We start from the raw sequence: 121,896 nt of genomic DNA, 5'->3' as shown, positions 1-121,896 counted from the left end.
AGTAGGTGGAGTCCCAGGATCACAGCTACTGGGGAATGAGATGAGTCACTGTACTAACCCTGTTCAAGTACTGAAGGGTGTTTCCTCAAGTCTGCAGAAGCCCAGACTTTCACAGGCCTGTGCACACACGACACAGCCACTGCCACGTGAAGTCAGACACAGTCACGGTCTTAGTCCTTTATCCCATACACGGAGAACACTAACTTTTCATGTTCAATGTCTTTGGCATGGATAATTTAATTTCAGCTATCATTATGGTAAATATTTTTATTGTTAGCTTTATCAGAAAAACTTGTATTACAGACAATTTCTGATGCATAATTTTATTAGAGCCAGAGATTATTTCTTCTAGAAAAACAAACCTCTGAGGTTAGAATGGAAGACAATGAAAAAATAGATTTCATTTTATAATCTATCTTTATCAAGCCATCCAGAGTACATCAATTCCTTTAAATGAGCATTACTTTAATATTATATAACAAGTCATTAATAGACAACACACAAGTCCAGGACCTTATATCTTTAATCTTCAAGTCAATCATCAACTTTCCTTAGATTTAAAGACATGAAAACAAAACTGATTTCAAGTAACAGCACTCAAATACCATATACGTTTGTAATTATGTGTGCCAGTCAACTGTAAGCCTCATATTTTTCAGGTTTTAGTTGAAAACTAAATCATTTCTTAGATTTTTTATCAGTCTTGTTTGGGGGTGATTTTGTTTCCTTGAGCCTAAACAGAGCACAATATTAAAACGCATCACGATTTATACTGAGAATATGGCGTAAGTGAGTTTCTAACTTGTTAGGGACACGAGTGGAAACATAACATCCTGTAAACACCCAGGTTGAGCGCCCTTAGTTATCCCTGAGCTGGGCAGTTTCACACAATCATTTTTTCTCTGAGGCTGAAGTCTGCGGTTTGATCTTCCTAGCTGCTTCCAGAACAGAAACTGGGTTTACTTTATCTCCAAATTCTTTTTCTCGGTGCTCAAGAAGAATGCCCTAAAAGGAAAGGAGAGGAAACATCAGTCCTTATTCTGAGTTATTCGTTCATGAGACAGACACTGAGTAACAGCTATCTGTCAAACCCTGTGCAAAAGCAGGAGGGAACAGAGACTCTCAAGGGCCTATTCTGCCCTTGAGGCATTCAGTCTTTTGGGGAAGGTAGATCAAGGGATGGCTGCAACACAATATTTGGACTGTATAAACAGCACTTTGGGAGCAGGAAGTTAGGAGTGATCAAATACAATAAAGCAATCAGAAGAGGCTTCACAGATGATAAAGCATGAGAGGTAAACAGGATGTCTACAGGTCGAGGTGAGGTAAAAGCACATTCCAGGCAAAGAGAACTGAATGAGCTTACAAGGAAAAGCCTAAAGTGTCAAAGCAGACTCAGAGGTCAGACCTTGGCAGGTATTGAATAACCATCTGAAAAGACAGGCCCTCTCTTCGCTTTAGTTTTCCTAAGAAACTAGAGGCTGCTTACTTCTGATACTGTGCCACAAAGTGCACAGGATACCCCAAAGTACCCAAAAGTGGTAAGAAAGATAAAATGTGTTCGAGATCAGCATCTAGGAATCCTTGTTAAAGAGTTCTTTGACCCATAACATCTGGGAACTCATCTTAAATTTAAAAAATAAATATCTGTAAACATGTTCATTGTGCCATTATTTATAAAGACTTTAAGGAAAACAAAAAGTCCCACCACTCTGTGGTGACTACAGGGAAGCTGTGCGTTAACTACCTGCCCAATAAAGCAGTATGCAGACATTACAAATATGAGGAAGAATATATGACGATATGGGAAATGTTCATCATATACTGTTAAATGAAAAAGAACATCTAATTTAGTAAGATACCATTCTCTAAAAAACAAAACAAAAGACCTCTCAGCTCACCTCTGTTCTAATGGGCTGTCCACGGTGGCTGAGCTTATAGAATGGCTCTACCTTTCATTGTTTCTTTTACAAATTTTCTATGTGGAAACATTACTTCTTTAAAGTAATTATGCTGTAAAGATCACTATTACAAAGGAAATCCCTACTGAGTGGCACCTGCCTGGCACAATGAGACTGCAAAAACTCTGCTCTGAAAAAACATGGGGGCAAGACCTGAAGCTCTGCCAGCCCAGTCAATCTTCCACCAGAAAGAACGGGGGCAGGAGCTCCAGGAAGCACCAACAAAGCCAAACGCCACACCTGGCAACACCAAGGGCATGCCAGCCAGGCTAGGGGAGCCCGTGAGTACCAGCTGAGTCACTGCCAGGCAAAAGAAGGCTGGCAGGTGAGCCAAGCCCTGCCCTGGAGGCTGAGGGAAAACAGAAATAGGGAGAGAAAAGGAATCCCAGAGTTCCAGAGTGGGAAGAAGCTAAACAATCCTCTCGGGAAGTGGCCTGCCCAAGTGCCAGGGCATCTGGAAGGGGTTTTTGGGAACCACCCTGAAAGAGAGGGTATGGGCAGGGGAAGGGCGGGGTCTTCAGAGCAGGACAGATCTGAGTTCCTGAGTTTCATTTCCATTGTACTACTTACTAGCTATGTATCTTTGGCTGAACCATTTCCTATCTTTCATATATCTAGGCCCATCTCCTTATATATAGATATAAATAAAAATACCTAATTCCCAGATTAGTTATGAAGAAGACATGATATCACATATATGAACACCTAGAACAAGGCAGGTACTCACTGGCATCCATCATCTCTGACAATTTGATATATTTAGCAGAAAGTTAGCAAACAGGTTTATGTTAAAGCAAATACCAATTCATGCTAGATTCTAATATCGACAAGCAATAGCAGTTACAAAGGTTTAAAAGGAAGAGATTAAAAATAAAGCTTCAAATGGAAGGATTTCTATTCCTGTTAACTTTCATTCCTCCCAAATTGCAAAAAAGTACTATGCACTTATTAATGTTAGTAGTGAGATACACCAATGCAGACAACCCTGTCTTTTCACAGACGAGGCCAAGTGTTAAAGTCATGCTAAGACTGGCAGAGACAGGCCTAGAAGTCAGAACCCCAGTCTCTAAGTCCTCCTGCCAGGCTCTTGAGCATACCTCACTTTACTCCATTCTCTGCTCTGCATCTGCCCGACCTCTGCTGGCACTCCCCACCACTGCAGGGGAATTGCCACAGCTCAAGGCTGCCCATGATCTGATGTGGAGCATCCACCCACTGGCGTCCTGGACCCACAGACATCTCATTTTTCCACACATTCCCCTGGAGTCCTCATGGAACTCTGAACCCTCACAGCCAGGGCCTAAGACAGCCTGTCTGATGAGAAGTCTGTTACCTCTCCAGGGGCAGTCCTGGTACCAGGACCCCCACAGGCCTCATCACCCCAACATCTCCTTGCTACTTTCCCTAATTAGGCCTGTTTGTAATCCTTCTTTCCCGTTCACTTTTCTCTACTGTCCATCCTAGGAACACAACAAAGTACATCCTTGATAGAATAAAAACTATGCTTTTATTCAAGCACAGAAAACAGAACTTGACACCAGAACACCTGGGTTCAGGCCCAGCAGTGCCACTGATGAGCTGTGCTCCTCAGTGCAGTCACTCACCTCACCTGCAAAACTCTCTATCTCATGACGTTACGGTGATGAGTGAAGAGATGCGGGATAAATGACAATTTCTCTCCCTTTCCCTTCCTCATGTTTCCTGGCTTTCTGGAAGGAAGGCTAGAAGATTCTGGGTAAAGAAAGTTACCCCCCTCCACCACCACACTGGGTTGTTGCTCTCACAGACATGGACACCCACAGACCCAAAAGTGAACACTAGGCATTTACCTGCTTTCCTGATCCCACCACAAAAACTCCTCCAAGGATGAAGCCTTCACCTTCCAGGTTTCCAGAGAAGCCTCCGTTCCGGGCCCGGAAGAAGTTATTCCACACACCCAGCCGGACAAATCCCATAAACATCATCTTCCGCCTTTGGGGGCCATAGAATTTTTTCTGTAGTAGTGAGGACAATTTCCATATGAGTAGCCCGTATGCCTGCCTTCTCCAGGGAGGAAAGAGTGCCAACAGGGCACTGGTTTTTCAGACAAAGTCCCAAAGCCTACTGGTTTGTATCCTCCCCTGACCCAACACGCACACAGTCATCCACAGCCGCCCGCCATCCCAGGAGCACTTTCAATTGCCCGAGGACACAGCTTCTGACCTCAATGCAGCCCTGGCCTAGGGAAACAGATGTGCAGCTTTCAGCTCTGGCTCTAACCTTTTGCTAGACACAAACAGGGTTCTCATGCCTGACAGGGTGATTACAGTACTACGTTCTACAGAAGTGAGAGTAGAGGGGAACGAAATATGGCTGCAATGAATTAAGGAACAGGGGCTTATGCTGGGCATCCACCTGCATTGTAGGGGAACACTGAAGGAGTTTCAGCTATTTCCTAGACTCCCATTCCCGGGTGACAGTTTAGCAAGGGCTCAAGTAATAAGTGAGAGGACAGCTATTCAGTGTCAAAGTATGCTCTGCTCAGAGGGCTGGGAAAGCCCCTGCAGGTTCAGGGCAGCTGAAAGGGATGCCAACATCCAGCTCCAGGCCCGACACCTGAATGAACACCTGAGCACAATCTGCAACAGTCTGTGTCTGACGGGCTCACGGAACATGCACCTTTTCGTCCAGGAAGATTTCTCCTTTGAAATAAGGCTGGAAGTCCTTCACTTCGGTCCTGATCTGCTCCTTTACCACTGCATAGAGGGGGACACCCAGCTCGTCCAACTTGGGCTTCAGGGAGGACAGGTCCGCAGCCTCCTGCAGAAAACAGGGATGGTCAGGGGCACAAACTCCTGTGGCTCTTCAGCCAACCAACAGCCTCTTTCCTATAGGCCCAGAGCGTGGCTGGTACTGAATACAGAATAACAAAGGCAGCAAAATGTCCGAAATAATTAAGGCAATGTTGCCCAACAAAGGACTGTCCCAGTGGGCACCAGGCCTCAGTTCAGGGTGCAGGTCAGCCCAGGCTTCTCTTCTCCAAGGTAGGAAGGGGAGGCTAGACTCCTGTTATGGATGTCCTAACCGTGGCCTGGGGAGCATCCAATAACTAAGAGATTGTACCCAAACATGGTCTCCTACTCCTAGCAACGATGCTTCTCTCTGACCTCATCTCCTAGCCCCTCCTCTGCACTAGGCCAAACTAGTACAAGGGCCTACCAGACAAACTCCACGCAAGCCATGTGAATAGCTGCCTCCACACCTTTGCTTAGTTGGCATCTTCTCACTGCAGTAACCTTCCTTCTTTTTCTAGCTCAAATCCTACCCTGCAGAAAGGGAATCCTGTTCTATAAAATTCTCCCTGGCTAGTGTAAGTGTAGCCTGGAATAAAGCTCTGATTCTCTGTGCATATCCAATCTTCCCTGCTTGGTGACTTTTTCTGTACTGAGTCTGTGTGCTATGAAGAAGTTGAGCACTGTCCCTTAAGTTCCCAAATGTGTCTCATAGTTAGAAACTATGTCTTCCATTTCTTGTATCACTCAGTGCCTAGCACATGGTTGGATATATAGAAGGTACCAGGTACCAGGTGGAAAGATTTGAAGGTGAAAGTGGAAAATAGGGAGACTGCAGCTGAGCCGAGAAGTACAGAAATCCTTTTTCACTTTCGGTGTCAGAATTAAAGAAACAGCAGGAAATCCTTTCAAATGCAGCCCACTTGCCTCCAATACAAATACACTGCTGTACAGTGGTAACTACATTTTTCATTTATTTTCTAGAATAAAAAAAGGGCTGGTAATGAAGCAAAATTCATTATAATGCTTTTATCAAAAGCTTCAGTGAGTGGCAAACTTTGCTCTAGAACAGAGAGGACTATAGGCTCGATGTGGTCAAAGGTACTCTGTATGTGACATGAAAGGTTTTACTCACTTTTCCTGGGCTCTTTCTTCTAAGTATGTTACTGTACAAAGCCATTAAGTGAACACTAAGTCATACACCTCCTCCCTAGGACATTCAAAGTGAACACTAAGTCATACACCTCCTCCCTAGGACATTCAAAATAGAATGATCACTCATCCAATCATTCTTTTAGATTCATAAGTTTCCACAAAATGCTCTGCCAAGACAGAGACCTAAGCACTGGAAAACATGTTGTAACTAGAGCTGTTCTCCTTGGAACCTTATGAGTTTAACTTGGCCTTGAGAAATCAAGTCACAGCAGGCTTCTATGTTGGTATTTGAAGGCATCACAGATTCAGAATCAAAGCTCTGAGTTTAAACTTCACCTCCTGTGGTAGGCAGAATAATACCCTTTAAGGATGGCCATGTCCTAATCCCAGGAACCTGTGAATATGTGCTATTACATGGCAAAGGGGAATTAAGGCAGCAAAGTAAATTTAGGCTGCTAATCAGCTGATCTTAAAGGACATTATCTGTGTTATCTGGATGGTTCCCATGTGGCATCTTAAATGTGGCAGAGGCAAACAGAAGAGGCAGTGTCATAGTGATGCAATGTGAGAAAGACTTGACCAGCTATTGCTGGCTTTAAAAATGGAGGAAGGGGCCACGAGCCAAGGAACGTGGATGGCCTCTAGAAGCTGGGCCAGCCAATTATTTATCTCCTATACCCTTTAAAAGACATGCAGACTGGCTGACAACTTGATTTTAGCTCAATGAGACCCACTTCAGAATTCTGACTTCTAGAATTGTAAGATAATAAATTTGTATTGTTTAAAACCACTGAGTTTGTAATAGTTGTAACAGCAGTAATAGGAAATTAATACATCTACCCGCAGCAGTGTGATTTTGTCACCACTTCTGCACAAGACTTTCCTCCTCTATAAAACAAGAATAATAACAACAAGCTCTATTTTCCAGGGATACGGTGAGGAACCAATGAGATAACAGGCATAAAAATGCCCTGAATATGTTACAGCAGGGCATCATGTCATGTATGCAGCTGCTTTGCAAGCCCAACCACACAAGCAGGGGAGAGATCTGCAAGGCTAAAAGGAAATGCCTCAGGGTCAGGGAGGATAACCAGAGTAATGAGGATGACAACTTGGATGGGGCTAAGGCCACTACTTCAGAAGCAAAGCTGTTTCAAGAGTAGTATTGTCATTCCCAGTTCTTCTCTAGGCAAGGCAGTGATCTCAGAACCTGGATCTTCTGCCACCCACTGTGTGACCAAACCACTTTGGTCCTCAGTTTACCTATCTATAAAGTGACAAGGCTGAACCAAGCCTTCCTCTCACAAGTTCCCTTACTTACTGAACAGAAGACGATGGTTTCCCTTTGAGGGGCCAACCCAGAGACTGCCCAGTCAGTGAGCCCCAACCTGTGCCAAACTCTCATGCCAACTACACCCACACTAACGGCATGACTGAAATCCCACGGAGCTACAGATCCAACGCTGAGAGCACACAGTTAGACAGCGGAAGACCACATGCAAATGTGTGGCTCTCAGCTGTCCACCAGGGACTCCAGGGAGCCTCCCCAAGAAGAGCGAGACAGGCAGGTCCATTCTAAAAGTGTGACCTTATGCTGCCCATGTGCTGCAGCTGCACCACAGGCGAGGGCTAGCCATGCCTGCACCAGTAACAATCCATGAGCGAATCCTTGTTATGAGCATCAGGAGCAAAACTGGACCTATTCCTCATCCTTGATTAAATGGTTAGATGGTTCAGGAAATAGTACAAGAGTGAAAGGCCTTGAGAGTAACAAAGGAAAGTCAAGTATGTTGCTAAACTCCAGGATATAGTGAGTTGTTAAATGAACAGAAATAGAGAATAAATCAAAAGAAATACCTAGAGCAAAAAACAGAGAATGGACTAGCGTTGATCGAAGGCTAAAGAGGGCCTACAGGTCCTTGGTCCTGGCTGGAAATGCACTGGCCCCCACTTGCTAAGATTGTTTGTTCTGAACAGACTTTCATATGTGCTCACCTCTCGACAGAGAAAACAGCCTGGCCTCCGCACAGCCATAATCACAGCTCCATTCTTTTCCCAGAGCTCCTTTGCTTTGAAGGTCCTTGGTTCTGGGGAAAAGAATAGGGAATTCAAAATCATCTCTGCCCAGCCCCATGCTGCCCCAACCCCTCAGCAGTTCATAAATGGTACCAGGCCCAGCAAAGGGGCTGAACAGGCATTTCACATGGAAGGAAAGCACACAGGAAACAGCCAAGGAGCAGTCATCCTTTGAGAAAATCAATATTATATAAGGATCCTACTGGATACTTCAAAGACCCCTCCCCCATAACAATCAATTTGCAAACTTGAACATCCTAAACTAAAACATTTCTGGAAAAATGGCAAATTCCTTTGCTGGTATCAATGGATATCATAATGATCCTTTAGGGCAGATACATGGCCAAAACCTGAAAGAGATCTTGCACTTTGGCCAAGAAAATCCCAACTACTAAAAAAGTATTCAAAGAGACTAAGTCAAGATAAATTTAAAAATATTTTTTTACCCTGAATATATTAACTGCAATATTATACGTTAGGGAGGGTAGAAGATGCTTAAGAAGAAAATGCTGTGGAGTACTATAGTACTGCAGCTCAAGCCCGGCTCCCTGGTCAGACTGAGTCTGCATCGAGCTGTGTGGCCTGGGGCATGCTATGTCTTCTCCCTGAAACTCAGTTTCCTTGTTTGTAAGTGGTGAGCTGTCTAGCAGCTCCACTTTGGGCTGCAGGAAGCACTAACAGATGGATATAAAGCACTCACCACATTGTCTGGAAATACAGAGTTAGTGAAGGGTCAATAAGTATGAACCCTTGTTATTTTAATATTTCTCAGAGGAATCCATGTCCCTGTGGGATGTTACATGGAAGAAAAACACAGTGGGGGATGGGATCAGGAATCCCTGGGTTGAACGGAGTGTAGCAGTTCTCTTTGGAAGGCTTCTTAGTCCCTTACTAAGGTGACCTACAACATAAATTGCAGTCACAGTTCTTGCCTTCCCTTACAAGCTTCCTCACTTACTAAACAGACAATAATGGCCTTCCTTTGAGAAGCCAATTTAGAGACTGCCTTGTCAGTGAGCCTCAACTTTCACCTAACTCTCATGTGAACTGTACCCATGCTATTGGCATGACTGAAGTTCCCTTGAGATACAGATCCAATGCCAAGAGCACAGTGAGGCAATGGAGGACTACATGCAAATGTGTAGCTCTCAGCTGTCCACCAGGAGAGCTGAGGGGGAGTCAGGGGGGCTCCCCAAGAAGAGCGAGATGGGCAGGTCTATTCTTAAAGTGAGACCTCATGCTCCCCCAGGTGCTGCAGCCACACCACAGGTGAGGGCTGGTCATTCCTGTACCAGTAACAATCCAGAGATCTTTCAATGAGCAAATCACTGTGCTGATCATCGGGAAGATGGAATTAGACACACAGTATTTCTCAAACTTATCTGACTCTCAAGCTCCTAGTTTGTGTAGATGCAGAAGTCCGAACTCCTCAGAATACACTAGAAAATGGTTGGTTTAGTAAACAGTGGTACAACGATATTACTAAATATTATGGAAAAATTCTCATTATAGTTAGAGAAACAACAATGAAAGTGAAAAATGCTTTTGGTAAGAAAAAGGTAAAACATAAAATACCACATACACCAAGGTCGCAACTATAAAATAATATGTAAACATGCAAAAGAATGTATAAAAATAAAAGATTATTGTGTTAGGGTAATGAAATTATCAGTAATTTGGAAAGTGTTATTAAAATTTTCCTAATGTTGATATAGTACCTTTTCAATTAAAAAAAAAAAAAAAGAACTATTTTACAAAGAAAAAAAAATAAGCAAGCCTGCATCCCAGCACCTTGGAAAAGTACTGAGACCAACAGGGTCACTGCTTACCCTTTTCCAGTGTTTTCAGGTCTATTTCCTCCAGATACTCCAGGGTTGCTCGCAGAGGCTTGGACAGAAATATGTCTGTGTTGGCCAGGACCAGTGCCAGGGCAGCAGCCCCCAGGGCCCCCGCACCAATCGACCACATCCCCATGGTGAAGGAACTTGGATCCTGGAGGAAAGACATTTCTGGAGACTGAGAGGAAGGAAGCCAATGTTACTGCTCTCAAGTAATCTAATCTCCCAAAGTGCAAGGCTCTAGCTGGGCAGCCAACCAGAGGCCAGAGGCAAGGGGAGGGGGAGCAGCAGCATCAGAGATGGGACTGGACAAGGGCTGCTGAGCACCTGCCGCTATAAGAGCTTGGATACAACAGATACATGGAGATTCCTGTCCCAAGACGCTCGCCAGTGAGTCAGGAGTGATGACAGAGAAATGATAGCTCTCTCAGACGTTTCTCTTGCTGTTCCCTCTCCCATGTCCAAGGTTATAGTCTCCCAGCTCTGTAATGCTCATCCATGCTGTGCCCCTGTTGGCAGACTAGTCAATGCCTGCCTTTCCTTCACAGTCCAGGAGTCTTAGCTACTATCTACCTGGAGGCAGATTTCTCTTCTTTGATCAGAGAATACTTACCTGTTCTGATCATGCTGTTCTGTCATCTTATCCTTCTTCCTCTTTAGTTTGTGATCCCTCAGACACAGAGACCGTATCCTATTCAACCAGCCCCAGACAGTTCCCAGCAGGGCCTCACTCATGGTAGGCAAGCAATCTGAGTACCTTTCTCCCAACTGAGAATAGCTTTATTTTTCGCTCACTATACAAATAAAACAGGTTCATGGTGAAAACCAAAAAGAAGCAATGCATAAAGCCATAGTCAACAAGAAAGCAAGTATCATCTAAACATCTACCACCTATTATATAGTTTAATAGAAATGGCCACTATTAAACATCAGTGTCTAATCTGGCATTTTTTTTTTCCTGTAAACAGAACTACATAGATGTTTGTTGAATGAATGGAAGAGAGTAGACAAATGTAAGAAAGAGCACAGTATCTGCTTCAGAGGGGTTGAGCAAAAGATGTTTGCATCAAGCAGGGGGCTCTGCAACTGAAAATGGAGTTCCACGTGGGTCCTGTAGAACACAGTCCAGCCTTGTTCTGAGCTCATGCACGGGTGCCTCACTAAGGCTTCCTTTAGGTGGGAAGCCTTGTGCTTCTGAGTGGAGGGAGTTCCTGGAAGCAGCCTACCTCCCTGACAGCAGCAGGTACCCCATCCAGCCTTCCTTCAACTAACAACCACTTATAATACCTATCTTTCCATTTGGCCCTCTTACCATCCTAGGATCTGACTTATACTGGGACCTTCTTCCCTAAGTATCAGCATAATTCTGTGTTCTGGGATCACCAGGTATAAACCTGGTGTACGTCTCTGCGTATGTCCATCCCACCTAATCTTATCCCACTTAACTGAAGACTTACCTCTCCCCTGCAAGACTTGGCTGGAGAGAGGATTTCTCCAAAGAATTAAGCAAAAGCACAGAAATCTGCATGTCAGTGCCAAGGGAGGGAACTGTGAGGGATCCATTGCCATGAGATGACATGATAAGAGAAGGGTTTAGCCAGACTAATGTTTAGGACAGCCTGGGAAGTTCAGATCTGAGTTAAGAAGTCAAAGGGAACTTCTAGGCAGGGGTGGGTGAGGGTGAGTGGGGGGAATGATCAAATTAAAACAGCATTCAAGAAAGAGGAATTTGACATCTATGTATTAGGGAAAAGGAAAAAGAATGGGAGGTGGTGTATATGCTGGGGAAGGGGATGCTACTATGGTATCTGATGTGAGGGACTCAAGCTGAGAAAGGGGTTCCTTATAATTTCACCATTAAAAACGTGGTCTCGTGGACTGGCAGAATTGGCATCATGTAGAAACCCAGAATCCTTGGAACTAAGGAATCATAAACTGCATTTTAATCAGATCAGGCGGGCAATTGATGTGCACATTAAAGTCTAAGAAGCATTGTCTTGCAGCAAAGAATTCAGGATTTTGCACTTAGCTGGCCTTGGAGAGCTAAGTCCCTCCTCAAGGCCCCACTTCTGTTCCCTCAGCTCACTGTGGGAGGGCAGAGATGGTGACAGTGAGAGTCGAAGACTGGAACACATATCTGCATCTCTGCCTGGAATGTCTTACCCCATTCAATCTATTCTTCAGAACTCAGACACCTCTTCAAGAAGTCTTCCTGGATGTTCTGCCTATCCCCGCTCCCACCCCAAGAGGGGCTCATTTACCCCCACCTTGGTACTGTGCCCAAATTGTACTCACAATCCCTCTAATACAAGATTTGAACCTATCTAGCAGTTTTCTCTTCTTTGACTGTTCCTTAGTTTATCTCGGACTCTCTCATGCCTAGCACAATGTCTCTTTGGTACACAGTGGGCTTTCCACAAATGTGTGCTAAAATGAATTCAATAGAATTAAATGATGAAGATGATGGAGGACCAAAGTTCTTGGGCCAAGCAGGAAGGAACCTTCCACAGGCTGGCTTCCAATTCTTTTACATGGCAAAGTTACGCATTACTGGATTATAGTTCACAGAACCATTAGGTGGAAAACCACAGGTCTCACCCACTTGCTGTAAACAAAAGATTCCCCAGAGCTTGGAACAATTTCTATACCTTCAAGCACTTTCACAACGTCCCTGGACTTCTGACATGTGTGTATGATTCGGGAGAAAAAAGCACGACCTCTGATCACAGATCTGATAACATTTCTGCATCATCAGTCAGAGGCCAGGTTACATTTAACTTACAAAGGAATTGCTTCAGCTCCTAGAACACACCTGTGGATTTCAAGAAGTCCAGCGATCCTTATAGTCAGCTCCATATCCTTCCAACACACCACTGCTATTCTTAGAGGGAAACAGGCTCCATCAACAGCCATTTACCTTGTTTTCTCAAGAGTACAAGGGAATCAGACTCAACTAGACCCAGCTTTTATTTCTAAACATTTATTCAGCACTGATCTGTCCAATAAACAGCAAGTTAGGTGGACATAAAACTAAATGATACATAATCCTCAAAGAGATATAGGCCTAGTACATAGATGACAGAAATTCAGGTGGAAAGGTGAAGCAGCTTGGCCAAGATATAAATATGGGGCTATGGCAATGCACGGATGAGTGATAATTACGTCTGCTCTGAGCAGCTATAGAAATACCCAGAAGGAAGTGGCTTTAGAGCTTAGGTAGAGCCCTGGGGGCAGGATGAAAGAGCTAGGTCAGGCCTGGACTGAATAAACCTGGGAAGCAGCAGGCTGGCTGGGGGTGGACCTCAGTACTGAAGGCACTGAGAATGCAAACTTCCATGACGCAAAATCCCCCCAATTCTAGCTCAAGTTCAAGATCTGGAGTACAAAACGGGGTCTAAAACCACCATGAGCAATGTTTACCATCCCACCTCTACCTCTGACTATGATCCAGAAAGTGTGAGCAGAGAATCACCCCTTTGGGGAGCGTGGCCCTCATCCCCAGACCTCGCAGCACTAATATGTGAGAGCCTTATTAGCACCGGAGGTGAGAATCAGGCCTTTCCTGAACATATGCTCCCAGGTCCTCTAGCAGCTGCCAGTGGGAAGCAGTGAAAATTGACTTCAGAAACACCTGTAGAGTATGTAGGTATAGCCCCTTATCCAAGCTCCCGTGAGCTTCAAAGCAATTTGCATCCTGGCATGTCTTGGAGCATGTACCACTGCAACTTGCTGCACAGCAAGAGCTGACTCTGAATCCTGAATCACAGCTATTCCCACCCACAAAAAACAAAACAAACAAACAGAAAACATCTAAATGGAACAATGCACCTTCACATGGGTCTCTAAGGCTACTAACCAGTGAGATAGGGATGCCAGTAAACCAGTATTTACTTAGTGTCATTTGACATGCACGGCCTAATTTCATTCACTCAACAGTCTTACGATGCAGAGATTATTCCATTTTATAGCTGACAACACTGAAGTTCAGTACCTTCTCCAGTGTCACAGAGTCAGCAGGCAGCAGTACTGCAACCTGGACACAGATCACTAGGATTCCAAAGCTTGCAGTCTTCCTGCTATCATACCTTGCCTCCCCACACATTCATTTTTGGGTTTCTGGAGGTGAAGGGGTATGATTCTTTTTGTCTTAAAGAGAATTTTAAAAGATCAACTTATTTTTTAGTCATCAAATACAGTCAAACCATGTTTACTCTAAAGGAAATTTACCGTCTGACAGATGTCCCTTCTCTTTCCTTGCCTTGCTAGCCCTTTCCCTTAAGGAAAGTCAGTTTCTCTGAAAGATAATAGCAAGGTTTTTTACACAAGAGCCAGCCCCCACCTGACACAGCTACAGTATTCAGTTCCTCACTGTGGGACTTATCTCATCTGTCCTCTCCCACACAAGAAGGTGAAGCAAGATAAAACCACAAACCAACAGCAGCTATGGAAGCTCAGAGTGGCAGCTCTTGTCTGAGAAGAGCATGGTGCTGGGTGGAGAAGACCCAGCTGGGCTCCCTAGGTCAAGTGGGTTGATTTTACCACCACTGTCCCTGACACTCACTTCATTTTCCTCAACTCCACATGAGGGGGTTGGCTAAGGTGAATGCTAAAGATCCTAAAGCACCCAATGACATCCTGTGACTCAAACAGCTTAGTTTGGACTTTGCACATTTTTGAATCCTTACCTTAACTCTACTCTCTCCTCTCCCATTTCTTACCTGCAGCTCGGAGCTTCACAAGGCCTTCCCACCCCCACACACGGTCCCTTATCTCCAACCATGGCCAGTTCAAACCTGGGAACAAGGCACTCACCATCCACAGCATCTACACTCCAGCTTCTGCAGACAGAGGCTGACCCAGCCAGGAATTAGGCAGCAGGGGCAGGCTGGAGGCGGAGCTCTAGAGTCCCGCCTATGGCCCTAAGCTCATTCCCTCCACTGGCAGGAGCTAGCACCCAGAAACCCTGGGACTCCTTTAGCTGCCAATAGTCAATTTTCAGAAAATATCAAAGTGGAAAGCTGCCAAGACCCTCTAGCCCTTCAAAAAGTTGAGCAAAGTTTGAGTCATCTGCAGTCATGCAGATTATAACATTTATCAAGTGCCAACAGACGCCCTCTCTGCTATCCAGTGCAGACTAATGAAGCGAAGCCCTTAACAAAGCCCATGTGTCACACTAACTGAAATCAAAGGAAAATGTCCCTTTCTCCATGGCTGCTTGTGCAGTCTGCTCCTTTGCCCCATTCTTCACTCACACCCAGGAAGTCAGCTGGTGCCACTGAGTCCCCTCACCTGTTGTCTCTTCTTTACCACCTTTTGCCTTCCTTTCTTTTTCTGCCATGTGGCTCCTCTCAACCCACACTCCCTTCCTGGACGACCTCACCTACTTTTAACACTTCACCCACCACCTTGGTATTGACTTCTAGGTTCCTATTGCTATTCTTCAGTTTCCACTTGGGGGTTCTGTAGGTTTTCTCTGTTGTACCATGTCCAAAAGTGACCTCCACTAAAGTTAGTTTCTCTTTCGAAGTTCCCTAGCTTGTGTCATTCCCTAGTGAATGACACAAGCATCTAGCCAACTGCTCAAGGCAAAAACGAAGATTCGCACTTTACTATTCTTTCTCCCTTGTTGACCACATCTAACCAGTCAGGAAAACGTATCTGTTACCCATCCTCTTCTTAACCTCACTGCTGTCCATACACAGGCCCCTATTACTCTGTACCTGGCCTATTTCAGTAGCCACAGAACTGAGCTTGGCTTGGCTCTAGTAAGGCTCTCTACGGCTTGTTCTCCATGCTATAGTCAGAGGAACTGTAACACACCCGACCTGATGACTTCTTTTCCTTGCTTTTGGACTCTCACTCACAATCAACTCCTCAGCCTGCCAATGGGGACCCTTCGCAGCTTAGCTTCAGCCCACCATTCAGCCTCATCCCTGCCATTTCAGTGGCCCTGCCAGACCACTCAATGTGCAAAGACTAGAACATGTTTTGTCAGGCTCTGTACTATCATTCCTGTTGTTTCCTTTACCCAGAATGCCCTCCCCCCATGCCAATTAGGTCAAAGCCCAGAACAAGCTACACTCTCTTCAAAGCCTTTCCAGAAAGCCCCGACAACTGATAGCTCCCTCACCTGATTATATGGCATGCATACATGTGCAAACACACATATACCTTTGCATATTGCACAAGCAAATGGACTTAGTGTATTTGAGTTATTTTCATGTCTGTCTACACAATATGGTGGAGCAATCACTCTTGCATCTCCAGCACGTAACACAAATCCTGGTAATTAGCAGGTATTATATGTCTAATAGAATAATCTGAATTTTACTCTTTAAACTCCAGTAAGACAAAGTTGGAACTAATCTATAACCACCCAACTTCAGCTCGGTACGAAAGGTAATTTTGGACAGTGCTGTCATGACCTTAAAGCCTTGGGTTTAGGTGACCTTAGGTTGGGTCCTAGCTCTGTCGCTCCCTGGCAGGGAAATCTGACATAAGCTATGAAGGCACTTTGGCCCTGGGTCTCTCATCTGTACACACAAAAGGGACTATGAGGTTGTCTCAGTTTGGACATCCAAAGACTCTAAAGCAGGGGTCCCCAACCTCTGGGCCACGAACTGGTACTGGTCCTTGGCCTGTCCCCAGGCCACACGGCAGGAGGTGAGTGGCAGGTGAGCAAGTGAAGCTTCATTTTTATTTGCAGCCATTCCCCAGTGCTAGCATCAGCACCTCAGCTCCACCTCAGATCATCAGGCATTAGATCCTCATAGGAGCACTGGTCCCTGGTGCCAAAAAGATTGGGGATCACTGCTCTAAAGTATGATTACAACTCCAGGGTTCTGATGTCCAGAAAGCCATAGACACACCTGCCACTACTGCTTTCCTCCTGGGTGTGCATTCACACTCCCTGCTTACCCAGGCCTAACTCCTGCCTGCTCAAGAAACTGCTTCTGGACAGGAGCTGATAAAGTCTTAAAACAAAGTACCATCACAGGGTAGATTAATTCATGCCTGAAACAAGTAGAGACAGAATCATACTCTAAACATTGAGAGTATACCTGCCCAGTCCAGTCCCACCCTGGAAATCCTCCCTCCTCAGAATGAGCTGGCTTGAGGCAGAGCCAGAGCAGAAGGAAGAAAGGAGTGCTGAGGGAGCCTTGCCTCTGGTATTCAGTGAACAAGGCTAGAAAGGATGCTTCATCGTCTTTCTTTGCTCTCCTCTATTTCCCTCTCCACCCCTCAGAGCTCTAGTTCAGCCCCTCCTTCACTGAGAAAATGAGGAAAATAAGGCTCAGAGAAGGGGCTAGCTAGTAGTCCAAGGTCACATGGCAAAGGTTGGTCAGTAACTTTGCTGGGACTCAGATCTTGGTCTCCTAACTCCTAGTCCATGACTATTTATCCTGCATTGGACACTCTTGCAAAGGCTGAAACAGTGTGATGTGTGTGTGTGTGTGTGTGTGTGTGTGTGTGTGTGTGTGTGTGTGTGTGTGGCATGAAAATTGTCAGGAAGGGGGCACCTATAGGTCCTGAAGTCTGCTTGCTGGCCTGAAGAAGGCTGAAAGCAAACCTGTTCCTGAACAGGGCCTGGGAATCTGGTGGCTAGAGAGAATACCAGCATTTTCCAAACTCAGTGATTTGCAAGCAGCTTATAATCCAAAGCCAAATGTTTTCTTAAAGGTCACATTGTCCATTCTCAGCTGAGAAGCCATTATCTACCTCTCCACCCCACAATAACGAAATCCTGTCAATTTTAAATGATAACAAGACAGGCTTGAAAATGCCAGTTAAGCAGCCTGGTGACAAGGGCACCCAGGGCCCCATTAACACTAAGGGATGTGCTCCTACCCACTATTGTCGTCAACTACCATAGAACTAGCCACTTGAAATGAGCTGACTAGCTCCGGTCCAAACTTTCTCTCAGATTCAGAAAGTTCTGAATAGATGCCGAAAGCACAACAAGAGGATATAATCAGCTACTGGGAAATTTTGAGAGACTGCAGAGGAATATAGGGGCTAGGAGAGGTCCTTTCTTCTGATCAGTGATCCTGACGCTACAGAGACCGCCCCAAAATATCTGGCCATTCTGCCCCTCGCTTGCACAGCCTCCTAGCTGGGCTCAGAACACTTGCTCTATCAAGTTATATGGGTGTGGATGGGGAGGTAAGGGTGATATCACAAAAGACACTGAGCTTCAAGACAAAAATCCTCTGTTCTCTCTCATTAACTCTGAGAGGTCACCTCATCCCTCTGAACCTCAGTGTGTCCTTCTTAAAAACAAGAGCACTTTGAAGGGTTGTCAGGAAGAATTTTTGCGAAGCACTTCATAATTGTAAGGCCACGTTATCTTTTCTTTGCAGGGCTCAGATTCACTCACTCTCCTATGATGGTCATTAGAAGAAAAACAAACACAAAATACTGAACAACTTCTCCAGCTGTGTCACCCCAGCTGTGTCACTGCAGGCCTGCCACCTGGGTGGAAGTTCTAGGTCTGGAGGGAACTCTGGCTTGTCTCAGGCGTCTATGGCCCAACTGACCACCACAACACACACTCTCTGCTTCCCCTTCTGCAGCCTGCCAACACAGCCTTCTACACTAGCAGTACCAGAGAAGGCAAAGGGTATTGACCAGTTGTAATCTTCCTGTGTCAGAGGCCACTGGGCTCCAAAGTGAGGCTAGTTCCCAAACAGTGCCACCAGCCAATTCTTGCCACACAAACCTCAGCAGAAGGAGACCTGGGGTCTCTGCTCAACATTTCTCAAATAGGCAAGTACCCAGTTGGCAGGGGAGCTTACTTCTGGGACACCGACAAAGCATGAGGCTTTAAACTCCAGAATTGCAGTCCTCACCCAACTTTCCAAGCACCATTTAAGTGACACAAGCTGATAACACAATTATCAGAAATGTCTTCTGTACCCCTCAAGAATAATGCATAAAGTCTCAATTAAATGGCATGCCTCACAAAGAAGGCGATATGGGAGGGGCTGGTCCAATAACTACAATCTAACTCAAATTCCACATGCAGTAAGAACCTGGACAAAGCATTGTTAGTTGTTGTTTGTTGTTATTGTTTGCATCAGTAAAACAGGAATAACTCCCGAATTACCTTCTACAGAGTGGTAAGAATCAAAGGATTAAATGTATAGGTGGTGCTTTGCAAGCTACCTTAAAAAGAGTGACACAAATGTGAAGTATAATTCTTACTCATTTCTAGATTAGTCAATGATTGACCCTAAAACATGGTCTGTACACAAAACGGAGGGTTTCTGATAACTGGGTGTGTTCCAAGGAGTTGGAGTTCACATTTTGAATCTCAATTCTCAGTTTCCAGGATTGGGCCAGAACAGGAGCATCCAAGACTATACAACCTGGCTACCCAATAACGCTTTTCAAAATAAATCCTAGGTATCCTCTTTCTTAATTAATCTGCCAAGCTCAAAGGAAAATACATTAAAATTTAAACCAAATTAAATTGAAGTCTAGGTAATTGGGTTGTGGACAGAGCAAGGTGTGGTAAGGAAAAGAGGCTCAAAGTCAGCTGGGCCTGAATCCCACTCTGGCTTTTGGCTTTGCCAGGTGAGCTGTCTCCCTACAGTCATCAGGCTGGGCCTTAACCATCTTTTCCATCTCCTGCACCTCCGGGTCCCTGCAACAAGCTCGAGGATCAGTGTCTCGCTCATCTTTTCATTCCCAGACTTCAGCTCTGTGTTTTAAAATGGGCACTTGGGCTGTTTTTATTTTTTCAGGAGTTTGTAACCTTCGGGGAAGGGAGGCAAACAGGTGCCTATGAGATTCTGAAAAAGCTAGAATACATGGCCCCATAAAACCATGACCTTATGCAAGTACATAGCCGAGGGCGTCAGGTCCCTCAGCCTCTACCCGCTCACCTGCAGCTATTCCGCCCGCCACCCCACGGCAGTTCCCTGGCCCACCCCGGGCTCGGCTCCTGGAGGACGGACGTTCCAGGGCAGAATTCTTTTCTGTCCTTTGTCCCAACAATTCAGGCAGGTCGGTGTCATCAGTCTCAAAGCCTGGGGGTGGGGTAGACAGGGGATCTTCACAAGTCAGATCCGCGCCAGTTCCCGCCCCGGGTCTCTGATCCCAAACGCGGGGCTTTTCCACTGACAGCGGCGCTGTGCGGCGAGCAGAACTGTGTGGGGCGGGGGGTGGGAGGGGTCGTCCTCTGGGCAAGGTAGGGGTCACCTCGGACCCCGCAGGTGCAGCAGCGCTGGAAGGGCTCGCAAGGAGCTTTTCGCTCGCTCTGGACACGTCCGAGGAACGGACCTAATAAACCCAGCAGCTACTCAATTCACACACCGCCGACCAAGCTCTGTCTCAGTTTCCTCACCTGTGCCGAGGCTGAACCCGCCTTCGCGGAGGTCATGTGCTTCGCAGAGCCCTGCGTGCAGCAGATCCTGCTAGCGCTTCCCTCCCGCCCGCCTTCTCCTTTGCCGGACGCTAGGGGGTGGAGGACCTAAGTCTCACCCACCTCCTGGGTCCAGAGGTGGACTCCGCGCCTGCGCAGGTTTGCGCCTGCGCCACTGCCGCGCCGCTTCCACGTGATCTCCGCCCCGCCCGCTGTGGGAGGAGCTCCGGCTCCGTAGCCGTGGCCCACGTTTAGCTCTTCTTTCTCTGCTCGCTGAGCCTGGTTCCGGGTCTCCGCCGCCCTACGGGCTGTTCGCTTGCGGTCGCTTGTTCTCACAACTCTAGCTTCGTTCAGTCCTTCGCGAGTGGTGACCCTAGACTCCTGATTCGTTAGGAGCGCTTTCTGGAGAAAATGGAAGCTCTGGGCTGCTGCCCTAATTGGATCTGGAAACACCTGTCCTGTAGCCGAGCACTCCTGGTCACCTTTCAGTCCTCAGCGAGTTTTTCAGCAGTTTCTTTGACGACTTTTTTTTTTTTTTTTTTTTTGGTTGAAAGAGAGCATAGGGAGGAGGAGGAATCTGTAGGACCAACGCATTCTTATGAGTGTCCCTTCAAGCTTTAGGAACAGCTTCGGAATTGCCAGCCTCTGATCCCATCTCATAGTCTCATCCCCAAATGCTAGCCATTAGGCAGAGGGTCGCGAGTGGTGGCTTGGCGCACCGGCTCCTGGGACGTTGCCCGACTCCTCCCAGAGTCTGAGAAACATGGTTTAATTTGGACTCTATCATTCATTCATTCACTCATTCTTTTACTCTTCATATATTAAGTGTCCACACTTTTATAAAAGTAGGCAATTGGGAAAACACCTTTTCAGAAATAGAACTGATTTACAACACAAAATATCACTGGGACAACAGTTTGGTCAGTCGCAGGGCAGAGAGCAATGAAGTAGCAGCGCAAGGCTGACACCGTCCACTGGTCAAAGGTGGCAGTCTGCCTGTAATGCCCGGCCCCCACTTCACCTGAGAACCACCTACTGGTATAGAAATCTAAAAACTTACCCGATTTGCCTCCCTGATCTCCCACAAAGACTCCAGGTTCCTTGTAAACTTATGGACCTATAGAGTCTCCTCAAGAGATCTCTCCTTAAGACAAGACTGAGATTTTTTGCTTCACGTTTGGGACTCCAAAGCCTGGCCCAAGGCCAGCACTGAGACAAACTTGGGAAGTGTGAAAGAGAGGGTGTTTCTTCTAGATTGGGGGTGAGAGGAATAAGCTTGAGTGATCATGCAGGCTTTCCGCAGGACTAGGTATTTGATTTGAAGGCCCCAATGTGTTTGGTATAATTGGTACAAAATGATCATAAAAAGGCAATTTACCCCCCAGAGCGACTTTCTCATTCCTGCCTAATTTCTCTTTATCCTGTGAAAGGGAAGAGTTGAAGGCTCATTCTCTCCATCCTGAAATAGGATGTTTGGCAAACAGTGGGGAAGGTTGCAGGGAAGAATGGCCACTTAGAACAAAACAGGAAGTCATTTCCTTTGGGTATGGTTCCCCAGAGACTGACTGTTAATGACAGAACCATTCAGGGGTCAAGGGTAGCAGAATCCTGGAGTGGGAGTCTCCCTGAGATTTCAGTTGTGATATAATTACCAAAAGCAAAAAGCTATGATTGTATTTATACTTCTGTAACATGCCAAAGTTCTGGACTTCAAAACCCAGGCTATATTTGATAGCTAATTAACACACTCCTCATACTCCCAATTTGTCTGAGAAGGCACAGGCTGAACTCATTAAAAAGCAGTCATCAGACCAGAAGAATATGTTATGGGCAAGTAGGCACAGGAACACTTACTTGTGAAGCTAGAGAATTAAAAAGAAAACCACCAATCTGCCAAATTTTAAAGAGAAAAGTAATTCTAGTGTTGTAAAGACCATAGGATAACCTAGATTTTGAATTTAAGGGGGGTGAAATTAAGGTTGACTGGGAGCTTTATGACAACTTAGATAACTTAGATATGTTCCCAGGGTCTGAGAAACTCCTCTCCTTCACAAACCCCTTAGGACAAGCTGAAACATTGCTAGCAGGTGGTATATATGGGACTTGGGATTCTTTCAACATTACAGCCACTGTTAGATTCAGCTAGCTTCATTTATTCATTCGGCAGTGATCCATGCCAGCAGCATAACATGATTTTTTAAGCTGATGGTCCTGCGGTATCTGGGCTCAGTGGGAACAGTTTGGGAAGCAGCTAGCATCAAAGTGAAAATAAAGTAAAAATAGTGCTTGACTTCATTGCCTCAGGCTTAGATTCCCATTCTGTGGATGAGTTGAAAGTCAAATCAAGATCTAAAAATGGAAGTTGAAGGATGAATTAAAAAAAAATCTAAAAATGTGTATGAACCACAAAAATAGATGTGCACTGATCAGCTCCAAATAACTTCCTATTTGCCGATATCCCAGAATTCCATGTTTTCCTGCTTTTAAAAAGTATATAAAGGTGCTCTGCTTCTCCGATGTGCCTCACAGCAAAACCTTTAGGGTGTCCTTTCTGGAGTCCTCAATAGACACAACCAATGGTTCATGAGATGAATCAATGACTGACTGGGGGCTGGATGGTGAGATCACATTCTGGCTCCAGGTTGGGGAAGTAGGGCTTACCCTAGTGTCCTCACTCCTATCATTTCTTGTATTCGTTAACATTTACTGGGCCTTCATTCAATTAAAAAGCTTTGGCTTGGCAAGTAGCAGAAAACTCAACTCAAACTGCCTTGAGGTGATCATGCAGTTCAATATGTCATCGATGATCCTGGTTCTTTTGCTTCTCTGCTTTGGTTATCCATGTGTTTGCTTCTTGTTAAGGCTGGTTCCTCTTGGTCATAGTATGGCTTCTCAGATCCAACAAGGGGAGGAGGACAGTTAGATCGACAAGTGAACAAAGCCCAGAGGCTCACTCTGATTGGTCACTGAGGCCAAAGTACTGATGCACTCTGATTGGTTGAAGTCTGAGTTAGTTCCCATTTCATACACGACTGTGTACACACTTAAAAGGAAAAAGAAAGTGAAATAAATGTGTTAAGGTGTTCCTAAGACATCTTCACATCCAAAGTCACAACTCTTCTCTATCTTTTTTGGATTGAGTCACTGTTGTCTGGATTTTGTCATATAATGTTATTACTTGGCTATTAGGAGCACTGGTGATACGACATTTCTTAACGAGTGCTCCACTGTTGTCTTCTGCTCAAAGTGAGCAGAAAGTTTTGGTAAATAGTTGTTTGACATCTTAATGATAGTCCTTCAAAACGTGTGAATTAATGACACCAACCTCTCATTGCTTTGGAATTTCTTTCATCTATTTCAAGAAATTGGCAAAGTTTTCATTGCATTACAATCCGTTTGCATGTATCTTAGCAAAACATAATAGACAAGGTGGGGGTAGGGGGATAGCTTTCTCTCTTCATTCTATAAAGCTCAATTGTTGCTTTGCAAGAAAAAAAGGAAATGAAATCATTCTTCTGATGATAAAATTTCCTTTACTAATATCAAATTTATGTTCCATTGTTGTTTCCATGAATTTCTGCATTTACAATAACTTGTTCATTTTAGTGCCAAAATATAATGTAATCTTCGAGAAGATTTTTATACAGCAATTAAACTCAACTCATGGAGTATAAACAGTGCACACTTGTAACTAAATGTAATTTGACTAATATAGAATTCAAGTTTTATAAGGAAATACAAATATCTGAGAGTAGTTATAAAAGTTACATAAAAGAACAAAGAGGCAAAATTTGCCTTACCAAATATCAAAATATACTATAAAGTCATTGTGATTAAACTTAATATGATATTAGTATAGCCAGCCAGTAATAATGTGATTTAGGATGAGAACTTTGAACCACACCAACAATGTGATTTAGGGTGGGAAGCCTGAGATTGTCCATATAGGCAACCAACGAGGTTTGCTTGATTGAATCCCAATAAAGACTCTGGAAACCAAGGCCCAGGTGAGCTACCATGGTAGCCATACTCTGTGTCCTGTCACACTTGGCTCCTGAAAAAGTAACATGTTCATGATTCCACAGTTAGAGAACAACTGGAAGGTCTTTGTTTGGGACATTATTGGACTCTGCCCTATGTACTTCTTCTCTTGGCTAATTTTAATCTGTATCTTTTCCTTATAATAAACTATAGCCACAAGCATGATAGCTTCCAGTGAGTTCTACGAGTTCCTCCAATGAATGATCAAATCTAAGTGTGGTCTTGAGGACCCCAAACTTCATTTGGTGTCAGACATGAGGGTGGTCTTAAGAACTGTTATCCCTCAAACTCTTCACTGTCTTTGGCAGATTTGGGAACATCTGGGTTATGAACTTCCAGTTAAGAACTTTTCTATTGGTTCAGTTTATTAAGTTATAATTTTGAAAAAATATTGTCTATTTCACCTAAGTTTTAAGGTGTATTTAAAGTTGTTCCCTCATGATTTTCTAAAAACTCTGTTTTATTTATAGTTATATCCCATTCCTCAGTCCTAATATCAATTTTCTTCTCACTTTTTTTGCTTTAATTAAAAAAGACAATTGTCAGCTTTAGTATTAAAGTATTATTTTTAATTAAGTTTTAGTTAAGGCAAAATTTATCAACTTTAAGTGTTTAATTTGATGTGTCATGACAAATGTATCCATTCATGTACTACCACCACCACAATGATCATATAGAGCAGCAGTCCTCAACCTTTTTGGCACCAGGGACCAGTGCTCCTATGAGAATATAATGCCTGATGATCTAAGGTGGAGCTGAGGCAGTGATGCTAGCGCTGGGGAGCAGCTGCAAATACAGATGAAACTTCACTCACTTGCCCACTATGTACCTCCTACTGTGCGGCCCAGTTCCTAACAGGCCATGGACAGGTACCAGTGCATGGCCCGGGGATTGGGGAACCCTTGGTACAAAGCATTTCTGTTACCCCTAATAATTCACTCATGCCCCTTTGTTGTCAATCCCCTTCCCCTAGCCTCAGGTAACCGTTAATCTGCTTTCTAGCACCATAGTTTTGCTTTTTGTAATATACTTCATATTAATGGAATCATACAGTATGTAGTATTTTGTGTCTGGCATCTTTCATTTCGAATAATGCTTTTGAGGTTCATTCATGTTGCTGTATGCATCAGTAGTTCATTCTTTTTAATTGCTGGGAAGGATTTCATTGTATAGATATGCCAAAATTTGTTTATCCATTCACCAGTTGATGGATATATTTGGATTGTTCCTAGATTTTTGGGGGGGGGAGCAGTTATGAATAAAGCTGCTAGGAACATTTGTATATAACCTTTGGATGTATGTTGTTATTTCTCTTGGATCATAGTCTATGAATGGTCATATAGTAATTGTATGTTTAACTTTGTAAGACACTCTCACACTGTTTTCCAAAATGACTGTCATTTTCATTCCCACCAGCAACATCTAAGAGTTCCAGTTGCTCCACCTTCTCACCAATATTTGGTATTGTTAATTGCCCCCTTTGGTTTGCTCCACTAACACTTGCTAATAGACCCTGAAGCCACTCTCAATGCTTTAGTGCATATTGCTGCATAAAATCCCGCAGCAATCAGGGACAGAGAGGGCTCAGGCCCTCTATCATGGTGGGCACCCCTAATGCCATCTCTTTTGTTAGTTTTAGAAATCTCAGTATCCCCATAGGACTGGCTTTCTTCATCTACTGCCACCACAAACACATTGGCTTGTTTCTTCTCAAGGGAGGCTCCAGTGTAACTTTGCTTAGCCTGCAGAAAACAGAAAACTTTCACTCCTCACTCTCTATTCCCAAGAGCTGAACTCTTCAGGTTCCCTGTTTCTGATGAACAGGAACATCAGATGGTTTCTCTGTCCCTGTGTCTATCCCAGTTCTGGTCCTGTGTTCAGGTCCATATCCACATGCTGACATTGTACCTGCATAGAACAAAGTCTAGAAGGAAACCCTGCAAATTGATAACAATGGTTACCTTTTGGGGAGGGGTAAGTACAGGGGTAAAAGATGAGAGGGGGACTTTTCCATGTGTAGACTCCTGTTGGCATTTTTAAAGCAATGTAATTAAAAGGAAAATAGCTACAATGTTAGAAAAAATAAGTGTCTTCACACTCCGTATCTTGGGCACTCCCAACCCCCACTCTGAGAGATCTCTAGTTCTTTCCAGCTCTTTCATTTAATTATTAATTATTATTTTAAAAAGTTATCTACACTTTTATTGAAGCTAGAGAGACACTCAGAGCTCCCAGAGAGAACTATGTTTAGAGAGACAGGATGCTCCATTCATTAGAGGCTCTTCTAACGAATGAGAATCTGTTTCATTCTAAAAATATTTAGAAGAGAATCTCAGAGAGAATCTAGGTTTGCCTAACACCATCTACATTTTTGTCTGTTTTCCTAGTGTCCTATCTGGTATAGCATGTGTCACAGACAGAAGAGCCTTGGTTGGGACAATAAAAATCATTGACTCCAAAACCACAGAACACCTGCATTAGACAATAACATGTTGCCACCAAGCTAGTCCCTCTGAGAGAAGACAAAAGGTTCCTCTCTGCCTCTAGTCATCTTGCTGTATGTTCTTTTGCTAATATCTCAAAGTATTAGTTACTTCCCCTCACTGGCACACTGTCAGGACACCCAGGAACCTGGTTGGAGCCAGTGGATGCTGTTTCTGCATCCCAGGGGTGTTGATGAGCTTCAAGTCAGTGGCTGGAGGGGCTTGGCTACTAGAAGGAGCTGAGAGGTGGGCATTCTTCATACTCACCTCAGTCTCATCGGAGGACACATTAGCTCAAAGCTGTCAAAGTCCTCTCTTTGGTAATTGAGCATCTCCCCATTCAAAGTTGCCATGAAAGTGGCCCCTGTGCCACCCAAGAAGAAGTACCCATTCTCCATCCTTGATTCTGGGCACTCAGGCCACTAGTGAAAGCTGTGGCTTCTCTTTAGTCAGACACTGTGGGCACTGAAGGAGGCCAGGAATGGTATTGGCTTTGCCCAGGGCTCCTGGAAGGGGTCCCTGTGGGTACTGTGGCCCTGTTCTGAAGTACTCACACTTCTCTAAGAGGACTTCACAAAGCTAACCTCACATGCCCTCTATTACTCAGCCACACTGCCATTCTTACACATTTCCAAACAGCAAGATAACTTGGCACACATGCTGTTCCCTCAGCCTAGACTTACCTTCACTGTGCTTTTTTTAATTGTAAAACTCCTCCTTATCCTCCTCATGCCAAGGTCAAATATCATCTGTGTAAGGCTTTAACTCACACTCTGCCTGAGTTAGTTCCCCTCTCTGGGCTCCCAGAGTTAGTTCCTACTTCTATTATCACATGTACTACCTCTTTTCTGCCTCCCCCACTGGATTAGGACTTCGATGATAAAGACTGTGTCCATCATATCCACACTCCCAGACAAGGGCTTGGTGATTGTTATTAAGAAGAATGGCTTGGCTCTTCTCACACCACTCTGAGATAGAAATTCTCATTGTGGAAATGAACCCAGAGAGAAAAGTTTCCAAGGATCAGCCAGAGTTTCAATATAGTTTTCTTTGAGGAGGATTCTATGATTAGTGATTTCAGTTATTTCTGTACCCCAACCAGCAGGCACACCTATACTAAAAAATTAATCATCTAACAAACACCCACCACCCCACTGAGTCATCATGCTAGGAAGGCAGGTTCCAATATTCAGAACATGTCCACGAGCCTGATCCTCAGCCAGACTGTTCAATCATGCTACTCAGGAGAATAAAGCAACCCTTTCTTCCAAAGGAAAATCTATGGATTCTAAATGTTTTTCCCTGGGGGTACTGTATATACAACTGAATTTGAAGGATGTTTTTCTGCACACCTGGCATGTAGTCTCCATATTTTCCAACAAGTCAATGCATGGCTCTCTCAGCAAATGATTTGTAGTTATACACACCCATTATCTCTGCTGAAAGAAATTCCTAGATAATGTTGTGACTGAAGTTCATAATTACTCTACAGAATCCAGGACTGTCTCTACAAGGCCCAAACTTAGGACTGTTTTAGCTCCTTCTGGCAGTTCAGCTTTAGGATTTTGTTAAGTGCCAAAACCTTAGCTTTGACAAACTTCCCAAAATAAATGTCACTTTGTAGCACCTGAAGTGTTCATTTCAAGTTGTTCACTCTTTGAGAGGCTACGCATTTGTTTGTTTGTTTATTTGTTTTTAAATAAAGTAGTAATGAAACATACAACTGAACTGATTGCATCTTAAACCCAAGAGTCAAGCAGTGTCTCGAAAAGATATTTGCCCATGCACGCTCATAGTTATTCACAATAACTAAGAGGTGGAAGCAACTTAAAGTGTCCAAAAACTGGTGACTGGATAAAAAATACGTGGTATATACATACAATGGAATATTACTCAGCCTTTAAAAGGAAGGAAATCCTGTTATATGCTACAACATGGATGAAACTTGAAGACATTATGCTAAATGAAAGAAGCTAATCACAAAAAGAAAAATATTGTGTGATTTCACTTAGATGTGTCTAAAGTAGTCAAACTCATAGAAATAGAAAGTAGAATGGTGGTTACCAGGAGGCGAGGGGTGGACATGGGGAGTTATTATTTAATGGGTATGGAGTTTTAGTTTTGCAAGATGAAAAGAGTTCTAGAGATCCGCTGCACACAATGTAAATAAATTTACTGCTACTGAGCTGTACACTTAAAAATGGTTAAGATGGTAAATTTTATGTTATGAATTTTTACCACAGTAAAAATTAAAACAACAAGACAAAACTCTGAAGGCTCTTCAGGATCACCTTGTCTGTCCTATTTTATAAATGGCACAGAGATTTGTCCAAAGTCATCTCCCATTTCTTCAAGGTGACCTGACTCGCAGCTGGATGTTTTTTGTGCTCTGGCAGCCTGCTTCTCCAGCAGTTCTGGTGAGTTTCCCCTCCTCCTCCTCCATCTGGGAAAGGAGGAGCCCAAGGGCCTGTGATGCTCCCAAGCAAAGCCAGGACAGTGGGGAGAGGCCCAGTGAGGCACTACATCTCGTCAGTCTCACTCTCCTCATTCTCATACCCTCAGCAGCCTCCTGGGTCGCTCATTTTTACTGGGCACAAATATATGGAACTATAGAAACATGCCAAGTGTCCCTTGGGGTCCTGAACATAACAGAAGCCCAGTGTGTTGTCAAAGAATGTCAGAGTGAGCACGCCTAGCACTTGGTAAGACTTTCCCCGTGCCCTATATTTGCAGTCACGCTCTTAGCAGACTTTACCTTATCTCAAATCAGAGATTTTCTGGCCTCCAAGTTTGGTTGTTTATTGGCTTGCGTCTGCATGCTTGTGTCTGCTCAGGCTTAAGGAAACCCCACTATAAGCTTGGAGGCCTCTAAAATGTTCTCGTTACAGAACTTTAGTGTCACTGAATGCAATACTCTTTGCTAGGTGTTCAAGGCCCTCTCTGACCCTACCCTAATGTACTTTTCCAATCACATCTCAATGGAAGCTAACATTGCGTAATGACTTAAGGTTGGACTTGGGGTCAAGGTTGAATTCCAGTTTTAACAGGCTTTATCTCTGTAACCTTAGATAGTCACTCTACTCATTGTTATCAGCCTATGGAGATAACAATGTCTAATATGTGAAGGTTTGATGAGATAATGCATTCCAGACGTCAGCTAAGAACCTGGTACAATGTAAGTAAGTATTCTCTGAGCCCTTGAAAACTGGAGCTTTTGTCATTGGCACGGATGCCCTCTGCTCCAGCAAAATAAGCTAATTTGCCAGATTTAGACATGGTCTATGCATTTCACCCTCTGCCTCTGTCCTACTTTATTCTCTCTTCCTAGAGCATCTTCCTCAAATCCTACCAAGGCCTTGTTTGGTGCCACCACCACTCCTCAATTTTAAGACTTCATTGATACCTCCGGCAGGAAAATATTTGTACTAGAGATTGATTTGTGTAGTTCTGGGCTATAATGTAGGCACAAGGAAACCATGGTACAGATGGGTCTGCTTAATGTGTCCTCAGGGGTGGCCATGAAATGCGGGAGGCTCCAGGACATGAGATCGGTGCTTAGTCTTTCTACGTGTATGTTGGAAAGTTCTCTAGCAGATCTCACAGTTCCTTTCTTCATAAGAAGTCTGCTAGACCTCAGAGAGTTACTTTTGTGACCTAGTTTGTCAGCTACTGCAAGCCTTGGAGAAGAAGAAGGCTTTCTTGAGGGTATTTCATAGGCCTTTCCAGCAGGCTGCATGTTGTGTTCTGATTTACCCAGTCAATGGAAGCCTGTAGAGTGGGATTGGCGTCCCTCTGTACCATCTTGGATCCATGCGCCTGATCTCTGTCACCTTATCCCCAACCTATGTTTAGATCCAAAGGTCTAGGCTAATTTTTTCCTGCATTCACAGAAACTTCTGCCTTGGATTCTCTTAGGACTTGTAGTTCCTCTTTCAGGCCACAATTTCAGTCAGCCTCATGTGATTATTACTTGGTGTACAATTTGCTCCTTTATTGGATTAGAAGCTCCTTTAGGACAAGGATTATGTGGGACCAATTTCTCTATGGTGTTCAGAGCTGAACAATGGTTTTGTGTTAACTTAATTGTTATAATAGTGAAGATAATAAATACCAATTACCATATGCTCATGATTTGTCTGGCCCAGTGCTGAGGCTTTATATACGTTATCTCAGGTAATCCTCACTTAAGTTCTATAAAGAAAGTATTACTATCCTTCTCTTAAAGATGAGGATAAGTGGCTTGGCCAAGGTCATAGAGCAAAGAAAAGGTAGAGCGAGGGTTTAAATTCATCTCCACATGAACAGATAGATGCATGGATGACCAAGTGAAATGCACATACATTAACACATCATTGCATTTGCAAAATTTCCATATTTGAAATCAGTCATGCAAGCTTGAGGACAGCTGGCTTCCTTCAGAAGACCTGGCCCAGCATCATGATGTTGGCAGCCTGTTTGGGGGCTACCATTGGTCCAGACATTTATAAGCTCCTAGACTATACAAGATGATCTGCACAGTGCCACTGTTCTTCCTCTAGCTTCATCTTCGTAGTTGGCCTCAGCTTGCTCTGTAAGCTCTAGGAGGGCAGGGACTTTGTCTCATGTAGGACAGTGCCTGCACCTAGTAGTTGCTCAAAAAGTAACCATTATTATTTTCAAGTTGTCCCTTGGTCTATTTATATCTTCTTAGCATAATTAATGAGAAACATGAAGGCTGAAATAGGGGTATTTTACACAAAATTGAGTGCCAAGTAAATCGTCATATAAACAAACACAAAAAGGAAACTTTTCTGTAATCTGTGGAAAAATCCTTCTGTCTAGGCTTGGTCCTTTGTATAAGCAGAAATGTGGTCCCGATCAGAATCCCTGCTGAAAGGCCTCCTGAAATTAACAACCGGCCTTTTCAGATGAACGTTTGTGAAGTGCTGGTGTCACCACATGGCTGTGAGAGGAAACACAGTCTGGGGCCCTCGTTAATATAGAGAGAAAATGGTGCAAGTGTTGAGAAACTGGGGGAAACCCATGGCAGTATCACAAATGCAGGTTTAAACACAACAACAACAATAATCACAACAGCAACTGACGTTACTGAGGATTTCCTATGTCCCAGGCACACTACTCTACGTGCTTTAGGTAAATTAACTCATGTGTCGCAGGGGTAGTGGAAGGTGGAAGTGGATTTTCATGGGTAGAATAACCAGAGACTGATTTCTGAAGTATGAGAACCTGAAGGACCAGGCCTGATAGGAAAGAGTTAGAAGCATTTAGCTAATGATGATTTTATTAGTCATCATAAGACTAGCTGTGAGCAACGGATATCAGAAATTGCAAAGGCCATTATAATAATTATAATCTGAAGGGTGGAGTTATGACAAGAGAGCAGTTTCAGTGGGTTCTGCTTGTATTTCAGTGGAGTAATTATTTAAAAATATATTCAGAGAGAGAGATAATCAGCTAAACTGAATGTGGTCTTGTCTCCCATTTTCTACCAGGAGCCTGACTTTCCCACCAAATTGCAAGTGGAGAAGCTGAAACTGAGAACATGAAGACCTGCTGAGCTCTGACACATATCGACGCATTCAAGAGACAATGGGGAAAAAACAGTGTGACACATTTAATACGTTTAGTCTGCCCAGCAAAGAAATGTGACCCCAAGACTAGCAGGCACCTAATAATGTCAAAAACCAGAGAGGTTAGTTTTCCTTCTGGAGGAAGGATTAATGGCGAATGTAACCAGAATTATTGTCCCATTCTGGAGGTTAGTGTAGAAAAACCTGTGAAACACAGACTGGGGAATTAAGCATCCTGTCACGGTGAAAGCTAAAGCGGCAAATGCACATTTCATACTTTTTAAAGTAAAGAAATTGAACTGCTCAGATTCATATGGATAAATTTTACTTAAAAAAAATTTATTTCCCCAATGGTAAAAATAACCATTTCTTTTTAATTTGATGAAGCGGTCATGATCATTATAAAGAAGTTTAAGTGATACAGAGAAGTATAATGAAATAAAATTTCAGCAGTAATACTATCACTCAAATGACCATCTTTCTATGTACTTGTCTATGCATAGACACAAGCTCATGCACGCACACACACACACACCCCCTAAGATAATATATTTGCTATAACATCACATATATTTCTACATTATTGCTTTTAACGGCTACATAATAGTCGTAGTGGAATATCTCCATGATGAATTCAAGTAATGCCTCTTGTTCTATCTATTTGAAATATGCAAAAATTAAATAGCAAATCAAAGTACTCTTTTTGTAACACGCTCTCAAAATTGTTATCAGTCTATGTTTGTGTGTTTTTGCTTTTTATCTGTGAAGTTGTTCAGGAAATATTCATATCTTTAAGAAAAGGTTAGACGCTAAACAGATTGGGAGTTGGAATAGACTATCACAAGATTCTGGAGTCCATTCTTCCAGTTATGTAAAGCCAAACACTCAGAGGGGAGGGTGGGCAGGCAAGGCTGGGAACCGTTCATTGAACTTGGAGCTCCTCCATTGTACCTCTGCCCTTTGTCTTTGATACTGCCCCTCCCCCCGGGGGGGGTGGGTAGTCAAGGTGTGGCCCAGCAACTTCCAGTCCTGCCTTTTCCTTGGTTACCGGAAGGGCACTGCTTAGGCAGGAGGAAGAAATACTAAAAGAAACAGAAGCTTTCTTTTTAGTCATGTAGATTCTGAGTCTAGAAAAGTAGTTTTAGAATAAGGTAAAAGAACCCAACACTTTTCATTGCATCCTTCCAAACCCCACTCTCCTTTCTCTCTCCTCTCCTCTCCTCTCCTCTTTTCTATCTCTCTCTCTCTCTCTCTCTCTCTCTCTCTCTCTCTCTCTCTCTCTCTCTCTCTCTCTCTCACACACACACACACACACACTCATTCACTCACTCACTCACTCATACACATATATATATACTAAAATCTTATGATTATTTAGCCGTACCACATTACGCCTATTTGTGGACATTCAGATTGCTTTGGATTTTTCATTATTGTAAACATATTTTGATGACCAACTTTGTGTATACATCTTTATACATCTTAATAAGTTAAAAAGCTTTTTCTTGTGTCTTATGTCCTTTGTGAGAGCAGAAGGACTGCAAATGGAAGTTGGAAGAGCTTTTTCAATTATTTCAAGATAATTCTTTGAGACAGAGGGCAACAATGATCTGTGCTTTCATGGCCAGGTGAAAATAGGTGACACAGAATGGCAAGAGGTTCTTTTCTCCACTTTGACCAGAATGTCCTGTAGCCTCACTGCTCTGCCTCTGGGGAATTTGGTGCCTCTTGGAGGGTGAGCAGTGCTGCTGCAGCAGCAGCCATGGAGGTGGGAGAGAGCAGTGACTGCCTGGTGGCAGACACCTCCAAACTACTCCTCATACAGTAGAGGCCTGAGGAGCAAATTCACTGAGTGAGAGAAGCACTACATGGTATCCTACGTGAGCTCACATGACATGCCCACTAAGGATAACAAAAATAATCCAGGGAACAATCTGAACTAATAAGCAAAATAAGACCACCAACATATGGGTAACCACTCTTAATGTAATGGTTTTCAGAGGTCAGTGTTGAGCTGGGGAAACATGGCAAATAGCAAATGTTTATTGAGCACTGACATATATTGCCTCATAAAAACCCTAAGCCAACTTTACGTAGTAAAGCTTATTAGTATCCTGATTTTAGGGAAGGCAGGCACAGAGAGGTTAGGTAACTTGATCATGGCCATACAAATAGTAACTAGTAGGTGCCAGGACTTGGATCTGTACCTAGACCTTGTTGAAGCCAAAATTCTTGCTCTTAATCCTTCTGTTATGTACTTGCTTTACAATGAAGTAACAATTCACTTGAGAGAAAAATCAAGTAGAAACAATTTTTATCTATTCTTTATTTTTGTTTCGTCTCCATCATTTATAGAGCAAAGCAGACACAATCCTCTCATTTATCCATTAGATACCCCATATAGCCATTTGCTTTTTTTTTCCTGGAGTTTCTGAATTATTTGATGCATTTTTTGATATTTTGTTATATTTTCGGTTGATAATCTCTCGAGAACTATCTTCTTAGATAATTTCACCATCATTATTCATGTCTAAGGACTATCACTTAATCGTAGTGGAAAAGCTATAGTTACCTATAAAATAACCACTTTCAAGAAGGAATTTAACACAGATTGGGGGATATCAGGAGCAATTCAATTTCGATTAACTGAATTGCCTCTGGGGAACTTGTCTCTTGTAATGAAACTTCCTTGTCAAGTGTGGCTGGATTCTTTTATTTCCTCTCAATGGTGTCTGTTCACCAGCTTAACGTCCACATTTCTTGGAGAGGAAATTTGTTAACCATCCCCTCTCAGCTGCCAAGTTGCCTCTGAAGGTGGAAACACTTTGGAAACTTCACTTTTAGGAAGGTCTTTGGGAATCATTCCTTGGGTAACTTCATCCTGATTCACTTCATTCTTCTCATTCTTTGATGCTGTGACTTCCATTTTTGTTTGCTGAGGTATATCACCTTTGTTAATTTTAGTTTGGAGTTATCTCTTGAGAAAAATTTTGAAAAGATTATAGTATTCTCCCCTTATCCACGGTTTCACTTTTTGCAGTTTTGGTTACTTATAGTCAACTGCAGTTCGAAAATATTAAATGGAAAATTGCAGAAATAAACAAGTCATAAGTTTTAAACTGCATGCCATTCTGAGTGGTGTGATGAAATCTCTTGCCATCTTGCTCTGCTCTGTCTTGGCCCGGACATGAATCATCCCTTCGTCCAGCATGTCCACACTGCATATGCTGCCTGCCAGCCATCTCAGTTATCAGCTTGACTGTGCTTGTGTTCAAGTAACTCTTATTTTACTTAATAATAGCCATAAATCCATTTACATAACTTTTATTACATTATATTATTATAATTGTTCTATTTTATTATTAGTTATTGTTGTTAATCTCTCACTGTATCTAATGTATAAATTAAACTTTATCATAGGGATGCATGTGTAGGAAAACACATAGTATATATAGGTTTCGATACAATCAGTGGCTTCAAGCATCCACTGCGGATCTCGAAACATATCCCCCAAGGATAAAAGGGGACTGCTGAATTTTCGAAGCGCTAAAGATAAGCAAATTAAACTTAAAAGTAGAAAGCATTTTTATGCCACCATGGCTATGCTATCTAGAAATGGGTCATAGAATTCTGAAGAAAGACCTTGAAAAGCATTAGCTTGGGTCACAGTGACTACATACACCACATGATGACATCTGTGAGAATACTTGGACTGGATTTATTCTACCTTGGTTATCTGTTTTTTACTGAAAAGAGATTAACTGAAATAATGGAATTTACCTCAGGAGAGGTAATTTCTGTAGGAGAGAAAACAGAACACTTCCTCCTGAGGGGCTACAGGCAATGGCATTGTGAGCTCGGTGTCAGCTCTGCCTTGCTTCAAACTGCTCCTGATTCCTAAGATACTTTGTCTTGGCTATCTTTCTCAAAAGATTTTCCTTTGAATAGTGTTTGCCAGGGAATTTTATTAAGTTGGATCCTTGCCATAGATTTTCTGACAGCATTTGCTGGAAAGCATTGCCCTGGCTCAAAGTATTCATTACTTGTTTCTCTCCTAGAGAATTGCTTGGAAGATTTTTATCCTAACTAATCTTATACTTGAAACTTTTCATCTCCAGATGGCATTATTGACTCAACTTATATACTATTATCTGTGGTGACATTTGTTTTTTATTTAGGGTTGTTTATTTAGTAGCTTTATCCATGACAGTGATAATTCTTTTGATATTTGGTTTTGAAGAGATCTGGAGATAGATATTAATGTGCCCGAAGGCATGTTCTCAGGAATATTACCCTGCAGAATCTCTTTGGTAAACCTGGCTACTCCTGAAGAGTAATCCCAAGAAACTCTGCCCTGGAGCTTGCCCTTAAATATTGGTTTAATTCTTCCTGATATCAAGATTTGCTTAGTTTTATCATTTGCCATTGAGTCAACAAGCCATCCTTCAGAGTTGACCTCTTGAGGTTTTGTTCTCAACATCTTGATCATTAGGTATTGTTTTTCTATATAAACTTTCTGAACATCTTCTGTTCTGGCCAATCCTATTGGTGGAAGCTTCTCTTTTTAAGGCCATTGTCTTAGTAATTATGTTCTAAATGTAGCACTGAAAATGCTTCTTCCAGACCAGAATTTTTGGGGAATTTCCCTCTGGATTTCTCTGTCAATTTGACTCAAATGCTCCTGAATAGATTCGTGGGGAATCGTGTCTTGGTCAACCTCTTTTCCACATGGTAATCTCTCTGAAAAAGCTGCTTGGGGAATTGGGTCCCAGTCTCATTTGTCCACTAATGGGTTGCCATTGATGTCACTTGAGTAAATGTGCCCCAGTATCCTTTTTAAAGTGACTTCATATATAATGAGCCATATATATATTTATTAAATTATATATTAAAACTACATAAATTATAAAGTTATATAAATGAAATATATATTGTATAAATATTTATATTTATATATTTTTTAGGCATTGCTTTTTAAAGAGCCTGTCTTGAATAGCTTTATCCAAGGATCTCAGGCCTTCAAGGGGCTCTCCTGGGCTAATTATTTTGAGCTAATTTTATTCATGGAATCTATTTAGCAACTGATTTTTGAGGAGTCTCATAAGCACTGCTTTTATGAACTGATTTAGTAATGGATATTGAGAAAATTTTCCCTCATCAACTTTTCTCAATAATTTACTTTCTATGGGCCATTATTCATGAAGAGTTTTCCTTAGCCAGCCTCACCTGTAAACTTTATCTCCCTTGCAGATAATTCTTGCAGTCTCTCCTCAGTAGTTGCACTGATATAGTTTCTTCAGGCAAATGATCTGGAGGATGTCCCCAGATCTGGAATATGTCCCCAGTGGTGACTTTTTGGTGGAGGGGACAGGTAATTGCAGTCTGGCTGAAAATAGCCATGGGTTTCATCATTAGGGGCCATGATTTCTTATCAGTTTCTCTCTTCTTGGCATTATATATGCACTCCTTTTCTAGTGCCTCTTGTGCAGCAATTTTTGCCCCAACAACTCCTATCCATGACCTGTATTTTTTCTGATATTTTTGATTATTCCATTTCACATTGACTAAACTTATTTACAACTGTGATATTTTCAGAAAATGGTATCTTTGGATCATATAATTTTATTCCTGGAGGGCATCCTTTTTGACAATGGCAACTGAATAATTTTTTTCTTTTTACTAATTTCTTTGGAATGGGTATTTTTGACCATGACTTTAGAGGATGGCAAACCCAAGAAACCTCACCTAGTGCCAGCATGATTTCTGACCATGACGTCCAAAGGTCTGCTTTCTGGGAACATATACTGAGATTTCTTCCCTCTGTGACATTTGGACTCGCCTTTTGTTGAAAGACATCAGAAGAAGTTTCTTCTTGACAAAAAGAACTCAAACATGAAAGCAGAGAAACCCTGAGAACCTTCCCTTTACTAATACAAGACAATATGACTCAACTATAAGCCAGCCTAGAGGAACTATTGTCTCAAACATTGAATTGTCTTCAATCAAATCATAAATTTAAATTTTGCCAGGAAAATCACTCACTAATTTTTCTTTGCTGACAAGCATCTTCTCATAGCTACATTTTTAGTTCCTATAAGCCATTTCATTCTCATATTCTGAAAATACGTGGTTGTGAAATCACAGCTTTTATATTTGTTTCCCAAAAGTCATTCTTCTTATTCCCTTTCTAAACATAAAAAAGTTGATTTATTTTCCCATAGGATATTATTCATCCTTTTGAAAAAATATTTATAATCTATATAAAAACATAAGAATGACATCATTCAGTACTAATTATTCAAAAGAATGTTTTCACTGGAAAATATATTCTGTCACTGAGAAGAACATTAATATATGATCTTTGTTACTTATATGATTATAAAGGTATCTCTAAAAGACCTACCATGAATTTTCAAAGTATCTTGTTTGGGACTATAAATGCTTAGAACCTCAGTTAATTTTGGCTGATAATCAAGACAATAAAATATGCTTGAGTGAATGTAAATGCTTCTGTATAGCAATGATTATTTGAAAGCTCTTTGAAGACTTCATTTCATCTAAGCGGTAAGAAAAAGATTATAACTGACTTGGAGCAAAATGTCCATGGACAAGGGATTTAGACTTCCTTTATTAGAAAGCATTAGGCAGCACAGCCTGGCGGTCCAAGGCGTGGGCTCCAGACAAACAGACCCAAGTGCCACTTCCTGGCCATGTGACCTTAGGCCAGCCATTAACCTCTGAACCTTAGTTGTTTCCTCATCTGTAACATTGGCATTATTAAAGGGCCCAACTCATGGAGTGCTGGAGAATTAAATGAGATAATTTAATTAAGCACTTAGCATAGTGTCTGGCATATAGTAAATATCCAACATAAGTCAGATGATGATGATGATGATGATGATGATGATGATGATTGAAAGCCAAGATAATGCTTTTTAACTATGTCTGTTTCTTTTTTTAAACGTGTGGAGAAATGAACTTGAGTGGTAAGTGGGAATTTCCATATTCCCTTTAGAAGAGTATTGAAAGTCTGATGAGCACACAAACTTCGGGGGGAAGATGTGCCCCATCCTAAACCCTAGATCTTCAGAAATGGTCCTGATTTTCAAGTCACTTCAAAAGCAGGCATATTTGGGGGTAAATTTATTTGGCCCTTAATTTCCTGCTAAACAAATAAAAGCTGGAAGCCATTCCAGACTTCTCCCGCCCACTCACGGTGGATTCCTCCTGCCCAGCCCTTCTTCTGCACCCTGACCCTCTATGGCAGTTTGTTCACACACACCCTAATTATGCTCCAGTGAGTATTCACTCTGGCCTCCATGCCTTTGCACATCCCATTCCCCTGATCTACAATACTCCTTGTGATGTCTTTCACCTGCCTTCATTTCTGCTGTTGTCTCTCCCTGCACTAGACTCCTGCTGTGGTTGCTGAACCTCTCCCTTGTCAGCATGAGTCCCTTACCACTCCTGCCCATCACAACTGCCCTTAGTAGGTAGAAAAACAGGTGAAGAGAGCTGCCAAGCATAAGAACTAGGAAGTGAGGAAAACAAGATAGTTGTTCTTCAGTTTAGTCTCAGTTGCTCAGTAAGAGCAAAGCAAGCTTGGTCAGAGGTGAGATACATAACTTCACCTTAGAGGCCAGAAAGACTATACCCCAAGTGAAGGCATTCAGCTCCCTTTAGAAAGAATGTGTCCATCAGAAGAGAGCAGCACAAGCATTGGTAGTGACCTCTAACACTGCCCTGGGGAGGGAAGAGGGACTTGGCCATTTTACTTTGCCATTTTCAGTTCCTGGGCGAGGCTAGCCCATGGTAAAGCTCGTGAGAGTCTGGTAACCAGTCATGACTTGGTTTATCCTGCACCGCAGGATAAGGTTATCTCCACTAGGAGAGGGATGAGTGGGGCTAAAAAGCCACATGCCCTTAATCTTTTGATTCCCGGGGCTTCTCTTCTGAGGACACAGCTGATGAGAGTTCACTTTGAAACCAAATTGTTGAGATTTGGACACTAGCTCTCTCCCTTCTAGCCACATGGGCTCAGGCAGGCTACCTAATGTCTTTGTGCCTCAGTTGCTTCATTGATAAATTGGGGATAATAAAAGAATGAGTTTGCAAAACATATATCTGGTAAAGGTTCAGTATCCAGCATATATATAAAGATCTCTACTTTTTACATATATATCAGATTGGCAGAAAATAAAAGTAAAATAACTAGCTCAGTGTGGCAAGAGTATAAAGAAATGAACATTTTCATGTGGGCCTATAAATTAGTGTAGCTTTGCAGATGACAATTTGGCAAAATTGATTGCAATTAAAAATAAAATATTGGAGAATCTTTGGAAACACGGCGGAGTGAGAGACGTCCCCAGATCTCTCCCCTTGAAACAATAAGCTGAATATCTAAAACTCAAACAAAAACACCCAAATTGCACACCAGCACGTCTGAATGTGGGATCTGAGCATAAGAGCTACCACAGGTCAGAGCCCCAAGTGTTGGGCAGTGGACTGGGAGTAATAAAGAAGTTGCCTCTCACAGCCACCGGAGCTCCCTGCAGGAGGAGAGGGAGGGGAGAAGGAGCAGAGAATTCCTGCGGCAAGTTCTCCAAATAACTCTGCCTGGGAAAGCTGTAGGGCCCAATCATCAGGGCAGAAAGCACAGAAGAGGGACAGGACAGCAGAGGAACAATGGAGTTTTGCCGGTGACAATTGTAAAACCAAGGCTGAGCTGCAGCCCCCAACCCCCCACCTAAAAGGCCCCTCCTCCCATATCCTCCAAGACTGATCATCGCTAAGCCCCAGGGGAATCTGAGCAAATGCTGCAGAGATTGTTGCTGACACTGACAGGGACTGAAACTGAGGGTAGCGAGCGTGATTAAATATCTACAAGAAAATTTTAAAAGCATTATTAAGACTTTATATAAAGTAGGGATCCAAGAGACTTAGATGCCACCTACTGGAAACTAAAAGAAAAGCACCTTCTTTGCAACGTGCTAACGAGAAACCTTTATATAATAAATCTTCTTTCTAGAAAAACAATAGAATACACTTCTATTAATGCCCAGGCAGAGAAATAGTTCATTAAACACCATGAACAACCAAGGTGACAAGGCATCTCAGAAAGAAAGAGAAAAATCTCCAGAAAATAAACTTACAGACATAGAAATATGTGACAGAGACTTCAGGATGGTACTTCTGAAAAATCTCGGTGAGATCCAAAAAAATCTTACAACAATTTCAGGATTGAAAAGATAACTAGATAAGCAGAGCAAGGAGACTGAACCCCTCGAAAAGAACCAAATAGAACTTCTGGAGATGAAGAACACACTACAAGAGTTGAAAAATGAAATGGCAAACTTGGGAAATAGAGTTGACCAAATAAAGGAAAGGATCAATGATATAGAAGACAAATCTAGAAATAAATCAGAAGGAAGAAGAAAGAAACTGAAGAATGAAAAATTATGAAAGAGAAATTCAAAAACTAGCTGATACCATCAGGAGAGGAAACATAAGAATAATAGACATTATGGAAGGTGAGAAAAAGGAACAAGGATTAGAAAGCATTTTCAGACAAATAGATGATAAGAATTTCCCAAAGCTAAAGAATGAGGTGGAGCTTGGAATTCAAGAAGTCAATAGAACACCCAAATATCTCAACCAAAAAAAGCCTTCACCAAAATACAGCGTATTAAAATTATCAAAAATCAACAACAAAGAAAAAATTCTCAGGGCAGCCAGGGAAAAGAAGACGGTAACCTATAAAGTAAAACCCATTAGAATATCATTGGACTTCTCAGCACAAACCTTACAAGCCAGAAAGGAATGGAATCGAATATTCAAACTATTAAATGAAAGGAACTACCAGCCAAGAATAATGTATCCAGCCAAGTTCTCCTTTACATATGAAGGAGAAATTAAGACCTTTCTAGACATACAAAAATTGAGGGAATTCTCCACTATGAGGCCTGCACTATGGGAAATACTGAAAGGTGTCAGTTTACCTAAAACAAAATGACAAAAAAAAAAATAATAATAATTAGGAGTAAAATGACTATCAGGCAAATCGAAGCAGAGGAGTGCAACCCTTATTAAGAACAGGGCATTATAAGCTTAAACAATAAGAAGAGAATTGTTATAACAAGATAGTAATGAACATTCAGCATACATAGGAACAAATTGAGATAACAATGACTGAAAGGGGGGTGGATTCAAAGATCCAAATTCTCAAAGGGCAATTAAGATAAGGCACACGCAGAAGAAAATGGACAACTGTATATATCTAACTATCCTTTACATATTGATAATGGTAACCCCATGCCAAAGATTCAGAACAATTGTATATACCATAAAACAAGAAGCCAGAGGGGAAACCCACAAAAGCCAACCAAAATAAAGAAAACAGAAACACAAGGACAAGGAAGCAATGGAAACACCAAGCTACCAGAAAGCAAAAGACAAAATGACTATAAGAAGACCTCATATTTCAATAATCATCCTAAATGTAAATGGACTGAACTCACCAATAAAAAGGCACAGAGTTGCAGACTGGATCAAAAAACAAAACCCAACCATATGCTGCCTCCAGGAGACACATCTCAGCTCCAAAGACAAATATAGACTTAGAGTAAAAGGGTGGAAAATGATATTTCAAGCAAATGACATTCAGAGAAAAGCGGGAGTAGTCGTACTAATGTCGGATGAAATAGACTTCAAAATCAAAAAGGTAAAGAAAGATACTGAGGGATACTTTGTAATGATAAAGGGAATCATGAACCAAGAAGACATAACACTTATTAATATCTATGTTCCCAATCAGGGAGCCCTGAAATATGTCAAGCAATTACTAACAGAACTAAATGGAGAAACACACCAAAACACTATTGTAGTAGGGGACCTAAATACCCCACTGTCGGATATGTACAGATAATCAAACAGAAAATCCATAAGGAAATAGCATCTTTAAATCACACATTAGACCAACTGGACATATTTGACATTTACAGAGCCTTTCATCCCAAAACAGCTGCTGATACATTCTTCTCTAGTGCACGTGGAACATTCTCAAGAATTGACCATATACTGGGACACAGAGATAGCCTCAACAAATATAAGAGGGTTGAAATCGTACCAACCATATTCTCTGATCATAGTGCCTTGAAACCAGAGATCAACTGCAGAAAGAAATCAGGAAGAAACACAAATACATGGAGATTAAATAACTTGCTACTGAAGAATAACTGGGTCAGACAAGAAATCAAAAGAGAGATCAAGAGATATATAGAAACAAATGATAACGCTAGTATAACATATCAAAACTTTTGAGACACAGCAAAAGCGGTCATAAGAGGAAAGTTCATATCATTACAGGCCTATCTCAAAAAACAAGAACAAGCCAAATAAACATCCCAACGCTTCATCTCAAAAAAAACTACAAAAGGAAGAACAAATGAAGCTTAAAGTCAGAAGAAGGAAAGAAATCATCAAAATTAGAGCAGAAATAAATGAAATTGAAAACAACAACGACAAAAAATTATAGAAAACATAAATGCAACAAAGAGCTGGTTCTTTGAGAAGGTTAATAAAATTGACAACCCCCCGGCTAGACTCACTAAAGAAAAAAGAGAAAGGACACAAATAAACAAAATCAGGGATAAAAGAGGGGAAGTTATGACTGACATCACAGAAATACAAAGGATCATACAAGAATATGATGAAAAACTATAGAACACCAAATTTAATAACCTAGAAGAAATGAACCAGGTTGTATAGAAAAATACAACCTTCCTAGACTGAATCAAGAAGAACTGGAAAATCTAAATAGACTGATCAGCAGTATGGAAATGGAAACAATCATCAAAAATCTACCAAAAAGGAAAAGTCCAGGACCAGATGGCTTCACCAGTGAATTCTACCAAATATTCAAAGAAGATTTAATACCTATTCTCCTCAAACTCTTCCAAAACATCGAAGAGGAGGCAATACTTCCCAACTCATTTCATGAGGCCAATATTACTCTGATACCAAAACCTAGTAAAGATAACACAGAAAAAGAAAATTACAGACCAATATCTCTCATGAACACAGATGAAAAAATTCTAAATAAGATACTAGCGAACCGAATACAGCAGCATATTAAAAAGATTATACACCATGATCAAGTGGGCTTCATGCCAGAGGCACAGGGATGGTTCAACATATGCAAAATGATTAATGTGGTATATCACATAAACAAATTAAAAAATAATGATCATATGATCATATCAATAGATGCAGAAAAAGCCTTCAACAAGATGCAGCATCCATTTATGATCAAAACACTTAACAAAATTGGTATAGAAGGAAAGTACCTTAACATAATAAAGGCTATATATGACAAACCCTCAGCCAACATTGTACTTAATGGTGAAAAACTAAAAACTTTCCCTCTAAGATCAGGAACAAGACAAGGCTGTCCACTATCACCACTGCTATTCAATATAACATTGGAGGTCCTAGCAAGTGCAATCACGTAGGAGAAAGATATAAAAGGCATCAAAACAGGAAACGAAGAAGTCAAACTGTCATTATTTGCAGATGACATGATTTTCTATATAGAAAACCCTAAAGACTCCACAAGAACACTACTAGAAACAATAATCAAATACAGTAAAGTCTCTGGATACAAAATCAACATTCAAAAATCCATAGCTTTCCTATACTCTAATAATGAAGTATCAGAAAAAGAAGGGGAAAAAGTGATTCCTTTTGCAATTGCAACAAAAAGAAGAAAATAGGAATAAATTTAACAAAACAAGTGAAAGACCTATCTAATAAAAACTATAAAACCCTTTTAAAAGATATTGAAGAAGATACAAAGAAATAGAACGATATTCCATGTTCTTGGATTAGAAGTATCAACATAGTTAAAATGAATTTATTACCTAAAGCATTATACAGATTTAATGCAATCCCCATCAAAATCCCATCTGCATTTTTTAAAGAAATAGAACAAAAAATCATCAAATTTGTGTGGAAGCACAAAAGACTCTGAATTGCCAAAGTTATCCTGAGAAAAAAGAACGAGGCTGGAGGCATTACGCTGCCCAATTTCAAATTATACTACAAAGTGACAGTAATCAAAATAGGATGATATTGGCAGAAAAACAGACACATGGACCAGTGGAACAGAATCGAGAGTCCAGAAGTAAACCCATATTTATATGGACAAATAATTTTTGACAAAGAAGCCAAAAACATACAGTGGATAAAGGAAAGCCTCTTCAATAATTGGTGTTGGGAAAACTGGAAAGCCACCTGCAAAAGGATGAAACTAGACTGTTGTCTATCACCACATACCAAAATTAACTCAAAATGGATTAAGGATCTGAATAGAAGACCTGAAACAATAAAATGCATAGAAGAAAATATAGGAATGAAACTCAAGGACCTTGGACTTAAAGAGGATTTTATGAATTTGACCTCAAAGGCAAGGGAAGTAAAAGCTAAAGTAAATAAATGGGACTACATCAAACTGAAAAGCTTCTGCTCAGCAAAAGAAATTATCAACAAGGTAAAGAGTCAACCATTGTAATGGGAAAATATATTTGCAAGTAACACCTCTGATAAGGGCCTAATATCCAAAATATACAAAGAACTCATACAACTCAATAACAACAACAAAAAATGATCCATTCAAAAAATGAGCAGAGGACCTGAACAGACGCTTTTTCCTAGAGGACATACAAATGGCCAAGAAATATATGAAAAATGCTCAACATCGCTAGCTATTAGGGACATGCAAATCAAAACCACAATGAGATACCATCTCACACCTATTCGAATAGCTATAATCAATAGGACAAGTAATAACAAATGTTGGAGAGGATGCGGAGAAAAAGGAACCCTCATACACTGCTGGTGGGACTACGAATTGGTACAGCCACTATGGGAAACAGTATGGAGATTCCTCAAAAAACTAAGAATTGATCTACCATATAATCCAGCAATCGCTCTACTGGGTAATAATCCCAAAGACTTGAAAACTCATATCCAAAAAGATATTTGCACACCAATGTTCATAGCAGCATTATTCACAGTGGCCAAGACATGGAAGCAACCCAAGTGTCCTATGATAGATGATTGGCTAAAGAAGCTGTGGTACATATACAATGGAATATTACTCAGCCATAAGAAGAGATGAAATACTGCCATTTGCAACAATATGGATGGACCTCGAGATAATCATGCTAAGTGAAATAAGCCAGACGTGATATCACTTATATGTGGGGTATAAACATAAAAACAACTGAGCAAGACAAACAAATAGAGACTCATGGGCATGGACAATAGACTAGTGGTTACTAGTGGGGTGGGCGAGGAGAGTGGTTACCAGTGGTCAAAGCGGGTCAAATATAGGGTTTAGGGGGAGGGTGAAGTGGGTAAAGGGGATCAAAAATATGGTAGCTGAAGGAAACTGGACTTTGAATATACAGATGTCAATTAACACAATAGAATATACAGATGTCAATTAATAATGTACACCTGAAAATGATATAATTGTATTAACCAATGTTACCACAATAAACTTAATTTAAAAAAATAAAAAATAAAAAAATAAACTATTCTTTTAAAAATAATAATAAATAAAAACTGAAGTATATTATTGAGATAATTGAGGATGTTTGAAAATGGACTGTATATAAGATAAAGATTTTTTTCAACTTTTAAAAAATTAAACATTTTATTTTAAAATAATTATAGATTTACATGCAGTTGTATGAAATAATATAGAGAGATCCTATGTATCCTTTACCTAGTTTCCTCAAATGGCAACATCTTGCAAAACTAGAGAACAACTGTGATATTGACATTGATACAATCCACCAATCCGATTCAGATTTCCCCAGTTTACTTGTATTTATTTGTGTGTGTATTTACTTCTAAGCAATATTTTTCAGATGTGTGTAAGTTTGTGTATCCTCTACTACAATCAAAATATAGTTTGGTCACCACAGGAATCCCTCTTGTTGCCTTCCTATAACCGCATCCATCTCCTTCCTGTTCCAACCCTTGTCCCTAACCTTTGGCAATCACTAACTAGTCTCCATCTCTGTAATTTTGTCATTTCAAGAATGTTATATATGTAGAATCATATAACATGTAACCTTTGGGGATTAGCTTTTTCCATTCAGCCTAATTTCCTTCAGAATCATCCAACTTATTTCTGTATCAACAGTTCATTCATTTCTATTGCTCAGTAGTATTCCATTGTATGGCTATACCACAATTTGTTTAACTCTTCACCACTGAAGAATATCTGGGTTATTTCCAATTTTTGCCTATTCTGAATAAAGCTTTTATAAACATTTGCAGGCAGGTTTATGTGTGAACATAATTTAAAATGTTTCTGGGATAAGTGCCCAAGAAAACAATTGCTGGGTCACATGGCAGTTGCATGTTTAGTTTTATAAGAAACTGCAAACTATTTTCCAGAGTAACCGTACTATTTTACATTCCCACCCATTAAGCACATTACAAACCCAGAGCCAGTCTCCTTACCTTGCTCTCTCAAGCTATTGTCAGACCAGCTTGGGAAGCCTGTCCTGTTCTTCTGTGAAAGCTTCATTACAGAAGTAATAAACCTCCTCATATCCTCTTGGTGTAAGTTCCAAGTGAGTTCATGCCTGAGGCTCTATTCCTATGATCCATAACTGAAATCTATTCCTATAACCAAGCCCTGACCTAAGATTTAATACTTTTTCACTAGTAACGCAGTAGGTCTAATCTGTTTCAATTTACTTTTTAAATAAAATATCTTGATCTCAGGTAGAAAATAAAACAAATCGTCTTTCCATTACCATAGTGACTACCTGAAGTAAACAAGGAAGCACTATTCAAATCACAGTATTTCACATTTCTTTGCCAACAAACGGTTTGTTCCTCCCAAGCCACCCCACTATATTTTATAAAAGAAAATGACTATTAGTTAATATATGTTAGAAGATTTGACTTTCCTCCAGCACAGTAGTTCTCAGAGGCAATTCTGTCCCGAGGCAGAGTGACCAACAGTCCCAGTTTGCCCAGGACTTTCCTGTTGTTAGCACTAAAAGTCAGCATCCTGGGAAATTCCCCAATCCAAGCTAAACTGGGACAGTTGGTCATACTACCCTCATTTGGTAATGTCTGGAGACATTTTGGTTGTTCAACTAGAGTGTATGAGTGTGTGTGTACTACTGGCATCTAGTGAATAGAGGCCAGGAAAACTACTCAACATCTTATAGCATGCAAGACAGCTCACCACAACAAAGAATGTCCAAAATGTCAATAGTGTTAACTTTGGAAAATAGCTCTAGCATTTTACTATTCAAATTGTGGTCTTTGGACTAGCAGTTTGGACATGATAGAGATGATACATATTAGAAATGCAGAATCACAGGCTTGACCCTGTGACATAGCGACTCCAAATCGGCCAGCCATTTAACAAGCTCCCCAGAAAATTTGTATGGACATTAAACTTGAGAAGTGATGCTCTACTACACTTGTTGTTTGTTCTTTCTGAGCGTTGGCATGGATTTGTGGTTTTGCAAAGGCTCAAATAGTTTCAATTAATTATAAGCACCGGTTTCTCATTGAGATCCAGTGTTCACCACTGCGTCACCAGTAGCTTCTCTTTCCAAGCTGACCTCTCTACCCAGGGGCCTCTGAAAGCATCCCTGATCTCTGACAACAATCACACAATGTCTCAGATTTATCTTCTGGCGTCCTGCATCCAAGAGGAAATCTTTTTTTAAAAGAGACCTGGTTTCATTTAGTGAAGAACAAGATTGAGAGACCTAAACCAGGCCACAGATTGGTACATCTTAACACTTAGGATAGAGCAACAGGACACTAGACAAGAGGTTAAATAAATCTTTCTTTCAAAAAAAGGGTATTCATGTGTAAGTATAGCACCCTTCAACAGAATCCTGTACGAGTATTGGAAACAAGCAATAAAAGGAACAATTGAGGAAAATACAAGTTCTTGCATTTTAGCCTAACACTCTTCTTTAATCCTTATTTTCATGAGCACTAGTGTCATTTACCATGCAGTTTTGTTTTAAACTCCAATTTCTTTTTTTAAATTTTATAAAATTTATTGAGGTGGCATTAATAACATTAGATGTTTCAAGTGTACAATTCTGTCATACATCATCTGTATATTGCATTATGTGTTCACCACCCACAGTCAAATCCCCTTCCATTACCATATATTTGACTCCCTTTACCCTCTTCTACACCCCACTATTCTCTTTCCCCTTGGTAACCACCATACTGTTGTCTGTGTCTATGAGATTTTTGTTTGTCTTGTTTTTTGTTCACGTTCAGTTTCATATTCCACATATAAGTGAAATCATATGGCTCTCATCTTTTTTCATCTGACTTATTTTGCTTAGCATGAAATTCTCAAGATCCATCCATATTGTCACAAATGGCAGTATTTCATCTTTTCTTATGGCTGAGTAGTATTCCACTATATATATGTACCACATCTTCTTTATTCAATCATCCATCGAAGGAAACTTAGGTTGTTTCCATGTCTTGGCCACCATGATTAATGCTGCAATGAACAAAAGGGTGTATATATCTTCAGGAATAAATATTTTCAAAATTTGGGGGTAGATATTCAGAAGAGGGATTGCTGTGACACATGGTAGCTCTATTCTTAATGTTTTGAAGGACCTCTATACTGTTTCCCATAGTGGCTATAGTAATTTACGTTCCCACCAGCAGTGTACGAGGGTTCGTTCCTTTTCTTCACAACCTCTCCAACACTTGTTATGTCTTGCCTTGTTGATAATAGCCATTCTAACAGATGTGAGGTGGTATCTCATTGTGGTTTTGATTTGCAGTTCCCTTATAGCTAGTGAATTTGAGACTCTTTTCATATATCTGTTGGCCATTTGTGTGTCTTCTTGGGAGAAGTGTCTGTTCTGGTCCTCTGCCCATTTTTTAATTGAGTTGATTTTTTGTTCTTTAGTTGTACAAGTTCTTTATATATTTGAACTCTAATTTCTTGAAGACCTTTGGACAATTACATAGTAACTACCACAATACAGCAGTCCAAATTTAAAAAGTCAATGAGATATGTAAGCAAATAGAACTGCATTAATATTAAGAATCATTAAAGATAGGGAGTTGTTTCACTGGATGGCACTTGTTTCAAAGGAGGCATTTATAAATGAGGATTGGAAATAATGATTTAGGAGCAGCAGCTGAAGCCAGAAGAATTCTGGCTTTCTGAAAGGGAGAGCTGCTGGGAAGGTAGGGGTTTAGGGAAATACCAGGCTTCCCCGGAGACAGGAAGTGAATTCTGCTAATAATCAAAGAGCTTGAAAAAGAAACTTGAACCTCCAATAAGTTTGTAACCCCAGCTAAAATCTTGATTTCAGCCTGTGAAACTGAGCAGAAACCCCAGTTGAGCCTTGCCTGGACTTCTGACCTACAGAAATGTGAGATAACAGATGGGTATTGTTTTAAGCCACTAGTTTGTGATAATTTGTTACACAGAGGATCCTCAATCTACTCTCTGTCCCGGAATACTAGAAGGAGTTGGATAAAAGAGTATCAGTGACTGTGAATCATCATAGAAGAGTTTTTTCCCTAAGGATGGGAAGGGATGTCTGAAGGGGCCATCAGTTGACTCCATTCACCTCTATTGTCAATCACAACTATAAATGATTTAGGATTTTCTTTCATTTTTGCAAAATATCAAAACATGAAATTAAGATACTTTTACCTTGGTGGCCCTCAGTTGATTTTTCTCTCCTATTACTCATTGGCTCTTTGATAATGAGATTTCCCTGCCCATCCTCTCTATTATCCACCCCAGATCCCCACTGAGTTGACTGGTTTTTGTCCCATTAAAGAATTACTTGATATGGCTGAACTCATCAATCCCATGCATCAGCCAAGTTAGCTTGCATCAGGATCATTTGGAAAAATGGAAGAGAGGCCATTTTAATATTGATTTTAAAACATAGCTATGAAGCTACATTTGCATCTGGAATAGAAGAAAAACTGATGGCCTTCTAAGCCAAGAATTATCATCTTCTAATGCCCTAGAGTATTTTCCACAAGATGTCAAATGTTTAAAGAAAACTTGGAAACGAATAACTTACCATTTTCAGAGTTGTAATTCCAACCTTCTGAAGCTCCTTCAGATGATGTACAGCAAATTTCACCCCCCACTTTGGCATCTTGCAGTGAAGCCAGGCTAGGCTTGGGTCTTTGGACTTCCTTAGAGCTCAGGGGAAGGGGCAGTGGCTCAAAGCTGCCCGTTTTTGTGGCATCACCCTGCCTGTCCTTTTCACAGGTACTACATACTTATTAGGAAGCCCACACCTGCCCTTCCTCCTGTGTCTTTATTGCAGGAAAAACCACCACCATCCACTCATGTGACTCAAGCTAGAAACCTAGCAGCCATCTTGGATCTTTCCCACCTCCATTCTATTCACCTTATTTGGTGACCAACTTCTTGAGTTTACTTTCAAGTTATATCTTACATCACACGAGGCAATACAGTGTAGTCCTTAAATGCAGAGATTCTGACATTCTAGACAGGCAATCCTAAACATTAAAATGAATTATTGTCTATAACATGATTCTACCTCTCTTGTTCTACAACAAGGAGGCATTTTCCATAGGAACACCATTCTAAATGGTATTAGGTTACTAGGCTAATCTATTGCGGCCTGTTCAGACCACGATGTCCATAAATGCTGGTTGGAACTCCTTTCACTCTCTTGGGCTCTGATGAGCCCGTTCCTATCTCTGACCTGGGAGAGCCATCCACACCGTGAGACAAAGAGAGAACACCAAAGTAGCAGTGGATTCCAAAGTTCTGAATATTTTCCTTAAGCTTGGCACATGGAGATCCTGCATATGGCAGCCTTGGACAGGTGTGTGTGTGTGTGTGTGTGTGTGTGTGTGTGTGTGTGTGTGTTGGGAAAAGGACAGTAGGAGATCTCACCTACCCTTGAGAGGGTAGTGTTGTGACCTTGGGTGTTCCTGAGCTGCCCATGCTAAGGCCCCATCGTAGATGTTCCTTGTGGGCAGCAGCCCTGGCTGGAGTGGGGCCCACTTCATAAGGGTACCCTGTGCAGTTGTATATGGCCTGCATTTGGAAGGGCAGCATATTTGGTTTACTGTTCTGCTGTCACCATTATGAAATACATAATAATCTTGGGACAAGAAAGCCCACATTATCATTTTGCATTAGGCCCCACATATTATGTAGCCAATCCTCGGCTAGAGGAAGGGGTAAGGAGTCAGGGGTCTGGAATTGCAAATTAATTCTTAAGAACAGGTAGCCTGTCATTTCCATATGTCTTCCATTAGTTGCCAGCTCTTGTATGAGTTCAACTCATTCGTTCAATTATTTGGCAGATATTTGTTGGGTACTTCCTGTGTGCCAGGCACTGTTTTAGGTGCTGGGGATACCAAAGTAAACAAATAAAATCTCTCTTCATGGAGCTCATCTTCTACTGAGACTGGTGGGGAAGAGGATATGAAATATGCGTGGCTGTTCAGATGGGATATATGTGTATCTATAGGAAGTATGGATAGAATATATATATATATTCTTCATATATATATGAAGGAGAGCTAAGATGGCCAGAAAATGCCTCATTGAAAAGGAAACTTTTGAGAAAGACCTGAAGAGAGACTCCAAAAATGGAGGGGTTGGGTAGATGGGAGAATTCCAGGCAGAGAGAAGAGAAAGCAAAAGTTCTGAGGTAGGACCATGCCTGGCGAGTGTGGCTGGAGTGGAGAAAACAATATGGAGAGTAAAGTTGATGGGGAAGCAGATCTTACAGAGTCTGGTAGATTATAGTAAGGGCCTTAAATGTTTCTGTGACTAAGATAGGAAGCCACTCATTAAACATGACCTGACATATTTCACTAAGATCATCCTGGCTTCAGTGATGAAGATAGACTGGAGAAGGTCAGGGGCAGGAGAAAGGAGACCAGTTAATAGGTTATTGTAATAATGTAGGCAAAAGATGAGTGGCTTGGGCATTCAAGTGGGTAAGTTCTGGCTTTATTTTAAATGGAAAGCCAAGAGATCAGATGTAGGGTGACCAAAAAAAGAGTAGAGTCAAGGGCGACACCAAGAGTTTTGACCTGAGCAAATAGAAGAAAGGAGAGATATTGATTCAGGGAGAATATCAGGGATTCCATTTGGATAAGTTAAGTATGAGATGTCCATCGGTCATTTAAGCAGATGTCAAGCAGACAGTTAAGTTCAAGGAAATGTTGACTAAACATATAAATCTGAAGTCATCAGCATATAGATGATATATGAATGAATATAGATAGAAAATAGTTTTTAAAAATTTCCAAACCTTTGACTTTTACTGACACTGGAGTTATTTCGAAAGACTGGTTAGCGACATGGGTACACTCTAGGATGTGTGTAATACTCTTAGCTAAAGGTAAGACTTGAACACATGAGATGACTGTATTTTCACTGTCTAATCTCCAAAAAAAAAATGATAAGAGAAAAAAGTCTCATCAGTTTGGTTATTTATTTTAAATCCTTATTATGAGTTTATTTCATTCTATAACTAGTTCAAATTTTCCTATGATTAAGAATTTTTCATGGCTCTCAGAACAGGACATGGGGTGCAGAGTCCCTACAGAGATCTCCCCTTCAACAGCCCCTCAAATCGTGGTTCAATTCACATAGTTATTGTCACTGTTAAGAGCTCTTCTAAATGGCCATTTTCTTAGCTTGCAGCTTTGAGAGAAGCATCATTAGAATCATCTATCCTCTGATAACCTAAAAAGAAGATTTGGAGCCAGGGTGCATTTCGGGAGCACTTTCATGCTGAAAAGCCTAATAATATATTTCTTGTGTAGTTGACATTCCACTCAGTCTAGCCAGATGAGTCAAAAGAAGAAAACTGTTGAGGTATTTCTGAAAGCATATTGGAAGTACCTGGCAGGGATTCCTGCTTCAATGCCTCCTTTTCAAGGGGTTTTGTGTTCTCCTGCTTGAATATGGTCTTCTTTGTGGAACTAGCTACAGATATCAGTGGCTAAATAGAGAACAAAAGAAGCAAAAAAAAAAAAAGTCATTAGCAGAGACTAAAACACACTTGGTATGGCAAGAACATGATATTGCCACTTTCATGCCCAAGACTAAAAACAAAATGGAAACAGAACTGCTCTAGCAAAGCATAGAACAAAAATCTGGGAGAATCAAGATGATTCAGCAATAACGTAACTGCCCATCAGAACAAAACTCAATACCTTTTAAAGGAACACAAAATCTAGACACCTACAGAGTATCATATAAATGCTTAGCATAAAAATAATAATTGCTAGACATGTAAAGAAGCAGGAAAACATGAACCATAATCTATAGAAAAAATATTTAATAGAAAGAGACCTGAAAATGACAAAATGATGGAATTAGCAGACAAGAACTTGAAATAGCTATTAGAAATATTTTCAAAATTTTAAAGGAGAAAAAAATGAATATAAAGAGTGAAAAAATAGGGGATATAAGTAGAGAAAATAGAAATTATAAAAAGGAACCATATAGAAATTCTGAAATTGAAAAGTACAAAATCTAAAATGAAAGAAAAAAAAATCACTGAATCCCTAAATAGGATATCAGACATTGCAGAAGAAAGGGTCAATAAACTTGAAGACAGATCAACAGAAATCATCTAAACTGAGGCACAGAGGAAAAAAGATTAAATTAATGAACATAGTCTCAGTGACCTATGAAATGATAACAAACAGTCTAATATCCATGTAATTTCAGTTTCTGGTTGAGGTTGGAATTCTTGTAACTTAAATTCTACTGGACACCTCTACCTCCATCTTTGCCCAGAAGTCTCAGAAGTCCATTCTGCAATGGACCCTGTGGGGCACTGCAGAGAGGTCTGCGAAGTACTTACCCATATGATCTCTAAGACCCTTCTAAGTTCAATGTAGCATATATGTGTATTGAATCTATAAAAATGTATTTCTAAAACATTTTTATGGCTCATTATGCCTCTGCTTAATGTAGTAAAACCAATACAAAGGCAACTTTTGTCACCTTTCTTCTAGGTCTGACCCAAATGCCACATCCTCTGTGATCTTCTTGATTGCTATAACTGCATATGATCTCTACCATACACAGTCCTCTGTTTCTACTCTTCTTTCGACATATCTACTGGACCAGTAGTATTCAACCTGGGATACTCAAAGACTTTCTAAACTATATGTAAGCACTGATGGCCTTAAGATATTAAATAAAATCTTGCAAAGCTTTGAGTATGTTCATATAGGCCCATCAGCTAAATCAGCAGGTCTGCTGAAATCTTATGCAATCCATCCTGGACCTGTTTAAGACCAGGTTTTATAGCACTAGTGACACAAATCCTGAAGGTGATCAATAGCAAGAAATAGTTCGCAATTCATCTTTAGCCACCAGGAAACCAGAACTTAGAATCTTGTCTTATTTGATGTACCGCCACCTCTTTGTCCTTTATCTAGCTCTTTCAATTTATACTAGCAGAGTAACTTGCACTTGAATGACATGACTCTCCCTGGCCAGGTAAGCAATAAATTCAGCTTTGTTTTAGATCAGCGGTCCCCAACCTTTTTGGCACCAGGGACAGGTGCTTCTATGAGAATCTAATGCCTGATGATCTGAAGTGGAGCTGAGATGGAGATGCTAGCACTGGGGAAAGGCTGCAAATACAGATGACGTGTCTCTCACTGGCCCGCCGCTCACCTCCTGCTGCGCAGCCCGGTTCCTAACAGGCCACAGACCAATATCAGTCCGTGCCCAGGAGTTGAGGACCCCTGTTTTAGATCATTGTTGGACTGTTGGGTTCTCTTTGTTTCCTTCTAATAAAGAGAATCAATTTTCATAACCACAACTTGCATATAAATTCTTTCCTAAAACTGAGAATTTGCACATAGTTCAGGCATCATTTTACACATCTAAATCTTGTTAAGGAATATGCTACAGGGCATAAAACCTCTTGAATGCAACACAAAGAAACAATTCAAAATATTGAGGTGAGCAAAGTTTTCTTTAAATAAAGGCACCACAAAACCAGGGTAGGGTTTGGGGGGTTCTTTCCCCGCCTTACATATTTATATTTCTATTAACAGTGAGATATTGTTAGAAAAAGATTTGAGTGGGCAGCAAGGTGGTGCCAACTTTTGCCTAATGATCTCACCTCTACCATCTCCCAACAACTGTTATAAAAATATTTCAGAGGGAGAGCTCACTTAGACTACTGTCTTACAATAATATGAAACCATTTTTGTTTTGATTTATTTATAAAACGTCCAGGCTTTAAAAAAATCTGTTAATTGTTTATAAGGAAAGCTGAGCACAATTGTATAAATATAAATAAGCTTAATACTTTCATGTCTTCATCAAAGTGGGCTTTGGAAATTAGCAAAAGCTAACTAATTGTATAAGACTGTATTAAAGATTTTAATGCATGGAATATAGTGATAGTTATACAGATGTCAGATATCAAGCCCAATAAGTAAATTCCTATCTGGGTATTATGTCCTTCATAGAAAACATATTTTTTTTTTCAGAAGAATGTGGCAAAAATTATGAGAGGTAAAAGATATGCTTGTCAGACTAATGAATACTCAGTTATTTCCAACTATTCCAAGTTCGTAATTTATGACTGCTACACAGCATCACAGGGGTGGTCTCTGTGGCTTGACACATAAATAACTAGCACAGAATAAGATATTCAAGTAAATACTATATAGCACAGAATAAGATACTTAAGTAAATACTATGTAAATAAAATAATATACCTGAAGTATATACTGATAACTATATTTGGCTTCTGAAAAATATTGGATAATTTTTGAAAAGTGCTCAAAGGATTTTGTATAAAAACATATTTGTTCCAAATGACATATTAGGTTTTCTTTAATCTGATTTTTTAATCCAGTAACGTCTAAGGTAGTTCCTGAAATCTAAAATGAAATTGCCTTTAAACATTTTTTTTTCATTGACAATGATCCTATTGAAAGGATCGTCAATAAGATTGGTTTACATATAAACATATGAACATGGAGGACAAAGTAGGCTACTGGGAGCGTCAACGTGTTTTGTACTGTGGCCAGGCTGACTGTGGATTTCCCGGTATCCATCACTGGGATCTGTGCCAAAAGCTCAGTTCCTCCTACCTACCTTGTGACACTTCTCATACTTCTGCTGAATCTCATACTCTTCTTGCTTCAGTATTTCTGTCATTTTGGTTTCCTTGAGGTTATCATCATATTCTTCCTTCAGCTGGGTCTTCTCTTGTGTATGCTGGGGAGATGTGACAGAGTTGAATCAGATCAAACTCTGGGAAGCATGTTTAAAGGGCCCTCTTTCACTGAGATTGTTGGCCTCAGGCCCTTCAGACCTCCTGAGTCTGCTCCTGTAACTAGCTTTAGCCTGCTAGGAGCTCTAAACCCACCAACTCTATTACTCCTGTGAGTTGGATTCCTTCTTCAGCCCCCCAGACTTCCTGCACTGATAGGATATCTAGGACTAAGCCACCCTCGCAAACTGAATAAACCAAGGAGAAACCCCAGACCAGCTCCAGAATCCTGCCTTGGATTTCAAATTACTCTGGAAAAGCCCTCCCCAAGGTGACGCAAAGCACATACATACCTTTTCTTTTGCTTTAGTAATTTTCCTGTAATGATAAAGCCAGTGAGCCAGGTACTCTATAGGGTCACTGGGCCGAACCTTCCCCACCTCTGCCAGAGCCTGGGCAAGGCAATTTCCAAAGCATCTCTTCAGGTAGTCAGTTTCCATTCTGTGGTCTTGGGACAAATCAAAACAGAGTCACATTACTTTATACATCTAATTTGATTTTTTTTTAAAAAAAACACATTCTAACCAATATGGATTCATTTCAGGATAAACATGAGATGGTTCTGGATCCCAAAAGAATCAACAAATACATACATGCCAATAGCTCTTACATTCAAATGGACTTTTTTCTAAAGCTCTTCACTGTCCTATGTTCACACAATAGGTCCTGGGGGTCATCAGGCCTGACAGGAGCTTGATAGATTGGTGGTTAAAGGTGGCTAAGGCCTCCACTTACCCACACATTTCTACCCTTGAGTGGAGAGGAAATAAATGTGCAGGTGTGGGTCCCAAGAGGGGCTCTAAACACCCAGCAAGCTATGTTATTGTGAGGTTGGAAGCCATAGTCATCTATGACACAGATAAGACAGGATTATTCATTTCACAAGGGACCACTGAGAAGCCCTGGGGAGAAGAAGGAGGGAAAACGCCAGGCATTGTAGCTACTGCTGTCAAGGGGTCTGCCAGCACTTAATAAACATGATATTCCACTCTCTATTGCTTAAGCAAGAAACTACTTAAGGTTGAGTTGATGTCCCTGGATTCACTATTAAGCAGATTTTAAGAGCTAAAGGCAGTGTAGCCTGAGTTAAATGACAGTTAGGAGTTGGCAGTGTAGTGCAGCACTATGAAGACAGACTCTGGGATCAGACAGACCAAGTTCGAGTCTTTCTTCTGCCGTTTATTAGCTGTGTGATCTTCGACAAGTCACCAGTCTCTGTGAACCTTGGTTTTCTCATCTGTAGAAAAGAAAAGCAAAAGTATGTGCCTCATAATAGTGAGGATTAATGGAAATAATAAATACATGTAAAGCACTTAGCCTGGCACATAGTGAGTGCTTAATAAATATTAGCTATTACGGTCGAAGGTTGTGGTATGAAACGGCCTAGCACCTGGCCTATTCCTCAGCAACTCCATATTCCTGAAATTTATATATTTTAACTCCAAAAGAGCTAATAATAAAGTAACTAATAAAGGCTCAGCTCCAGTCTTAACATTTTCTGGAGGCATTTTCCAGTTCAAGGTAGGAAAGATAGATAGATACATATGAATACAGAAAAAATATATATTTCCTAGCTCTTCCCACTGCAAAGGCCTAGAAACAAACAAACAAAAACTTCAGTAGCAATGAGCACACTAAGCACTCAGAATTCGTCTTTAAATAGCTGTCACCACTTAAAAGGAATCAGGGTTCCTTAGAGAAATGGTTAATTCCAACATTAGGGCAGGAAAAGTCCAATAAGCCTGGAACATTTTATTGTCCCAGACAGAGAATGTTAAAAAATAAAAGGCCTGGAGACACAGGAACCAGCTCGAAGGTGCTGCTGCAGGCCAGATCTGGGGTAATTTGATCATCAAAATGCATAATGACTTAAATGGATTATAACTAATTGAGTAAAATAAGCATCCATGAGTCTAAGAATAAATAAGTAGGTAAGTGAATGGGAGAGATGGCAAGTTCTTAAAGTAGAAGGCCAACTAATAAATATGGAAACAATAATGGAGTTTTAAAAAAATCACCATTTTGTGACCATCATAGTATAACTGAATCAAGCCAGAATCATCAATGAATGCTAAAACTTGGCGAATATTTGACAAGAAATAGGATATTTATATAGTCTCAAAGTTTCTCCCACAAATTATGTGTTAATTCCAAAGGGAAATATAGAAACTTTACAGTGATAAAACCTGGCTGACACAACCTTAACCAAATGACGAAAGTAAACATCACCAATTAGGGACAAAGTGACATTGTGCATCTCCTGATATGATAGACTTCTTAGTGGGACATAATACAATTTTGTGGATTTCTGTCAAAATGCCTACTTGATCTGATTGAGGAAACATCAAATAAAGTCAAATCTACAATACACAAATGATATGTACTCTTAAAAATGCCGAGGTCATGAAAGACCAAAAAGAAGAGAACCATTCCAGATCAAAGGAGCCTAAGCAATACATGATCCCAGACGGATCTGGACCAGAAAAAAGAGTTCTACATAGGACATTGTTAGGAAAATTGGATAAACCGAATGTGAATTGTAGATTAATTACATAATAGAATTGCATCAAGGTTTAAATTTCCTGGTTTGGGTAATTGAAATATGAGTAAGAAATTTCTTAGGAAATACACACGGTGTGGTAGAGCTGAATAACAGCTCCCAAAGATGTCCAAGTCCTAATATCTAGAACCTATAAAATATGTTACCTTATACGGCAAGAATTTGGGAATGTGTTTAAATTAAGGGTTTTGATTTGGAGAGATTATCTAGATTACCCAGGTAGGCACAATGTAATCACAACTTGTCAGAGGGACACAGTAAGATCACACAGAGAAGGTGCTGTGATGACAGAAGGAGAAGGAGAAAGGTGATGTGATTCAAGATCATAAGCCGAGGATTATACGTAGCCTCCTGAAACTGGAAAATGCAAGAAAATGGATTCTCCTCTAGAGCGTCTAGAAACCAGCTCTGCCAACACTTTGTTTTAGCCCTGTAAGACTCATTTTGAATTTCTAACTTTAAAAACCATAAAAGAATATATATGTTTCAAGCCACTAAGTTTGGGGTACAGGAGTTCAGAATGAATCACCCCAAAACGTGCCTCTGTGGTATGCAGATTGTTTTGAGCTAAAGGAAACCAAGACCCTGCAGGCTAAAGAGAAACTTTTGCCCCCCACACCAACTACCTAGAAGAATCTGAATTAAGAGCTTTGCCCATAATAAGAGATTATTAGAAGTAATATTTTTTGACCTATCTATAGGGCAGGAAAAACCTAATTACTGAACATCTGCTCTTCTTAGTGTCCTGCAATGACCTACCTGCCCTCTGAAGCCCCTTAAGTAATCCTTAACTCATAATGTCATATATGCTTCATTTTCCTTTTCTGTCTTTGAATCTCTCATGTATGTAGGGTCTCTGACATACATGGATGTGGAGTTCCCATATGTATGTAATTAAATTCAGTCATTTTCTCTTGTTAATTTGTCTCATGTCTAATTGATTATTAGATCAGTCAAAAGAGCCTTGAGAGTAAAGTTTCTTCCTCTCCTACAGGGGTGGTGGTGGAGGGTGGAGATGCGGGGGGGCATGTCTCTTTCTGCCAATCTGTGGCCCACCTGAACCAATACACTTGGATAAACTTTCTTCTATACCCCTTTTACTCAAGAGTGGTCCAAGATCAGCAGCATGGCATCTCCTGGGGGCTTGTTGAAATGCAGATTTTCAGGTCTCACCCCAAGCCTACAGATTCGGTCTACATTTAAGCAAAATCCCTAGGTGATTTGAAGTCACAGATCTACTTTGCCTTTATCACTATAGAACTGTGCTTCCCAGAGAATGGAATTATCAATTTTGCATTCCCAGGAAGCCTCTCCACTTCCAGTCCTTGGGCAGGTGTGGCAAACCCTTTTTGGAGAAAGCATTCACTCCAAATTGCACATTTTCAACAATGGTCCCAATGAAATATGTTGATCTGACAGTTACTAAGACCTGATGCAAAGACAGGAGAGCCATAGTAACAGAGCCACCCATGTGAGGCCTGGAGAGGGAGAGGGCAAAGGGATGCCTTTTACAGCCCACTTCCCATCAATTCAGGGCCCACTCACCAAGGGGGAGGAGACTATTGTTCAGAGTTTCCCAGAGCTCCTCCTAGGGTCTGCTTACACTGGTCTTCCTTGTTCATGGCCTTGCATTCAGCAGGCAGAGCAATAAGCATGGAGATCGCCTGTGTTCAAACTCTAATCCCAATGGCAGGCACACAGTAAATGTTTCTTGACAATCAGCCAGGGCTCAGATGCTTGTGAGCCCAGGTAAGCGCTCATGCTCCCTTCAGTTACTGCCCACTCTGGCACTTATTACCTTAGCCAACGTTTAGTAAAGCTTCTCCTGCCTAGCACTTCCCTGCACGTGAATTAAAACAGAACACTCCCGGGAAATGCTAGCAGAGTACTGTGCAGAAGACTAGGCCAGAGAAGACTGCAATGGCTCTGGCCTGGCAGAGGTCGGTTGGCTTTCGGGAGGTGAGGGCACCTGAGCTGGTTCTAGAAGGAATCAAGCAGAGGTCATCAGCAAGTGCAAAGGAGTGAAGTTATGAAAATACGTGCCGTTGAGCTTGCAGCGACTGTCTACTCTAGCCCGGGGATTGTGGGGAGTCTCCCGCCCTTCACGGACAAGAAGCCCTTTGCGGCTCCTCTCTGCAAGCCTGCGGACCCTTTCCCTCTCCAAGTGCGCGCCCCGCTAGATTCCTCTTCTAGGCGCCCTTCAAGTGGCAAGTCTCTGCTCACCTATCGTCGCGCCCCCTCCCCTCGGCCACGGTTCCCTCCCTCCCTCCTTCACGCGCACTCTCAGCGCACTAACCCTCGAGTCCCTTCCTCTCTGCTGCGCATTCTCCAGCCCCAGCACCCTCTCCCGCACCCTCCACTCACCCGCCAGCGCGGCTCACCTCCTTCGCTCTCAAGGCACGCGCGCTCGTTGCCTAGCGACGGGACGCTACTCGCGGGCTGGGGGTAGGCGGGTGTGCCGGGCGTGCGCAGGCGCCTTCTGGGAAACCGGTTATCAGGACTTAGCTGAGGTCCCGCGGCCGAGGCCGTTTGGGCCGTTAGATCTTGAAGGGGTGTAGGGCTCCGGCGACGCCCAGGTTCCTCCAGCACAGCGAGACGAGAGTTCAGCGCCGGGGGCTGGGTAGGCTCATCTGGGGTGGGCTCTCTTTTCCTCAGTGGTGAGTGGAGCCGCGCAGTGTGGGGTGCCTGGGAGGCGAGGACCCTTCAGCTGACCCGGGATAGGGAAGCGAACCCACGCGTCCTGAATCGAGGTTGCCAGATAAAATATGAGATGCCCAGTTAAATTTGCATCTCAAAGGAATAAAGCATAACTTTTTAGTACAAGTATAGTTTAATCTGAATCTTTCGTTGGTTATCTGAAATTCAAATTAAGATTCAAATTCAAACGGGCATCCTGTATTTTTATTTGCTAAATTTGGCAGCCCTACCCGGATCCCCACCTTTCCCTAGGCTGGCGGGCTTTCTCCCAGGCATGGGCGAGGGACCTCTTTTTATTTCTTGTAACAACATTTCCAGGCTTGAGGAAGTTGTTTCTGTGGGAAGGGGCTTTCTTATATGAAAAATAACATTCCTTACAACAGCCTCCATCGGATGGGTATTATTACCATTTCCTGGACAGGAAACAGGCTGAGCGAGGTAACAAGCCTTGCCTGGGTCCCGCTGATAATGCGATGCAAGGCCCATGGATCTGAGACCAACCCTCCACAGGGCCATACTCTTAGGCCAGAGGTTTCTCTCTTAGGGAGCACGGTCCCCTTTCCATGTATTGTCTTTCTGGAGTAGCAGCAAGGATCTGTAACCTCCCCCCTTTTTTAATCTTAACTCAAATGACATCGAAATGTCAATGTAGTTATTTTTGTCTTTAGAGTATATCCCATTGAAGAAATACAGTGAAGCTATTGTGTTCCGAATTTAGTTGTAATAATTCTTTTCTCTGTGTGATTAAGACAATGCTAGCTTGATAGGGAACCAGGTTCATCTGTGCTAGTTTTTAGAATTTTAGTTTTTATGACTCCATTTATCTACGCATACATACACATTCTTTTACCCACTGTTGTTGCTAATACAAAAGATGGCACACTATATACAATTTCTGCACCTTGCTTTTTTTTTTAACTTCCTACTGCTACTAGAGATCACTCCCTAATTTAGAAATCTTCATTCTCTTTTATATCTGCACATACATCCATTGTGTTGCTGTATCTCATCAATTCCTTAATAATCAACATGTGGATGGGGTTCCAGTTTGGCTACTCTAAGTAATGGTTCACTATAACAATGTGCATATTTCACTTCATATTTTTGCAAGATAGTATCCTAGAAGTCAGATCGTTGGGTCAAAGGGTAAATACATATGTAATCTAGATAGTGCCAAACATCTTTCCACAGGGGTTATACCATTTTGTCTCTCACCATCATGTTATGAGAAAGAGCAGTATTGAGGTCTATGGATGACAATATTAAGTTCAGATGTACAATATAATGACTCAACATTTATATACCTTACAATGTGATCACCACACTAAGTCTAGTAATCATCTGTTACTATGCAAAGTTATCACAGTATTATTGACTATGTTCCTCTTCACCTTTTTCACCCATCTCCCCAGCCCCTCCCTTCTGGCAATGATCAGTTTGATCTCTGTTTCTATGAATCTGTTTTTGTTTTGTTTTTAGATTCCACATATAAGTGAAACCATATGGTATTTGTCTTTCCATGTCTTATTTCACTTATTATAATACTCTTTAGTCATTATTTTTAAAATTTTCTGCAGAAAGTTATGTGCATTTGTCCAGGGACAGGTCTAGACTCACTGGCATTCTACTTCCTATAATTGCTCATGCCTGATATATAATAAGTACTAAATATATGTATCCATAAGAGTCTGGATTCCATAAAGTTGATTTGAGGATGATCAGTTTTTTTCAAAGCATGTGAGATACAGTGGTTGCTTCATTTCTTTTCTTTCTTCAAAAAAAAAGAAAATCTGGTCTAAAGTTATTCTTGTTCTTCTTCATAACTAATAGACTGGCACATTACTGGGAGGGAGAGTGGAGAAACTCATTCACTTGCCACAGTGGAGAGCCAGCTGTGACAGCCCTGTGACTAAAACACTCCTTGAGGAGCTAGAGGAGCTTGTCTTCTAGTGGGAGGACAGGCATGTGCATACACAGATAATTCTCAGGTAGTGTGACAAGTGCTGTGTGAGCTGCTTGGGGAAGAAGGAACTTCTTTGCATTGCCTGGGAAAGCTCAGGAAATGAGAGATGATCTACATCTTGCAGGTGAGGAGATACTTTACTTTCCAAGCTGTGAGATGGCAAGGCATCATCATGGACAAAAGTCATGGAGATGGAAACATGCAATGTATGATCAGCAGAATAGCAGGATGTTCAGTGTAGTTAGAGCCCAGGATATGCTGAAGGCAAAGGAGATGTCTGGAGGTGAGCCTGAAAAGAAAATTTGGGTCAGAGTGTCAGGAGTCTAATATGCTATTCTTTGAAGGTTGAGGTTTTAAAATTCTTTGGCCTTGGAGATTCATGGACTCATTTTTTTTTAGGTAGACTATTGTGATGTTTTCTAGAAATGACTCCCATTGCTTGGGAGGAACATCTTAGTACAGACATTAGAGTAATGACTCTGGAATCAGGAGTTGGGTATGAATCCCACCTCCACCGTGTGCCTCCTGTGTGATCCTGAACTGTTCAATTATGCTCTTTGTGTCTGGACTTCTTCATTTGCACTATGGAGATAATGACATCCATTTGTCAGGTATGTTGTGAGGATTAAGTGAGGCATGCATTGCTTGGCACATATAGTCCTCTCACAATCAATAATGACCATATCCCTTCTCTGACTCCTGGATTTGAGGGCCCTTCAGGACTTTGAAACTATATTAGTTGTAGTGACTTCTACAGAGCCTTTTTGGAAACCATTAAAAATTTCCCAGGGCCAGCTTGCTTGTGCCATCCTTGATGGGAGGGGCCCATCACTAATGACACAATATAATGCTTTGTTGACCTCACTGGACTCTACTTGTATTGTACTCTAATTGAAAATTTCCTGCATTAATCTTTTAGAAGCTAGGAGTTAGAAATGGAGTCGACATATCTTCAAAAGCACCTTGGGACATGTCTAACTCAAGGTCTTGCAGAAGTGGCAAGAATTCGCCCAGTGGATCCAATAGAATATTTAGCATTGTGGATTTACAAGTATAGGGAAAATATGATCATGGAGAAACTGGTAAGTATGAATCTTCTTTTAGAAAATTAGAAGAGTAAAATAATTCATCCAGTTTGTTTGCTTTTTTAAAAAGTTCAATATTATTCTATTATAAAAATAGTATGTTTATTATACAAAAACTTGGACAACAGGAAAAAGTAGAAGAAAATTCCTGAAGAGAACATTATTTAGATTTTTAGATATTTCTTCTAGTCTTTTTTCTACACATTTCTCTGTAGATTTTTAAACATAATTGTGATCATACTCAATGTATAATTTTAATTCTGTGCTCTTTATTCAAATAAAAGACAAATTTCTTCAAATTATTATACAGTTTTCAAATGGATAGACTATAATTTGTTTAACCCTTCCCCCATTGCTGGTGATTACAATGCTTTCAAGATTGCTTTTACAAATTGTTTTATCTCTAATTAGTCATGTGATACTATTTTTTGTTGTTGTTATTTGTTTGTTTGTTTGTTTTAAACAATGCTAGAGACAAAAGGAAATGGCTGACTTGGAACATGAAAGAGAACTAGCTCTGATGGAGCAGGAAATGAATGAGAGGCTTAAAGCAGAGGAGCTCATGTTTCAGCAGGTGAGATGAGAGAGTTCAGAGGTGACTGGAATTAGCAATGTCAATCTCTGCATGGTGCAACCCAATTGTTGAAAAGCTCCTCATCTCTGGTTACTTAGGTATGGTTTTCTTATATCTTAATCTTTATGTATGTATCTTCTTTGCTGGAGAAGCTGCAGCAGTGAGGTAGGAGGAAAACCCAGAGAGTGTGCTCTCAAGGAAGCCAAGGGGAGAGTGTCTTGGTGAGACTTCAGTGGTCAACCATGTGTTCTACTGGTTGAGTGAGAGCAGGACTGCAAAGTGCTCATTCAAGTTCACTGGTGACTTTGATGGGAGCAGTGTGGGTGGAGAGAGGTATAGCAGGGAAGAAGGTGAGTTTCGGTAATGCTTTCAAGATTTTCAAGGAAGGAATTTTTTGTTTTGTCTTGTTTTTTTTGTTTGTTTTTTTTTTGTTGTTTTTTGTTTTGTTTTTTTAGGAAGACTGGAGAGAGAGCGGTTGATGTTAAGAAATAGACGGAATGATTTATAGAATCTACTTTCCATGGAAACAAAAGGAAATAGAGTCTGGAACATAGGTTAATCAGGTAGAAAGGCACTTTTTTGATTCTTTGATTCAAAGAAAGTAGAAAGACTAGCATAGGTACTTGTGGGTATATAGGTTTTGTGGCACAAAGTTGAAAGCAGTTCTTGTGTGACCATTTCTTCTTTATGAAGTAGAGACCATGATCATTTTCCAAGAATGATGTGGTAAGGTAGGAGGTGTGTCAAGAGTGGTGAAGGTTTGAAATGGTGGCTTTGGAGAATGATAGAGAGTGAATGCCAAGTCAAACTTAGCATTACTTGGTAGCATTGAGTATCCTAATACAGTCGGAGACCAAGCATTTTTAATGTTGCCATCTGATTTGGTTTTGTGATTATGGGATTTTTCTCCACTTAGACATAGATATCTGAGTGAAGATGTGGCAGAGGCAGACGCTTTGAAATAGGTTTGGGGTAGCAGGATTGGGGAGCTGAAGATATTCGTAAGAGAATGTTTAGAGTGATGGGTCATGGAATACAAACTTGATAGGGAAAAGTTCCAAAGTGGCTTCTGGACTAATTATTCATGGAGAGCTTTGGAACTAAATTTAAGTCACCCATATCATTCTACCATATAGTGCTTAATTATAGAGTCTTGACTTGAGTCTACACATTTAAAAAAGGGAAAGAAACCAACTATTTGGGTGTGTGGATAAAAAGTTAAATATAGATGTGGCAAATAGCTTCTCTATCTAATCTCCCATCCTTGATACTGGGATCAAATATTTTAGGCACCTTAGATGGATATGGCTGTTAAAAACTTTACTGTGGCACTCCAAAACTGTTGAGTTGTAACGGTATAACTGTGATTGGTCGTGTGCTGAGCAGTGGTGCAAATTGATGAGAGTACCACCTATGGTTTCTGTTACAATTACTCAACTGTGTTGTTGTAGTGTAAAAGCAGTCAAGCAAATGACCTTGGAAGTGTTTCAATAAAACTTTATTTATAGACATTGAAATTTGAATTTCACATAATTTTCATTATTATTATTCTTTGATGTTTTTCAACCATTTAAAAATGTAGAAACTGTTCTTAGCTGGGAGGCTGTACAAAAACAGGAGTTGAGTCAGATTTGGCCCACGGAATTTAGTTTGCTAACCACTATGCTAGTGTGGCATATATGTTGAGTTGGTACCAAATATGTTGTTGATTATTTATGGTTTCAGATAATATACTTAGGATTTTCTCATCTACTCTCTGTAACCAAAGTTTGGCTATTGAAGACCCATCAATGCTTAAAGAGATTTTATCTGAAAAAATTACTTCAATCTCATTTGTTGCTTCAAGAAGAATAGAGAAAATGGCTTGACTTTGTGTAAATTGTGCTTTTCTACAATTAGCAATTAAGGAAGCTTCCTTCTTTTGTACTTCAGGAAATATCTGTAAAAGCTAAAATATTAGGTGGCTGCGATCATTTATATTTGTAAGTTTCTAAAATTTAGGTGGGTGTAAACTTAATTATCCTGGGACATTTCAGAGTGATAGAATTAATTCCTGGCAATTGGTATGACTCTAACATGATTTATTTATTTCTGAATATTCAGCAACAGCTGGCCTTTCAGCTGGAGTTGGAAATGCAAGAAAAAGAGAGACAGAAAATAGAAGAACTACAGAGAGCTCAAGAACTTTTGGAGTCGGTAATTTGAAGTTTTGTAAATGTCTGTTTTATTTGAAACCTCTTAGAATCCTCAAGCTGCTTTTTCTAACTGTTATATCATGGGATTTATAGTCTGAAGACTTGCCATACATTAGCTGTGTGACTTAAACAAGTCTTAGAACTTTTTTAGTCTTAGTTTACCTTTTTGAAAAATAGGGATAACAGTATAATATAATTAGCAATATCTCACTGGGTTGTTATAAGGATCAAATAAGATCATGTATGCAAAACTGCTTTGTGAGCAGTAGAGTTCTCTAATAGTGACGTTATCAACATTTTAGTTAAGAGATAATTGTTCCTAATTATGGTGGTTGATGTTGAAGGTTAAATTCTTTGTAATATTGGGAATATTTTGATCTCTACGGCAGTAGTGCATCTCTTTTCTTCATGTTAGATGTATTGTCAATAATAATTTACACTAAAATATGTTATTAATATGAATTTTTCATGTCTTTCATTAAATAAACTATGCAGTAACTCAAATCAAAAAGGCCATCTCTGGTGACTGTGTCTGTATGTCAAGCCTCAGTTTGGCCAATGTTTCTTGATACCCAAAAAGTGTGTATCATATGGATCAAATTTCTGAATGACTGAGTTGTACTTTTTAACTGGGTATTTAATATTATATGCTTATAGCCAGTATCTGTTAAGTAGCTGTTACTCCTCTGTTTATCCCATAATTAAAAATAAAAACAGAAGCAGGTTTTATAGAACATATTTATTAATGGCTTAAATGAGAACATCATTATTCAAAGCAATTTTTAAAAAGTTGGCAGGGCGAATTGAATAAAAATGAGATTTTTTTTAAAGGAGTAAATTTAAAAGCTCTATACATAGTTTTATGAAATACAGATGCTACTGCTCTCTTAGTCTGAGTGTAGTAGGGCACATGGATATACATGCATGCATACACACATATAAATACATATAGATACATAGCCCCCTTCTTCAGTTAAGGTTCAGTGATCTACAATGAAAGAAGAGAAACTAGAATACATCAAGAAGACAGTGATCAAAATGAAAGAATTGAAAGTAATTTTTATCGAGATGCCCTGATAGCTAATTTGAATGTTTGAAAGCCTATGATTTATATGAGGGATTGGACTCTGTTTTGTGGCTCCATGAGGGTTACACTCATGTTACTGTGTGTAGGCATCATCAGACTGTGTGACTAGAGCCATAGTAACTTCTATAATCTATATTCCTACTGTCTGTCACCCGCCACCTCTCTCCTGCAAAGTACCCCTGCCTTTCCCAGTGCTCAGAGAAGAGTCTATTTATGTCCTTTTGCCCTAGCTTTCTTGTGGCTGCAGACACACAACTTAAACTATCATTTTCAAAGGGAAATTCATTGGAAGGATCCTGAGTTGAAGATAGCGTATTACAACTAAACGTAAAGAGCTCTGGTACAACTGGGCCTTCCAGACCATCGGGAGCGAGAGAATCAAATGCTACCAGGACTCTCACCTTTGCTGTTCTCTGGCTCTTAGTTTCAGTCTCTCTCACTCTCACGATGGCCTGGTTTGCTGCACATGGGTGTGGGGCGTGGTCCTTAATGGCTCCTGGGTCTCATAATGTTGTGGCTCCTGCCATCTCAGTGGATTCTTATTTCTGGTTTCAGCCAAAAAGCATCTTGAGAAAGGATTTTGACAAGGTTAATTTGTGTCAAGTATCTATCAGTTAGCTGAGGGGCAGGGTCCTATGAGAACATGGACTTCCCCACTACAACCATGTGGTGGTGGGCTAAGATATTACAGGAGAATGGAATGGTCTTGAGAAAACAGTACCATATATGTCCCCTATAATTAGGGTGACTGTATATATGGTCACGAGATCACTAATCTTCGAACAGTCAGAATGAATCAGCTGTGGATCAGTGAAGTCATCACACTGCCTTAGAATGAAAAGGTAGAGGCCATAGCAAGGTATGGTTGGTTAGAAGGTTTTCATGTTCAGAACAAGGGTTCCCATGTGTTCAGAGTACTATAAAGAGCATTGCTTGGGTATTATGATAGGATTTGTGCATCGGTTAGTAACTTGGTCCAGATTAATTCCTTCAGAAATATTTACCACTTGCTCACTCTGTGTACAATTCTACTTAACTGCAAGTTCTCTCTAAAATCTCTCATTCTAAGAGTTTATTAAAATTTTTGTTCTGTTCCTTTATACATTTGCTAATAATTTGGCTTCAGGTTTGATGTTTAAGGACATTTTATTTTTTAAAAAGTTATATTTAATTGTATAACTTGGTTGTCTTCTGTTCATATAAAGTATTAGAGTATTATTTGTATTCAGATCACTAAGAGTGATAAGATTTTCACTATTAAATTGATCATAGCATTATGTAAAAATAAAAATGTTTGAGAATTAAATATGTGATCAAAATGCAAAGTATATTCAGAGTATTTTTCTTTATTTCTGTATATTATAGGAAATGGGAATGGATATGGAAAATATAGCTAAGGATGAAGATACTTCATCTGTAGAGGTAAGAAGAAAAAGTCATTCTATATTACATGAAATAAATGAATATCCTGGAATGTAAAGCTTAATTTTGATGCATTAATAGCTAAATTTTTAATAAGGAGATTAGCAAAACTGAAAACTAAATATATATTCTAATAATAACAAGCCACAAATATGATATGCTTTAAATTTTAAAATGAAATCTCAAAGTAGATAAAAATTGGACATTCAGTTTGTGTTTGTATTTTTGAAAACCAGGATATTACGATATATTGACCACATGATTACTTAGATGTATTTTAAATTCCTGAAAATATATTTTTTAGCAAATTTTAGCATTTATTCCTAGAATTCTCTTGCCACTAACAGATATTGGTTCATTTCATTAATTTAACAATGTTGAATTTTGATGTTGTACTTTGGAAATTTCTTATCAAAACTAAAAGAAAATTAATGTTTTAATTTTGAAGTCATTTAAAAGTAAAAATGAATTTTTCGATTATAGGATACAGTAGACTCAGGTAAGACACTAGCTGAAATTAGTGATCGATATGGGGCACCTAACTTAAGCAGAGTGGAAGAACTTGATGAACCAATGCTATCTGATGTAAGTATCTTTAGAGAGTGTTGTGAAAACCGAAATTTTTACTTCAAGAAAGCCTAGAGCGTGTGAGGCCAGGGTTGCTTGGCAAATGGGCTTTTTGCTTTATAGAAAGAAAACTAGTTCCCTAATATGGTGCTGTGTCCCTAATGGGCTTTTGGCCCTTTTGTGAATGTGTAAGGGTGGGCACATATCCAGCTCCTTACAATTGTGTCAGCACTGATGGGAAAGTAGCTGGAAACATGGTCATGTTGAGGTAGCAGTGTTGCCCTCTTGTGCAGAGGGTAATATATATATATATTGGAGTTAGGCTTTGAAATTTTTTAAATCTCTTCAAAACATGTATTTAAAATCATTTGGTGAAATACATAATCTTTAAATTTTGGGGGCCAACATTTTGGTTCTCAGCAGCGAACCTTGGAACCAAATAAATATCTTAATGAAAGTGCATGCTTTTACAGTTTATAAGTACATTTGTTTATTTAATAAACATGCAATATTTTCTACATGCCAGGCATTGTGCCCGATGCTTTTGTGAATAAAATAGATAATTTTTGACCTTGTCTAGGGAGAAACAGACAATTGGACAAGCAATTAATGGTCATTGTTACAGTGACCAGGTAATTTATTGTCCAAACCAGTATGCTTTGAGAGTGAAAGGATAATTAAGCAGATCAGCAGGTATAAACTAGGGCGATCCTGGCAGATGGGTACATCTAGTCACCTTAATCAGTGTGCATCGACAAGGAGGACAGCCATCCCAGTTGAAGAACCTTGGTCAGGGAAGGCTTCTTGAAAAAAGTCAGTTATTTGTCATTCAGTAGTGGGGTAGAGGGCTGAGAGCACAGCAAGTATGAAGACCCAGCTAGGGAAGAATATAGAAAGTGTGAAGCAGGCAGGGATGAGATGAGGCAGGGGAGAAGTCAGGGGCCAGTCTATGAAGGGACTTGTAATCTGTGCTCAGACATTTAGATTTTATCCTAAAGGCAGTGGAGGCTGATATGATCAGAACTGCATTTTAGAAAGGCCATTTGGCTACAGCATAGAGAAGAGAATGGAGTGATAGACTTGAGAATACTATTGGGAGGCTATGGCAGGAATCTAGACAGATAATATCAATGACGTGAAGTAGTAAAATGATGTTTTTAAAAACTGTTCAAAAAGCAGAGTCGGAAGGACTGGATGCTAATGAGTCAATGGATAAATTTTTATTAAATATCTTGGTACTATGTTTTGGTACTATGCAGGATACTAGAACATACCAGTGAATAAAACAGATTGAGTTCCTGCCCTTTAGAGGTCATAAGCCAGTGGGTTAGGTACTCTGAGAGGACAGAGCAGGGAAACCTGACCTAGTCTGGATGAGTCTTCTCAAGGAAGTGAAGTTTAAGGGATCTGCCTGAAATAAGCCAGCAGATAGAGAGAGTAAGATGCTTTCAAAGAACTGAAATAGCCCAGTATTATGGCTGGGTTGCATGGAGCTGGGAAAATCGTGTGATTTGAAGCTGGATAAAGGCCAGATCACACTAGGCTTTCTATGTCGTGTTAGGAATTTTAGACTTAAGTGCAGTGGGAGCCATTGAGAGTTTATGTAAGAATTCAATATGTGTTTTTAGGAAATGAGAGAGGATTTGAATGGGTAGGACTGGAAAGAGGAGACCACTTAGGAGGTTATTACAGTCACCCAGATGCAGGATGACCAGTCCTAGGACCAGAGTGCACAGATGCGGAGAACTGACTAGATTCGATATTGACTGGGAGGATAAGAGAGGGAAAGAAATCAAGGATGATGCTCAGATTTCTGCCTTAGGCAACTGGACTATACCATTTTTTTGAGCTTTACCATTTGTTGAATTGAGGAACATAAGAAGAGGGAGTAGGTTTTGTAAAAACGATGGCTTTAGTTGTGGACACATTGAGTTTCAGGTGACTGTGAGATATGAAGATGAAAATGGCCAAAGGCCAGTTGATATACAATAAATGTCTGGAGGACAGGAGCGAGGTCCAGTAATCATGGGCATAGATGCTAAGCAAAGTTAGGAGAGTGAATGAGATACCTAAGAGAACATGCAGAATGAAGGAGGAGGCTCAGGATGGAAGCCATTAGAAACTGCAACATTTAAGGGGTGGGTACAGGTAGAGGACCCCAGCAAAAAGGATATGAATATCAATAGAGGATAGCAAAACAAGTAGAAGAGAGGGTGGGTTATAAATAAATTGAGAACACGGTTATTATTATATTGAATTTGGATTTTATTTGAAATAATTTGAAATAATCAAAAAGCTTCATTTACATAGTCACATAGAAATTACCTAGATTCTGTTTTCTTTGGCTTGTATCATTTCACAGTTCTAATTGTATTAAATCATATTTTCTTTTTATTTTGCTTTTAGGTTGCATTAAATATAGATCAAGATCTTTAGGATCAGCCAAACTAAGAGCAATAAATTTTTCTGTTTATTTTAAAATATGAGTTCCCCAATTGTGTTTTTTTTTTCTTTCAAACTTGAACTGTTTTTTCTCTAAAGACAGCTTTATAAATGGGCTTCCTAGGTGGCCTTAAAATATTGTTTTAGATTTCCTAATGCAACTGGTTATTTGTATGATTTCATTGAGAGAATTGGAGCAAGAATTTCCCAAAGAGACCAAAAGAGGCAAATGAGGGACAAGCTGAAAAGAATGTGTGTATCTAAGTGAGAACAAGATTGCTTGAAATGAAAATTACTGTCTGTGACAAGTGGAAGAGGTTACCGCTGTGTAGGGCTCAAAAATATTCAACATGGTTTAGATATGGCATTTCCTCCTGAGAATGAACTGCAAAGATTTTCCCAGTTTGCTGGGAAGTAATGCTTCATGGTACCACTCAATCCATGGTAATTGATGGGGCTTTGATGGATAAGGATACAGAGAAGCATCATTTTTTCGGGAACAATCAGTGGGCAAAGGTACTGTGCTACCGTTGAAGAAAAAACTGCATTGGATACAGGCCACGCAGAGTGCTTCCTTGAGTGGATGTTGAGCGGTCTGTGAACCCTCGCTGCATTTTTGTTCCCTTGGAAGTTTCAGGTCTAGCCTTGAACTTTAGGGAGAAACTTGCTTCCTTTATAAAATTCTTCCAAATCTACGTTATGCAACTTCCCTGTTCCTTAAAGAAGGGCATAGGCATGAAAAATTAATGCCAGGAAGCATTTTTAAAAATGCTGGTGTTTTGTTATAACATACCTTTCCTGAGGCCAGAGAACAGAACAGCCTAGTTGCTTAAATGGGGAGAGAAAAAGGGGAAAAAATAATGGGGAAATATTGGTTTCATTAAAAAAAAAAGTTATCTTGTTATATCAGTTCTGTACATTTTTGAGAACAAAAAAAAAAAGTGCCAGGTGCCCTCGAGAGATGCCTTCTGTGTCAGTCAGGCTACCAGACACTGTGTCCCTAGCATGGATGACTTGCATTCAGTCTACCCAGGAAAGGAGTGTCTGAGGGAGCAAAAGAGCATCGTGTCCTTCTGGGCCACAGCCTCAGCCTATGCAGGCACCATCGTTGAGGGGTGCGGGAGGACGGGCAGGCTCAGAAAGCTCTTGGGCTCAGCATAGCCCCTGCCATTCTCCAGAGGGTATAGTCTGATGTTGAGATTTGACAGCAACTCTCTGAGTATTGGCAATTCACAGGGTGAAGCATGGTTCTGGAGCAAGGGGTAGTCTTGTTTGAAGAGCTCCCAGCCAGAGCTGGGCGTAAGTGCAGGGAGGTAGAATGAGGTTCAGCCTCTGGGGAGAGAGCCCTCATGAAGATTCAACAGGTGATCGAGTACCATGGATATGGGCTGGTGTGTGGGAAGTGGCTCCTGTCCTGCAGGGAGATGGCTTACAGAGAGAGCATATGCCCACTGCCCATGGGGACTGGGACAAGGCTGTAGTCTGTGGGCAGACAGCCACGCTGAGTCTGTATCTAGGCCTTATAGCAGCAGCCCCAATCTTTTTGGGACCAGGGACGGGTCCTATGAGATGCTCCTGTGAGAATCTAATGCCTGATGATCTGAGGTGGAGCTGAGGTGTTAATGCTAGCAGTAAGATACAGATGAAGCTTCACTCAGTCGCCCACTGCTCACCTGCTGTGCAGCCCAGTTCCTAATGGGCCACGGACCAGTACCGGTTTGCAGCTCAGGGTTTGGGGACCCCTGCCTGACAGTTTCTTGCGAATGGCAGCAAGACCCACCCAGTGGTGTAGAGGGGTGGGGGAATGGCTCCCATTCTGTTGCTAGATGACACCCTGGACTTGGTTGAAGTATTCAAGATTTTTCTGCTCATCTGGTCTTGTGGAGGATGAGAATAGCAGAAGAGGAGGAAGAAATGGCTGAAGAAATGGAGAGATATAAAAGATCTAAACATAGGTAATAAAATGATGTTTTTTCACTGCAAAAGGTGAGATATAACAGACCATCAAAATACAGGTGCAATAAATATGCTTTTCGCTGAATCTCAAATGAGCGTTAATCTTACCATTTCGCCAGTCTAAACGTGATAATTCTGGGTTCCAGCTCCCTTCACTTGGCTCTCTCTTGGCTCCACCTTTTTCTTCTATTAGTTTCATCCTCATGTTGTTCTTGGTGTGGTTAAAATAAATAATTTACAATTCATTGGTTTTTAGTACATTCAGAATTGTACAATCGCAATCGCCACCACAGTCAATTTTAGAATCACTGATGGTGATTGCATTTATGCCTATTATCTCCAATCTAATTTCCAACAGAGGTAATCATTTTAGGGTAAGTAATCATTACCTAAATTATTTATACTATCATCGTCTTATTGATTCATGGGTTTATAGATTCATTCATTCTTGGTTTGTGTCAAAGGGACATCACTAGTTACCAGGATTGGTCCAGAATGAGGCAAACAAGGTACAAAAATTAAGTGCTGACTGCAATACACAAACCTGAGGATGAGAGCCTCTTAAATTTTGTTCCCTAGGCACTCTGTTTGCCTTGCTCTAGTCCTGGCCCCCCTGGTAGTTACTATGGGAACATAAGAATAAGGCATGAATTTTGCTCTTATAGAGCATTCATATAATTAAGAAAGATAACGTGTGCACATATAATATGAGGCAGTGTATATGAAGAATTATTAACTGGTACAAATAGGAGCTAAACATTTAGAGGAGGGTGTAATTTGGGCAAACTTCATGAGAGAGCAAACCTTTAGAAGAACCATAAAGGAGAGGTAAGTTTTGAATACATGAAACCCATGGGGATGTGAGGAAACTAGCCAAAGAGAGAGCTAGAGGGACCGTTAGGAACCAGATCATGGAGGCTCTGGACACCAGCATCTGGCATGAGACATGGGAGTTATGTGTGGGAAGACCCATAATGGCCTTTGAGAACTTTTTACAATTTTTATTAAGATTGTAGAAGTGATATTCAGATCATGTAGTTAAGGTCATGAATTTTGGTAAAGAGATTGTAAAGCTATTCTTTAGAGAAATTTGGTGATGAAGAGTGATTTGAAGATGTAGCAGGGTTGAGAAGGGATTACCGTCTCGGGGAGAAATGAGATTTTCTTTCTGTTTTGGCAATAGGAACATTGAGGAGTTGAGAGATAAAGACTGAAGATGTGGCTCGGCAGGGTTCCAGATGATTTAAGTGTGAAACAAAATTACAGAGAGAAGAAAGCACTATGAGAATCCTTTTTTCTCTTTTCCAGGGAATGGGGAAGACATAGAGAAAGATAATTTGAGTGGAGAGGATGAACATTTGGGATAGTGGTGCATTGCAGAATTTGCAGCATATATTTCTGAATCTCTTGGTAAAGGAGAGAAGGGCAGCGGTTGGTCAGGTACTTGTGTGAGGATAAATTTTAAAATATCTGGCAGGGGAATGAGTGATTAAAACGTGTTGGACAACTCTGTGAGCCCACTTGAAGTCTATTTATTCTAAAAACACTTATGCATGCCTTCTGTGCCTCAATTTCCTCATCTGTATAATAAGTAAAGTAATAGTACCTACCCCTTAGGGTTGTTAAGAAGATTAAATGACTTAATTCATATAAAGCTTTTCCAGCAGTGCCTAACACTTAGTAAACACTCAACAGAGAGGGGTGCTACTACTGCTATTACATGTTAAGTACTGTGCTAGGTAAGTAGAGACCTCATCAGAGTTCTTAAATCACATTCTCCAATAGCCCATAACAAGCTCAGAGGTAGAACAGAGTCAGTGAGTAGTGGAGGTGCCCTAGAAAGAGATTGGTAGAACGTCACCAGATCACGGGGGTATAGAGTCAAGTGAGAACAGCAATGGAGTGTGTGTGGCTCCCATGCTCACTAGCAGCTGGATGACAACAGTCTTGCTCTAGAGAAAGTGGTGAGTGGCTTTGTTCAAAGCTGATTCTTGTCCAGGAATAGAGCAATGGAGTGGGGGGAGAGAAAGTGAAGGTAGGAGAGACAGCTATGGGCACAGTTCGTGGGACAGGATTTTGCAAAGATTTGGCCCAGCCAAGCAGTGTTTAGGAAAGGCTGTGGTCCTACCAAGGAGCTTGACTATAGATTAGAAGCAGGGCTGGTGCCTATAGTCCAGCTTGAACACACACTATAAAGGACTAGGGCAGGACAGAAGGGAGCTTGTGACTGGGTGGGAAGGGGTCAGGCAGGAAGTTGGTGAAGGAGAGAGAAGGAGCCTAACATTGAGCACTTATTAATGCCAAAGGCTCTACCAGGAGCTTTTTCCCCTCTTCTCTTCTTTAGTATCATAGGTGGCTTCATTATTATCCAAGTGCCCAATTTCTAATGTGGTTATCATCCTTTACCTTTTGTGGTTATCATACTTTTAGTCCAATATAGTCAGACTAATACTTTTCTTTCTCTTATGTTCCAAAGCCATAGATGATAGACTTCTTTGCTAGCCACTTTCCTGGTGTCACTGTCTTCGGCCCCTTGTCAAAATATAAAAGATCAGCTGGATTTAACACATTACTCAGAATCACCTGCCAGCTACTTCCAGATTAAAGATTATAAGGGCTTATCCCAATTGCAATCAGTGGCCTTTACCCTTTACCTAATTTCCCTCATTTTGACAAATCTCTCCTCTCTGAGGACTTAGCTAGTTTTGGAGTGCACACACTGGTGGGAGCGGTGGTCAGTGTCATCGAGAAGCACTCTTCTAGATGGGGAGCAAGAGCACAGGCAAGAAGGTAAATAATGATGCAAGCTCCAAATGACCAGTTTGGTAGGTAGTACTCTTAACTTTTACATGGAGAGAAGTCACTTAGAGGGAACAAAACGCACCAAAAACAAAAAACAGCACAAAGAACAAAGGTACAGAATTGATTGTGGGTGGGCAGGAGGAGGAATGTAAGCAGAGAAACAAAGATGGGAATGCCTGCAGGATGCTTGATTAGCAGATCCATGCAGGGATGTAGTGAGAGGGAAGTTCAGGAACATTGATCTGGACCAGATTGTGAAGCATATTATATTACAAGCTAAGAGGTTTAGATGGTATCTGCTGAAAATGGGAATAGAAATAAGACTTGTACATTGAATAACCTTATTGGGAATTGGGAGGGGCGGAGTGAGAAAAGTGTGTTATGTTGTAAAGAGATGTTTTAAGATACTCAAATGGTGGTATTAAGGATGGTTTTCGCTTAGAATGCTATTGCCGTTGTCTAGGCTTCTGGTAATGAATGTCTGAACCTGGGTTGTGGCAGTGGAAATTAATTCAGTGAACATTTATTGTCTACCTAGTACATGCTGAGAACTGTACTTACTAGGTTCTCATGGGGAACACAGGTACAAGACATGGTTCCTTCTCTCAAGTCATTCACAATATAGTAGGGAATGTAAAGAAAACAATGGTAGGTTACACCTTCTGTAGTGACTTGGAAGCTGATTATATGGATGTAAAGGACATAGAAAGGGCCTGGGACCTGGACCAATGGTGGGGCCACCAAAGGCTTAGAAAAATCATGCAGAGATGCAGGTCTGGGGCAGGAAGAGACACCTTGCCAGCCTGGTATGTAGCAGGATATAAAGGAAAAGCACAGAGCTCTTTCCTGCTGCTCTTACTGACTCAGAGAGTCAGGTGGCGGCGATGGGGAGGGGGCATTATTTGGGGGACATTAGAATTGACATAATTGATGCATTTTTCAGGAGACCAGTGGCAGAGCCACGTAATGTGTACAAGATAACCTATTTCAAAGTGTCATTCCCGTTAAAAATATTCAAGTATTGACTATTGGAATTGGAAACGCAAATAAAAACAAAAGTATAAGCTTTTAAATTTCGTGACGATTTAATTAAACCTAGAATTCAGATATTAATAACATGTTGAATCAAGGTTGTTTCTAATTGTGCATTAAAATGTAACTATTTCTGCTACCACTAGATGTCACAAAGATTCAGTTTTCAAAAGCCCTATCTCTCGAGGCTGTGGCTTTGAAATGTTTTTCATATGGAAATAAGGTTTTCTAATAGTCACAAATATTATAAAATACCACTTTAAAATTTTTAAATTATTACAGAGTACTCCAAATATGCATGAGTACACAATAATATAAGCAATATCTTTTACCCCAACCCAGATTTAATAAATATTAACCTTTTACCATGTGTTTTACAGCTTTTTAAAGAGCTATTTAAAAAACAAAAATTTTACAGTTGATGTTCTTTGTACTCCTCCAACCCATTCCTCTTATTCTTGCCCTCAGATAACCATTATCTTGAGATCAGTAGATGTTCTTCCCAGGTATACATTCCTGATGTTTTCATATAGAAATTTATTTATTTATGCAAACATAACATTGATTTTTGGGAGGTGAGATTTGAACTTAATATTAAATAGTATACTATAGATATCATTCTGTAACTTGCTTATTTTCATTCAGCATAATATTTTCAAGATTTATCCCTGCCGATTTTAAGTATTTCTACTTCATTTATTTTAACTGCTGTGTAATGTACCATTTTACCCATTCTTCTGTTGTCAGCTGTTTACTTTTAAATGCTTTATTTTTATACCTACATCCTTGTGTGTACCTCTTTGTGCAAATGTCTACATTGAAGAAATCTGATTGTCTGCACAATGTCCCTTGACTCTCGGTGACACCCTGTCCTAGTGAACCAAGGTCTGTCGGACCAAGTCCCTAGTATCTTGACATGATGTCCTTTTGAAACGGGTGAGAACACAAGTGTGAGAGTTTCTCTGGGACAGTGGTTCTGAAACTTGAGTATGCATCAGAATCTGCTAAAGGGCTTCTTAAAATGTACCCCAGTAAGGCAGTAAGTCTGGGCTAGGGTAGAGAATTTGCATTTCTAACAAGCTCCTAGAAGTCCTACTGTTGCCCAACAGTCACAATGGAAAACACTGCTCTGGGGTAGATGAGGTCCCCTGTGCAGTGCCTGGTGCTCACGTTAAACTGCTTTCCGAAGTGGTCATGTGAGTTTACTAGACAATTCTATCAGAAGGATATGGGGTTCCTGTTGTGCTGTTTCCCTTCCAATACTTGGTAATGTCATACTTCAACATTTTTGTCCATTATAGGAGTGTAATATGGTAGCTTCTTGTTGTGTAATTTGCATTTTCCCTGATTATTAGTGAGGTTGCAAATCTTTTCCTGTTTACTGGACAATGGGTTTGCTCTTCTGGGAATTGCAGGTTCATATTATTTGCTTATATTTGTTATTGATTTGTTTGTCTTTTTCTTATTGACTTTCTTTGTTGGCTATATTTGTTAGGAAATCTCTCAGGTGGTGGTTTGCCTTTAAACTTGGTTTATGCTGTTTCTTGTTTGACGTAAATGCTAATTTTTATTTTAGTTACATGTACATTTTTTCAAGTTTTGTGCTTTCTTCGTCTTTTGTTTAATAAATTAATGAAACATTTTAATTCTTATAAGATATCCAGTCTGATTTAGGATTACCTTTTAAAATTATTTTGATGTATTTTAATTTAGATTTTTCATATTAATTTCCTTCAAATAAAGTCAATATTCAAACTGACAATTTAAAATCAAGTAAAGCATAATTTCACCAGTTAAATTGAATAATAAAAACAATTCTAGTTCATAATTTGTACATTAATGATATTGCTGAAGTGATATTTTAAGTGCTAAAAATGAACCTCTTTCAGTTTAAAAAACTCAACCTACTTCCACCACTGCTAATATTTTTTGGCCATTTAATTTGATGATTAAACACTTTCTTCAAAGAGGAAAGAAAAGAGCTTTTGAATCAGAAGACTCTGAAATATAAGTTAGTGCAAGAGAGCTTACCAGGTGGGAGGTGTGCAGTAAGTGACTTCCAGTGCAGCTAAGCTGATGGTGGTTGGCAGATGCAATTTTATGTCACAAGGAATGCGAAAATGTCTAAAATGTCTCCCATGTGGCCATACTGGCTGGAATGACACCAGCTAGGTATTTATTTGCATCAACACTCTTTTGAAGTTCATTTCTGAAGTTTATTTCTGATGTTATAGCTCATTCACTAAAAATGAAGAAAGAACAGTTACTATGTGTCAGGCATGGTATGCAAGATGCTTTGAAGTATGCCTACTCCCTTTGTAAGGCAGATATTATCCCCATTTTACAGAAGCAGTAATGGAAGTTCAGAGCATTGTTTAATCTTCTGGGATTCTCACAGCTGATCATTGAGACAGCTGAGATGCAAATCCAAATTTTTCTGACTTTAAAATTTTCTTGCTACCACTGTGTTCTCTGAATAACGTTCCATAAGTGCCTACTGTTGGTAGGCATTATTAGCTAGTCATACTTTAGTGTAAAGTAGCCCAAGATTTTGTGCTGTACCATAAAACCTAACTGAATTAGGTATGCTAGGGGAATAGATGAGTAGGTGGGCTGGTGCTAGAGGGTTTGAACTTGGCCTGAAGAACTGGTACCCAAGGACAGCACAGGGCGGCAACCAAACAGGAGGAAGTTCACTTGCTTTGCCCTTTTCCTAAGGTAGTGCTTCCCAAATTTTAATTTCTTTAAAGTGTAGAACTTTAAAGTGTAGAACTTTAAAGTGTAGATCATAATTCCTGAGTCTAGGAAGGAGCCCTAGAATCTGCATCTCTAACAAGTGGGCAGGTGATGCTGAGGATGCTATCAGGAAACCACACTGAATAGCAAGAGACACAAGTATACTCAGAAGGTGTGTGTGGTGGAGAATGGACTGGAGAGGAAAGAAAAAGTGATGACACTTGGGTTAGTGCTTCATTTCTAAGGAAGGTAGTGGAGGTCTGCCTGGATGGGAGTGGTAGGAGAGGTAGATGGTAGCCACAGTACTGGCAATGCCTTTGGCTTATGTTGTAGATTCTGAGCCCAGGCTGAGCACAGTGTCCCTTTCTCCTTTATAGTGTCTGATGATCCACTGGACACAGTACTGTGGCACAAGTTATCCTTATGGCTCAAAAGCCAGTTGAAGCAGATCATACTGAGCAGTAGAATTAGAGATGGGTTTGCTTTATTGTCCAAGAACCCTTTGGGTGTAGTTCTGCAGATGAAGTGTGAAAGTCTTTTTTTTTTCTAAGCTCTGGTAGCAGAAAACATCAGAGTAGCTGGTAGCAAATAAATAAGTAACAATAGTTTGTGGGTAATTACTTTTTATTATATTGAATTAGGAAAAAATCGAAGTAGTTTTAATAGGCAGCACAATGTAGGAAGAGGAGACCATACTTGGAATTGAAAAAGCTGAGTTTGAGTGTGGTGTCACTTACTAGTTGTACAATCCAAAATAGATCAGCATTTCTCTCTGGGGTCTCAACTTCCTCCTCCATTAAATGGGGACATCTCCCTGCCTGACTCTTTGTGAGAACTGAATGAGCTGACACTTGTAGAAGTGCTTCGTAAGCTGCAAGACTATCTATATATACTTATTAATATGGAAAGTTGGTATCAGACTCAGAGTAGAGATGAGAGGCTGCTTTCACATAGGTTTTTAAAATCTGCTCTGAAACCCCCAAATGAGCCCATTGTATAGACATTTCTAAACATGAAACACTTTTGACCAAATTTTGTTTATTTTTGGAATAAGTGCTTGGATAAGAGGGTCGGTTTGGCCAAAGTTATCTAAATAATTATTTTTAATTCTTATTTCAATTAAAATATTTAGACCCCCAACAATGCTATGCATTATTACCAAAATATTTTCTAGGGTAAATAAGAGAAAGACCAAATAGCAAGAGAAAAACTAAAGCCAGATTACTTTATGACTATAATCTCTTTCTCTACAATTTTTGCTTCTAAAATATTCCAACTCCATGTTTGGGTGATTGGGATGGGGATTTGTTTTGTGAAGAAACTGTATTCTGGAAAAGAGATGACTCTACCATAGCCTTTGTGAAACTTTAGGTCAACAATTTTCCCCACTGAGTAAAGTATATACTGAAGTCATATGGTTTTCTATCAATTTGTATACTTCCCAGATTTCCTACTTGTGTGGTTGAGCTTAAGATGAGATGACTCTAAAGGGAAGGACATGATATTGAAATTTCTATAAATTTAATGAGGTCAGATTGAGATAATCTTCAGTTTTTAAAATGAAACTAATTGAAAAAAAAATGAAACTAATCGATACTGACTGGCTATGGCCATTATATTTTATTTCAAAATAGAAGTTATGTGCATATGTTTAGTCTTTAGGAATACTGACAGATGTCTACATACTAGCCGCCTTCTAACTGAAGAGGTTTAGAGTTGAGAGGTGATGGCTAATTCCTCAAAACCATGGATATTTAATATTTAATATTCATATTGATAGCTACGGATTGATTCACAGGTTTGACTCAGTAATTTTCCTACTTTCAAAATATTACAAGTCAGGGACTTTTAGTCAAAATGGCGGACTAGGTAAATGCTGTGCCCACCTTCTTCTATGACCACATCAAAATTATAACTAAACTACAGAACAACCATCATTGAGAATTGCCTGAAGGTTACCTGAACAGAAGTCCTATAACTAAGGATATACAGAAGAAGCCACCTTGAGACGGGTGGAGATGCAGAATAAGCTGGTCCCACATCTACATGTGGCAGTTAAAAGTCAGGAGGGCTATCTCTGCTGTGGAGGTCTCCCCTGAGGAAAAGGGTTCCAGTGCTGGGAGGAGAAGTCTTCATAACTTTAGATGTGAAAACCAGGGGAGATTGTGGCTAAATGAGATGAAGGGCTGCTGGAGCCCCAGATGCTCCTCTTAAAGAGCCTGTGCATTACTTGCTACTCACTCTGAGCTTCAGTGCTTGGGCAGCAACTCAAATGGTGCCGGGGCATATAGGGGGGAACTGAATTGTCTGGCTTCAGGGCAAAGGCTGGAGGGGCAGCTTTCTCCCAGGCAGAAGTGCTGGCAGAAGCCAAGGTTCCTTTATTGAGCCCTCCCCATCCACTCAGGCTGTACATGCAGGTGGGTAGCACATCTGAGTCTCTATCAGTTTGGCTAACACTATTCGCTTTGCCCTGATGATTCTCTGAGATCTTGCCTTATCCACTTCTAGTGATTTTTCTATACAAATGTCCTATCTTGATTCATGCCGTGGACTTTCCTAAAATCTCTCAAAGGTTCACAAACCCCAAATAAGCACCATCTGGCCTTGGTATGCCCTATATATCTCTTCCTAAGCAGCCCCACGCCCAGCACTAGTGGCAGCCAGCCTTGGTTCACAGCTTAGCCTCTCCTAGGCACCTCCATGCCCAGCACAAATGGCAATCATCTGAAGATCACTTTGTAGCTCATATCAAGAGGCCTGAAGCAGGGCACAGGCAGCAGCTAACCTTGGCCTGCACCAGAGCCCCTCCCAACAGGCCCCAGAACCAACATAACTGGCAGCCAGCTTCAGACCACACCAGAGCACCACTCAATCACCTCCACAAATGACACACTAGAAAGGTGGATTCTGCAGCAGCAGAGTCCCGCTAAAGTGAATCCTGCTCCATAAGGTCAGCTGCTGCACAAAAGCTCCTTCGTTGTAGTCACGGCTAGTTTTCACAGTCAATCAGCCTGAAGGTCAGTCCTTTCCATTTATGTGCCAACAGCAATCAAGGCTCAACTACAGCAGGAGGGTACACACAACCCACACAAGGGACACATCTGGTACACCCAGCTCAGGTGACCAGGGAGACTGTGCCACTACATCCCAGAGGACATCTACCTACATAAGGCCAAGACTGGGAGACATAGCAGCTTTACCTAATACATGGAAACAAACACAACGAGGCAGTCAAAATAAGGAGACAAAGAAACATGTCCCAAATGAAAGATTAGAACAAAGTTCCAGAAAAAGAACTAAAATAGAAGTTATGGAGACAAGCAATCTATCAGATGCAAAGTTTATAACACTGATTATAAGATGCTCAATGGTCTCAGTGAGAACTTTAACAAAGATATAGGAAACATAAAAGAGAACAATTCAGAAATAAAGAATACAATAACTGAAATAAAGAATACCTTAGGAGGAATTTACAGTAGGGTGAATAAATCAGAGAATCGAATCGACAATTTAGAAGATAAGGTAGCAGAAAACATCCAATCAGAACAACAACAAGAAAAAAGAATCCAAAAAAAAAAAAGTGAGGATAGCTTAAGGGGCCTCCGGAACAACATGAAGTATACCAACATTCACATCACAGGGTTACCAGCAGGAGAAGAGAGCAAGGAATTGAAAACCTATTTGAAGAAATAATGACAGAAAACTTTCCCAACCTGGTGAAGGAAATGACGTACAAGCCTAGGAAATGTAGAGAGTCCCAAACGAGATAAACCCAAAGAGGCCCACACCAAGACAAATCACAATTAAAATGCCAAAAGTTAAAGGCAAAGAGAGAATCTTAAAAGCAGTTAGTTGCCTACAAGAGAGCTCCTGTAAGACTGTCAGCTGATTTTTCAACAGAAACTTTGCAGGCCAGAAGGGATTGGCTTGAAATATTCAAAGTGATGGAAAGCAAAGACCTACAACCAAGATTACTGTACCAAGCAAGGCTATTGTTTAGAATCAAAGAACAGATAAAGAGCTTCCTAGACAAGAAAAAGATGTAGGAGTTCATCATCAAACTAGTATTACAAGAAATGTTAAAGGGACTTTTTTAAGAAGAGGAAAAAAGTATGAATAAGATAATGTCACAAAGAAAAAAAATTCTCAAACAAAAGGCAAACACATAATAAAAGAAGTGGATCAACCAACACTGAAGCTAATAAAAAAATTAAAAAGCAAAAGAATGATGATCATGTGTGATTACAAAGGTAAATTAAGGGATACACACAAACGCACACAAAAGAATGTCGGAGCCAGCTGATGAAGTAATTCAGGGTACCTGAAAGGGGGAGCATGGACTGAGGAAAAGAAAGAAGACAGACAGAACTGCAGGAGGGAGCACAGATACAAGCTGTCTGTGTCTGTGTCCCCGAGTTTATTCAAAACACACTACTTATAGCATTGCAATGAGAAAACAGCAGTCAAGACTCAAGGTCAGCCCAATTACCTGTCCTGCAAAACAGATGCAGTTTTCACAACTCCCTTCTTTGAAAGCACTGAGTGATTAAAATAGTTTTAGTACCACTTATATCAAAGCTCGCCAATTTAACTCAGCTCCATACTTTATCTCAAAGCTGGCCAATTTAGCTCAGCTCCCAACAAAAGAAGTGAAAAATAATGACAAAAAAACGTGGAGAGGGTGAGTAAAAATGGTAGTGATTATAGAATGTGTTCGAACTTAAGCAACTATCAGCTTAAAATAGACTGCTGTAAACATAGCTTGGTACCTATGAAGCACATGGTAACCGCAAACGAAAAATATATAAGAGATGTACAAGAAATAAAGAAAAAGGACATATATACAATGGAATATTACTTAGCCATAAAAAGGAATGGTCTTACCATTTACAACGTGGATGGACCTAGAGGGTATTGTGCTAAGTGAAACAGGTCAGACAGAGAAAGACAAATACTATATGATTTCAGTTACCTGTAGAATCTAAAAAAATAAATGAACAAGCATGACAGAAGCAAACTCATAGTTGCAGAGAATAAACTGATGGTTGCCAGATTGGCAGGGGGAGGGCACTTGGAGGCTGGGTGAAAAAGGTGAAGGGATTAAGAAGTACAAATTGGCAGTTAAAAAATAGTTATGGGGATGTAAAGTATAGCTTAGGGAATATAGTCAAAAATATTATAATAACTATACATAGTGTCACGTGGGTACAAGACTTATCAGCAGGTTCACTTTGGAAGTTATGTAAATGTCTAACCACTATGCTGTACACCGGAAACTAATACAATATTGAATGTCAACTGTGAAAAAAATATTTTAAAAAATATTAAAAGTCGTAAAAGGGGTCAAATATGTGGTGACAGAAAGAAATCTAAGTAGGGGCAGTGGACACACAATGAAATATATATATGACTTACTGTTGAATTGTAAACTTGAAACATTGGGTTTCATTAATCAATGTCACTATAATAAATAAATAAATGAATGAATGAATGAATGAATGAATGAATGAAGTCATTCTACAGCAGTGTTATTATTAGCTGAATAGGGAATTTCATAGAAGCACTCACGATTTGTGGTTCTTCTTTTAATAACAGTTGGGCTGGTGCAATCTCTCCCGCTTCTTTCCTTCCACCAAGGTTACCCTGTGTTGGGAGATCAACTGGCCAGTCTTATGCAACTCTTCCATCCCATCCAATTTCCTAATTTCTCCTCTAAAGTTACTGGGTGATTTTAAACACACCCATGTTGGCTTTCTTTTTACTTCATGTGGCTATTTACCTTGGTGAGTGTTTTTGCTTATGTAAAATGAATACTGTTTATTTAGTGATAACCACAACCTTAAGAATATGGCTTGCAGGGAGCCAACAGCCAACCTGGCCTAGTAGACTCAGATAAGTGTTCCCATTGGGTCTGGAAGGCTGGGCCTCCAGCTGGGGATTTGCCTTATTTGGCTCCAGAACTGCTTTTTGCTCCTCTTTGGAAATCCTGCTCATTGGTTGTCAAATCGCCAGATTATATGGTCTTCATCCTAGGCCTTTAACTTCTCAAAGATTTTCCTTCTGTAATGAAGATTCAAGGAGATCATTTTTAATTTTGAAAGTAGTGACTTCTCTGTGCAGGGTCCACCCTAGCTGCACAGGGATCCATGTATGCACCCATTCACTCATCATCACATTCCACTCATTCATTCTGAAAACATGAATTAAATAGCTACTCCATTTTAAGAATGGGATAAGCCCTCCACAGTAAGGACAAACACAGGCATGCCAGTGTTTCAAATTTTTAATTTTGAAAGAGGTGACTTCTTCCTTCTATGAATTAACAACCACTTGGTATTGTTTGTTTCATTTTCCACTGCACTATCAGCAACTTGATGACAAGAATCATATTCTTTTTTTTCTTTTTTTTCTGTTTGTATCTCTAGAGGCTAGAGCAGTGCCTGGGACATAGTATAGGTGCTCAGTAAATAATTCAGTGAGTGAAGTGAATGAATACAGGAATGAATGAACCAGAATAAATATTTAGTTAAAAATTTTTTTCAGTGTTAGAACAGCTTTAAATTTATCGAAGTATTACAAAGATAGTACAGAGTTTCTGTGTACCCTAAAGCCAGTTTCCCCTATTATTAACATCTTACATTAGTATGGCACATTATGGAATCTCTTTCCTTTGTGATTTTTCTAGTTTTTTTTCCCACTCGAGGCCTCCCCTTTTTGGTCCTTTGTTTGTAAAACTGGGTTTCAGTTGCCCTACGCTGAGTGTGCTTTCGGCAATTATGCCTGCAACTGAAGCCAAGTGGCGGAAGGCACACTGAAAGGAAAAGCAACAGGGATTGGTTCCATTTTCCAAAGATCACAACTTCTCTAATCAGGGAATAGTTTCCTCTCCTTCAGAATTTTTTTGCACCATCGAATTGTCTGGAGGCTGGGTCTCGAGAGAACAGAAAAAAGGGAAAGAAACAGAGGATTTCCCTTTACTCTTTCAAAGTGTTAGGAATCCCTTTCCTGCTCTTGAGTCAGAATAAAAGGGTCTTTCCTGAAGCTTTTTTTCTGTGCACCCAGTGCCCACTTCTGAGTTTTGTGCTGCCTTATTGCCCAGGCCAGAAAATACAGGAGGAAAAAATTGGGAACTGTACTACTCTTTCAGTGGTACTTTTTTAAAATTATTCAATTACAGTTGACATTCAATATTACTTTATATTAGTCTCAGGTGTACAGCATGGTGGTTAGACATTTATATAATTTATGAAGTGATCCCCCCAATTAGTCTAGTATCCACCTGGCACTATATATGGTTATTATAATATTATTGACTATATTCCCTATGCTGTATTTCACATCTACATGACCATTTTTATAACTTCCAATTTATACTTTTTAATCCCTTTACCTATTTTCACTCAGCCCCTGACCGCCTCCCATCTGGCAAGCATTTAGTTGTATCTATGAGTCTGTTTCTATTTTATTTGTTCATTTATTTTGTCTTTAGATTCTTCATATTGGTGAAATCCTATGGTATTTTTCTTTCTCTGTCTGCCTTATTTCACCTAGCATAATACTCTCTAGCTCAATCTATGTTGTCGCAAATGGTACGATTTCATTCTTTTTTATGGTTAGGTAATATTCCATTGTAATATTCCACCATTTCTTTATCCAATTGTCTATTGATGGGCACCTAGGTTGCTTCTATATCTTGGTTATTGTAAATAATGCTACAGTAAACACAAAGGTGCATATATCTTTTCAACTGGAGTTTTCGGATTTCTCCGGAAATATATCCAGAAGTGGAATTGCTGGGTCATAAGGTAGTTCTATTTTTAATTCTTTGAGGAAACTCCATACTGCTTTCTATAGTGGCTGCACCAATTTGCAACCCCACCAACAACCCACAAGGGTTCCCTTTTCTCCACATCCTTGCCAATGCTTGTTTATTGATTTATTGATGATAGACATTCTGACAGATGTAGGTTATATCTCATTGTGGTTTTCATTTGCATTTCTCTGATGATTAGTGACATGGAGCATCTTTTCATATATCTATTGGCCATCTGTCCTCTTTGGAGAAATGGTTATTTCATATAAATTTTAGAATTATTTTTTCTAGTTCTGTGAAAAATGCCATTGGTTTTCTGATATGGGTTGTATTAAATTTATTAGATTGCTTTTGGGTAGTATGGATATTTTAATGATGTCAGTTCTTCCTATCCATGAGCATGGTATACGCTTCCATTTATTTGTATCTTCTTCAATTTCTTTCTTATACCATATACAAGAATAAACTCAAAATAGATTAAAGACATAAATGTAAGACCCCAAACCATAAAACTCCTGGAAGAAAACATAGGTGGTATATTCTCTGACATTGCTCTTGGTAATATTTTTCCAATATATCTTCTCAGGCAAGGGAAACAAAAGAAAAAATAAATGGGACTACATCAAACTAAAAAGTTTGTGCACAGGCAAAGGAAACCATCAACAAAACAAAAAGACAACCTACTGAATGGGAGAAGATAATTTGCCAATAATACATCTGATAAAGGGTTAATACCCCAAATTTGTAAAGAACTCATACAAGTCAACACCACAAAAAACAAACATTGTTTGAAGTTTATCCATATTATAGCATTTGTCAGTACTCCATTCCTTTTAATGGCTGAATAATATTCCATTGTATGGATATTTTACTTATCCAGTTATCTGTTCATAAATATTTACCTTATTTCCACATTTTGACTATTGTGAATAGTGCTGCTATAAGCATTCATGTACAAGATTTTGTTTGAACATGTGTTTTCATTGATCTTGGATATATAAGTTGGAGTAGAATTACTGGGTCATATAGTACTTCTATATATAACTTACTGAAGGACTGCCAAGCTGTTTTCCATAACGGCTTCAACATTTAATACTCCCATCAGGAATATATGATGGTTCCAATTTTTTCAGATCCTCATAAACACTTGTTATTTTCTTTTTATTTTATTATAGCCATTCTCCTGGATGTGAAGTGTACCCTATTGTGGTTTTAATGTCCATTTCCCTAATGACTCATGATATTGAGCATCTTTTTATGTACTTGCATACCTTCTTGGAGAAATATCTGTTCAAGCCCTTTGCCCATTGTTCTCCCTTCCTTTCTTCCATCTTTCCTTTCTTGTTTCCTTCCTTCTTTCCTTTCTTGTTTCCTTCCTTCGTTGCTTCTTTCCTTCCTTCCTTCCTTCCTTCCTTCCTTCCTTCCTTCCCTTCTTCCTTCATATTTCATTCTTCTTCCTTCCTTCCTTCCTTCAACTTCTCCTCCTCCCTCCCTCCCTTTTGTTGTTGTGTAAGGCTCTTTATATACTCTGGATACTAAACCCTTATCAGACATATGATTTGCAAATATTTTCTCCCATTCTCTAGGTCATCTTTTCCCTTTTTTGATAGTGTCCTGTGATGCACAAAAGTTTTTAATTTTGATAAGGTGTAATTAATTATTTTTTCTTTGGTTGCTTGTGCTTTCAGTATCTTATCTAAGAATCATTTGGCCAACCCAAGGTCATGAAGATTTACTCATGTTTTATTTTAAGAGTTTCAGCTCTTACATTTAAATTTTTACTCTATTTTGAGTTAATTTTTGTATATAGTGTGAAGTGGGATTCAACTTCATTCTTTTGCAGCACTATTTGTTGAATAAAATATTCTTTCATCATTGAATGGTTTTGACACCCCTGTTGAAAATTAATTGACCATAGATGTATGAATTTATTTCTGGACTCTCAGTTTTATCTTCTTGGTGTTTATGTCTACTCATATGCCAGTTCCATACACTATTTTAATTCCCTTTGTAGTAAGTTTTGAAATTGGAAATTGACAGTCTTCCAACTTTTTCTTTTTCAAAATTGCTTTTGGCTATTTGAGATCCCTTGCAACTTTATATTAATTTTAAGATAAGCTTTTACATTTCTTCAAGAGGCCACTGGTATTTTGATAGAGATTGCATTGACTCTCTTGATTGCTTTTGGTAGTATTGCCATCTTAACAGTGTCATTTTCCAATTCATGAATATGGGATATTTTTTCCATTTACTTAGGTTTTCTTTATCTCAAAAATTTTTATAGTTTTAAATGTGCAAGTCTTGAACCTCCTTAGTTAAATTTTTCCTAAGTATTGTATTTCTTCTCATGCTATTATAAACGAATTTTTTAAAATTTTTTTCACATTGTTAATTGCTAGTGTATAGAAATACAACTGATTTTTGTATATTGTTTATATATCCTGAAACTTTGCTGAATTAGTTTATCAGCTCTTATTGTTTTTTTTTTTTTTGTATATAGATTCCTTATGAATTTATTACTACAAGATTATGTTATCTGCAAACAGAGATAGTTTTACTTCTGCTTTCCAATTTTGGAGACTTTATTCCTTTTTCTTGCCTTTTGCTCTGGCTAGAACTTCCAGTACAATGTTGAATAAAAGTGGTGAAAGTGGGCATTCTGGTTTTGTTTCTGATCTTAGGAGGAAAGCTTCCAGTTATTCATCATTGAGTACAATGCTGGCTGTAGATTTTTCACGAATGCTTTTTATCTTGTTGAAGATATTCCTTTCTAGTCCTAGTTTTTTGAGTGTTTTTATCATGAGAGAGAGTTGGATTTTTCAAATGTTTTTTCTACATCAAAAGAGTTTGTTTTGTTTCTCCTTCATTATACCAATATAGTGTATTACACTGATTTCATATTTTAAACCATCCTTACATTCCTGGGATAAATCTTTTTTATTCATGATGTATAATTCTCTTAAGATTTTGCTGGATTTTTTTTTTTTTTTGCTAACATTTTGTTGTGGGCTCTTTCTTGTATAGTCATAAGGTATATTGGTCTATAGCTTTTTTCATTCTGATGTCTTTGTCTTTGGTATCAGTGTAATGCTGGCAAATAAAATGAGTTAGGAAGTGTTGTCTCCTCTTTTATTTTTAGAGGAGTTTGAGAAGGACTGGTGTTAATCTTCTATGAGTATTTGGGAGAATTTACCAGTGAAGCCATCTGGTCCTGGACTTTTCTTTGCTGGAAGGTTTTTGATTGCTGAGTCAATCTCTTGAATTTTTATATGTCTTTTCAGATTTTCTATTTCTTCTTGAGTCAATTTTTGGAGTTTGTATATTTCTAGAAATTTGGTCATTTCATTTATGCCATCTAAGTGGCATACAATTATTCATAATATTCTCCTATAATAATTTTTATTTTTGTAAAATCTATTGTAATGTCACCACTTTTATTTCTGGTTTTAATAATTTCAGTCTTCTCTTTTTGGTATCTTTTCGTCCATCAAGCTAAATGTTTATCAGATTTTTTTTTTTTTAAAGAATGAACTTGTCATTTTGTTGAGTCTTTTATTTTTCTTTTCTCTATTTCATTTATCCCTGCTCTAATCTTTATTATTTCCTTCCTCTCATATCTTTGGTTTTAATATGCTCTTCTTTTTCTAGGTATTAAGGTATAAAATTAGGTTATTGATTTGGGGTCTTTCCTTTTTTAAATACAAGCATTTATAGCTATAAATTTCCCTCTGATCACTGCTTTCGCTGTATACTGTAAGTTTTGATATGTTTCATTTTAATTTTCCTTCATCTCAGAGTATTTTCTAATTTCACTTGCAATTTCTTTTTGGTCCACTTTTGTCCAAGATTACATAGGTTAATATCCACGTATTTCTGAATTATTTAGTTTTCCTTTTGTTACTGATTTCTCGCTTTGTTTTATTGTTTTCAAAAAAGATATTTTATATAAAATTTCAAACTTTTCAAATTTATTGACAGTTGTTTTGATAGACCTAGTATACAGTCTATCATGAAGAATGTTCCATGTGCACATGAGAAGAATGTGTATTCTTTTGTTAGATGGGTTTTTTATGTACACTATTACGTCCTCTGTTTCTTTATTGGTCTTCTGTTCGATTGATCTATCCATTATTAAAAATATGATATTTGAAATCTCTATTTCTCCTTTTGTTAGAATTGTTGGTTGACAGTTTCTTTTTTCTTTTAATACTTTAGATATGTCATTCCATTGCCTTCTGGGTTGATATGGGAGACTGAGCCCAGTGGGTGCCTAACTCAAATGCGAGATGACAAGGATTGGTGCAAGGTAACTATCTGTGGACCTGGAAATGGAGGGGAAATTTTTCAAGGCAGAACTAAGAAGGAATTGATGACAGGCTTTGTGAGAAATTTGATATGGATGGTAAAGGACTAGAAATTGAAATAACCTCCAGGATTTCAAACCTTGGAAGCTAGGAAGTTTTGAAAAATGACAATGCATAAAATGGATTTGCATTATATTATATATGAACATCTCAGAGTTTGTTCCTCTTCAGATTACTGTGGGATCAAGGCAGGAGTTTCAACTCTTGTTTTTGATTTTGGAATCTTTTTCCTCTAATCTAGCTTGGATTTTCCTGTCAGACAGAAACTCTCATTTTATTGCCATTTCAGGGCTACTTACTTCTCTGAGTCCCAGCTCCTGGCTTATCTGGCTTCCCAGCTTTCCACTTCCCTGCCCAGTTATGCCACCCCAAGCCCCAACTGAGCCTCCCTGTCTTCCTGTTGCCTTTAAGATCCTGTAATTCTTTTGGGTCCATCTCAGGTTCTTCTTTTTTCCATGAAGTCTTTTCACCTTTCTTTCTTCCTTTTCAGAATAGCTGTTGCATAAAGGGTGTTTATTTGGACTTTTCACTAAATGAAGATTACATATTGCTGAAATTACCTAAAATTTTTTAAATATACATTCTGTATTGATTTTATATTTCCTTCATAAATTTATGTTCCAGGAAGACACAGGACGGTTTTGCTTAAATTAATGAGGGCAAAGAAGTAAATCTTCTAGAGTATGTTCAGAGGAGGGCAGGGAAGATGGTGGACTAGGTAAAAGCAGGGTTCATCTCATCCCAGGTCTGTATTGAAATCACAACCAAATTATAAAATAATCAATGTGGAGAAACACCTGAAGTCCAGCTGTTCATAACACCTATATCTGATAATATAAAGGAGCCACATTGAAGCCAGTCCAGCATAGGCAACAACCATCTGAGGATTGCTTTGTTATTCTCACCAGGTAGCCCCAAGCAATCAAAAGCAGTGTCTGACCTTGGTTTATTGGGGAGCCCCTTCCAAGGGGCCACAAAACCAATGCATCTGGAAGCTGGCACCAGACCACAACAGAGCAACTCCTGACTAGACCCATTAGTGATACACACAAAGGGTGATTATAACAAGTACACAAACCACTCAGTGGGATCAGCCCCCACACAACATCTTTCACCTTGTGGGTACAGCGAATTCCCACAATTAGTCGGCCTGAACATTAATTCCAACCACTGATCTACTAACAACAATAAAGGCTTGGCAACAACATAAAATCACACACAACTCACACAAAGATCATGTCCAGAGCCCCGGCATAAAGGATCAGGGAGAGTGCACCACTAGGCCACACAGGACACTTTCTACATTAGGCCATCTGGCCAAGGCTGAGAGATGAAACAAATATTCCTACCACACAGAGACGAATGCAGAGAGACTAATAAAATGAGAAAACAAAGAAACATTCCACAAATGAAACAGCAGGAGAAAACTCCAGAAAATAAGCTAAATGAAATGGAGGCAAGCAACCTATCAGAGACAAAGTTCAAAATAATGGTTATAAGGATGCTCAACAAACTTATGGTGAGAATGGATGAGCACAAAGAGAACCTCAATAGCATAAAAAGGACATAAAAACCATAAGCGAGAACTAGACAGAAATGAAAGATACAATAACTGAAATGGAGAATACACTAGAAGGATTCAACAGTAGATTGGATGAAGCAGAAGACTGAATCAGCGAATTGGAAGAAAAGGTAGCAGAATACACCCAATCAGAACAACAAAAAGAAAAAAGAATTTAAAAAATGAAGATAGTTTAAGAGACCTCTGGGACAACATGAAGTGCAAAACTATCTGGATCATAGGAGTACCTGAAGAGGAAGAGAGAGAGCAAAGGATTGAGAAGAATAATGGCAGAAAACTTCCTTAACCTGGCAAATGAATTAGACATACAAGTTCAGAAAGCACAAAGAGTCCCAAGCAAGAGGAATTCAAACAGACCTACACCAAGACATATCATAATTAAAGTGCCAAAGGTCAAAGACAAAGAGAAAATCTTAAAAGCAGCAAGAGAAAGGAAGCTAGTTACTTACAAGGGTACCCCCATAAGAATGTCTGCTGACTTTTCAATAGAAACTTTGCCGGCCAGAAGAGAATGGCAAGCAATATTCAAAGTTATGAAAAACAAGAATCTACAATCACGAATACTTTACCTAGCAAGGCTTTTGATTAAAATGGAAGGTGAGATAAAGAGCTTCCCAAACAGGAAAAAGCTTAAGGAATTCATCACCAACAAGTCAGCAGTACAAGAAATGTTAAAGGATCTTCTGTAAAAAGAGAAAGAGTAAAAAAGAAAATAGAAATAACAAATATGAATAATAAAATGACAGTAACGATGTACCTATCAGCAATCACTTTAAATGTAAACGAATTAAATGCTCCAATCAAAAGACATAGGGTAACCAAATGGATAAGAAAATAAGACCCATGCATATGCTGTCTACAAGAGAACTGCTTCAGATCAAATGACACTCACAGACTGAAAGTAAAGAGATGGAAAAAGATATTTCATGCAAATGGAAAAAGAAGGAAAAAAAAAAAGCCAGGGTAGCAATACTTAGATAAAATAGACTTTAAAACAAAGGCTATAATAAGAGACCAAAAAAGGGCATTACATAATGATAAAGGGATCGATAAATCAAGAGGACATAACCCTAGTAAACCTATACGCACCCAACATAGGAGCACCTACATACATAAAGCAATTTTTGACTGACATAAAAAGAGAAATCAATAGTAATACCCTCATAGTAGCAAACTTTAACACCCCATTGACACCAATGGACAGATCTTCCGGGCAAAGAATCAACAAGGAAACAATGGGCCTAGAAGACACACTAGAATAGATGGATTTAATAGCTATTTTCAGAGAATTTCACCCCAAAGCAGCAAAATATACATTTTTCCTAAGTGCACATGGAACATTTTCAAGGATAGACCACATGTTAGGGCACAAATCAAGTCTCAATAAATTTAAGATTGAAATCATATCGACCATCTTCTCTGATCACAATAGTATGAAACTAGATATCAACTACAAGAAAAAACTGGAAAATGCACAAACACATGGAGGCTAAATAACATGCTACTAAACAATGAATGGGTTATTAATGAGATCAAGGAAGAAATCAAAAGAAACCCAGAGACAAATGAAAATGAAAACAAAACGACTCAAAAGTTATGGGACACAGTGAAAGCGGTCCTAAGAGGGAAATTCATAGCAATACAGGCCTACTTCAAGAAACAAGAAAAAGCTCAAATAAACAATCTAACTTTACAATTAAAAGAACTAGAAAAAGAACAGCAAACAAAGCCCAAAGTGAATAGATGGTAGGAAATAATAAAGATCAGAATGGAAATAAATGAGATAGAGTCTAGAAAAACAATACAAAAGATTAATGAAACCAAGAGCTGGTTCCTTGAAAGGATAAAGAAAATTGACAGACCCTTAGCCAGGCTCATCAGGGAAAAAAGAGAGAGGACTCGAATAAATAAAATCAGAAATGAAAGAGGAGAAATAACCATGGAGCCACAGAAATACAATGGATCATAAGAAAATGCTATGAGAAATTATATGCCAACAAATTGGACAATCTTGAAGAAATGGACACATTCCTAGAAACATACAATCTCCCAAGACTGAGTCAAGAAGAAACAGAAAATCTGAACTAACCGATTACCACCAATGAAATAGAATCAGTAATCAAAAACCTCCCCCCAAAACAAAAGTCTTGGACCAGATGGCTTCATAAGTGAGTTTTATCAAACATTCAAAGAAGAATTATCACCATTCTTCTCACACTATTCAAAAAAAATTCAAGAAAATGGAAGGCTCCCTAACTCTTTTTATGAGGCCACCATTAACTTGATTCAAAAACCAGATAAAGACATTACAAAAAAAGAAAACTATAGGCCAATATCTCTTATGAACATTGATGCAAAGATCTTCAATAAAATATTGGCAAACAGAATTCAGCAATACATTAAAAATATTGTACACATGATCAAGTTGGATTTATTCCTGGTATGCAAGGTTGGTACAATATCTGCTAATCAATTAATGTGATACACCACATTAACAAATCAAAAAATAAAAACCATATGATTGTATCAATAGATGTAGAAAAATCATTTGATGAAATCCAGCATCTATTTATGATAAAAACTCTCAGCAAAGTGGGAATAGAGGGAAAATATTTCAACATAATAAAGGCCATATATGACAAACCTACAGCTAACAACATACTCTTGTTCCTTAAGATCAGGAACAAGACAAAGATGCCCACTTTCACCACTCCTCTTCAACATTGTATTGGAAGTTTTAGCCACAGCAATAAGACAAGAAAGAGAAATAAAAGGCATCTGAATTGGAAAGGAAGAAGTAAAACTCTCATTATTTGCTGATGACATGATACTATATAGAGAGAACTCTAAAGATAAAACCAAAAAAACTGTTAGAACTTATCAATGATTAGTTGATTAGCAGATTACAAAATAAATATTCAGAAGTCACTGGCATTTTTATACACCAATGAAGAACTTTCAGAAAGAGAAATTAAGAAAACAATCCCATTTACAATTGTGTCAAAAACTGTAAAATACCTGGAGATCAAATTAACCAGGAAGGTAAAAGACCTGTTTTCAGAAAATTATGTCATTGAAAAAAGAAAGTGAAGAAGATACAAATAAATGGAAGCATATACCGCGTTCATGGATAGGAAGTATCAACGTCATTAAAATGGCCATACTACCCAAAGCAATCTATAGATTCGGTGCAATCCCTATCAAAATACCAATGGCATTTTTCAGAGAACTAGAACAAATAATCCTAAAATTTATAAAGAGCCATAAAAAAACCCAAATAGCCACAGTAATCTTGAGAAAGAAGAACAAAGTTGGAGGTATCACACTACCTAATATCAAACTATACTACAAGTTTGCAGTAATCCAAACAGGATGGTACTGGCATAAAAACAGATATATTAATCAATGGAACAGAATAGAGAGTCCAGAAATAAATCCACTTCTATACGCTCACTTAATAAATGACAAAGGAAGTAAGAATATACAATGGGGTAAAGACGGTCTCTTCATTAAATGGTGTTGGGAAAATTGGACAGATACATGCAAAAAAAGAGAAGCTTAACCACCTTCTTACACCATATTCAAGAATAGACTCAAAATGGATTAAAGACTTAAATGTAAGACCCCAAACCATAAAACTTCTAGAAGAAAACTCTCTGATATTCATAGGCAGTAAACTCTCTGATATTACTAACAGGAATTTCTTTTCAGATATATCTCCTTGAGCAAGGGAAACAAAAGAAAAATTAAACAAATGGGACTACATCAAACTAAAAAGTTTTTGTACAACAAAGGAAACCATTAACAAAACAAAAAGACTGTTTTGGGAGAAGATATTTGCTAATGATACATCTGATAAGGGGTTAATATCCAAAATATATAAAGAACTTGTACAACTCAACAACAAAAAAACAAACAATCTAATTAAAAAATAGGCAGAAAACCTGAACAGATACTTCTTCAAAGAGGAAATACGGATGGCTAACAGACATATGAAACGATGCTCAAGGTTGCTAACCATCAGAGAAATGCAAATTAAAACCACAGTGAGATATCACCTCACACTTGTCAGAATGATTATCATCAATAAATCAGAAAACAACAAGTGTTGGCGAGGATGCAGAGAAAAGGGAACCCTCATACATTGTTGGTGGGATTGCAAATTAATAAAGCCACTATGGAAAACAGCATGGAGGTTTCTCAAAAAATTAAAAATGGATATACCTTTTGACCCTGCAATTGCACTTCTTGTATTTATCCAAAGAAAACCAAAACAATAATTCGTAAAGATCTATACACTCCAATATTCATGGCAGCACAATTTACAATCACCAAGATATGGTAACAACCTAAATGCCTATCAACAGACGATTGGATAAAGAAATTATGGTTCATATATACAATAGAATATTACTCAACCATTAAAAAAATGAAATCCTACCATTTGCAACGACATGGATGGACCTTAAGGTTATTATGCTGAGAGAAATAAGTCAGACAGTGAAAGATAAATACCATACGATTTCACTTATATGTGGAATCTAAGGAACAAAGTAATCAAACACAGACTCACAAATATAGTGGATTTCCTGGTGACGGACAGAGGGGAGGGAGATTGGGGAGCTGGCAGAATGGGATGAAAGGTTAAAGAAGTACAAATTAGTAGTTGATAGTTGGTCATGGGGATGGGGAGCACGGCAGAGGGAATGCAGTTAGCATTAATATGATGGTTAGGTGGAGGGAGGGAGCAATTGGGGGGATCGTTTTATAAACTATATAGATGTCTAACCAATGTACTATATACTTGAAACTAATTTAAATAAATAAATTTTTAAAAAAGTAAATCTTGAAAATATTTCATGTGGTTGTTATGCCATTTAAGTTAAGGAATCTTAACTTAAGGTCTACGGTCATGCCACCCTGAACATGCCCAATCCCATCTGACCTCAGAAGCTAAGCAGGGTTAGTACTTGGATGGGAGACCACCTAGGAAGACCAGGTGCTGTAGGCTTAAAAAAAAAAAGATTAAGGAAGCTTCTCCCTGAAGTTTAGAAATGTGTGCAGCTAAACAGCATTTAAGAAGTGGATGCACGTTCCACATCTGCATCCAGAGTTTCAGGTCATCAGAACGGCCCTTTCTTCTCCTTGTGGCATAGCCATAAGACATGGCAGTGCAGGGGCCAGCGAAGGGCACCATCCAGCCAGGTGCTTTCCACTAGTTGTGCTGCCTCATGGTGTTACCTAGGATCAGGTGCCCTCAGAGCTTCTTTATGAAATTGCTCAATGTGGTTTACATACATCGCTTGCTAAAAATCTAGTCTTCCATCTGGTATTTTACATGTAGAGATTCATCAGGGGTGAAATTGACTGAAAGTGAGATTTTTTTCCAAAGCCAAGTTTCTTCAGAGACTTATCAGCAACAACTCAGAGTCAAGGGTTGCTGCATGGAAGTGAGATCAACTGTAGGCCTTTGACACACCAAATTGTAATCCGTGGGGCTGGGGAGTGGCATTGGGACAACTTATGCATAAGGGAGAACAGTCTGTGCATAAAGAAGGCTTTAATTTGAGTTTGTTATGGCAAATTAGGGCTACGAAGTCCTTGTGGGCTCAACTCTCTAAGTAAATACATCTTTGCTAAGATCTGCCAATTCTTTCTGAAAGGGATAGATTGAAGCTATGACTGAAGCACTTTAACTCTTGGTTGAAGTGCTATTTCTTTTACCTAACTGTTAAAACTTTGTTCCAAAGGGAAATCTTTTGGCTAGTTCAGCATTGTCAAGGCCTTGCATTTTATCTTTTTACAAAAGCATGCCAATGACTATCTTTACTGCAGCATTGTAATGTTATTAAACAAAGAAGTTGAAAATAGCCATCAGAGAATGAGTGGTTCAACCATTTATGGTACATCCTATTGTGGGATATTGTTCAAGTGGTAAAAAATGAGATCTATCTGTACATAGAGGTATGAAAAGAAGACCATAGTATATTGTGAAAAAAAAGATCAAGTTGCAAAATAACATATACAAACATACCTTGTTTTGTTGCATTTTGCTTTATTGTGCTTCACAGTGTGTTGTGTCTTACGAATTGAAGGCAAGACCCTCCACCAGCAAAAAGATCACAACTCACTTTATTGCAATACTTTATTGTGGTGGTCTGGAACCAAGCCCTCGGTATCTCTGAGGTACGCCTACATATGATGATCTATTTTTGTTCAGAAAAAAAAAAATTATATATATGTACATAGAAGATGCTTAATAATAATAATAATAATAATAGGTAATATTTATTAAACTCTGTGCGCTACCACTATGCTCATTACTCACACATCTAAATGATCTCATTTAGTTTTCACAACAATGCTATGAAGTAGGTAATGGTTTAATTGATTTACAGATGAGGAAACAGCAGCCTGGAGAGATTATCAAGACTGCCCAGGATTCATAGTAGATTAGAGACAAAACTGAGACTCCAAGCTGAAGCCTGCACTCTCAACCACCATGCTTGGTGTGCTTCTTGAAGAAATATAAGGTGGCCCAGGATTCATTTAGTAGGAATATCATATGAGACTCATACATGAGATGGGTACTGAACAAGGTGACTTCTAGATCCTTCTCTCACTCTGAATTTGTGTCCAGAATGCAAAAGCCTTCTACATATGTTTCTTAAAGTGCCACCTCTTTGTACAGGACATTTTCCCACCCCACTCCACCAAGTGCCTCTCCATTCTATGATGCTCTTATTCATTTTGGAATTCAGAGAGCTGTTAGGCTGCTTTGTTTTCCGACTTCTTGCTAGCTCTTGGAACCTTGGTGAGTACTTGATAGTTAAATTTCATCTTGTTCTCAAAGCAAATTTGAAACATAGTGGCCTCGGTTCAGCTGCTAGGGTAACCTAGGTCTACAGTTCACATTAAACATTAGCTCATATTGCCTCCAGATTTGGAACCAATGTACCCAGAAGAAACATACAAAGGGACAATGATGTTGAAATATTTTAAGTGCAAATAGGATTCCTGTGTGCTGACAAAGACTAGGCTATATAGTCTAAAGTCCCTGTTTGATTTCTATCTTTTCCCGGGGCCGTTCCCTCTGAACTTCTAGCAGTCTGTGCCTGAGCATTTTTGCTTACTCATTGTTAAATGCCACTGATGAAATACGTGTACGTAAAATCTCTAGCTTTATCCCAGAAGAGGTCTCCTCAATATAGTTTTAATTGCTTGGATGGATCGTGTTGCTACTGCTGATCGATATGGCAAAACTCAAGATTTAGAGTCTCAGAAAAAAATTTTTTTAAATGCTCATATTGTAAGTATAGAGGAGATTTGGTCACCAGAATTGGTAGTTGAAGCTATTACATCCTAACTTTTGCTTCCCACAGTCCAATATTTGATGCACCAGGTTTTGGATGATTACTTTTTATTGCTTTCTAGTGGGAACTAGTTTCTTCACCCATTCTCATTCTCTATGATCTCAATTCTCTATTGTTCCTTGGGCCCGAGGAAATAGCTAGATCTGAGAGTGAGAGAGAATGAAGTGAGAGATTGCTGTCATTTAGTGCATGAATTGGTTAAAGATACAATCCTGTCTACTTTTTTTGGTCAAAGCAAAAATAATGCAGGAGTTATGTGAGCAGGATGTTTATCAAGTATATGAAACTGAACATGTAGATGTTAATTTATCATCTGGAAGCTTGAAGAAATTGTCAGAACAATTTCCCTGTAATGAATCTGTCTCTCAAGAGTCCTTTTCCAAAAAACATTGTTCTCTATAATCTGTCTAGACACTTTTTTAAATATCTTGCTTCTTAACGTGACTGCCAGCATCTTAGAGAGGTTGACAGTTTAGATGATTTTTATTAGTAGAATAATATGGACTCAAAAGATTTTCCTCTAAAATGAATCTGTTGTGTAACATCTAAGCTGACTCAGAATACAGGTGCATGCTCTTTCTCTGAGAAGGTAGAATAAGGGGAAGAGCCCAATCCAGAAAAGGTAGGTGGCAGGGGGGTGCACCCAACATCAAAGGCCACCCTGTTTTGTAATCTCAGCCTAAACCACATCTCTGGAAAAGAGTTTCTTGCTGCCTGTTTGTATTCCTGAGTAACCACAGCCCCCACCCTCCAGTGTGGGATGTTAACCTTGGAGATTAGCCACAGAGCTGAAGCAGAGTCCCATAGGAGCTTCAGTTCTGCAGAATCTATACAGCCTTCTTTCCCATACATTGACCAGATGCTTAGGGCTTGGGAAATCAGAGCTAAGGACTGAAATTCCTCAAGGTAAGAAGACCCTCCCTGCCAGGAAATGGACTCCTCCAATTTTCTCACATGATTATGCAGGCGCTTTCACTTTTCCATATATAGGAGTCACTCAGGAGCAAGGTCTGACCAGTTGGAGGGAGTGACACATCCATATTCAGTCCTTCCCTTTTCACCCATCCTCACCTGACTCTTGAATGCTCACAAGCAGTTAGGCAGAAGTGATCCCTGTGATTCCACCAAAAAACAAGCCTGTCGTGTCTGAAGAAAAAAAATAATAAAACTCAGTAAAGTCAGCATTAAAATTGTCGCCTTGAAGAATCTGAGTGGAGAAGTGTGAAAAGATGAATGGATCAGTGGATGGCTTGCGTGACCATTCTCTAAGTGAAGAAGAAAATTTTATGTTCACATCAGAATCTGTAGGAGAGGGACACCCAGGTAAGTAAGTTGTCCTGGACTGTTGGTGATCTGTACTGAGGGAGTCACTTTTACTAAAGATCTTAAAAACATTTAGTTACTATAAGGGATCTCTGGAGGAACAATATGAAGTATTTTTTAGTTTATTTGTAGTTTTGTAAAACAGCCACTCATTATATAAATGATAAGTTGTAAGTTAACGAAGCTGAGGGTCCATGCTGCTGCCACCATTGGCATCTTAGCGTGGTGGTGCTGCAACAGAGAACACACAGCTGGTTCTCTAAAGATGTCATACATATAAAAGGTATATTAGATATTAACATTATGTATACATATACATATATATGTATATATATATATATTTGAGTAAAGCTTTAATTTATTATCAATGAGCAACTTAAGTCAACGGAGAATATTCCCTCAAGACTGTGGGTCACTAAGTTTTGCATGTAAAGCTTATGTAGTTTAGAAATGAATGGCAGCACATTCTAGTAGATACTGAGATAGATCTCTAGGTCTGGAAGTTTCAGATATGTTAAGAGAAGTATACGTGGCTTCCTGAAGAGGAAAAAAATTCAAGCACTTTTATGGTCTCTGAAAGGTAGGTTGACTAATGTGGGGAAACGAGACAGGCTTCCGTGGTGACAGTGAAGGCCATGATCAGAACCTCAAGTTCTAGGACAGTGGTTCTCAAACTTTGGGGAAAAACATAATTCTGAGCCCTACCCCAAGACTTTCTGATTTAGTAGATCTTGAGTGAGGCTCAAGAATTTGCATTTTTACTAAGTTCCCAGGAAATGCTGCTGCTGCAGGTATGAACTACTGTTTGAGAACTACTGTTTTAGGAAAACTCTGGGGGGCTAGATACACTGATTTATGTATTTAAGCACTTCTTCAAAATTCATTTGAGTGTTTGAAGCTTTGGGTAACTTATCATCAACTCTATCTTTTTTTTTTCATCTTTCTCATCCTTGTTCTTTCAAAAAAAGATTTAATTTTCATATCTTGTAACTCAGCTTTAGCCATCTCCATGCACTACTCCTTCCATACATTTTAACCACTGGCTCTCAGCTGGGGATGATTTCCCCCAAGGACATTTTATAATGTCTGGAAACATTTTTGTTGTTACTCTTATGGCTGGGGTGGTAGGGTAATACTGGCATTTAATGGATAAAGGCCAGGCGTGCTTCTAAACATCCTGAATACACAAGATCAAACCCTTGCAAAAAAATAATTTTCTAGCCCCAAATGTCAATAGTGCTGCTGTGGAGAGACCTTGGCTTAACCTGGGTTTTGTATGTGACTTAACTCAGTTCAATGTAAATAGCCTCTTTCATTGTGCATAACTTTATAAAGTTTCTAGGTTTACTGTACTCATAATCTCAGATCCTTTGCTATATCTGGCACATTCTAGACAGCTCCATGGCTTATGAACGCTATATACAGGTTAAGATTTGCTCCACCTGGAGGAAGTAGGTACTCTGGTATACAGTGGCAAGTGGTTTCATCGTACACACAGCAAAGTGTCTAGTGGACAGGGAATAGAAATACCAGCGAACCAGTTGGTTGGTTGTCTACTTAATGGCAGACCTTCAGTTTGTCTGATTCTACTTTCACTTGCCACCATAAATGAACTATCCAAGTAAGTCAGTTTCCAATAAGGCTTGGTGGCTTTCTCCCTGTCATTCCAGTGCTGAATTCCTCTCCACCAGAAAGATAAAATTAATACTACTTTTCCAACTTTTGAGAAAACCAACTATTGGCTATCCTAAGGCTACTAAGTGATAGCAGTAGATATTTCGAAAGCCTGAAGAAACAGTTCTTTAGATGTTACCTGAGTAGGTCGAGTATCTTAATATTCTTGCTCAATTCCAGTTTTATCCCTAATATCTCTTCTCTCATTTCCCTCTGTGCATTGAGAACTTGTGACTTGCATCCTTTAAATAAGCAGAGTCATCCATGGTCAGAGTCCCGATGGCTAAGCCTAAAGTAGATATTTGAGCAGCAGCGGGCCTTCACTGTAGGGATGTGCAGAAGCTATGAATTCAGACAAACTTAGATTTATAGCCGATCTGCCACTGGCAGGAGGATATATAGAAAAACTCAAATATATGTTTTAACAGTTTCTGAAGGAAAAATTGAGGAATTCACCTTTAATGACCGATTAACATTTTTAATTACAGAACTTAATATGCACTTTTGAGAGCAGACCTGCTTGATTCTGGCTCTGGATTCTTAATTTAAAACTTTAAAAAAAATAAGAGGGAACGTTTAGAGGTGATGGGTATGTTTATTACCTTGATTGCAGTGATTGTAACACGAGTATATACATATGTCTAAACTAACCAAACTGTATACATTAATTATATGCAGATTTTTCATATACCAATAATATCTCAATAAACTGAGAAAAAACTTTTGAATCTATTAAGAGCAGACTCTATGGGCATTTTGGACACTAAATGGGGTGTAATATGTATAAATAGATGTCACTTTTATTTCTAAATTTGTGAGCATTGACAGTTCATATAACCCAAACCAAGAGTGGATTTTTCCACAGTGCCATTTAGTGGTCCTCATGCTCAACCATGTAGAGTCTTTAAAGCAATTATAGAATAAAGTCAAAGGCTAGCTCGTGTTGAACTCTCGTCAATCCCACCTTGACCGAGGAGGTCAAACCCAGATATTAAAACATCTAGCCTTCAGGAGGCTGAATGACTGTGGAGATTATCTGAGAGCTGCTTATGGAAATGTTCTGAAAAACAGCAATGATGCATAGAGGTTCTCTCATAGAGTCCTTATGGGTGGAGTCATGGAACTGGGCGTGGTGTTTTATACACTGTGCATTGCATCTTGTGGAACCTACCACACATGCATCTTTTTGTCCCTTCTGATTTTACATCTTGGCACCTAATCTTATGTTATTAGCTATTTTGACTTCTATATCCAGGACTTTTCTAGATGTTAGGATTAAAGGGAATATGCTGAGGAATGAGAGACTTTTCAGGTGGGAGGGGGAAAAGAGGAGGAAGGAGGGTAAAGGGAGGGAGGGAATTGCTTTATACTCTTAGAACTGGTTTTGGAATATTTCTTTTTTAGGGAACTCTATGACTTTATACGTCATTGAAAATGCGGCAGAAGTAGGAAGAAATAAACATTTCAAAATTTTTCTAATTTCTTATATTTAAAAAGGTGTCTTTGGTAGACTTGATATGTAAACTGACAACCTATCTAATTATTTTAACATTTCAGTTTGTTATACCTAATATTTCTGTGATTCTTACCTATATTCATTCTTGTCCAGACAAGATCTGCGACCAGATCAGTGACGCAGTGTTGGATGCCCATCTCAAGCAGGACCCTAATGCCAAGGTGGCCTGTGGTGAGAAATGCCTGAGCCTTTCGTGCAGGAGACCTAAGTCCTGGGCTGAGCTTGAACCCTTTACCTGTATCGAAGCCCTCAGCACAACAGAGGGTTAGGAGGGCCCCAGAGGTGATTAGGTCTAGCCCTCTCACTTTACCAGGGGATCATGAGTACAGCTGAATCAGGGTCTTAACCAAGGTCACGGAGTAGGGGTTCCCGGCATGGAGACCAGAACCTTACTCTCTTCACTGTTGGTTCCTGTCCTATCCACTGCACAGACTGATCTTTCCCTCTCTACTGTCACCCTAGCCCCTGTATTGAGGAGGATGGGATCTGTGCCCTTCTAAAGGTAGACTTCACCTTGATATCTTTTTATTTAATTTTTATTTTTCAGTTAGAGTTGTTAATATTATTTTATATTAGTTTCAAGTGTATAGCATAGTGATTAGACATTTATATAATTCATGAAGTGATCCTTCGATTAGTCTAGTCACCCCGATATCTTTGAAAATAACTGGAGGGAAAGTTGGCTGCCTTGATTCTTTGTTCAGTGGAGTTTTAGCAATAAGAGGGCTGGAGAGCCTCTCATATGTTGACTGCATTCTTTATGATAACTACATGCAACCATTGTCTCATTTTAACCCACACAGCAGTCTTATTATTATCTTTATCTAACCGTTGAGGAAATAGACATAGAGAGGCTAAATAAGTTGTTCAAGATCACACGAGTAGTAAGTGCTTGTTATGAAAACTCAGGTGTGACCAGTTCTTTCCAAAGCATAGTTCTTCAGGCAGCATTTGAAGATGGTCAGCAACTATGCTGAAATTTACTCTTTTTATTAGCATTTTAATTTTCTGTCTGGAATCCATTTATTAGCGGTGAGAGAGATCTAGCCATAGAGTTTTCCTATGCTGGTGCATGGCCACTACCTTTTTTCCTTCTCTTCTAGAGACAGTGTGTAAGACAGGCATGGTGCTGCTGTGCGGGGAGATCACCTCCACGGCCATGGTGGACTACCAGCGGGTGGTGAGAGACACCATCAAGAACATTGGCTATGATGACTCTGCCAAGGGTGAGAGCAGCGCCCCAGTCTGAAATGCATGTTGGTCTCTGTTGGGAGAGCTCCCAATGCTGAATCACATCTGAAGTTCTTGGTCTTCTGGAAGTATAAGTAGCATGAGAGGGGAAAACAGAGACCGGGAGTCAAAGTCTCTGGGAACATGGTTACGGTGCCCCATTAAGCCAGCCATGTTTATCTGTGTTGACTCTGGTCTTAAGGTCCTGCCTTCTTGGAACTTTGGAAGAGAAAAAAAGTTCCAAGTAAAAGGAGCTGCCCTCTGTTAGGGACATGTCCTCTGCTGGGCACTGGTGCTGGTCTCTTCGCATATGTCATTTTTCTTGATTGTTTGAGGAGCTCTGCTGTACTTCCTATGCAGATGAGAAAAATTGAGGCTTAGAGATGTAAATAATTCATATAAGATGACACAGTCAGTAAGTGGCTGCTCCATTTGGGACTCTTGCGCTTTCTGCTAAACTGTGCTGCTTCCCACTGTAAATAAAAAGATGACTCAATCCAGCACTGGAACTAATGGTAGGTGAAGGAGGCAGGCTGGCCCAGGTTGACTGCCCTGGCAGGCAGCATGGGAGCCTGAAACCCAGAGAAGGGGCACAGGCCCTGGCAAAAGCTGAAAAAGAGCATTGTGATCAGGTAGGGGTGAGAGCTGGACAGAACTGAGGGCCCTGTAAGAGTGTGCAGGCTAGGAAGGGGCCCTGCCTGGAGGGGCATCAGAGAACGGGGTGAGGGCCAGGTGCTGAGGGTTGGTGCACACTGATGTTTCAATCACTGGTTGTTCAGGGTGACTAGTGGCATCTTTGTGGGTCAGGACAGGCTGGAATGATGCATCAAAATTTTATAAGTGGGAGAGCCACTCACTACGTGAGGCACAGACATACACTCGGTGCAGCCACCTTCTGACTCACGTTAGGTACTCACTCGAACACATGAATGTGTTGGGGAGTATATCAAGAATCACTGGGAAGAGAGCCAGTAAATAGAGGCCAATTCTCACATGGAGGCATTCATAGAGGAAATACGTTTTCCCAGAGCAGCAGTGTATTAGTTCAGTACATTTAATGCACATGCTCCTTGACTTAATGATGGAGTTACATCCCAATAACCCATCAAAAGTTGAAAGTATCATAAGTTAAAAATGTTTTTAATACATCTAAACTACGAACATCATAGCTTAGCCTAGCTACCTTAAATGTGCTTGGAACACTTACATTAGCCTGCAGTTAGACAAAATCATCCAATGCAGTGACACGCTGTATAGGGTGTTGGTTGTTTGCCCTCGTGAGGGCATAGCTGACTGGGAGCTGAGGCTCACTGCTGCAGCCCAGTAACACAAGAGAATATTATACTGAATATCGATAGCCTAGGAAAAAATCAAAATTCAAAATTCGAAGTATGGTTTCTACTGAATGAGTATCACTTGGCCCATTGTAAAGTCGAACCATCCTAAGTCAGGGATCATCTATAGTTGGATTAGGCCTGCACCTAGGCTTCTGAAAGGCAGTGTTGGAAGGGCCCTGGGTTTTCAACCTGGATCCTTGGAGGTACCTCTTGGAGAGGCCATGAGTCACCTGCCTGCTCTTCAGCCAGAGCAGCTGTAGATACTATCTGAATTTTATACTGCAATTCTGTGTATGATATATATTTCTAATCAAGGTATAATTTAATATAGTAAAATGCACAGCAGAAAATTTTCTTTGACTAAGGAGTTCCACATCATGGTAAGGATTCATGGACTTCCCCATCCTGGGCCTCAGCCGTGGACCCACACAGATCCAAGCTAGTTAGAGACCACCCACCCCAACACAAAATGCCATGTCAGGAACGGAACAATCCAATGGGAAGCTCGAAGCCACCCTCTGCCTGATGTGTGTCCCCACTTAGCCTTGCTTTCCCTTCTGCCTAGGTTTTGACTTTAAGACCTGCAATGTGCTGGTGGCTTTGGAGCAGCAGTCCCCAGATATTGCCCAGTGTATCCATCTAGACAAAAACGAAAGGGATATCTGTGCTGGAGATCAGGTAACTAAACACCGAGCATGGGTACTGGGTCAGGACGTCAATGTAGCACAGCTTTTCTCAGCCCCTGCTCTGACATGTGTTGAAGAGCTAGCTGGGAATGTTCCTGAATAATGGATTAATCACGCTGTGGGGTGACCCCTCATCCTAGAGAAGTGCCAGGAGGTACATGCTTAGAGGGAGCTGCACGCCCCTGCTTCAGAACAGCAATTTGAGGGCATGGCCAGCTGTGCAAGGCTATGCTCACTGACACCAATTTGGGCTCATCTCTCCCTCCTAGAACTCTGAGCATCAGGTACCATGCCTTTCCCCCCACAAGTGCCCAGTACAAATGTTGCATGCATGAGACACCCAGTACAGGTTGGGGAACAGCAAAGACTTAGATTTGAAGAAAGTCATCCTGTGTCTAAAGCGAGTGTTGCTCACTTGACTCTCTGCCCTGCTGCAGGGTTTGATGTTTGGCTATGCTACGGATGAGACAGAAGAGTGCATGCCCCTCACCATCATTCTCGCTCACAAACTCAATGCCCGGATGGCGGAACTGAGACGCTCCGGTGTCCTCCCCTGGCTGAGGCCCGACTCAAAGACTCAGGTGAGCATCTTCCTTTGCCTTCTTTTGTCTGGGAGCTCTCCCAAATCCTCTTGATTCTTATTACTATTAAAATCAAAATGTTCAGTCTCGGCACTCACAGAATTGTCGATTTCGATTAGAACTATTTATTTGAAAAATCTTTCCCTCTATTTTATCATGAAAAAATTTCAAAAATACCAAAAATTGAAAAGAACAGTTCTAATTATTTTTTGCCATCCTATCCTATGTTGACTCTGGTAATGTGATTCCCCAGTTCCTGCCACAGACTTACTTCTTAACTGGTTTTAGACTGTTGGTCACTGCCTTGCCACATTGCAGGTCTCTATGTCTTGAGCAAAGCCTGAACACCACGTAAACAAGGACCATCTGCATCTCACTACGGCTCTTTTTCATTGTTTCTCATAAAAACACTTTATCTTTGCTGTTTCTGACTCTCTGTCCCCTTGGGCCCTGACCACTACTGCAGTGTTGAAACTCCCAATGAAGTCTATATTTGAAGGCCCTGCAGTGATGCAAATGTCGGCACTCCTGGAGGTGTCCTGTCCATCTTCACTGTCCATGTCTCACCCTATTTAACCACCCCCCATGACCCCATGGCCCCTTTCCTCGAGCCTTCCATCCCTGGCTCCTCTTCCACATTCCAGAAGGTTCTTGGCACTTCTTCCACACTCCTTCCCCTTCTACCCACACCTGTGGATCCAATTTTCACCTCTACTCACTCAGTTCCCAAATCTTTCTCCTGCAGGTCTCTCCGAATTGCCAGCCCCATTTCTCATTCGCCCTATAAACAAATGTGCCCACGAGCCCATGGTGAGCTACCTCACTGTCATGTCCTACTCAGAGGAAAGGAATGTGATGGAGTGTCACCTTTCCCCCAGTCCTGCTCAGTGCCCTCTGTCTCCACTTCGCCTATGCTCCACCTTTCCCCATAAAGATCAGTGCCAGTCCCAGCCAGGGATTTTCCCGGCCGAGAAACTCCAGTTAATTTTCTTTGGGCTTCACTTCCAATTTCCTAATATCTGCTCAGAATCTTCTACAACTTTCTACTTCCTATGGGGAAGGAGGAAACCTTACTTGTTCTTCTGGTATTCAGAGCCTTTTATGGTCTTCCAATGCCACCTTTCTCTTTCTACCCGCCTGCAATCTTTGTTTAATCTGTGTTATTTCACTCATGTTTCCCATATTTCTTAGTGCTTTACCCTTGTGCGCCCACCCTGAACCTTACTTTGGCCCTTTCTTTGGTTCCTGCCTGTTCGTCAGAGGTCAGCAAAGTCCCCACCTTCTCATGGTTTCCCTAGGCACCACCAGATAGGGTCTTCTCTTGCCTCTGTACTTGGAATTTGGCTCATGTGAGTTTATAGCTCATCATGATACATGATGTGACTTGTCCACTACTCCAGCTGCACAGACATGCACCCTCCTCACCCCAAGTGTAAGGCCACACAGAGCAAAGGGTGCATATTGGCTGTTTCTGGGGCAAGGAAGCACATTTTTGGCCTAGAGGAATTCCACCTCACCATAGGGGCACACGTATCACAGCAGTGGGGCAGAATCAGCAGCATTCCTCAGCTGTTCTTCAAGGTCGTGGGGCATCAGAGTCAAATGCGAAGATCATGATGGTCCCAGAAGAAGGGAGTGCACAGATGTTGGCATGCCCTGCCCATCCTGTATCCGAGGCTGTGCTGTGGAGTAGAGGATTACAGAAAAGGAAATCCCAGAACAAGGATGGAAGGAAGTGATGGCGTGGCTGAGCTTTCCTTTTCCTTCTGTGAGATGAGGACAGGAGCCTCCACCTGTCAGCCCAACTGAACTAGGAAAGGCTTCCTTTTTGCTTAGTAATAGAAGCTTTTCCAATCAAGAAAGCAGCAAAGGTGGGGGAGGGAAAGTGGAGATGAGGTGGGGTGAGGCTGGGAGGGGGTCTTTCAGAGTTTCCTTTTCTGCAAGGATACATTCTTCAAAATGCTGCTCTGAATACCAGAGCTGGCCTTGCTCCCCTGCCATGGGCGGTCCTGAGCCAGCCGGCAGTGGAAAGGGTGACATGATGAGGTAAGAGTGATGCTTGGAGCCCTTTGCTCTGCCACAGTTCTGTGGTTCTGCAGGGACGCTGCTTGGGGCTTGGGGCAGAACAGAAGATCAGAGAACAGCAGGGCAGTGGATACGGGCCTGAGCAGCATCTCAGAACACACAAGCCTTCTCCTGAGACCTGATGTGTCAAATTTGGTCCGGAGGCAGTCACAGGGCTTCCCTTCCTGGGAGACCCCCAACTCCAGCTCCCTCTTACAGGGTGTACACAGCCCAGCAGTTAAGGGTTGTTCTCAGTCCACAGATGTTGGTATGTATCTGCCCATCTCACTAGGATCAGGCATCATGTGGGCAGGGCTCTCTCTCTTCCTCCTGACCCATCCTATTACTTTTTGGACAAGGCAGGACACAGAGTAAAAGTCTGATGTAAGTCCAGTGTTTGATGGATATCTAGGGGCCTTGGGCAGGCAGAGATCTTGCTGTAGACACAGCTGGAGGAAGGCACTGCTTGCTGCCCTGTGGTCCTATTGAGGCCCTGGGGGTGGTGCTATGCCCACCAGCCCTACCAGGGCCCTCTGGCATAGCTGCACCTCTGCAGGCCCCAGCACCCCTCACCCCTCCAGGTACTGCTCTTGTGGGTCCATACTACCTTGGGTAGCAGTGAGGCCTGAGGGTCTTGAGTGAAAGCCTTCTGCTAGGCAGAGCCCCAGCTAGCTACCAGTCCATGTAGCTCCAGATCAGAGCAGAGTTTTACTGGCTGTGTGATCTTGACCAAAGTACTTATGTTCTGGAACCTCAGCTTTCTTGTCTTTAAAGTGAGACTAGTAGCAGCTCTTCATAGTTTTTAGCATGGTTTCTGGCATACAGTGCATGCTCAGTAAATGCTAGTTTCTTTTCTCAGCCTCATCTGCCATCATCGCCATCTCCTTCCCTCTCACAGTGTAAGCCCAGGGTGCCCAGGCTGCTCTCCTTGTCATAGTCAGAGCAGGCTGTGTCATGGGACTCTTACACTTACTGAAGTGTCAGTTAAGGACAGGGGGAAGAAGCATTTTGTCTGTGCTCCTATGGGAATGACACAAGCTCATGGAGCAAGCAGAGCACGGTCTAGCTCTTTGGTTTTTCACTGACCGGCTTGTGACTTCAGACAAGTTGTTTCACTTCTCATAGCCTTGTTTTTCTTATTTGTAAAGTAGAGATAATAATGCCTATCTTGCTGGGATGATTTAAATATTAATTGATAATGCATAGAATGGGCACAGAACTGACCCATGCTGGTGGAATTGATTTTAGATCTGTCCCTGTAGCCTGTTCTGCAAGGGCAGGTTTCATCCCTCAAGGTGCTCTCTGCTTTTCATTAACCAAAATCCCCAGAGCTGGCAATCCGGAGCTGGCAGGTCCCTCCATCTCAGCCATTCTGGCCTGTGTCCCTCTCACCCTGTCTCTATAGCCACGAAGTCTGCTCGTATTATATGCTTCCAGAGCTCCTCCACTGAAGGGCTGACACAGATAGCATGTGTCTGGTAGACTCCTGTGTCCTTGGTAGGAGCCAGAATAGCCTGGCCCTGGGCCATAGAGGGTCAAGAGAGGGCTTTAGCCAGGGGACATTTGTTGGCACCCAGAAAATTCTGAGATAGAAGGAGAGGAGTCTAGTGGGTCACAGAGAGGAAACTCTATAAAACCCCAAGTCTCCAAGTGGCACTAACCGTGGGTCTGATCACTTTGTGAGGATAGTCATGATGTCCCCCTGCCTCTCCCTCAGTCCAGGCTGATGTTAATTTAGTGGAATAACCACTATAAGGAAGAGCTTAAGCAGCATGCGCAGTCATCTTATACCATTGGGCAACTATTCAAATACTAGAATGTGTCAAGTTAACTTTCCTGAAGGCCCTTTGTGGACAGGAGGCTCCCTGGCTCCCCTTGCCTACCTCCTGGGTATCTGCAACTGCAGCGATGTGTCCTCAGTCAGGGCAGGGCCTTATGATGTCTCTTCCTGCCCTCTGATCAACAGGTGACGGTTCAGTACATGCAGGACAATGGTGCAGTCATCCCTGTACGCATCCACACTATTGTCATCTCTGTGCAACACAACGAAGACATAACTCTGGGGGATATGCGCAAGGCCCTGAAGGAGCAGGTGATCAAGGCCGTGGTTCCGGCCAAGTACCTGGATGAAAACACCATTTACCACCTGCAGCCCAGTGGGCGCTTTGTCATTGGCGGTCCTCAGGTGCGCCCTGGTCTCTGAATGAGGCCCTGATGTGTGTGTTATTGGGGTTGCTCACCTCCCTGAGCACAAAGACTATACAAGGTGGCTTCGTGTGACTCAGCCAGGTCTGGCCCTGGGCAAAATGTGAAGTCATCTCACTCTCTGTGGGGCCTGTTGTGTCTCCATCAGGACCTGAGGAATTGGGGACATGTCCCCAGTATTCTTCCACAGGTGCTGCCTGGCCCTCCTACTCCAGACATCTCATAATTGATGTCATACTTGCCTATGTGGCTGCCTCCTCACCATTGCAAATGACTGACCTTTACCAGGTAGCTCTTACCAGGTCTTTACCACAAGTTACCTTCAACTCCCATGGGCACTACAGTGGGGCAGTTTGTTAGATGTGGACACATGCTGCCTCCTTTCTCCTTTACCTCAGAAGTGAGGAAGTGGAGATTGACATAGCCCCTCTGAGAGGCTGCTGACCACTGCCAAGGGACCTCAGCTATGGATGTGTTGCCACAAAGTGGAGTCCCCACAACAAGTCCTATGCCCAAATGTCATGCAGAAACACAGGATCAAATGAAGGAAAGGTCAAGCTTATTGTATTTTCTTGCATGACCTCTCAAAGGCTAGACATATGAGTGTGAACTGTGGTTCTCTAAGCAGGAGTATATAGTATGTACTTTCCTCAAATCATTTAACATAGAGCTCCTACCCCTTTTAAAACTCCCTTATTGACTGGTATTGCACAGAGTAGACACTTGAAGAAATGGGCAACATGGCATTTACTGGATGGCACCAGCGAGGGCCACAGCTCAGGGTGTATTGATTACAGCACAGTTTCTTCCTGCAGTTGGATGTCTCCACTGTGACTGACTCATAAAAACAAAAGCATTAGGAGCCGGCTGTGACTCCAGCTGGTCCATCATCTGCACTTGCTGATGCTCTGACAGGCTATCTGACTGCAGTAACTGGTCAGCGACTGAACTGGGATTAGAACCAGTTTCTGGCAGACTCCTAGCCAAGGAGCCTTTGAAACATGCCCCCAGGCAGCTTCAGGGTACCCTTTTCAAGCTGTAGTCAAGCAGCCATCACAGTGCTTCAGCTGTCCTCTCCTCTCAGCCATTTGGGGTCTCTGGTTCTCATCTCCCTCTGTGTTCTTCCTTTCCCTTTGCAGGGAGATGCGGGCGTCACTGGTCGTAAGATAATCGTGGACACTTATGGCGGCTGGGGGGCACATGGTGGAGGAGCCTTCTCTGGGAAGGACTACACCAAGGTGGACCGCTCTGCAGCTTATGCTGCCCGCTGGGTGGCCAAATCCCTGGTGAAAGCAGGGCTCTGCCGGAGAGTGCTTGTGCAGGTGGGTCAGACCCCACCAACTCCAGTGGGAAGGCCAGACACTTTGCCAAAGGATATGATTCTGTGTGTGTTGTGTTGGGCACTGTGGCCAGTACCCTGAAAACCTGGGAGAGGGAACACAAAACTTCAGGGCAAGCAGCATGCCCAGAATCTGCCCATCATGAAAATGGCAAGGATTTCTAGGCAGATGGGGGAGCTCGTTGGACAAGAGATGTGTGGTTCCAGTTGCCCTTCCTGAGAATTTCAAGGTTTCTGTGAGGGGTGGACCACTGCACAGAGGCTTTGGTCCCTGACCCTGGTCTCTTCTGAAAGGTTTCCTATTCCATTGGTGTGGCTGAGCCACTGTCCATTTCCATCTTCACCTATGGAACCTCTCAGAAGACAGAGCGAGAGCTGCTAAATGTGGTGAATAAGAACTTCGACCTTCGGCCTGGCATCATTGTCAGGTAAAAGTGCCACCCCACCACTGTTAGGCAGGCCCTTTCTCCTCCTATATGCAGATCTTCAGCTCAACTGAAAGGGAAACAAGAAAGATTTTTCAGCCTCCCAGAAGCAGGAGGGTCTTCAAGCTCCTGGCCCTGCACAGTGCCCACCTAGCCTGGTTTCCAGGCTGAAGGGGCTGCGTGAGATCCCTGCTGGCCCAGCAGTTGCTAAGTCCAGGTGGGGCTGGGGGTGGGGATCTTTGGACAATAATTATAAGGCCAAGTGGCTGAGAATTGATTCTGCAAGTCTAGTTCCATCTCTTCCCCTTTCTAACGCCATTCCTGCTTCCTGGCTCATGGCAGCCTGACATTAGTCTGGGCCAGGTCATGGAGCACAGAGGAGAAAGGCATTGCAAGGCCAGGGTGCAGTCCTGGTTCTGGTACATCTGTGTGATCAGGTTGTCCCTGAACCTCTGAGCCTGCTTCTCAAGGGCCAGTGACTGTTGCCTTACAAGACATGGTGTGGTGTAGAAAGGAAATTTGTGAAAAATTGCTCTGCAAGCGGCGACACTCCACATAGACTATCACAGTCTATTAATCACTCTTGTGCTGAAATTAGAGACATAAACTCTGTTATTTTTCCATTAAAAAGTGACTCACTCTTCTGTTGGACCTGCAGGGATTTGGATTTGAAGAACCCCATCTACCAGAAGACAGCGTGCTATGGCCATTTTGGAAGAAATGAGTTCCCATGGGAGGTTCCCAAGAAGCTTGTGTTTTAGAGCTGGTGGAGGTTGGCCGGGCCTTGCCGTAGAGGCATCTGGGTGGCCAGGATCCCAACTCTTGGATCTCGCAGACCCTGGGTTGCTGACTGCCCTCAGGAGAGTGCCTTTCCCCCCACTACACCCTCCTAGGCAAAGCCAAGCTCCTCTGATTTAGCCCTATCCTGTCACAATCATGAATGGCAGGAGGCAGGTGGCTTCCTGGTGCTGAGAGTCTGAGCTCCTCATGAGGATTGTCACGATGTCCTCCTGACTCTTCGTCAGACCAAGGTGATGTTAATTTAGTGGAAAAACCACCCCTGTCAGGAGTGAATCCCCTCACCTTATCCACAGCCTGGACCCTGACCAGCTTCCCTCTCCCCCGGCGTGTGCTGAGGTCAGCATATCTCACAGATCTCCGGGTCTCACAGATCTCAGCCATTGCCCTGAGCCTGGGCCTTCACAAAGAGCCTCCCAGTCCAGGCTTCTGGCAGGGATAAGAACAGGGGCTGACGTGGCCTAAGCATCTCCAATGAGCAAAGGACTGAGCTAATCACCAATGCCATTTCTCGTTCACTTGCAACATGATGAGGTAACACCTTTGTTATCCCCACTTAAAATGGGGAAACTGAGGCACAGACTATCTAGGTAACGTTCACAAAGTCCCATAACCACACATGTCAAGGTCTAAGCTTTGACTCGGAAGCCCAAATCCTTCCACCCCCAAATCTCGTTCCAGAAATAGGTCTGAGCAAAGACAAAGCAGATGGAAGTGAGGCTGTGGCCTCTGACCCAAAGACCTGAGGTTTCTGGGAATTAGAGAATTAACCCACCTGCTCCTGGTGAGCCCTAGGCAATGATCTGCAGTCAATACAGAGCTAAAGGACTGTTTCATTTGCCTATCGCAGTCTGTTAATTAATCCTGTGCCCAAAATTAGAGACGAAAACTCTGCTGCTTTTCTATGGAGCAGACCATTCAGACACATGCAGGGCGAGGGTGTGTAGACCTCTGGGGTAAGTGGTCCAAGTCCAATCCACTTCCATCTGGGCTTCCTGGAGCGAGAGAAGCAGCTCATCCTAGCACAGATGGCTAACAAGGGACTGGAACCCTGTGTCCTTTACTCTCCTTGGCCTCTTTGTACCCACAGCAGTCTGAGTGCTGTTGGAATAAGTGGGAAAGCCCTTCAGATTTCTCTTCCAGAGAGGCCAGTCCTAAGACTCGAATATCTAATATTCAGTGGTGACTCAAGTGGCAGGGCTTGACTCCTAGTGGTAGAAGCGTTCACTGAGATGTCATGAGAGATTCTGCCTTTACCAGGAAGCTTCTGGAGTTGGGAGCAGGGCAGGTCTACTCCTGAGGGGACCGAGGTATCCTCGGTGTGCCACGGTCTCAGAAGCTGTACATCCATCTCGACACTACCCACCCCACCTGCCCTCAGTTTGGGTCTCTTGATAGCAGCATCTCTACCATCTCTCTAGCTCCCTAGACTCATGTTCAGGTAGAGGTCTCCATGGGCCCCAGGAAAGCACTGGGGACTGGATTTCTTTCCAGGGCACACGGTGCTGGTTCTGGCTAGGGCAGGCAGCCTAAAAGGCCTTATCTGGGAGCAGACAGCCTGCTTCTGGGCACAAAGACTCTATGGCCTCTCTCTCCATGAGGGAAAAGGCAGTCTCAGGTTATTTTCAGGAGAGGGAGGCACAGCTTTGCAAGTGGCTGAGTTCCTCTAACTTGGGCTATATCTGAAGTGAAAATTCAGGATTTTATACTTTCCCTGTCCCCTAGAAAAACGAGATCTTTTTCTATCAACATCGTTTATGTAGAGCCTTTGTTGGTTAATAGTTCCTGCTAGGACAATGAATAAAGACTCAAAGAGCAACTCTCTCTGCTTAGTTTTTGTCTGCAAACCCTCTAAAACCTCTCCCCACCAACTGACATCACCTGATTCTCCTATCCTTCAGCAAAGTGGGTATCCTCCCCTCAGTGGTCCCCCACACTGGAGGCTTCCGTTCCTGTACACATGGGGCCCATCCAGCATGGACAGAGATTTTTCATCTCAATACTGTGTTGTCACTGTATTACCACATTCATTCCACACCGCCCTCCACTGAGGCAGATGTTCCTGGGAAACCCATGTTACATGTGGAGAACCTAAGGCCTAAAGAGGGTTAAGAATGTGACCAGGGGACCTGGCTGCCAAGTGGTTCCTTGGTCTTCAGAGTACGCTCTCTTGATTGCCATGTGTTGCTGCCCTTAATCTTCATCTATGTTTTATTCTTCTGCCCCTTCTTGCAAATTATCTGCAGTAAGACTGGCACAAGGTGGGCGCTGAGGCAATATTTGTCTAATGGTTGAATAAGTGAAGTGAGTGAATGAATGAATTTGGTCGGCAGAACTGAACCATGCCTTTAAGTGATACACATTTCCTTTTCAGACATTCTGTGAGAATTAACAAGTGATCCTTTACATTAGAGCTCGTCACTGCAGTAGCCCCTAGAGATGTAGTCCTAAGGGCTTGGTCAGAGCGGCTTGGGAGGTGGCACCTGCACTGTTTCTTACAAGCAGGCAGTGAGGAAAGCAGTCAGTTCTGGAGAAACGTCCCTGTCCAGGCTGAGGGCAAAGGCTGGATGAGGAGGGTTTGGTGAGACCCTGACATGAGGGAGGCTGACCCGGGCTGCCAAGAAGGGCACATGTACAGCAAAGACCTCTGAACATGGCAGAGAGAGAAGGAGAAAGCCAAAGGCAGGAGGATCCTGCAGTCTTGTTTGAGACAGACTCTACATCTTGAGAAGTCACTACAGGGGCTATGCAGTGAAATATTTTTCCTAATATTTCAAAATAATACACATTTTGCAAGAACACATACAAATAAAAAGACACACATGAAACACATTGTAATG

At 40.7% G+C, this 121,896-nt stretch overlaps 4 protein-coding genes across 12 annotated transcripts; 2 read left to right on the top strand and 2 right to left on the bottom strand.

Moving 5' to 3' along the window:
* Nucleotides 1-307: 307 nt before the first annotated feature.
* PRXL2A (peroxiredoxin like 2A) lies at nt 308-20,320 on the bottom strand. 4 transcript variants are annotated; one of them, XM_039872229.1, is made up of 6 exons: nt 20,150-20,320; nt 9,793-9,979; nt 7,883-7,974; nt 4,620-4,760; nt 3,791-3,955; nt 308-1,005 (listed from the first exon to the last, which is right to left on the bottom strand). In XM_039872229.1, exons 1-6 carry the CDS (start codon nt 20,183-20,185, stop codon nt 892-894), a joined length of 735 nt encoding a protein of 244 aa, XP_039728163.1. In that variant the 5' UTR covers nt 20,186-20,320; the 3' UTR covers nt 308-891. The 4 variants fall into 4 exon arrangements, with proteins under 4 accessions (XP_039728163.1, XP_039728164.1, XP_039728166.1 ...); XM_039872230.1 differs by having other exon boundaries at nt 9,793-9,955; nt 20,150-20,319; XM_039872232.1 differs by lacking the exon at nt 20,150-20,320 and adding an exon at nt 14,614-14,762 and having other exon boundaries at nt 9,793-9,955.
* Nucleotides 20,321-22,587: 2,267 nt separating this feature from the next.
* Nucleotides 22,588-62,874, bottom strand: DYDC2 (DPY30 domain containing 2). Of its 2 annotated transcripts, none has more exons than XM_039872238.1 (5): nt 62,570-62,874; nt 57,922-58,076; nt 57,451-57,573; nt 54,217-54,316; nt 22,588-23,210 (listed from the first exon to the last, which is right to left on the bottom strand). In XM_039872238.1, the coding sequence occupies exons 2-5, from the start codon at nt 58,066-58,068 to the stop codon at nt 23,131-23,133; spliced, it is 450 nt and encodes a 149-aa protein (XP_039728172.1). In that variant the 5' UTR covers nt 58,069-58,076; nt 62,570-62,874; the 3' UTR covers nt 22,588-23,130. The 2 variants fall into 2 exon arrangements, with proteins under 2 accessions (XP_039728172.1, XP_039728171.1); XM_039872237.1 differs by lacking the exon at nt 62,570-62,874 and adding an exon at nt 58,766-58,806.
* DYDC1 (DPY30 domain containing 1) lies at nt 62,460-74,339 on the top strand. Of its 4 annotated transcripts, XM_039872236.1 has the most exons (7): nt 62,464-62,808; nt 65,768-65,930; nt 66,406-66,507; nt 68,611-68,703; nt 71,155-71,211; nt 71,695-71,796; nt 74,185-74,339. In XM_039872236.1, exons 2-7 carry the CDS (start codon nt 65,784-65,786, stop codon nt 74,212-74,214), a joined length of 531 nt encoding a protein of 176 aa, XP_039728170.1. In that variant the 5' UTR covers nt 62,464-62,808; nt 65,768-65,783; the 3' UTR covers nt 74,215-74,339. The 4 variants fall into 4 exon arrangements, with proteins under 4 accessions (XP_039728168.1, XP_039728167.1, XP_039728170.1 ...); XM_039872234.1 differs by lacking the exon at nt 74,185-74,339 and having other exon boundaries at nt 62,460-62,845; nt 71,695-71,860; XM_039872233.1 differs by lacking the exon at nt 74,185-74,339 and having other exon boundaries at nt 62,461-62,808; nt 71,695-71,860.
* Nucleotides 74,340-104,637: 30,298 nt separating this feature from the next.
* Nucleotides 104,638-120,875, top strand: MAT1A (methionine adenosyltransferase 1A). Of its 2 annotated transcripts, XM_039872227.1 has the most exons (10): nt 104,638-104,784; nt 104,869-105,201; nt 108,485-108,562; nt 109,495-109,617; nt 111,524-111,636; nt 112,082-112,225; nt 116,256-116,474; nt 117,634-117,816; nt 118,128-118,261; nt 118,917-119,324. In XM_039872227.1, exons 2-10 carry the CDS (start codon nt 105,108-105,110, stop codon nt 119,017-119,019), a joined length of 1,191 nt encoding a protein of 396 aa, XP_039728161.1. In that variant the 5' UTR covers nt 104,638-104,784; nt 104,869-105,107; the 3' UTR covers nt 119,020-119,324. The 2 variants fall into 2 exon arrangements, with proteins under 2 accessions (XP_039728161.1, XP_039728162.1); XM_039872228.1 differs by lacking the exon at nt 104,638-104,784 and having other exon boundaries at nt 105,096-105,201; nt 118,917-120,875.
* Nucleotides 120,876-121,896: the final 1,021 nt, after the last annotated feature.

The sequence above is a fragment of the Pteropus medius genome, unplaced genomic scaffold (assembly GCF_902729225.1).
Source record: "Pteropus medius unplaced genomic scaffold, Ma_sr-lr_union100, whole genome shotgun sequence".
Classification (NCBI taxonomy): Eukaryota; Metazoa; Chordata; class Mammalia; order Chiroptera; family Pteropodidae; genus Pteropus; species Pteropus medius.
The sequence above is the reverse complement of the archived record's forward strand: the minus strand, read 5'-3'. Positions and strand labels throughout refer to the sequence as shown.

What these genes read in the sequence shown, in the direction of transcription:
- PRXL2A (XM_039872229.1), bottom strand. Translation starts at nt 20,185, where the DNA reads ATGACCTCCGCGAAGGCGGGTTCAGCCTCGGCACAG. An exon ending in GCTGTTTTCTCTGTCGAGAG is followed by an intron (nt 4,761 to 7,882) that starts GTGAGCACATAT and finishes TGTTTTCTGCAG; the next exon opens with GAGGCTGCGGACCTGTCCTC. An exon ending in AAATCTTCCTGGACGAAAAG is followed by an intron (nt 3,956 to 4,619) that starts GTGCATGTTCCG and finishes TCACTACTACAG; the next exon opens with AAAAAATTCTATGGCCCCCA.
- DYDC2 (XM_039872238.1), bottom strand. Translation starts at nt 58,068, where the DNA reads ATGGAAACTGACTACCTGAAGAGATGCTTTGGAAATTGCCTTGCCCAG. An exon ending in AGTATGAGAAGTGTCACAAG is followed by an intron (nt 54,317 to 57,450) that starts GTAGGTAGGAGG and finishes TTCTCTATTTAG; the next exon opens with CCACTGATATCTGTAGCTAG. An exon ending in GAAGCAGGAATCCCTGCCAG is followed by an intron (nt 23,211 to 54,216) that starts GTACTTCCAATA and finishes TTTCCTTTTAAG; the next exon opens with TGTGTACACAGTCGTGTATG.
- DYDC1 (XM_039872234.1), top strand. Translation starts at nt 65,784, where the DNA reads ATGGAGTCGACATATCTTCAAAAGCACCTTGGGACATGTCTAACTCAA. An exon ending in ATATGATCATGGAGAAACTG is followed by an intron (nt 65,931 to 66,405) that starts GTAAGTATGAAT and finishes AAACAATGCTAG; the next exon opens with AGACAAAAGGAAATGGCTGA. An exon ending in CTCAAGAACTTTTGGAGTCG is followed by an intron (nt 68,704 to 71,154) that starts GTAATTTGAAGT and finishes TGTATATTATAG; the next exon opens with GAAATGGGAATGGATATGGA.
- MAT1A (XM_039872228.1), top strand. Translation starts at nt 105,108, where the DNA reads ATGAATGGATCAGTGGATGGCTTGCGTGACCATTCTCTAAGTGAAGAA. An exon ending in TAATGCCAAGGTGGCCTGTG is followed by an intron (nt 108,563 to 109,494) that starts GTGAGAAATGCC and finishes CTTCTCTTCTAG; the next exon opens with AGACAGTGTGTAAGACAGGC. An exon ending in GCCGGAGAGTGCTTGTGCAG is followed by an intron (nt 117,817 to 118,127) that starts GTGGGTCAGACC and finishes CTCTTCTGAAAG; the next exon opens with GTTTCCTATTCCATTGGTGT.